At 53.5% G+C, this 134,618-nt stretch overlaps 12 protein-coding genes and 1 long non-coding RNA gene across 17 annotated transcripts; 5 read left to right on the top strand and 8 right to left on the bottom strand.

Moving 5' to 3' along the window:
* Window positions 1–6,011: 6,011 nt before the first annotated feature.
* On the bottom strand, window positions 6,012–8,673 carry CAMK2N1 (calcium/calmodulin dependent protein kinase II inhibitor 1). The gene is made up of 2 exons (XM_039564100.1): window positions 8,354–8,673; window positions 6,012–7,530 (listed from the first exon to the last, which is right to left on the bottom strand). Exons 1-2 carry the CDS (start codon window positions 8,511–8,513, stop codon window positions 7,460–7,462), a joined length of 231 nt encoding a protein of 76 aa, XP_039420034.1. The 5' UTR covers window positions 8,514–8,673; the 3' UTR covers window positions 6,012–7,459.
* A 2,234-nt stretch (window positions 8,674–10,907) lies between these two features.
* MUL1 (mitochondrial E3 ubiquitin protein ligase 1) lies at window positions 10,908–13,920 on the bottom strand. The gene is made up of 4 exons (XM_039564070.1): window positions 13,764–13,920; window positions 13,577–13,664; window positions 12,939–13,059; window positions 10,908–12,250 (listed from the first exon to the last, which is right to left on the bottom strand). The coding sequence occupies exons 1-4, from the start codon at window positions 13,881–13,883 to the stop codon at window positions 11,530–11,532; spliced, it is 1,050 nt and encodes a 349-aa protein (XP_039420004.1). The 5' UTR covers window positions 13,884–13,920; the 3' UTR covers window positions 10,908–11,529.
* A 1,209-nt stretch (window positions 13,921–15,129) lies between these two features.
* FAM43B (family with sequence similarity 43 member B) lies at window positions 15,130–16,764 on the bottom strand. The gene has a single exon (XM_039564071.1). The coding sequence runs from the start codon at window positions 16,246–16,248 to the stop codon at window positions 15,400–15,402; it is 849 nt and encodes a 282-aa protein (XP_039420005.1). The 5' UTR covers window positions 16,249–16,764; the 3' UTR covers window positions 15,130–15,399.
* A 1,917-nt stretch (window positions 16,765–18,681) lies between these two features.
* Window positions 18,682–21,313, top strand: CDA (cytidine deaminase). The gene is made up of 4 exons (XM_010412509.3): window positions 18,682–19,166; window positions 19,444–19,555; window positions 19,817–19,874; window positions 20,559–21,313. Exons 1-4 carry the CDS (start codon window positions 18,992–18,994, stop codon window positions 20,670–20,672), a joined length of 459 nt encoding a protein of 152 aa, XP_010410811.2. The 5' UTR covers window positions 18,682–18,991; the 3' UTR covers window positions 20,673–21,313.
* A 1,767-nt stretch (window positions 21,314–23,080) lies between these two features.
* Window positions 23,081–32,755, top strand: PINK1 (PTEN induced kinase 1). Its single transcript, XM_039563882.1, has 8 exons — window positions 23,081–23,431; window positions 25,413–25,712; window positions 26,646–26,749; window positions 28,399–28,581; window positions 28,952–29,115; window positions 30,096–30,223; window positions 30,975–31,211; window positions 31,587–32,755. Exons 1-8 carry the CDS (start codon window positions 23,096–23,098, stop codon window positions 31,845–31,847), a joined length of 1,713 nt encoding a protein of 570 aa, XP_039419816.1. The 5' UTR covers window positions 23,081–23,095; the 3' UTR covers window positions 31,848–32,755.
* Window positions 32,756–32,852: 97 nt separating this feature from the next.
* Window positions 32,853–37,087, top strand: AGMAT (agmatinase). Its single transcript, XM_039563884.1, has 7 exons — window positions 32,853–34,471; window positions 34,583–34,785; window positions 35,532–35,580; window positions 35,708–35,903; window positions 36,241–36,420; window positions 36,681–36,765; window positions 36,876–37,087. Exons 1-7 carry the CDS (start codon window positions 34,089–34,091, stop codon window positions 36,947–36,949), a joined length of 1,170 nt encoding a protein of 389 aa, XP_039419818.1. The 5' UTR covers window positions 32,853–34,088; the 3' UTR covers window positions 36,950–37,087.
* Window positions 37,088–39,695: 2,608 nt separating this feature from the next.
* DNAJC16 (DnaJ heat shock protein family (Hsp40) member C16) lies at window positions 39,696–49,091 on the bottom strand. Its single transcript, XM_039563881.1, has 14 exons — window positions 48,905–49,091; window positions 47,652–47,718; window positions 46,449–46,779; window positions 46,018–46,202; window positions 44,760–44,864; window positions 44,008–44,166; window positions 43,523–43,653; window positions 43,106–43,289; window positions 42,750–42,932; window positions 42,453–42,529; window positions 42,133–42,213; window positions 41,948–42,046; window positions 41,337–41,507; window positions 39,696–40,927 (listed from the first exon to the last, which is right to left on the bottom strand). Exons 1-14 carry the CDS (start codon window positions 49,063–49,065, stop codon window positions 40,531–40,533), a joined length of 2,331 nt encoding a protein of 776 aa, XP_039419815.1. The 5' UTR covers window positions 49,066–49,091; the 3' UTR covers window positions 39,696–40,530.
* Window positions 49,092–51,261: 2,170 nt separating this feature from the next.
* CASP9 (caspase 9) lies at window positions 51,262–60,459 on the top strand. 4 transcript variants are annotated; one of them, XR_005603526.1, is made up of 11 exons: window positions 51,262–52,060; window positions 52,983–53,202; window positions 53,568–53,648; window positions 54,495–54,526; window positions 55,065–55,241; window positions 55,929–56,018; window positions 56,683–56,830; window positions 57,187–57,366; window positions 57,545–57,654; window positions 58,850–58,994; window positions 60,258–60,459. XR_005603526.1 is itself a non-coding variant. In XM_039564063.1 (10 exons), exons 1-10 carry the CDS (start codon window positions 51,929–51,931, stop codon window positions 58,883–58,885), a joined length of 1,206 nt encoding a protein of 401 aa, XP_039419997.1. In that variant the 5' UTR covers window positions 51,262–51,928; the 3' UTR covers window positions 58,886–60,378. The 4 variants fall into 4 exon arrangements, 3 of the variants coding, with proteins under 3 accessions (XP_039419997.1, XP_039419996.1, XP_039419995.1); XM_039564063.1 differs by having other exon boundaries at window positions 58,850–60,378; XM_039564062.1 differs by lacking the exons at window positions 58,850–58,994; window positions 60,258–60,459 and adding an exon at window positions 58,280–58,800 and having other exon boundaries at window positions 51,265–52,060; window positions 52,983–53,196.
* Window positions 60,203–62,116, bottom strand: LOC120411109 (chymotrypsin-C-like). The gene is made up of 8 exons (XM_039564064.1): window positions 61,767–62,116; window positions 61,559–61,650; window positions 61,384–61,481; window positions 61,174–61,299; window positions 60,955–61,091; window positions 60,722–60,867; window positions 60,372–60,524; window positions 60,203–60,271 (listed from the first exon to the last, which is right to left on the bottom strand). Exons 1-8 carry the CDS (start codon window positions 62,107–62,109, stop codon window positions 60,254–60,256), a joined length of 1,113 nt encoding a protein of 370 aa, XP_039419998.1. The 5' UTR covers window positions 62,110–62,116; the 3' UTR covers window positions 60,203–60,253.
* Window positions 62,117–72,618: 10,502 nt separating this feature from the next.
* Window positions 72,619–74,781, bottom strand: LOC104697550 (chymotrypsin-C-like). Its single transcript, XM_039564132.1, has 8 exons — window positions 74,130–74,781; window positions 73,922–74,013; window positions 73,747–73,844; window positions 73,537–73,662; window positions 73,318–73,454; window positions 73,085–73,230; window positions 72,780–72,932; window positions 72,619–72,690 (listed from the first exon to the last, which is right to left on the bottom strand). Exons 1-8 carry the CDS (start codon window positions 74,479–74,481, stop codon window positions 72,673–72,675), a joined length of 1,122 nt encoding a protein of 373 aa, XP_039420066.1. The 5' UTR covers window positions 74,482–74,781; the 3' UTR covers window positions 72,619–72,672.
* Window positions 74,782–74,872: 91 nt separating this feature from the next.
* On the bottom strand, window positions 74,873–79,687 carry EFHD2 (EF-hand domain family member D2). Of its 2 annotated transcripts, none has more exons than XM_039564095.1 (4): window positions 79,475–79,687; window positions 76,265–76,412; window positions 75,992–76,126; window positions 74,873–75,853 (listed from the first exon to the last, which is right to left on the bottom strand). In XM_039564095.1, exons 1-4 carry the CDS (start codon window positions 79,669–79,671, stop codon window positions 75,719–75,721), a joined length of 615 nt encoding a protein of 204 aa, XP_039420029.1. In that variant the 5' UTR covers window positions 79,672–79,687; the 3' UTR covers window positions 74,873–75,718. The 2 variants fall into 2 exon arrangements, with proteins under 2 accessions (XP_039420029.1, XP_039420030.1); XM_039564096.1 differs by lacking the exon at window positions 79,475–79,687 and adding an exon at window positions 78,578–78,597.
* A 1,357-nt stretch (window positions 79,688–81,044) lies between these two features.
* FHAD1 (forkhead associated phosphopeptide binding domain 1) lies at window positions 81,045–99,421 on the bottom strand. Its single transcript, XM_010412479.4, is given in 29 exon segments — window positions 81,045–81,426; window positions 81,693–81,858; window positions 82,270–82,490; window positions 83,094–83,189; window positions 83,540–83,667; window positions 83,948–84,083; window positions 85,338–85,446; window positions 85,772–85,931; window positions 86,590–86,705; window positions 87,099–87,180; window positions 87,645–87,870; window positions 88,055–88,144; window positions 88,340–88,447; window positions 89,272–89,409; window positions 89,695–89,765; window positions 90,093–90,288; window positions 90,628–90,780; window positions 91,127–91,210; window positions 91,620–91,727; window positions 92,137–92,229; window positions 92,638–92,703; window positions 94,130–94,260; window positions 94,643–94,766; window positions 95,268–95,435; window positions 95,437–95,493; window positions 95,737–95,828; window positions 96,888–97,152; window positions 98,653–98,859; window positions 99,065–99,421. Coding segments are annotated over 29 exon segments (3,771 nt in total). The 5' UTR covers window positions 99,161–99,421; the 3' UTR covers window positions 81,045–81,342.
* Window positions 99,422–107,017: 7,596 nt separating this feature from the next.
* LOC109146368 lies at window positions 107,018–109,707 on the top strand. Its single transcript, XR_002048338.2, has 2 exons — window positions 107,018–107,392; window positions 108,654–109,707. It is a non-coding gene; the product is annotated as an uncharacterized LOC109146368 (long non-coding RNA).
* Window positions 109,708–134,618: the final 24,911 nt, after the last annotated feature.

The following is a 134,618-nucleotide window of genomic DNA, read 5'->3' on the forward strand; positions in this document are numbered from 1 at the left end:
GCACGATGTCCTGCTCCAGATCCCACGGGACTCCTGTGGGATATGGACTCAGGCCACGGATCCCATCCCGAGGCGTGGCTTCGGGGCCGTGGTTGCTGCTCACTTTTCCTCTCTCCTTGAGGCTGCTGCCGCTTATGCAAGCGCCGGGAGCCTTGTGTAACAGTGCCGCGGGCGGGGCACGGCCGCGGGGTTCGGGCGAGGGGCCCGCCGGCATCCGCACGCCCGGAGCATCCCTGTCCGGGCTCTCCCTCCGGATCATCCCCCAGGTGTGCGCTTTCCCGGCGTTCAGGACTGTAGGATGGACGCTTTGGGGTCTCGTGGCTGTTTGCTCCTGGCTGGAGCCGGGGGAGGGTGTAGCAGAGCTCCTGACTTCCCAGCTGGGAATTAAACTGGGAATGCTGATACACCTGGAATGGGTTGATGAGATCTGTGCCGGGCAGAGGTGATGGGATGGGGGGCAGCTCCCCAGTCTCCCTGGAAGGGCTGTCCTGGAGGGTCTGTGTTGGGTCACAGCTCCCAGAGCCCGGCCTCAGCCTCCCCTCGCTCCCGAGGCACCGGGGTGTGAAGTGATTTTCTGCACCAAACCCTGTTTTTTGCTGCTCGTGGGGTCCCCCTGAGCTCCCTCCTCATTCCTGCTTCCCAGCACCCGCTGCCGATCTGGGGCCGAACCTGTTGCTATGGAAACTGGTTATGGATGCTGAGGATGCTGCCAGGGTCTCATCCTGATCCCGCCTTTTGCCTTTCCTTACCCTGTGGTGCAGGGAGGGTGCAATAACCTGGGTGAGGCCGGCACCAGCCCTGCTCGGAGAATCCCGGGGGCTTAAACACGGTGGGGGGTTAAACCCAGCTGTAAGGTGCTCCACCCCCGTGTATTTGTCCAGATCCAGTGGGAATAACCCAAGGGCAGCTTTCCTAAGGTGCCTCCTCCAAAATCAGCCATCTCTTGTGGTTTTCCATCCCTCTGAGGATGTTTCAGGATGCTGTGGCTTGGGAAGGGCTGGGGCTGGATTGCACCCAGGTGGGAACTGAATCTCATCCCAGCTCCACCAGCACCCACCGCCCCTCCAGTGTGGTGTCCTGGAATGAGGCTTCACCCTGCCCTGGGCAGGGTCTCTGCTCTGTGCCGGCTTCCCTTGTCCGTGACCGATGGGAATTGGTGCTTCATGTTTAAAATGATGCTAAGCTGAGAAAATATTAATTAATTAGAGCTGGTTGGAAAATCCCAAGTGCTTCCTTGCCATGGCATCAGCAAGAACCTCCTGTGTGTGTGTGTGTTTTTCCCCCTCCAAAAATATATATTTAAAAAAACATTTTAAATATTTCAAAGGTTCCCAGGCCTGGCTTTTGCGGGATACTGGTGTGTCCAGCCCTTGTGGCACCATCAGGAATTCGGGGGGGCTTGAAGGGGCTGCTGCAGGCTGAGCCCCACCACATGTCTCTTAGTCACCGAGTATTTATTTATATTTGAGCAGGTTTGGAGCAAAAATGGGAAACAGGAGTTGGGGGGAGGGGGGGGGACACAAACAGGCTGCACCGGCTGCCCGGGCTGAGTCAGAGCTGGATCAGCCCCATCTCCACACCCGTGACTCACCGCCGGGTATTTCGGAGTGTTGTGTCACATGGCCTGTTTGGGGATTTATTTTTGTGGTTTGGTTATTTTCCTTTATTTTCTTTTATTCCCCCATCCCGGGAAGGGGCTGATGCTTTGAGCCGTGCACACAAAGCTCCAGGGACTCTGAGATGTTCCCAGCAGCCACTTTGCTCCCTTTTTCCCCATGGGAAAGGGTGAGCAGGGTGGGATATCTGCAAAGGAAAGGGCTTGTGCGAGTGTCACATCTGTCTCTGCAAAAATGATATCTATAATATTGTATGTATTATATAATACCATATATATTATATAATATTATATAGCATTATATAATGTAATACTATATATATTAATAATGGAGATGCTGTAGCATGGAGGGGAGCCCAAATTCCTCTGGTTTCCTTCATATTCCTTCGTGTTCCTGGCATTGCATCACCAGCACGAATTTAACAGGGCAATTGCTATCACAGGCACATCCTGCTGAAACTCAGGGGAGGAATTGTCTTGGAAAAATCTGTGGCAGGGAATCTTCTTCCAAAGCCAGTGAGGCTGGGAACTGGGGCAGCCCTGAGGAGGCAGTGGCCATTCTCACCTGCCCACCACGGGTCTGAAAATACCCAAATGTGAGGGCAGCACAGGCATCCCAACCTCCCAGAAAAATATAATCCCCACCCCCCGAACACTGATTATTTCTCTGGGAAGGCTTTGGCCGGGTTGCAGAGCCTGGTGCTGTTCTCAGGTTTGGGTTTTATCTGAGCATCTGTTGCTGCATTTGGCTCCGGCTGGAACTTCTCCCGTTTTTTGGGTGAGGTGTCTCCCACTTGTTATTGTCATGCAACAGTTTGACACCTGGAGCGGTGTGTAAATGAAGATGTCTGATGTTTCCCTCTTAAGTGGGAACGGCTGTTTAGAATATCCTAGAAAAATTTAACTCCAGGCGAAATGAAAATGAGGAGCCTGGGGAGGCAGGCAGCTCCACTCCCAGGCTCCCCGAGGCAGCAGCAGCAGGGGATTTAGGGATTTTCTTGCAGAATATTCCCAAGGTAAGGAATTCCACGTCATGGGAGTGTCTTCTTGACCCCTCCATAAAATTCCTGGTGAGCCCAGGAAGGATGCTGCATGAGGGGCAGCATTTCCCTGTCCTCTGGAGATGTTTAGCTTGGGGCAGGACACTCAAAATTCCTGCTGGTGCTCAGCACAAGTCTGAGCAGCTGAGCGGCTCGACCAGATTTGGGAAGAGTGCCCCTGTTCCCTGTGGGGTCCCGGGGTGGGGATGCCCCTGGAGACACCGACAGAGCTCAGGGACAGCCCTTCTCTGTGCTGCCTTTCCCCCGTTTTGCTGCCTCTGTGGATTTCAGCAATCGTTCTCACCCGGTTTTAGATTTTTGGGTGCCAATGTGTGTCCAAATGTCCTGCCTGAGTAAATCAGCCGGGATCACAGAGCCTCAGTGGCCTCTAGTGGCTGTGGGACAAAGATCCCAGGGAAGGGGGACCCGCAGCCCCCCAAAGAAGCAACGCATGGGGTCCATCCCACCAGAAACCACTCTACCCACGGGGAGACCCAAAGGCAAAGGTAAAGCCCCCCAAAAACCTCCAAGGCCATGACTGATGGGGGAGCATCCAGCAGGATGGTGCTGCATCCCCACTCCCGCTTGGCCAGCCCCATTCCCTGGCAGGGATAGGTGGAGAGATTTTGGGCAGCCGCTGGGTTTTTCTCATTCCTGTGTTAAAAAGCAGGGAAAAAACCTGAGTTTTAAAGGAGGGTGAAATTGCTTTTACGTCTTTTTCCATTTTTCGTTTTTCTAAATTTTCGTATTTTCTGTCTAATGCCTCAATACAAAACACGAACCCCACGCGGTGAAAACAGTCGAGTGAATGGATCAAAAAGGGTTTGATACCGTTAAAATGACCGTTTTTGTGTCTTCTCCACCAAAGGTCACTAAAGCTGCTTCCTTCTGAGTAATTGTGATTTTTCAACAAGGGAAGAGGGGAGAACTGACCCATTTTATTCCCCAAACCCATGGCATTTGGGGGCAGGATGAAGCATCCCCTCCTGCAGCTCATGCTGTCCCTCCTTGCTCCCCCCCATGATAAATAAATTACTTGAGGAGTGCTGGCCTAGTTTAACATGCCCTAGTTTTGATGGAGGAGGGGAAAAAAAAAAAAGAGAATGTTTATTTTGGGCAGTTGCTCCATGGGTGTCCTTTTGGGAAGAGCTTTGGGGGACTCACCCGCTCCCCCTGCTCCGCTCTGCCCTGGCTGCAACACACTGCCCTCGATGTTGGGGTTTTTTTCTGTGAGTTATTGCCTGGGTGATGTGGGAATGAGTGGTGGGGACACTGACCCAGCCCCAAAATCGTTGTCCATTGCTCTGAGCCCCCCCTAGGACTGGTGTAATCCCAGGGGACTCCCATAGGCTGATGCCTCAAAGCCTGTGGAAAATGAGCAGCTTTAGAAGTGAATAAAAATACAGCCTGGTTCTGGGTGTAAGCGGTCAGGGTTGGCTTTGCTGCAGGAACAACGGTGTTAGCATCTTCTCCCAACGCCAAAATCCCTGGGAAAATGGGATTAAAGCGTGTGTTTGTGCACGGGAGTGGGATTTCACAAGCGCTCTGGGTGTCACTGGGACCTTTGCACCTCACTCGTCCCTCCCGCTCTGCTCTCTTCCCAAGGTGCCAAGTTTCCTCCGGTAAATAAACCTGCAATTGGCTCTTTTCTATACATTTTATTTTTTCCTCCTTTTTTTCCCACCCCTGCCAAAACGAGCAGCCCATATGGGCAGGGCTGGGTGGGGATTTTTGCAGTTTCCATGGGGATTTGGCTCTGGAGCTGCTGGGTGCTGGCTCCCGGGGTTTGGTTCGGTGGGTTTTTTTTTTCCCTCTGATCCCTGTAACCGGAGCGTGGTGATGGCACCAGGCTCCCTGCCCAGCTCCGGCATCTCCCAGCCAAGGTCACCGGGGAGACCGTAGGCAGCCGCCGCCTGCGTTGGGCCATCTGTTAAATAATGTATGCAATAAACTCCTGCCCCGGGGCCAGCTTAATCCTTAAATCCTCCTTCAGAACATCATCTCCCGGCCGTGCGGGATGCCCGCCTTGGTCTCTTGGGCGCATCTTTCCCCACCACCCCTCGTGAATCTCTCTCTCCTCGGCCCTCCATCCCGCATCCTCCCGCACGCGAGCTCGCCGGGCTCTCCTGCTCCATTATTTATGTGCCGTGCATGAAAGATGCATATAAAAGAGCGCTTTATAATTTAGCAGAATCTCCTCTTCTTTCAGCCTCCCTTCCCCCTCTGGCTTTCTCTGGTTCATTCCCGGCTTCTCCTGGGCATCCAGGTGTTTTTGAGGGGGACTCCCAGGGCTGTGCCTGGGCCCCATCCTCTGAGCACCCACGGACGGGTCTGGGTTTCAGGGTGGTTTAAGCTCTCAGAGGTCTTTTGATGTATGGAAGGAAGTGGGAAATTGGGTTTGGCAGACCCACAGATCAGGCTTTTTTACATTAAAAAAGGGCTTTTCGCTAAACTTAATTAACCTGCTGCTGCACCCAGCCCATGGTTTTGTGTCTAAGGAGCTCCCAGGTGCTGCCTCCTCAGCACGTGTGCGATGCTTTGCTCCTTTCTGGCTGTATCTGCTTTCCCAAAGCCCTGGGCTCACCTCCAGATGCTGGCTGGGGCAAAAAACATTAGTTTGGGGGGAAAAAAATGCCTTCTGTGGGCCATCTTGTGCTTTGGAGGTGCAGCAGTTCCCGCAGCATAGAAAATCCTGGGGCCAAAACTGCATGCGCCAAGTCCAACCCACACAGGCGCGACCTCGGAGCTGAACTCGCTGGGGAAAAAATGAAAATAATTGGGGATTTTTCAAGGGAGCAATTTAGCAAAGCTCCTCATCCTACCCTGGATGTGGGAGAGCCTGTGTGAGTTAAAAATGGAGCAGTAAGTAGCAAAGGTGGTGGGGACGGGAGCGTTGTGCAGCCTTCACACCCCAAAAATGGGGTACCAGCTCCCTGTGCCACCCCAAACGAATCCATCCGCCCCCCAGGTCATCCTGTACAAATCCCAGCTCAGCAGCATCCTGCTTCCAGTGCAACACATGATTTTCTTCGCAATAAAATCCCACCCCTGGACCTGTTTCCCATCTGTGATTATATTCCTACTCCCTGGGCACAAAGGTTGGCTCGTGCCCTTGGTGGCAGGGGCAGAAGGGATAATGGCCTTTTTTAACACCAGGATTTGGGTTTTTGGGGGAAGGGAGGCAATACTGGAATGGAAATGCCCATTTTCCACAGTTTTTCCCATCAGTGAAGGGGAAGGCACCTTTTTTTCCCCATCCCCAACAGCCACTTTCAGGACCCAACACTGAATTTTCCCATTAAATTTGTGCCCCCGAAGCATTTTTCCATCAAGCAAAAAAGTCCCACAAATAAATATTAATGACAATTAATTATTCAGCACGAACAGGGGTCCATGCCGGCGAGTGGCGGCGTTCTCCTTGGTTATTTTGGGATTATTTGGGTGGACAGGGAGGGATGCTCACGGCGCTGGGCCCCGGCAGCCCACGGGAAAACACGGCAGATCCGCATTTATAATTTTTTTTTTTCCGTTTTGTTTCATTTTCCTTTTTATTCGGACATCGCAGAAATAGCCCTGTGTAGTGGATAAAAGTGCAACATACACAATATTTAAGAAAAGGAGGAAAGAAAAACCTGCCTTGAGGTCTGTCAGTCAATCGCAAACAGAAACAAGAACCAAGCCCGGGCGCCAGAGGCGCTTTTTGTTCCCCCCCCCCCCCTTTTTTTTTTCCCCTTTTGTTTTTATGCACGTCATGCAAAATAGTTAAAAAGAAAGATTAGAAAAGAGAAGTCAGAGAAAACCCCACGAGAGATCGACCGAGCCCTAGAAAGAGCAGAAAGCTCCGAGTGCTGCTCGTCTCGGGGAGGGAATCGCTGCCCTCCAGCATCTCCAAGTGTTTGGCACTCTTGTGATTACATTAAATAATTTCTTTATATATATATTTTAATACAGTCTATTAAAGAGAGGAAACTGCCACAATATAAGAAAAAAAAAAACCAAGATCACCCACACTACAGACTGCATGGTAGTTAGAAAAGCTGAGCGTCCCCCCCACCCCCCGTACATATAAAATCTGTCCCTTTGCTCACAGCAACCAAGAAGTACAAGCTTTAAAAAATAAACCAGCAATTCTTCCTTCAGGCCTTTCCTTTATAAAAGTTTTGGTTTTCCCCCTCGAGAACCCTAAAACGTGACTAAAATTAAATATATATATATATATCTATTTTATATAATTTCCCAACATCCAAAGACATCAACATAAAAAAAAGAAACTCATATGGAAGGGGATAGCGTGGTACATCCAAGTGCACGGATTCATTTTTGCAAGATTAAATAATGTAAACAAGGTGCCCGCTGGGAACAGCCCTGGCCGGGGGCTGTTCCCCCCCGCCCCCATTTCCCGCTGCCCCCTTTCCTCTTACCCCCCGATCTAGCGCGGAACAAGGTTCATCAGCCCGAGAAAAGCGATCCCGAGTAATTCAGAGCCGCGGCGGGACTCCTCCGTCCATCCCTCGGGGTGGGGGTTTTGAAGCAGGTGACCATTTTCCCGATTATATATATAGATATTTTAATTTATTATAATTTTTTAATTCATGGCTGGGCTCTGGCTCGCTCGCCGCCCTCCCCTCCGCGCGTCTCCGGAGGGCAGGACGTGCCGCGGTGCCGTGGGACTGCGGGCGGGCCGGACGGCGTTCCCGGCGCTCGGGCGGTCGCTGCGGTCTTGGGGGGTTATTTTTTGCCGATCACCTGTGCCATTGTAAACCGACCCCACCCCGGGCTTCAGCCCAGCGTCCCCAGGGAGGCTTTAAACACCGGGAGGGGCCTTTTCGGAGAGGTTTTGCAGCACATCATCAATTCTATCATCTTCAATAACCACTAGAAAGCAGAAAGAAACAGAAGCGCGGTGAATTTCCTGCCGCCGTGCTCCCCTCGCCCAAGGTCACCCTGGGGGAGGTTGGAGGGGTCCCACATCCCCGGTGTGGCTGCTGGCAAAGCTGCGCCCCGCAGGGCACCTGGTTCGCCGTGTCCCGTCCCCAGGGAGGGTGCCCAGCATCGCACGCCCCGGCACTGGTGCCCTGTCCCTGGGGAAACCTGGCAAAGGGCACGTCCCCAGGAAGGTCCCCTCACCTCTGTGCCCCGCGGATGGTCCCCAGGGAACGATGCCCTGTCCCTGGGGAAGGTCGCTGCTGCCCTGTACCCGGTGAAGTGCCCAGGGCACAGTGTCCTGTCCCCAGGGAAGGTCCCGGCTACCCGACACCCTGGTGACAGTCCTTGGGACGTGATGCCTGACATCCTGCAGGGAGTCTGGTGCATCGTGCCCCGTCCCCGGGGATGCTTCCCGGTGCCCTGCACCCCCGAAAGGCGCTTGATGCCCCATCCCTGGGGAAGATCCAAGGAGCACGGTGCCGAACGCCCCTCAGGGAGCCCGGTGCTCCATACCCTGTCCTTGGGGACGGTCCCCAGTGCCCCGCATTCCCGGAGAAGGTCCTCAGGACGCGATGCCCGACATCCCTCAGGGAACCCGGCCACCGTGTCCCGTCCCTGGGGACGGTTCCCGGTGTCCTGTATCCCCGGGGAAGGTCCCCGGTACACGATGCCCAACACCCCGCGGGATACCCGCTGCATCCCGCCCCATCCCTGGGGCCGTGCCCCGCATCCCGGGCAGCTCCCGGTGCGCCCCGCTCCCTCCGGCACCCACCTCTCTTGCTGCGGCCGATCTGCCCCAGCTTGGGCGGCCGCTTGCCCTGCCCGCCGGCCAGGAGCCCGTCGCCGCCGCGGAGGCGAACGGGGAAGGGGAGCTGCCCCACGGCCGCGTCCCCCGCCAGCTGCCCCTCGCCGTAGGGCGGCCCCTCCGACATGGGGGCGGCGGGGGGGGACCCGCCGCCGCCGCCGCCCCCCGACAGCCTCCCGGGGCGCGGGGCCCGCGGGCCCGGGGCAGCGGCGCAGCGGGCGCGGGGCAGCCGCCCCGTCACATCCCGGCCCGGCCGGCGCTGCTCGCGGCTCCGCGGCTGCGGCGGCGGCTCCGGCGGCGGCGGCGATAGAGGAGCGGGAGGCGGGACCGGGCGGGGCGGGGCGGGACCGGCTCGGCCCCCGGCACCGGCGGCGGCACCGCCCCGGCGGGCTGATCCCGCACCCCGGGGATCCCCGGGACTGCCCCGCCGCTTGCTCCGCAGCGTCCCCGGGGAGCGCGGAGCATCCTCAAGGAGCCCGGACCTGCCCCGCAGGCTCCCCGCGGAGCACGGAGCTGTCCCGGAGCATCCTCGGGGTGTCCCACAGCATCCCTGGAGATCCCAGAGCTGCCTAAGACGCCCTGTGGAGCCCGGAGCTGCCCCACTTCGTCCTCAGGATGCCCCAGCCTGCCCCTCCGCGTCCCTGGGGAGTCCGGAGCTGCCCTACAAGAACCCTCTGAGGGCTTAGGTGGCCCCACAGCACTTTTAGGGAGCCCAGAGCTGCCCCACAGCCACATCTGGGAAGCCTAGACTACCCCACAGACACGTGTAGGGAGTGCAGAGTGAGCCCCCCCAGCCACTCCTGGAAAGTCTGGAACCAACCCCTCCACACCCCTGGGGAGGCCAGCTCTGTTCTCAGGAATACTGGCCACAGCCCCACATGTGCCCTACAGAGCCCAGCAGAAATGAGCCATCTCGGGGCCTCTGGCACTTTGTGGGGGCTGCAACATGGGCAGACAGTCTGGGTTTGCCTGGCTGTGGGGCCCCGGGACCCGTCCCTGCACAAGCCTTTCCTGGGGCACTGCAGGAGGACTTGTGGGTCACTGTGAGCTTTCCATGGGGTTTTCCATGCAGGGTTGTGAACAGCAGCGTGGGTCATTGGGGTTATTGCCCGGCGAAGCGAGTGATGGGAAGGTCGGGGATAACATTTTGGGACAGACCACAGCTATGCTGGGGGCGCTCAGGCATCCGTGGTGCACCTCCTGCAAGGCGGAGAGGGGGGACAGTAGCAACGGCAGCAAAGCAGCTCTTTGTGCAAGGCTGAGTTACAGGATTTCTCTGGAATCCGGAGTCTGGCTCATTTTGGGGCCAAGCAGGATGGGGGCACAGGAAGGACAGGGCTGGGCTGCGCTGTCCCGAGGCTGCTCCCATCTCCAAACCCCTTGTTTGCTGAAATCCTCAGCCCCCAGAGCTGCACAAGCCCCTCTCCCCTGCACCCCCGCCCGCCCCCGAGCTGTCAGCTCCTTACATAAGGTTGCGGCTACGCCCAAGATATCACAGGGAGAGCTTGGAAACAGGAGGCGAAGGGTAATGGGGAAGCACAGCCCCTCCAAAGTGTATTTTTAGGCTTCACCTGATGCTCCATTCCTGGGCAAAATGCTGAGGTTCGAGGCCGTGTCCTGCACTGGTCTGAAGGGGGTTGACCTCCCCGCTGTCCCCAGTGAGGGGATGAGGCTTTTTGGGGTGGTCGGTGCCCTGGAGAGGAGGGACATCTCTTCCAGCCGGTGGGATTCTGTTGTTTCAATCTGTATTCTGGGTTTTCGAGCTGCAGTGTGGCTTTTTGAGCTGTGTTCTGGCTGCTCCCTCTGGGATTCTGTTCCGCAGGCTGCCTCGCCCTGCAGGCAGCCACCGCCATCTACAGCTGGCGGGATGCGGCCCTTTCCCGGCACTGGGACAACCAGGGACCCGCTCCTCCTCAAAATCCAGCTGTGGATTTGTGCCTCACAGCCAGAATAGCCTTCGGACGCTGCCCAGCCGCTCTGGTTAATGTTTAATGAGGAAACAACCCATCATCTTCTCTGCTGAATTCAGGGCTTTTTAAATGCCAGTCGATGGGAATGTTTCTTTTTAAACGTGCCTGGGGGATGTGAACAGCTCTGCCTGCCCGCAGGCACCAGATGGAGCAGGGGTCTCTCCCCGCTGCCCAGGGGCTGCCTCAGTCCGGGGGTTTTCACCTGCTCCTACTTGAGGCTCCCTTGTCCCCCAGAAATGTTTCTCTAATTGTCCTCCCTAGCAAATGTTAATTGCAGCAGCACTTTGGGTCCATTAACCCTCTTGGGTGCATATGGAATTTATGGCAAAATGGGGGTGTCAGGGAAGGGAATTCTCCTTTTTTGTGTCAGTTTGGGGGTTTGGTACTACCCGTGTCATGAGGGGACAGCACTGACTGTCATGTCCAGTGCAGGGGGGACAGGATCCCCCCCTCAGCCAACCTCCATCACGGCTCGGGGCGATCCAGGCTCACCGTGTCCACCTCAGGGAGCACAAACCTTGTCACTCCCATGGAATAATCCGACACAGACACACTTTTCATCCTATTTTATTACTTCACACCCTCTTTTCTATCCCAAGCCAAGCCAAGCCAAGCCCAGCCATCAGCCACAGCATTCTCACATCCCCATCCTCACATTCTGGTGTGACAAACCCATTTCGGGAGGGATCACAGAATTACCTGTGTTCCCACCCCCCGGTACGAGCTCTCTGACAGCCCCTCCTGCTCCGCTGGGCCTTGCAGCCCACTGGCAGCACCACAGGAATTCTGCAGCCTCTGAGAACCTTTAATACATTTTATTTTTGTTTTCCCCATGTTTTTATCAGCTGGGTAAGGGGCTGCAGGCTCTGTAACCATGACACAAACCCTGGGAGTCCAAACCTTAACAGAAGAGCTTCAAGCTGCGTCTCCCCCTGAGCACCTCACCCTTTGCAAGGAGTCATCTCTCTCAAGAACACCTGCAGAGCACAGCGTGAGCCCTGATCAGGTGCACAGTCACCTTTTCAGACTCAGTTCTGCCCCCCTGCTGAAGCACCCGCTCCCTCAAGCTCCCTCCCCTTCCCCAAAATCCATCACCCAAGCAGCAAGGCGACAAAACCCCTTTGCCAGTGGCAGCTTTAAATCCAAAATCTACCCCCCGAGAATCACAAAAAATTAACTGTTGTACAAGGGAACCACCCTGGTGATGCCCTGCCTGCAGATCGGGCACTTTTTGGGCTCGGGAAGAGCCTGGTAGCACTTGTGGCAGGAGCAGACGTGGCCACACTCCAGGAAAACGCAGGATTTGGTGCTGCTCAAGCAGACCACGCAGGCGTTTTTGAGGGTCTCACCGCCCTCGGCGTTCGTCAGGCGCTCCTGGGCCTGCCGGAATTCCTCCTGCATCTGCCTGAGGTGCTGCTTCTCCCGGTGGTGCCGGTACTGCTTCCGCAGGAGGAAGAAGAGGACCGCGCAGGTGGCAAAGCCAAAAACGACGGTCAGGATTTTCCAAAAGCGGACACTGGACTCTTGTTTCTGCAGCAAGGACTCGAAATCCAGGGCGCTCAGGTAGTAGGGCATGCCCTGCTTCGGGGGCTGCAGCTTGATGGTGGCGTTGTCCAGGACCAGCTCTCCCACCCCGGTCAGGGCCGTGCCCACCTTCAGCATCTGCTCTGTCTCCTGGATTCCCTTGGGACGCTCCCCGCTGATGTAGTGGCCGATGACGTCCGTGAAGGACTGGACAGAGGGGTGGAATTTCTCGTACACCGTCTCCAGGCTGAGCTCGGCGGCATCCAGAGGCTTCATCACGCGCACGGTGACGCCGGCACCGCCCTCGGCAGGGACCAGGTCGAAGGGGGTGGTGTTGGTTCTCTGGTGGATGATCTTCTCATAGTCGTTCCTGGGGAGGGAAAAGGGGGGGGAACACAGCCTGGGATGACCTGCTGGTTTTGGGGACTGCCAGATGGGATGTGCCCCAAGCAGAGTTTCTTTGATGGGGGTCTCTGGAGAACACCACCTTTTCCCTCATGGCACTGTCCAGGTGTGCACAAGGCCACTCCACCCTCACCTCAATGCTCCACAAGTAGTGGGGGCTTCCTTCATGCCCACCTAACTCCTCCTCACCTGTCTGTGGCATTCCCAGCTGTCACACATCACCCCGTGAAGAGAAGCACCATGTGTCACACATCCCAGTTTGATAAGTGTTATCAAATCCTTATCAAAGAGCATCGCTGGGCTCTGTTTCAGCAGATCTGGAACCCTCCTTGGGTCCCCTGGGTGTGGGAATCACCCAAATCCAATTAATTTCTGTTCTAAAACCAGTTTTTTTTTTTGGAAATGCCATCCTCTGGCCACCTCTGTAACAAGGTGGGGCTGATCTGCCTGTGTTGGGTTACTCAACATGCTCTTCCCCTCCAGCCCCTCTGTGAACTCTAAAAGCCCTAAAACACGCCCCATTTTGGCAGCTGTCACTGTGGGGGCTACTTTGGGATCCAGCTCTGAAGCACTTGGTCACTCTGGCCATGCCTGAGGCCATTTCAGGGTGTCCCACCCCCCAAGGGCACCCCAGGTGGGCACCAGGCACGTACCAGAGGTGGGTGGTTCTGTTCCACACCATCTTGTGCTCCTGCAGCGTCAGCCTCTGAACCACCCCCTTGCAGTTCTCCACAAACTGACTGCTCAGGGTCTCCTTCACCGACCGCACCACACCTGGAACGGAGATCCAAGGGGCTGCTGAGGTGCTCGTCAAACAAACCTTGGACAAGGGCCCGGAGTGACAGGACAAGGGGGAATGGCTTCATACTGACAGGTGTCGATGGGATATTGGGAAGAAATCCTTCCCTGTGAGGGTGGGCAGGCCCTGGCACAGGGGGCCCAGAGCAGCTGTGGCTGCCCCTGGATCCCTGGCAGTGTCCAAGGCCAGGCTGGATGGGGCTTGGAGCAACCTGGGACAGTGGAAGGTGTCCCTGTCCGTGGCAGGGAGTGGAACAGGATGAGCTTTACGGTCTTTTTCAACCAAAACCATTCTGGAATTCTAAGATGGGGGGCAAAAGCCTGAGAGCCCGTGTTTTCTGCTGTCAGGAGTCTGTGGCTGCTTGGCGGGGGGGATATGACCTGACGGGCACAGAAGGAGGAGCTGGCGATGGAACCCGTCGGTGAGGAGCAGCTGGGGGGAAGATGTGCCCCCGACCCCCGTGTGAAGTATCGCTGTGGGCCCTGACCCTACCTTCTATGACCGCATAGGGCACGCAGCGTCCGGGCGCCTCCAGCAGCACGGCCCGCAGGTCCCCGTCCAACCGGACCTTCCTCGCGCCCTGTGGGGAACAAACAGAGGCCGCGGCTCAGCAGGCGCGACCAGGCCGCGGCCCGGGGGCCGGGCCCGTGCACTCCCCCGTCGCACCCCTCGCACCCACCTCGAGCCCGCGGGCCACGCGGGCCTTCTGCCGGTAGACGGAGTAGAGCAGGGCGGTGATGGCGGTGCTGGCGGCCAAGAGCACGGCCTGTGCGGCCGAGGGCCGCCCGCCGCCCTCCATGGCCGCCGGGCCCGCCGTTGCCACGGCAACCTCCCGCCGCGCCGGCGCGAGGTGATGACGTCACGAGCAGCGCTCTGGCAGCGGCGGAGCCGCCATCGAGATGCGGGTCCGCCAAGGCCGGGCGGGGGGCGCGGGGACCCCCCAAAGCCTTGTTGGGGTGCGGGGGGAGCACAAAATTCCCCCTCACAAGGGTTACGGGTCAGGGGAGGCAGGTCAGATCCCTGCCTTACGGAGCTTTAGGGGGATAAACCCCATCCCTGGGAGTTTGGGGGGCGGGACAGGTCGCAGCCTCCCCACCTCTTACCCCCACCTCCACCCTGGGGTCCTTGGGGAGGACATCAAACTCCAGCCTCGCCAGTATCTCAAGGGGGATTAGCCCAAGTGCCAGCCATCCCTTAGGATCTTGGCAGCTGGCCCCAAATCCTAATGCCCCCAGGTGCGGGGAGGAGCATTCCCCGTGCCACCCTTCCCCCTCCCCCCCCTTTGGGGGTGGGGGGCCAACCCAAATTTCACCCTCCTGCTAAGTTTGAGGGGCAGTGGTCAGATCAAAGCCTGCTCCCCCGAGCCTGGGAGGGGATGTCTCCCCAAATCCCAGCCCTATAGCACCTTGGGGAGGGGGTTTTAACCCCTCACTGGGCTGTGGGGCAGCAGCACCGCGTGGCCCCCCCACTGCGAGGGCTCAGTCTCAGGACGCAGCCCCCAGCCCCACTTTGCAGGTTCCTTCTCCCCCACCCCACGCAGGGCCATGGCAGGGTGGCAGGGCCATGGCAGGGTGGCAGGACCCTGCTGGGGGGGACACAAGACCCCCCACCCCCACCACCCCATCTCCTTACCATTGCTTATTCTGGGAAAGCAGCAAAAGGGGAAGAAAAAAAAATAGCAATTTTTCATAAATTATTGATTTTCAGGCCCTTGGTGCTAATTTTGGGGTGTGTGGGGGGGTGCAGGCAAGTTCTGCTCTCCAGTGGGGTCCAAGGGGCCGAAACCCCGTCACAGCTGCCCCGACGTGGGCGGCACAGCCGCCCCCCCAGCTCTATATCTAAAAAATCAAGTTGCCATGACTACGTGGAGCAGCTCTCCCCAGCCTTCGGTGCCGCAGGAAAGCACCGTGGACCCCGCAGCCCCCCCTCCTTGGCTCGCCTTTCAGGGGGTAAATGCAGTATAAGCCCCCCAAACTGCCTCGGTGCCGAGCTCAACGCTGTCGTCCGCCGGGGTCCGGGCGAGACACAGGCGCCGTCACACCGCAGAAAACACACATGAATTTTATTATTATGGCCGCTGCGGAGGAGGCACGAGAGCAGGTTCATGTGCGGGGCCGGGGGAAGGGGGTCCCTGGGGTGCAAGCCCACCCCTACCATGGGTCTTCCTGCAAACGGAGCCGCTGTCTTGTCCAGATTGATCCTCGAGGAGGGTCCAGCACCGGCCTGGGGCGCAGGGAGGGCACCTCATGCCCGGAACGCGGTGACCGCCGGCGCTCAGCACACGGCGGGCCGGGGCCCGCGCAGGCTGCAGCCCCTCATGTCGCTGGCCAGCCGCAGCACGGCCGCTCGCTCAGGGTCCCCAGGGGCGTCCCGGCGCCGAAGGCCTCCTCCTCCTCCTCCTCCAGGATGGAGCTGAGCCGAGGGGCGCAGCGGGCCCGCTCGGCCGGCGGGCGGTAGGGACACTTGGCGTTGAGCAGCCTGCGGAGGGGCACCAAGGGCACGATGGCATCGCCCAGGAGCTGCTGCTGGACGTGGCGGAAATCGCTCTGTCTCTTGAGGCGCTTGAACTCGTTGAAGGCGGAGGCCGAGGTCTGGTAGAGGAGCAGCGCCATGGCGCGCGCCTTGTCGGCCTTGGAGACCAGCACGGCGTGGCAGCGCAGCACCACCGCCTTGTTCTTCACCTGGTGCCGGTACACCCAGGCGAACACCTTGGGGTGCCGGCGGTCGGCGGCGCAGTAGGTGATGCGGTGCAGCAGGTACGCGTGGCCCGGCCGGCGGGCCCCCTTCTCGCAGGGCGTCATGCGGATGCCATGGGGGCCCAGCGTCAGCTTCATCTTGGCCCCGCCGGCGCCCGCCTCGCTCTTGGCCCAGATCTTGCCCACCGCCTCCTCGGTGCAGCCCTCGCCCTTGGCGTGCAGGGTGACGGCATTGCCCAGGTACCGCACCGTGTACGTCGGGTCCTCCTTGTTGAGCTCCACTTTCTGTCGCTTCCCGCGGAAGACGCTGCCCAGGCGCTCCAGCGGGCACTCGGGCAGCAGGTCCGGGCAGGAGCGGAGGAAGCCGGCCAGCAGCGCCGCGTAGCTCAACCCCGGCCCCAGGCTCTTGCCTTTGCACTTACGTTCATTTTCCACCAGCACGAACTTGCTCCGGCGCCAGGGCAGCATCTCGGCTCCGCTCCGCTCCGCTAATCCCGGCCTCGCTCGCAAGCAGCGGGACCCCCCCCCCCCCAAGCCCCGAAGCCGGTTTGGGGGGTGTCCCCGCACCCCCCCGCGCAGGGGGTGAAGCCCCTACCCCGGCAGCGGGAGGCGGCCGCCGTATCCGATCCGGCTGCCCACGGAGGATGCGGAGCCGAGGAGCCGCCGCGTTCCGGGTGCCGCCTGCGCCTGATGCTGCGGGAGCGACGGCGGCGGCTGCGGGGACGCGGCTCTCCGTGGGCTGCTCCACCTCCCCGAGCACGCGGGGAGCCGCCGGTGAACGGCCCCCGCCAGCTCCGTGCGCGCTCGCTCCGTGCTCCGGCAGGGATGGGAAGCCGGGGGGGAATTAAACCCCCCACCCCCCTGCAGCAGCCAGACCTCCAGCCCCAAAACCCACCGGCGTGAGGGGAAATTCCCTGATTTTCCACCTGCGAGGGATGATTTTTGGGAGGGTCATATGATGGCTTCTGACACTACAACGACAAAAAGGTGGGTTTTTTTCCCGCAAATCAGTGCATTGCACAAGGGTGTGTGCCAGGATTTGCACATCCTGCAGGTTTGCTGGCATTTTTTCCTCCAAACCTCCCGTTTGCCCCTGTTATTTCCAAGCCAGTGAGACCTCCTTGCTGCTCCTCTCCTTTTGGGCTGAGCTGGTTTTTAACCTGTTGCTTTTATCTCTGGCCAAGGCCTCAGGACAGCTTCTCTCCAGGAGAAATGGAATGTTATTTCCCCATGGCACAGCTTGGAGAGGATTTTTTGGGAGCACTGTGAGCTTCCAGCCCTGCAGTGGAGTCTGAGGCTGCTCAGGATTCAGCTCCTTTGGCTCCAACCCTGATTTCCACCTTTTTTTTTTAACCATCTGGATGTAAAGCAGGGAGACCCCCAGGCTTGGGGATGCTCTGTTTGCCGTGGGATTGAAAAATGGGAAGGAGAAAGGGGTAAAATAACCACCCTGTAACCATGTGCCCCCACTTTTAGTCCATTTGGGGAAGAAAACCAGAGTGGGGTGTTGCAGGGAACAGGAAGCCATTTCCCAGCAGCTTCCCAGATTTTCTACGGTTTGAGTGAAGCAAATACAGCCTTAAAATAGCAGCTTCACAGGCAGACAGCACCAGCCCCACTCTCTCACTGCCACGGCCTTGACAGCCTCATACGTTTTTGCAGCCAAAATAATAAAAAATGCATGAATTTGTCTGTTTTCCATCTTTTCTGATGCAAACATGGGCTCTGTGGTTTGCTCCCAGTGTGAGGATGGTTTTGGGGAGATGGCAATTAGGGAATTAGTGCTAATGAGGAAGATTTCTATCCATGCCAGCCTCTGTCTTTCACAATTTCTATTCTTGCCCTCACTGACTGAGGTGAGGACTGTATTTACTTGCTCGGTGTTCATATTGAGAGGGCAGGTGTGAACCCACCCAGAAAGCTTCTTTATTTACAGATCCCACGTTACTGGGGTTGGGGTGGGGGGGTGTCCCTCTACACTGGTTTCATCCCACAGTGCCACCCACAAGCTGCCCTGGGACTGGTTTTCCTTTTTTCTCCCAGATTTTGGGGGGCAAAGGAGACTCTGCACTGCATTTTATAGAGGGGAAAACAACATGGATTTGCAATTTGAAAGCTGAATAAGAGGGTTGTGGGCTGGTTCAGGGCTGCCAATCCCTCCTCTCACTCACTGTCCTGGCAAGTAGGGAACTGTCATCATCGGGTTCCAGAATGAACAAGCACCCACACAGTGTGTGGTAGGTGGGTTTCCCAGTTATCCCTTGGACAATACCCATCTCAGCATCCCACCTTTGGTTTCTTGGGGTGCCTGTGGTGGTCTCACTGTCCCATGCTCTGTTTCAGCTCCCGGAGTTTCAACCCCGTCAGAAGCCACTGCCAATTTGGACACTGCTTCCCAGCCTGTTGTGGCTTCTCAGCAGCGACCTAGCACCAAGATTTGCTGGCAAAACCAGCAGGTAAGGTCAAAATCCTCCCCAAATCCAACAAACTGGACAAAAATCCCAGTGCTATATCCTTGGAGGCCGTGATACCCATCCTTGCAGCTAGAAAATGGGGCAGGAAGCTCCTTGGGCAAGGGGAAAAATAGAGAAATCTTTAATTAAAAAGCAATTTGATGATCTCCTGGGAGCCCTTTACCTTGTGTGGGCTGATTTCCATGGAAGCACCAGCCAAAGTGAATTTGGGCTCCAGCATGAGGGCATCCCAAACTGGGCTTTTAGCCACCTGTGTCTTCAGCCAGTTTTCTCCTGCTGCCTGTAGTTAGAAGACCTGGGAAAATGTGACATATACAGATACTATTTTTTATGCTTTCAATCAAATTAATTTATTTCTTTTGATCTCACTGATCAGGAACTGTTGTTCCTTCCGCCCCAGGAATGATTAATGACATTATCCTGTGAAGCCACAGAACCAGTTTTGAACTGACGAGGAAAAAACCTCCGGGACGGCAGCGGAAAAATGCTCTGCCGGGACAGAGAAAGGAGGAAGTAAATAACAAAAACAGGAGAAATTGGAAAAAATGAGGCAGCTGGCAGGGAGAGGACGTGGGAATCCCTGAGCACGATGCTTTGGGGGCCAGGGCTTCCCCTGGGGATGCTTCCCGGAGCTCGGCTGCGTGCTGGGGCGTTATCCCGGCGTCCCGGCCAGCCTATTTTCCAGGCGAGGAAATATTTAACCGCGGCGTCAGCGGGAAGGGCAGGCGGGCGCAGGAATGGAGGGAGGCGGGCAGCACCCGGTCGCCGCTGTCCCCCCGGGCCAGCCCCAGGGTGACCATCTCCAGCTCCTGCTGCGCCGCAGCCGGGAGGCCAAAAACTGCGCCTATTGCCCCTACAGCCGCTTCCCGGTGGGAGCCGCGCTGCTCACCGCCGGCGGGGAGATCTTCTCGGGTAAGATGGGGACCTGAGACCCCCCCCGGGGATTTTGGGGAGCCCCCAGCAAGCCTTGGGTCATGTATGAGGGTGTAGCAGGGTCATCCCGGGGTGCTGGTGTTGTGTGTCCTCCCCCGCTGCCTCTTGGCAGCTGCCATGCCGGAGTGAGCCAAAGATCACAGTGGATGGGAAAATAAATAGGGGAAGCAGGGAAAATGGCTTTTCTTTGTAAATTCCCTAAGAAGAAAGGAGATGATGGGGTTAGGGGTGGCTGATTCCGGGGTCTTCCCTGCAGGGTGCAACGTGGAGAACGCCTGCTACAGCCTGGGGGTGTGTGCTGAGCGCACTGCCATCCAAAAAGCCATCTCCGAGGGGCACACCAGCTTCAAGGCCATGGCCATCGCCAGGTGAGGGTGCTCTGAGAGCTGGAATGGTGAGGGACGGGATGGGGGGCGAGCAGGAGAACCCCTGGTACTCCTCTGGGGCAGCTTCTGCTGCAGCAGCCCCAGCTTTTGGGGAGGGAAAGGAAGTTTTTGCATGGTATTTTTTGAGGAATTGGGGGGCAAATCTGTTGTGGCTCTGTAGTTATTGGGGCATGAAGGTCTTCTGCAGGTGTTCCCCCCTCCTCTGAACTCAGGACTGAGATCTGTGCCCTTCTCCTTTGGCAGTGACATGGGGGACCACTTCATCACGCCCTGCGGCGCCTGCAGACAAGTGATGAGAGAGGTGACAGCTCGTGTGGGGCTCCATGGCTCCTTCCCTGACCCCAGACACCATCCCCTGACCCCAGGCATCTTGCCCTAAAACACTTGGAGGTACCAAGGAGGGTGCAACCCCCCATCCTCAGCCCCATGGCTGGCTCCAGGCTCCTCAGATTGCATTATCTTCTGGGAAAGGAGTATTCCCACCCTGGGTGGGTGTTCAGTGGGAATCCATTAGCTCACCCTCCCCAGGGGAGTTTATTCCTCCAGGTGCAGAGTTTTGCCCTCGAGTCCTTACTCTGGCTCTGGCAAGCCTGAAAAGGGGGGTTTTCCTGCAAAAGCTGAGCTTCCCACAGATGCTGTCCGGCTCTTGTCTCCCTCCTCCCGCAGGAATCCCAGCTCCCGCAGCCCGTTTTTGGGTTGTTAATATTTAATGGGTCGAGGGGCTTAGGTCGAGTGTCAGATTCAGCAGGCTCAGAGGCACCGGGGCTCACCCTGGTGGCGTAAAAACACAAGATCTGAGCCCAAAGTATCCTCTGGGAGAGGTGGAGGTAATGCTGATAAGCCAACCCAAAATACATGCAATAGAGGGGGATGCTCCCTGTGAACCTGAAAAGAAAGGATTGTATGAGTAATTTGGGGAAGAAGTGCAGGTTCTACTCCCTTCTTCTTCTTCTCCCTCATCCGTCTCTTCTTTCTCCTCCTCCAGTTCGGCACAGACTGGGATGTCTACCTGACCAAAGCAGATGGCACCTACATTGTCAAGAGGCTGGAGGAGCTGCTGCCGCTCTCCTTTGGCCCTGAGGACCTGAAGAAGGTCTGAGCAGCGTGGCCACCGCCAGCCTTTGCCCTCAGGCACAGGGGACAATGGTTTTCCCCAATTTTCTCAGCCTGTAAGCAACTTTTTGGGAACAACGCAGTGGGAAATGTGTTTATACTGTTAAGTTGCCTGTTCCTCTGGCTCACCTTCTGATTCAGTGTTGATTCGCAGACTCCAGCTCCACATTGCCCCGAGGAAATGGCAAAATCAAATCATAGAAATTCCCTGTTATTAGTAAAAAAAGCATCCAGACATCCCTGTAGGCAAGGGAGGAGTTTGCAGACGGAGATGGGTTTGATGCACGGCTTGGTACGGAAACCACTCCTGAATAATGTGAAATCATTGCTTGGGAAAGTGCTGCATCCTTCAGCTCTGAAGAGGAGTGAAAGCAAGAAGGAAAACCGTCAGCCCCAGGAGTAATTAATGAGCCCATCCAGATTAGGTGGATTGCTGGAACAGGAGGGTTATCACACGGAGCATGTCCTTTGCTCGTTTCTTCCCAGCTTGTTTTCCTTGCTTTTATTCCATTTGGGGGGAAGAAGAGGACAAGGAGTTTTTGAGGACTTCTGGAGAGTTTTGTGCCTCCATGATAATGCCATTTGCTGATTGTACTATTGATTTATAATACAATGATAAATGAATTCGTTATGTTTCCCGTTACGTTGCTGGGTTCAGCATTTCTGCCATGCCCAAGTGAGATAAAAGCAGTTCTGGTTTATCTCCTGCAGTTGTAGCAAGTGATGAAACACAGGGAGTGGGGTCCTGGGGCTGTCCTGCAGCCCAGGCAGGGCTGGGGGGTGCTGGATGTGTCATGGGAACCTCATGAGGTTCAACAAAGCTGAATGCAGGGTGCTGCACCTGAGTCAGGGCAACCCCCAGTATCCATACTGGCTGGAGAATGGAGAGCACTCCTGCTGGGAAGGACTTGGAGATGCTGGTGGGTGAGAGGCTGGATGTGCCTCGGCTGTGGGGCTGATCCCCACATGGGCAGCAGGAGAGGGAGGGATTCTGGCACAGGTTCCCAGAGCAGCTGTGGCTGCCCCTGGATCCCTGGCAGTGCCCAAGGCCACGTTGGACGGGGCTTGGAGCACCCTGGGCTAGTGGAAGGTGTCCCTGTCCATGGCAGGGGGTGGAACAAGATGGGTTTTGAGGTCCCCTCCAGCCCAAACCAGTCTGTAATTCTGTGATTTGATGATTCCACACACTGGGCTGTGCCCTGGCTGTTCCCAGGGCAGTGCTGTGCTCCATGCCAAGGCGCTCCCAGCTGTGTCCTCCGTGCTCTGCATTGCACAAGGCTTTACCTTGGCTGCACCCTGCCCTGTGCCCTGTTCTGTGTTCTGCTCCATGACCCACTCCATGCCCTGCTCGATACTGCACTCCATGTCCCTTTTCATATCCTGCTTCATGCCTTGCTACATATCCTATTCCATGCCCCTCCACGTCCCATTCCATGCCTCACTCCATGTCCCGTTCCATGCCCTATTCAGTGCCCCACTCCATGCCTGCTCCATGTCGTGCTCCCTGCCCATCTCCATGCCCCATTCCAGGCCCATTTCCACACTTCACTCCGTGCCCAGCTCCGTGCCCCATTCCCTCTCCCCGTGCCCCATTCCCCCTCTCCGTGCCCCATTCCCTCCCCGTGCTCCATTCCCTCCTCGTGCCCCATTCCCTCTCTCCGTGCCACATGCCCTCTCCCCGTGCCCATTCCCTCTCCCCGTGCCCCATTCCCCCTCTCCGTGCCCCATTCCCTCCCCGTGCCCCATTCCCTCCTCGTGCCACATGCCCTCTCGCCGTGCCCCATTCCCTCTCCCCGTGCCCATTCCCTCTCCCCGTGCCCCATTCCCTCTCCCCGTGCCCCATTCCCTCTCCCCGTGCCCCATTCTCTCTCCCCGTGCCCCATTCCCTCTCGCCGTGCCCCATTCCCTCTCCCCGTGCCCCATTCCCTCTCCCCGTGCCCCATTCCCTCTCCCCGTGCCCCATTCCCTCTCCCCGTGCCCCATTCCCTCTCCCCGTTGCCCCATTCCCTCTCTCCGTGCCCCACTCCCCCTCCCCCTCCCCGTGCCCCATTCCCTCTCTCCGTGCCCCATTCCCTCCTCGTGCCACATGCCCTCTCCCCGTGCCCCATTCCCTCTCTCCGTGCCCCATTCCCTCTCTCCGTGCCCCATTCTCTCTCCCCGTGCCCCCATTCCCTCTCTCCGTGCCCCATTCCCTCTCCCCGTGCCCCATTCCCCCTCTCCGTGCCCCATTCCCCCTCTCCGTGCCCCATTCCCTCTCTCCGTGCCCCATTCCCCCTCTCCGTGCCCCTCTCCGTCCCTCCCGTTCCCGTTCCCGGGGGCGCGGCCTCACCGCCCCAGGGGCCATTTCGGGGCGTGGCCTCTCCCCTCGGCCCCGCCTTCGGCCCCGCCCCTCTCCCTGAGGCGGCGGCCATGGCGCTGCGGCTGCTGCTGGCGCGGGCCCTGCGGCTCTTCCCGCGGTGCCGCCCGCCCTGCGCGCCCCGCGCCGCCCCCCGGCCCGGCCCCGGCCCCGGCCCCGCGCCCGGCCCCGGCCCCGCGCCCGCCGCGCCGCCCGCGCCATGGCGGCCCTGGCTGGCCTGGCTGCCGGCCGCCCGCCGCCTCTTCCTGCGCGGCCCGGCGGGCGGGCTGGCGGCCGTTGCGCGGCGGGGCCGCGGCGGCGTCTGCCTGGCGCTGGCCATGGCGCTGGGCTTGGTGGAGCCGCGCCTGGAGGAGCAGCGCCGGGCCGAGGCGGCGTGTCGCCACATCCAGGTGGGAAGCGGGCCGCGGGACCCGCGGGCCCGGGGATCCCTTTGGGCAGCGCCTGGGGCGCCCTCTGTGACGGGGGGCGGGGGGGGCATTGCTGGGGCGGAGACCCTCAGTCACCCCCCAAGAAGGGCACAGGGGGTCGTTGCTCTGCGTAGCCCTCCAGACACCCTTCGTGAAAGGGAGGGGGGTCCTTGATGTGAGGCGTCCCTTGACCCCCACTCCCCATGAAGGTCACAGAGAGTCAGTGCCGTGGGGAGCTACTTAGACACGCCCCCCATGAAGGGAAGGGGGGTCCTTGCTTTGGGGAGTCCCTCAGACACCCCTCATTAAGGGTAGTGGGGGGGTTATTGCTCTGGAGAACCCATTAGACATCATCCATAAAGGGGAAGGGGGATTCTTGCTGTGGGGAGCCCCTCAGATGCCCCCTCTTAAGGGAAGGGGGAGGGTCGCTGCTGTGGGGAGCCCCCCAACCACCCTTGGTGAAGGGGAGGGGAGAGCCTTGTTTATGGAGTCCCTCAGACACCCCTCATGAAGGGGATGGGGATCACTACTGTGGGGAGGCCCCCTGACAACCCCTGTGAAGGGCACACTGTGGGGAGCCCCCCAGACACCTCTCCATCTCTCCCTAAGGAAGGTGGGGGGGTGCTGCAATGAACACAATGAGCACATCCCCAAAAGTGGGCTCTTCTGGGAGTGGCCCCACAGACACCTCTTCCTCCCCAAAAATAGGATCCTGGGGAGGCTTCTCACTTGGCAGCCCCTCATCACCCTAAAGCAGGTACTAGGGGATCCTCACTCTCTGTCCCCCTACAGAGGGAGGGGGCTGGGGCCCTGGTGATGGGGGTCTCATGTCCCAGGACACTGACGTTGATCCCCAGGTCCATCCCCTCTGCCTGAGACAGATGGGGACCCTGTGGTGCTGGGCCAGGCCGTGCTGGCAGGGCACATGGGACGGATGGTGCTGAACATATTTCCTGGGTAAAAATAGACCTTTGGTGCTCAGAGCCAGCTGTCACCTGCTCCACTGACCAGCAGACACATTCCCTGAAGTTTCTCAGGATGCTTTCTCTCCTCTGCCCTCGCCGGGTAGTTCCATTTGCTGTCTGTGGGTCTGTGTCCCGTTGTCCCATGACACATCCCTAGGGTGGTCACTGGTGCTTTGGGGCTGCAGTTCGCAGAGAAGGCCCGCTGGTTTATATCAGTCCAGGTGACAGCTGGGGCACCGCCAGACCTGTAGGATCATGAACTGTGATGAAACTCCAGAACAGCCTTCTATGTGTTGTTTTCCCACATCTTTTGATTTCCTCCCCCAGCTCCCTCCCATCATGGAGTCACTCTTCCTCAAACTAACCAGCCCTCACAGTCGACTGCCACAAAAAGGCAGGAAATTTTGTTTTTCCTGTTGCTGCTTTTAACTGGGTTTTCTTTTAAATGCTGCTAACCTGATTTATTCATGGAGGGGGAGAAAAGTGTAATAATGCATCTGTTTTTAGAAGTGTTCAGTTAAACTTTTCTTTACACAACCACAGAATTATGGAATGGTTTGGGCTGGAAGGGACTTTAGGGCCCATTTCCTTCCACCCCCAGCCGTGTGCAGGGACACCTTCCACTATCCCAGGTTGCTCCAAGCCCTGTCCAACCTGGCCTTGGACACTTCAGGGATGGGGCAGCCACAGCTTCTCTGGGCAAAATATATTTATATTCTAGATTAGCAAATTACTCCCCCTCCTGGTTCTTCTTCCCTCAAAAAGGGCACCTTTACGAAAGACTGACTTAGGGGTAGATTGTATCAGACAAAAATATATTGGCCTGCCACTTATCTTCCCTGTGGTTCCAGTGATTTGAGCCCAATGGTTAGAGTCTGATCGTGACTTTCAGGTTGGACCAACCCACCGGGACGTGTAATACCACTGAAGCACCAAGTTCTCCTTTGCTGGGAAGTTTGGGATAAGTGAGTGGGTTTTCCTGTTTGTATTCCTTTCAGACCGTCTTTGTTGGGAAGAACAAGCCGCAGAAAGATCCCTTGAGCTCATTCCGCTGGCAGGGCTTCAAGCTGGAGGAATATCTCATCGGCCAGCCCATCGGGAAGGGCTGCAGTGCCGCCGTGTACGAAGCAGCCATTCCCTTCTGTCCCAATCCTCGGGATCGTGCGGAGAGCAGCCGTCTCCCAGCCGTGCAGCAGGACCGTGGCTCAGCCTCCCAGGGGGCTGAAGAGGAGCCTGTAGTGGAACGCCAACCGAAAGGGGCTTTTCCCTTAGCTATCAAAATGATGTGGAACATTTCGGTAAGGAGTCGGCACTGAATCCCCGCTGGGGAATTCTGGCTGGAATGTTTAGTACTGAAGTGTTGAAAGTGCTAATTATGGAGTGCAGGATGAGTGTGTCACAACAAAGCTGTTGGTAGGTGACACTGGAGACGTCGAGTGTTAGTGAAGAGTCCCAGAGCAAGGTAATTAGCATTCATCATCCTCTGGAATCGGCACTGAGAGCTGCTGCTGCTGCTGCTGGAGCTGTTGGGTATGGAGGTGATGTTTTGGGAAGAAAAGGTTTCTGAGGCTGGCTCTGATGGAAAGGTCTAGGAATGGGAAAGCCACTGGTGCCAGTGGTTTAGGAATTGGTGTCCTGTCAGTGTCAGGACAGAGGTACTTTTCTTCCTGAAGAGTCAGTGGTCTCAGGGTGGGCAGTAACCTGCCTGCTGGGTCCCCTTGCCGTGAGGTGACTGTCCAAGATCTGCTCCTGTGTTTCCCAGCCTGGGTGACTGGTGATCCAGTCCCTCAGTGTGGCTCTTCCATGTTTAAAAAAATCCATGTGACTTTCCCCATTGATGTGACAAGTGAATATTTCAAGAGACTCTTCCAAAATGCCAACATCTGGAATCCCTTGGGCTCCAGAAGTACCCTGGCATTTAGCTGCAGGCTCTTCCACTTGGGTGTGGAAGTTGAAAGTGGGTGTTAAGGTGTAGCTTGGATTGCTGATGGTCAAGGATGCATTTGAAGTGACAAATAGATTTCTTTCTGCAAATAAAGGCCTTGCCACCTCCCTTGGTGAACTCTCTAAGTTGCCTTCTTTGATTTTCAAGGGAGGGAAGTCCTGGAATCTAGTCTCAGTCGATCCGGCTCCAGACACAGTGCCAGCAGCAGGGTTATCTGCTTTCAGCTTGTGTTGGGGCTGGGTGATTTTGGAGCTGAAACCAACGTGGGGTGTGATTGTTGCTGCAGGCTGGTTCCTCGAGTGAAGCCATCCTCGATGCCATGGGCCGAGAGCTCGTCCCAGCCACAGGTGTTGCATTATCTGGGGAATACGGAGCTGTCTCTGGCCGCAGGTACGGACGCTAGGGAGATGGCGAGGTGCTAATTTCATCCCTTGATTAATTCTGCACCAATCTGCACTGCTAAGAAGGTGGGCAGAGCTTTCTAGAACAGCTTCTGAAGGCAGATAAACCTGGGGATTGTTAAATTTGTTGGCATGCAGGGAATTGCATTGCTAAACTCTCATTGCTAAACTCCAGAGGGAATTGGAAGGGTGTGCCAATAATTTGGGAGCATTTAGGGTCCTGCCAGGGTCCGGTGGGTGGCTGTGGCTGTGTCTTAGCTTCCCTGTGTGTGAAATGTGTTGGCATTTGCTGAGGTAAAGGCTGGAGGAGCCACTGCTCAAACACCATGTTAGTTTGCATTGTGATGCTTTTTAATTGCACCCCTGCAATCAGTAACAGTTTGAGTGTTTTAAACATCAAATGATTTCACTGTAATACAATTTGACTGTGAGGTTTGAGAACTGGCTTAAAATTGGTGTAAAATGGGTGCTGGACAGGGAGGTTGAAACTGTTTTAGTGCAGGAAAACTGGTGAGAAGGAAAATGGAAATTACTCAGTTCCCACTCTTTCACCTGAGTAGGAAGTGAGCAAACAGCATGAAGGTGGAAAATCGCATGGAAACTTTTAAATTACCTCAAGTTAGCTATCTTTTTGTTCCGAAATGCATCCTTTTGTTCCATTTGAAACAATGGAGTCCACAGCCCAGATTGTCTGATTTAAATTTCAAATCCATCCTGGCTGCCAATACAAATGAATAATGAGTGCTGTGCCCTACGTGGCTGGCTGGGAATGCAATAGAGCAGCCAAAGGGATATTTGACATTCAGGGGATGAGAGACCTGTGTTGCCGACAGATAGGTAACCTGCTTTTCAGGGCAGTGAGAGCTTCCTGCCTGTGCCATAAAATAGAGGGTCTAAATTGATACTCCCAGTGTGAAGTTGACCTTTATTATATTTCTAACAAAGTAGTTGCATTTGGGTGTCATTCTCTAGAGCTGCTGTAGCTCTTTTTGAATGGAGAAGCAGCCTGTGTGTGGCTCTGCCTTTGTTAGCAGCACGGAAAGGTCAGTGGGGCTTGAGTAAAATGAAAAGCAGCATGTCATGTGTGAGGGTTTTTATCAAAGCTTTGTTTGTAGTGCAGGTGAAGCACCTTATTTCCTGTTTGGCCATTGTGAGTAGGGAAATCCAGTTACAGCAGAGGCCCTGTGAGGCCTTGGTTGGCTCAGTTTGCTCTGGGAAGCACCGGGGTGGATGCTGAGCTCTGGAGAAGCTGCTGGGAGATGCCTGTTGCTGCGGTGGATCCGCACGGGCTGCGGGTGATCTGCGTCCACCTGGGAAACGCCGGGCTGAGATGCTGGTTGGGAAATGGGCCATGAAACTGCTGCCCATGTTCTTCCTCAGTGAATGGATTCCAGGATGTGAGTGTCTGACTGTTTGCTTAACGTGCAGTCCTGTAATCCACCCTGTGCAGCTTTAATCTCCCTCTGATGAGGCTTCCAGTGTAGAACAAATGTGTTTGCTCACTGCTGGGGAGCCCTTTGGTGTGGAGGATGGGCCATAATAATGAAAAGTAATTCCAGCAATAATAGCAATGTGTCTGTGATCCATCTGAACCGACGGAGGGATTGATGTGATCTGTGGTATCTCTCCTCTGCACAGAAAACCTGTCCTTGGGAGGAAGACGCTTCAACCTCATCCAAATATAATCCAGGTGATCCGAGCGTTCACATCCTCTGTCCCTTTGCTGCCCGGAGCCTTTGCTGAGTATCCTGACGTCCTTCCATTGAGCCTGAACCCCAGAGGGATCGGCCACAGCCGCACGCTCTTCTTGGTGATGAAGAAGTAGGTGGAGAGAAGCTGGTTAACGTGACTTGGGTACTCTGTCCCTGCAAAGCTTGCGCCTGGGCTGCTGCCAAAGAGCAGAGTATGCTCTTGGAAATGCCTCCCAGGACCTGTTCCAAGTCCTTGAGGTTCTAACTGTGCTTGCACAATGAAGACAAACCGTTCTTTTTAATAATTACCCCAAATTAAAATGAGAAATGTGGAGTTTGTCCCCATTTGTCTGCCCTTCTAGGCCTGAACTTCACCTCTGGTCTGAGCACGCTGCTAGAGATGGAGTAGAATCAGTAATGAGATGAGCCAACGCTGAGGTTGAACCGCCAGTGATAAGCCTCCAGGATGCTAATTCCCACTTTTTCCTTGTTCTGCCTAGTTACCCCTGCACGCTGCGCCAGTATCTGCGGGAGAACACTCCGGATGTCCGCCTCTCCACAGTGATGATTCTACAGCTCTTGGAAGGCGTGGACCATCTTGTTCGACAGGGAATAGCACACAGAGACCTCAAGTCTGACAACATCCTGGTTGAATTTGATTCTGGTACGTAGATCCCTGAGGATAAATGCCAGTAAATTCACAGAAGTGATTTGGTCACGTAGGTATTCGGGGAGGTCCCACCCAGCTGCGTGTTTGGGGAAAGAAGCATCAAACCTTTTGAATAATCTCAGTTTTAGTTTTTAGCTTAGTGTTTGCTGTCACTGCAGTAAGTCATTCATTGATCCTGTCTGTGCCTGAGGTTTTGGATCATTAACATGGACATAGTGTATTGCTGAGGTGATGGATTGCATGAGCACAGCCAGCATTGACCAGAGCATCTGGGAACACATTTGGGATGCTGCAGGAGCCTTTGCTTCAGGCTCTTGGCTCTGTCATCTCTCCCAAGCCGAAGAGCACAGGGAGCCTCTTAAAATCCCACCCCGTGGCCAGGTTAATAGTGCTGCACCCTGGGCTGGTGAAACATGGGCTGGGAGGGAAGGGAACCAATGCAGCGTTTTCATCCTGTTTCAGCATGTTCTCCTGTCGGCCTCTAGCAGAGATTTTAATTACCTGAGCTCTTTTTCAGTGTGATTGAGATTCAAATGGGCAGGAAGCCATAGCAGGCAGGCAGGTCTGTGTAATTAGGAGTGGAAGAATTTGGTTGAAGAGTATCAGGGAGAGAGACAGAGAGACCACTGGAATCCACCTGCCTTCCTGGAGACAGGCCCAAGAGGCAGATGATACAGAGGATTCTCTGTTCCCCAGGGCTCAGGATGTAGAATCATAAAATTGTGGAATGGCCTGGGTTGGAAGGGACCTCAAAACTCTTCTCATTCCAACCCCCTGCCATGGGCAGGGACACCTCCCACTAGACCAGGTTTCTCTACTGAATATCTTTACCCACAATCCTGATGAGGGGACCAGATGCCCCCTCAGTCAGTTTGCAGAGGACACCAAGCTGGGTGTTGGTGTGATGTGGTGTTTGGTGCAGCCAGGTTCTCCCAAACTGAACCCTAACTCTGGCAACCCTGTGTTGTTCACAGCTGGCTGCCCCTGGCTGGTCATCACCGACTTTGGCTGCTGTTTGGCAGATGAAAACATCGGCCTGAGGCTGCCCTTCACCAGCTCCTATGTGGATCGGGGTGGCAATGGCTGCCTCATGGCACCTGAGGTAAATCCCTCTGCAGTAGTGCTTTGTGGTGCTGGTTTTCTGCTTGTCCTGCTGTCGAGGCGAGAAGTTTTGGTGGCACAGAAGGTTTGTGTCCTACCTTGAGTTAGGCTTGGTGAACGTCTGTGCTGAGCTGTGTTGAATAGCCACCTTGAGCTCTAACAGGTGAAACCTAATCAGTTGATGTTAAGAGGCAGAATCAGCCTTTCCCCCCTTCATATTTACTCTTTAGTCTTTATCCAGGCCCATTTCCATATAACTGTTAAGGATTTATGCAGCAGTCCTTGTGTTGCAACAGTGGCTTTTGGCTGAAGTTCAAAGCAGTTGTGAAATTATTTACAGTTCCTTTTTATTTCTCTGATGATAAGCCTGATAAAAGCCAGGACACCCTTAACTGTCTGCTGAACCTGGAGCACCTTGCTGTGGTGTTGGTTGTTCATCTGCAGGTCTCCTGTCTCCATAGTTCCAGCAGGAGACAGCCCTTGGGACTCTGGGAATGCTGGTCAGGGGCAATGGCTAAAGCCTCGGTGCAATGTCCAAACTCCTCCCAGCATCCCACTGGGCTGAGCAGTGCCAGAGGTTTAGAGCATGGCAATAGGGAATATTTACACCACAGATTCAGATGCAACCCACCTTTGGTTCCAATCTCTTAAGTTTATTATGGGGAAAATGCTGATTTGAGCATTAAAAATCGAATTCCAGCACAGAGGCCGCACTCGAGCTGTTTATTTGAGTAGCCCCCTCTCCGTGGCAGGTGATCACAGCGTCACCTGGTCCCGGCACGGTGATCAACTACAGTAAAGCCGATGCTTGGGCTGTTGGAGCGATCGCCTACGAAATCCTGGGCCTGGCCAATCCTTTCTATGGCCACGGGCACTCGACTCTGGAAAGCAGAAGTTACCAGGAGGACCAGCTGCCGAGCCTGCCCGACCACGTGCCCCTCGAGGTGAAGCAGGTGATAAAGATGCTGCTTCAGAGGGATCCCAACAAGGTAAGAAGCTGTTGCCCTCAAGATATCCTCTTTGGGAGTATCCCTGGTGGATCGTTTTGCTGTGGAGGGCTGCGGGTGCAGGAGTTAATCCAGATCTCACTGCAGGATCAAAGGACAGCATAAGGATCAAAGCCAAAAAAAAAAAAACTTTGCTGAGTGGTGCTGAATCATTCCAGGGATTTCAGGAGATGTTTGTTGTCAGGACTGGACCTCACATTGGAGGGTTGCACACAACATTATATATGTACAGTAATAGTCTCAAAGGGCTTTCCAATTCACAGGGTGGTGCCTCAGGGGAGGCCCAGGGGTCACTGTGCTGGTGATGTGGCTGAGTGCAGCAGGATCAGCTAATCTCCCCTCCCCTTCCTCTTGCAGAGGTTGTCTGCGAGAGTTGCTGCGAACGTGCTGCACCTGAGCCTCTGGGGTGACAGTGTTGTAGCGTCCAGGACCCTGAAACCCGACCAGATGATCGCCTGGCTGCTCTGCCAGTCTGCAGCCACCCTGCTCACCAACAGGCTGGCGGAGAAGAGCCAGGTAGAAACCAAAATGAAGATGTGCTTCTTGGCAAACCTTGAGTTTGAAGACCTCTGGGCAGCGATATTCCTGTTGCTGGCCTGGAGAAGCCACTCTGGGTGAAGGAACCACCTGGAACACGAGCATCCCACATAAATGGCACTTTCTAAAGGCACATAGGAACCCGTCCTTTCTGTCTGTCTGGAGTCCTGTAGTGCTTTAGGGAACAAGCTGCGGGCCTGTGTTTAGGAGCTTGAGTTTCTCTCTAGCAAGAGTTAACCACGCCCCTGCTAATTTCTGCCCCTGCTGGAGGAGATGCCCTTGCTTCCTTACCCTCTGGAGGGTAGGGTGTGTGGACCTTGCAGGTGTCCAGAGGTACGTGGTTGGTTTGTAAGTTGTGTGTTGAGTGAAGCAGGTTCCTTTCAGAGGGGTAGCTGGGCGGAGGCAGTGTCTGGCTGCATTTTACATGGAAACATCACAATTTAAACAACACACAGAAATCCAAGCTGACAAAGGGACCTGCCATCTGTTCTTGGGGTAACCAGGGTGGTCTGAAACTCATATTCCTCTGAGCTGTGAAATGACAGCCTGAGAACTTCCTGGTGAGGTGCTGCCTGGTAACGTGAGCATCAGCAGCACTAAAAACCTCGCAGTTGTACGCAGGATAGTGGAAGCACATCGTCCTCAAATCCCGCTTATCTTTGCTCTTAACTGTTGTAGCTCTGTGGTGGAGGCTGCCCCAGGGTCCAAGGCTGAGTCAGACTCCAGTTAGGGATAATGCTCCAAACAAAGTGAGGCTGGGCAGCAGCCTCTGCTTAAAGAGCTTAGTGTGATGCTCTGCTCTTTTGCCTGCCTGTGTTTCCTTCAATGAAATAATATCCTTTGGTGGGGAGGATGGGAGACATCAATCTTTAAATAACAACAGCCATGTTTGTGAAACATCATTCGATTTCGTGGCTATAATTGTGTTTAGAGGAACTTGGGGAGAAAGTTATTTATGTTTGTTGCACAATAAATGGAAGATGAAGCTCTGTGGCTGTGTGGGTTCTCTCAATCCAATTTGGGCTGTGGAATGTTGGTTCCGGGCTGTCTTAAATGCGAATTCAGCTCTTTCCAGTCCTCACTGTGGAACATGGTGTTTTATTCCAAGTGGAATTCCCCGAGGAGGAGGAACAGACCTTGCCTTGGGGATGTTTCGTACTCTCCTGCATGGTACGTCACTGGCTGCTCCTGCAGTTTCCAGGTAGATGACAGTGGCTGATACCCCTAATCATCACAGGATAACCTGCTCTCAGGGTTCTGCACGTTGTTCTGGTGCAGCAAAGAGCACAGAGCCTGGGGAATCGGGGAAAATGAGCTCTTAAGGGGAAAAGTTGCAAAAAAAGACCTTTGTAACATTGATCTGACTCAACCAAAGTGTGTGCTGCTGTTTCTTGCTGAGTTCTTGCAGTGTGTTTCTGCTGCCTTTGCTTTGTGTGTGCCTGAGTCTGGCAGTGAGTCCCATGCCCTGGACATTCTCTGGAGCCTTTTGAGGAGTAAATGCTGCTGCTGTGTGGTGGATCTCTACTCTGAGCCCTCTTTCTGCCATGAACATCATTCATGTGTGCCTTTCCCTCTCTCTTCCAGGTCCAGTCTCTATTCAAGTAGGGAGCAGAATTAGGGGCTGGGGCTATTCAATGTCAAGTGTGTTTGTACTTGCCCAACGAAGGTTTTATCTGTGCTGAAGAACTCCACTCGTTGGAAACTTGCTTCCCCTGGAAACCATTTTAATTCTGTCCTCAAAAATGGCCTAAAATGCTTGTCGTGCAGCTTGTCCCTCTGGTCCTTAAATCCCTGTTAATGCTTCCCCTGTGCTTGCATTTTGTCCTCCCATGGTTCTGCTGAGGCCAGACTTTCCTTTTGTTTTCTTTCCCTTCTGCCTCCCGCTAACGAGACGTTTTTATGATTCTTCAGCATTCTGGGTGCTTTTGTGAAGTGCAGGTTAAAAGTACAAGCTGTTAGTGCAGCAAATGCTGCCGTGCTGTCTGCCTGCAAATGCCTGAGGGGAGCAAACTGGGACAGCTCCCAGCACGTCCTTCCTGCCCTGTCCCGCTAAGCCCTGCCCGGGCTCTTGCCCCTCACTGCCGTGTTTGTTCCCAGTGTTTGCCAGGACTATGCCATTGGGAAAGAGGGTGGCTGGGAGGGTGAACGTGGAGGCTGGGCTGGATTTCTGCCCTTCCCCGGGCAGTGGAGTGTTCGGCTGCACTTTGATCCCTAGAGAGAGGCTTGGCAGAGGCGGCTGGTGCTCTGCCCGAGTTGGGAACGGGCTCCACAGCACCCCTCGCTGCGTTCCCTGTGGGCCAGAGGGTGGGAGAGTGGGTCAGGATGAGGCCCCTGCTCTGGGCTGCCTGCAGCCAGCTGCTGCCCCAGGGAGCTGGGCTCTGCGCTCCCAAGCCAGCTCTGACCACTCTGGTGACCACTCTGGTGACCACCTCACACCACAGCCTGCGGCCCCCGGCCCCTCTGGCCACCTCCAGCTCGTCACTCAGTGCGTTTGCAGCGTTCCTCCGGCCCCTGGTTCCAGGGAGCAGAGCCCCCACCCGCTGGAGCTCACGGTTCAACGTGCCCCCCAGTGCCCTGCTCGTGGCCCGGCCCGTGGGGGTCTGCTCCATGATGAGGCTTCCCCTGCAGGCGTCGGCAGAGGGGCTGGACGCGGCGTTTGTCGGCGTTCCGCTGGACACGGGCACGTCCAACCGGCCAGGAGCCAGGTAAGGGCCAGCCAGGGAAGCTGGTGCTTCCCTCTGGCCATCACCTTCCCGTGGGGAGAGGAGTGCTGGGAACGAAGCCTGGCGGCGTTTCCCAGCCACGCCATCGCCCAGGTTCGGCCCGCGTCAGATCCGCGCCGAGTCCGCGATGGTGAGGAGGTGCAACGGCAGCACCGGGGCGGCACCGTTCGACTCCCTGCGGGTGGCCGACATCGGGGACGTGAACGTGAACCTCTACAACCTGCCCGACAGCTGCCGCCTCATCCGGGAGTCCTACCAGGGGATCGTGGCCTCCGGCTGCGTGCCCCTCACCTTGGGTAAGGAGCCTGTTTCTCCCTGTCCTGCCACCGTGTCCTGGCTCCGTCAAACTCCCTCTCCTTCTCCTCCCATCATTCAATCCAGACTTGGCAGAAGGCGAGCGATGAATCTGTCCCCTGCACGGGCTGTTGTGCTGTACTGTGGGTAAATTCACAGGCTCTCTGCTGAACAGGATGTTCTGTGATGCCTCTTGCTTTGGGTCAGAAATGAGGAGGATGGGTCAGTCTGTAAATACAACCAGTGACGTGTTTTTGGTGTCCTGTTGAGCAGGACCCAAAGCAAGAGGAGGTTTTGTCCCTTGTGTCCTTTCAGCTGAGCAAGCACCAGGCTTTGCACAAGGCCTGATTTGGGTGCACGTTCAAGTTTGCAGCTGTTACAGCTTGGCATCGCTGAAGGAAGTGAGTGTGTGGAGTAACGAGGGGCAAGTCACCAGTTACAGTGTCCTCAGAAGCTGATCAAATGTCTATTTATAAGCCCAATCAAGGGTCCTGCTCCACAGGCTGTCCCTGCTGGCAGTCCTGCAGATCTGATCCTCCCTAGAAGGACGGCCAGGAGAAGAGAGGACCCAAAAGAGGACAAAGGAAGCAACCTGCACCTGGGAGTGTTATTTTCCTTTGGCAATGAAGCCCTACATAAATAAGTGCAGGATAAATTCAAAGAGGGAAAAAATGACATGGGAACAAAAGTAATGAGCGCTGAGCTGCTCTTGTAGTGGTGTGTTCCCCTTCCCTGTGTCCTCTTGCAGGTGGAGATCACACCATAACATACCCAATCCTGCAGGCCCTGGCAGCAAAGTACGTATTTAATCCCGAGATGAAGGACCTGGGAAAGCCTCAGGAAGGCTCCTGGTTCGCTGTCCCTGCTGTTGGCAGGGCCACCATGCACAGGACAGGACTAACACGGCCACCCTGTCTGGAGCAGGCACGGTCCCGTGGGACTGGTGCACGTGGATGCTCACACCGACACCGGAGACACGGCTCTGGGGGAGAAGATCTACCACGGGAGCACGTTCCGGCGCTGTGTGGAGGAAGGGCTGCTGGACTGCGGCCGCGTGGTCCAGATCGGCATCCGAGGCTCCTCCTATGACCCCGATCCCAACAAGTACTGCCGGGAACAGGTAAAGTGATCCGCAGCCGAGCGCTGGGTGCTCTCCCTGCCATAAATACCACGTCAGTCATATTTACTTGGCTTCAGCAGGGAAATTAATGCATTTTCTGCCTCTTGTTCCATGCCAGTGGCTTGTCCTGCTGGACAAGCACTCCTGGCTCACTGAGTGTCAGCTGAGCGGAGAGTAAAAAAGTGTGTGTGGGGAGTGGAAGGTGTTTCCAGGTACACTTCTGTAGCTTTGCCTTGGAATGAGGGTTGTTCCTGTAGATATTCCCCAGCAGGGCCGGGGATGCTGCTCATCTCCCCCCTTTCCCTAAGCAGGTGCCTGTGTCTCTGTGTTCCCGCAGGGTTTCCGGGTGGTCCCGGCTGAGGAGTGCTGGATGAAGTCCCTGGAGCCACTGATGAGGGAGGTGAGGGCACAGATGGGGGACAAGCCAATGTACATCAGCTTCGATATCGATGGGCTGGACCCCGCGTACGCCCCGGGCACCGGCACCCCGGAGATAGCTGGGCTCACACCGGCACAGGTGAGGGGGACACCGCTGTCCTTCCCAGGGGAAGGGAAGGGTTTGCTCCCTTTGAAGGAGGTCGTTTCACCTGCACAGCAACGTGGAAGTTTAGGGAGGCCAGGAAGTGTTCCCTTGTGGTGATGAGGAAGGGAAATGTGGAACTGATATGGTTTGTTCTGTAGAGGTTGGGTTTCCTTATTGGAGTATGGGGAAAGCAGAGCCCTGATGGGTCTGCTAGGTCAGATGCGTTTCTTGATCCCAAATCCATTTTTCCTTAGGCTTTGGAGATTATTCGTGGCTGCAGAGGCCTGAACATAGTGGGGTGTGACCTTGTGGAAGTTGCACCAATGTACGACGCCTCTGGTGAGTCTGAAGATGCCTGAGGGCAAGACAAGTGCCTGGCACAGGCGGCTGTGGGTGAAAGCCTTTGGATATACACAGATTTTTTTCTTTTATTTTGTCTTGTCTTTTAGGCAACACGGCCCTCCTGGGGGCAAACCTACTGTTTGAGATGCTGTGTGTTCTCCCAGGAGTGAAGATGCTGTGAGGGCAGTTCCCACCTGCCCTGGGGCGGTGCTACTCTGTGTCCTCAGCCAGGCTTTCCATGTACCCTTCCCTTCAGCTGGCTGCAGCCAGCATGGGCTTTGCAGCACGAAATAAATGCCATTTACCACTAGAGAAGGTACTTCTAAGCTGAGCAAGTGCAAGGAACAGGCTAGACACCCCATTTAACTGGGGTCTGGAGCTTTGGAGTTGGTCTGGGAAAGGGATAGCTAATGCCATTTTGCCTCTGGAATGACTCACCCGGCTCACAGGGCTCCTGGAAAAACTGTCACTGATAAAAGGTTTGTCCCATTAGAATGTGGCAGCAGGACAATGAATGCAGAAGAAAGGAGGGCATGAAGGGGGCCTGGGCCTCCTGCTGAGAGTAGGGACATACCTGACTAGATTTCCTGCTGATGGAATAACCAGGAGTTTCCTATGGCAGAAGCAGTTTAATGCTCCTGATATTTCTGAGAGGACATGGAGGCGAGGTTAGTTTGTGCATGGAGACACAGAGCCACCTCGTCACACATTAAAATAGTTTATTTTGGTTGCGTAATCGTCTTAAAACAAAATGACATCAGTGCCTGTTCACAAATACAAAAACAAAACAAAACAAAAACCAAACCAAACAAAAAACCCCAAAAATAAAAAAGACAAGTTTGCCAAATAAGTTAATTCCCCCCCTCCCAGTATCAAAAGTGCAAAATAGGTACCTAGTTTTCAGTCCTACTTGTCAGGCTGCGCTCGTGTCCTGGCTCCTGCTTGCTGTGGGTGAAGGGCAGAGACAGGGAGGAGTTTGGGAACAACCTCCACTCTGGGGCCTGTATCCCTTCGCCTCAGCTGCGAGCACTGTGCCATCGCTCAGATCCCACTAGGAAAGTGCACTAGGACCGAATTTCCTCAATCTTTGGATTATGAACCACCACGCACAGAACAGAATCGCAAATGTTCAGAAAATGATGGGGGGTGACGGCTCACGGCTGCTGGGAGAGGGCAGATCCTGGGATAAGCAGCTCTGACCGCGGTCTCAAGACAGAAAACACCCGGAGTGCCACGCTGGCACTACAGCCAACTAACCCAGGGGTCAGAGCAGCTTGGCTTTTGCTTCAATCCAGGCAAAAGCTTCCATAAAAATCCAGGAGCTGTGCTCCCATCCAGCTGCAGCCGGCATGGGTGGACTGATGCAAGCGCTCCCTCAGCTCAACTCCAGCTGAAAGGGGAGGCTACCTGTGCTAAAAAGAAAATAAACCCAAGGATTCTGGCAGCGTGCAGCACACACAAGGGATGTGAAGGCCATAATGCCTTCTCCCCTTCCTCAGGGCAGGGCTGAATTCCCTCGCTATAGCATAAATAGGCACTTTTTATCATGAGTCGAGGGTTTTCTCCCTGTTTCTGCCCAGCTGAAGAGGCAGCAGAGACACAGAGAGCATTCTTCTACTTTTGCAAATGTGTAAGACATTATGTGGAGCCTTCTGCTGGGCTAAAACCTATTCCAGCCACATCCTGCACGGCAAGCTGTGGGAAAAGTGCAGGAATGCTGTGGTGATTGCTCCAGCCAGGTGGAAATAAAGTCCAGAAGCATCAGGCTGGTGTTTCATTCCCCCTCTGCTCTCTGTCAGCGCTGCCTGTGCGCCTTCACAGGAGCTTCACAGGAGCTCCTGGGCAGGAAGAAGACCTCACCTTCCTTCCTTCCCTCTACTTTAGTGCCTCATTCTGTAGCCCAGAATCAACTGGGCTGGAATTAATTAACCTCACGGTTTGTTTACCTGGTCGGTTTGTAGCATCGCAGCCTTTATTTGAAGCATGTTTTACAGGGGTCTGAGGTACCTGCGGGGGTTGGAGCATGCCAGGCTGCTCCCAGGATGGGGAAATGTGGTGAGGCAAGGCTTTGGGAGCAACTAGAGCATGTAGGGAGTGCAATGACTGAAGCATTCCCGGCTTCTGTGCGGGATCAGCAGCTAGCTCAGGGGTTATTCCTACTGACTGGCTGCTCTGCTGAGATGGTAACTAAGGTGGCAAGGGCTGAGTCTGCCATTAACACCATGTGCTTGCTGAGTGCTCTGTGTTCCAAGCCCTGTGGCGAAGGCCACTGGCCCCCATCCCTGTGCTTTGGCAGTGCCGGAGTCTGATGGTGCTGCGGGGCTCCAGATCCATGGAAGGCGCCAGTGTCAGCCCCGGAACAGCAAAAAGGAAGAACAAACCTCACAGGATTTCAGTCCTGGGCACAAAGAGAAGCCCTGCTGCCTCACTTGGTCACTCGAGGAGCGTTCAGCAGCCATGAGGCTGCTGCTTGTCCTGCCTCTGCCTTACCCAGGGCCACCCTTTCCCTGTGGTGCTGGAAGTGGCCATTGGGGCACCGCTACAGCAAAGCATCATCCAAACCCTGGGCTGTGCAGCTGTTCTAACCTCACACACCCCCACTGCTTCCAAAAGACAAAAGAAATACCCAAGCAAACAAACGCAAAGCCACGGGAGCAGCCTGAGCATGGAGAAATGGAGGTGTGGGGCAAGAAGGAAACGGGTGAGAGGCTGAAACCCAACATCTCAATCCCCCGACTAAACCAAAGGAGCTTCACACGCACGCAACGGTCTGATGATACAGCACTTCTGGGGCAACATTTCAAGAATACAATCGTTGAAGGATGAGGTTCCTCGATACAAAGGAAGGTTGGTTTGTACTACAGCTGGAAGGGTGTTTGCAAGGAGCCCCAGTGACTCCCTGGCAGCTACGTATTTTTACACTTCTACTGGCTCATAGCAGCTCACGCCTACAATCTGAGGACGCGGGTAAAGTTATGGCTCTAGGATACATTGTCTAAAATCGACAGAAGCAGAAAAGGCATCTGAAAAATCAACGTGACATTTAAATGGCTCAACACTTTGACAGTATTTTACGGCCGTGCCCTTTCCCTCCCCGTTACGGTTCAGCCGGTGAAGCTGCAGGTGGAACCATGACACGAGGAGCATCAAACATGCAGATCGCCCATGAGCCCGTAACACGGGGGAGTCCCAGCTAAGGTTTGCTACAAGGGAGGTGGTCCTGACCGGATTCTGCATCACTTACCATGGGGAAAGCTGAGAGAGTACGACTGCCTGGTGAGAGGAGGCCTTTCAGAAGGGCAGGGCCTGGAGGAGGGTCTGCAGGGTCTTGCCAGAGTTACACCATGCACCATGGGCTAAGCACACGGGGACGGGGAGGGAGAACCGTGACCCGGCCTGCGTCACCGGCCGCGGCTGGTCCGGACCCAGGGAAGTCACGGCTTTCTTCAACCGAGGTAAAACAAGAGATGGGACGGGGGCGACTCGGGAAGCAGATGTGGCAGGACGAGAAGGGCAAAACAGACTTCTTGGCTCTTCGGTTGCACGGCATCCAAACGCACGGCGGGGTGGTGGAGGGCACATGGGTGCACTTGGCTGCGCTCCTGGGCTCCGGACGCGGGAGGTGTGTTCTAGGTGCCGGCCCCAGGAGAGTTCATCTAAAACCTAAGGTCCATTCATCACGCTTGTTTGAGTATTCCTGGAAAGAGCTGTCCCTTGTCATCTTCATAAAAAGTTTGTCCTTTAGAACCTCTGTAAAATCCCTCAGTCTAGCGCTGGCCACGAGGGGATATAGAACCTCTGTAAGGAACCCTCTAGAAGGCGTTCCATCCAAAAGGACAATTTGTGTAATTTGTTTTTAATGGATCTAGATCCTGGGCTGCAGGAGGGTTTCCCTCTGGCTTCCGTGTGTTGTAAAGCATCGTAATCCTCGCACAATCCCAGGGTTCCCCCCTCGTCCCCTGATCTGTGAGGCTTAAAGAGGCAGAAGTACTTCTTGTGGCCGTTCAGAGCCAGAACATAGCCCGTGTAGTCACGCTCGAGGAAATGCTTGTCATACTGGTTTGGGATGGGGGCCGCATCCTGCGCAAACTCCAGCAGATACTCCAGCCACTCTCGGTGCTTGTCCAGGCTGAGGAAGGAGAAGTGAAGAGAGCTGCTCCTGGGGGAAGAGCAGAGAAGGCAGTGGGATTAGCACATGTCCTGAGCCGGGCTGGATTCCTGCTGGGCAGGTAAGGAATTGTCAACAAGGGCGGGGCAGTGCTGTGTTCCTGCAGCTCCTTTTTCAGCTCAGTGTATGCAGCACTGTCATGCTTTCTATTTGTCAAAACACAGGTACAGCCAAAGTGGCACCAGCACCTGACTCCTCTGGCCACCATCACCAAATCTGGCTGGGAACAGCCTCTCGGTTTTTGGTAGCTCATTGCCACTGATGAGGGCAGAGGCCGCTTCGCTCGCCAGAAGCGTTCATTCCTGGCAATGGAGTTCATCCCGCTCCTCATGTGTCAGCAGAGCAGCATCATACAAGTGGTTAACACAGCAACAGAAACCCAGGAGAGGGCCCAGCCTACCCTGTGAACGTGTAGACTTCCAGGGCGAACTTCTGGAGCAGGGGGGTTTTGGTGGAGTTGGACAGGATCAAGACGACGTTCATATGCCCCGGCCTCAGGCGCACCAGGTTACTGGTGTAGTTGATGTCCGTTAGCTCAGTCACCTCAACAAAGCCCTTTTTGGGAATCCTGCTGCAACAAAAAGACCAGTGAAAGGGAAGCAAGGGACTGGGAGCAACTGAGGATGGAGAAACTGTGAGTGTGTTCACCAGCCTGTTACGCCGAGCCATCGCTGTGCCCTGTAGCCAAAGCCAGTGTAACTGGTGCAATGGCTTGGTTTGCATCTCCATCAACGAGTGGGTCAGACCTTTACCCATCCCCTGAGGATGCTGTCTTGGGCAAACTTGGTGGGAGTTGTTTAATAAGCAGATTAGTGTCCCCCTGTCCTTGCTGCCTGGGTCCTGGCTGTGCACTGGTCCTCCTGCCTTGCTGTGCCTGTTCTGCCCCACACAACAACTGCACTCTGTCTGTGCAGCTTCAGCACTTCTCTGCTTGCCACTAATCCTCCCTGCACAGGTACTCTCTGAGCAATGCTTCTGCAGAGAACATTGTGGAGAAGTTAGAGAGGGAACCTGTTACTCTCTTTGCTGAAGCTCGCGTCGTTCTTCTCCATCTTTGCAGTGGTTTCTTCTTTCCCCGAGGGTGGAGAGTCCCTTGTGTCACTCGAATCACTGCAGAAGAAGGTGATTTTGTGTGTGTTTAAGGCCTTGGGTTGGACTGAGGAGCTATCCCTGAGGGCATTTTGGTGTGCACTCACCTGAAAGCCTGAACAATAACGGTGCCAAAGAGAATGAAGAGCGCGGAGAAGAGCAAGGACAGGAGTGGCATCATTTCTCGCCTGAGGGGAAGATGTGCAAGCAGCAGTCAGGTCTGGGAGTTCACATTATGTGCCTCAATTTCAGTTCCTGCCTACCTCAGATAACACTGCGTGCCTTCCCCAGAAACTCAGCCTGTTTCTTGGGTTATAAAGACCATCAAGTTTTTGAGTGCTGTCCAAAAGGAGGCTAAAATTGCATCTGTTTTAAAATAAGGTGACAGGGAAGCAGTGAAAACCAACAATGGATGCCCAGTCCGTACCAGTTACTGTGAAACAAACTGTCCCAGCAGTCTGAGATGTAGTCCAGCGTGGAGTAGAACCATCGGACAAGGAACATCTGCTCGAAAAGAATGAAAAGCAAAAAACAAATGACAAAACTGCTATAAAGAGCCCCAACAGGTTCAGAGCACGCCACGAGCGTCCTTCCATAAGCAAGAAATCTTCTAAGAGCCTTGCCTTGGTATTTTAAAAGATAAATAATGCCTTTGAACAACCTTAATGGGACTGTCCACAAAGGTAACACAGATGTCAGGCATCTGGAAAGGCTGTGCACTTACAGGAGCGAGCTCATCATTCAGGTCTGCCACGACGGTCTCCCATGAAAGAAGGCCGGGGTCTGTCCTCAGCTGGTCCAGGAGATCCAGGAGGATGAAATTGTCCTCTTTGCTGCCCTGCCAGGCCTCCTCCAAGGCTTTGTAGGCAATTTTCCCCGCATTATTGCGTCTCTCCAGAATGACCACCTGGATGAGCCAAGAGCATGGCAGATGTCAGAGAGGAAGGGGCTTTTTTATTTTCTAGACAGATGATTCATTTCAAACCACTGCCCAGAATTAGGTGTCAGATCAAGGTACAGCATCAATTAAATGACAGGCTAAAAGAAGAAGGGATTAAAAACATAAAAGGAAACCCTCACAGCTGATCTTCCACGATACTTCTCCTCATCCATCAGCAAGGCCTCTGCAAATTCTGGCTGCCGATCGCTGTAGATGTGCACAAACCTCAGAGTGTCTTTTGTGTTGGCCACAGCAAAAGTCAAAAAGGCCTCATAAGCCTCAGCAAACTTCTCTCCTTCCCCGGTAAGCAAGACCACGCAGTGCCTGGGTGACACAACAAGATGGGGGATTAAGAGCCAGTCTGGAGGTGAGAGAGAATAACCAACCCCTTTCCTCTTGCCAGAACAATCCTGATGAGCCAGAAACCTCTCTGACAGTGTGGATATTGGGCATGATCCAATGCAGTCATTGCTCTTTTCCCTCAGAATCAAACCAAAAGTGACTCTAGGAGCAGCCCCAGAGCCTTGGGAAACAAAAGAGGAGGATGTGTCACTTACTTCCGCTGACGGTGAGACTTCTTCACAGGACACAGCTCCTGGAACAGCCTCTGGTTGGTGAGTCTGGCCACCATGAGGAACTTATTCTGGGAAAGGAAGTCATCAATGAGCTGCTTCTTCATTTCTCGTGCCTGGCAAGGACAAAGAGAGCAGAAGTCAGAACTGAGCAGGAAGAGGAGGGGAAAGCTGTTGGATGCTCCTGGGGAAGGCTGCCAGCCCTTGTGGTCCTCCGTGCAATCACCCAAGATGCTCAGAGGCCCCAAGACTGGGAAGTTACATGTGTCCCCCCTCCCCAACAGGTTAGAGTCCCCCAAGCTTCTCTTTTTCTAACACTCGCTCTCCTTCTCCTCCAAAACCTGAGTTTAAGCTGAGAACAAACACTCTTCTTTCAAACTGCACCACTGACCAACCTCTCATTGCCAGCTCGGTCAGAAAAGCTCCGTGCTCATTTTCCCTAAGCTCTTGGAGAGGGCTCTGAGCGATACCTGCACAACATCAGCGGGCCGGTCGATGTGCTCCTTGAAGATCATCATGGTGGGAGTGTAGACATTGATGTTGTACTGGCTGGACAACTCCTCGGTGCCTCGGAGTCCGACGTACACGTACCCAAAGGACAGGTAATCTCGGTAGGCAAAGGCCGTCAGCTGGGAGGGAGGAAATCCCCAGCACGTGTTTATGTTACAGAGTGAGCATCTTCTCCCCTGAGTGCCCGTGGTGTACTCTTTGCTCCAAGAACACATCTCGCTGTTTGAATGCCATTGGATGTGCTGTGAGAGGTACAAGCCCTTCCTCTCCCTCACTGAACCACATTTTGTGTCCTCTTAGTCATTGTGCCGGGAGCCTCAACAAATCAACAGCTTTATTTACAGCCTGATGTGTTGTAGGGTAGCAGGGGCTTCTTAGGAAATGGGATTTTCAGTAACCCAAATTAGATACGCCACAAACATCTGTCTTTCCCAACAAAGGCTGTACACCTGTGTCACTGCTACCTCTGAAACACACCTGCACCTTCACACCCATGAAGGGTAACTGTGTCAGGACAAAGAAACAGACTCCTAACAAAGGTGGTCACCTGGCTGTGCCATTTCCAACCAGCACAAATCACCTGCCTCTCCTAGAACCAGTCAGTGGTGTCTGGAGGCATCAGTCCACCTCTGCTCACAGCAGGGGTGTGTTTTCTTTTGGAACATCTGGATTTATAAGCAAGTCAAAAACGCAGTGAGAGAAGTGACATTACCTTGTATAACAAGGGCACAACTGGCATGTGATCGAACAGCAGCACGTGGGGCTTGTTGTCCTTCTTCCAGTCGGACAGAAAGTGGATGTAGTTTTTATCTGTAATCTTTAGATAGAACCGGAATGTTATTTTAACCTCTGAGCTGTCAGACACCGGCAACGCTCTGCAATGAGGTGTCTGAACAAGGACTGAGCCTGAAAGGGCTGTCGCAGTGTTGAAGGAAGTAGACTGTGGGCTGGTCTTTCCACCAGGTATTCCTGATTAATGAATGAATTAAAACCAACACTCGACCTCCCTCAGCCCTCTTAAGTTATTGCAGCCTCTGTCGATGCCATTCCAAGTCAATGCCAATGGCACTGTTCTTCTCCTGTTTGTTGGGACCATATTCTTTATACATATACATAAAGTGGGAAGCCAAGGGTTAAAAGGCACCTGTGAGCTCCATTAAACCTGCTCTGTTTCAGGTGTAATACCTCTCAGAAAGGACATATATGGCTGCATTTACTGTAGAATGGAAACAGACCCTGTTTTTGGGGAGAGGAGTCAAATAACTCCAATACCCAGAGGACGAGTCAAGAGCCTGTTGGGGAAAGTGACCCCGGTGAAGATCCCAAGGGAAAATGAGGTGAGGTGAGGTGAACAAGGCAAAAGCAGAGGCCAGGCAGGTGAGAGTGCTGTGGGAGCTGACCCAGCACCATTGCACTGAAAGTGGCGGTGGGCATTTCAGGACTCTGCCAAAAATCACCAGAAGGCTGAAATACAGGAATATTTTATCAGTTAGGAGGTTTATTTATGACTGTGAAAGGGCTCATGTTGCCAGCTCCAGTTTCAAAGGTCTGAAAGAAAACTGGACAAAACAAACTGGACTCTGTGTCAGTGAGTTTTGGCAGACATGACCTATGAGGCAGTGAGTGGTCCCTAATCTGCTGGATGAAATGCTAAGAAAGGAGGAGGGAAGTGAAACCCAGCAGGTTCCTGTCCTAGGGATAGCTTGGGTAGAGTCCTGCCAGCTGTGGGGTGTCACAGCTGGGGGCAGCTGGCACTAGAATTACTGGTGTGACCACGTGGTAGCAGGATCAGCCCTTTTCAAGGAGAAGTGTGGGGTGGGAATGCTTCTGACAGCTCCAGGGTTTGGAGCTTTGTGACACAGATCAGCTTGGAGCCCGAATTAAACAGATTAGCAACCAAAACAGCCAAGGAGAGAGGGATCTCCAGGCAGAGAGGAGAAGCAGCATCTGACACCCCTGCTAGAACCTACCTTTTCAACAAGATTCCCTGGCAGAAGGTTCTCCACGAACTGCCGCAGGTTTTCCCGAACGACAGCGTTGTGGAAGAAGGTTATTTTCCCGTTAATGAGCCCCAGCAGGGTCGGAGTGCTGTGGGCACCCAGATGATGGGCGAGGCGCCGTTCGTACCCCGCGTGAACAACGCCGATTCCTGCTCCTGGAAAAGGAGAGCACCGGGTTCACCTGAAAGATCCCCAGCAAGCCAAATGCACAGTGGAAAACTGACGACCTGCTCCTTTGCCCAGCACCCTACTTTGGAGTTAGGAATGTTTGGGAAACCATTAGCATAAATCCCTGAGGAAATCCACAGGGTTTAAACTGGGTCACACAAACCTGAAGGCAACCACTGCAGCCTCACTGGGCGAGGGAGACACACACCCAACCTCAACAACCTCATCCTTACCCAGCGCCTCCAATTCCTGAGCAACTTCCTTCCACACAGGCTCGATGTGGATGCAGCTGAAGCACCAGTCTGAGGTGATTTTAATGAGGTAAGGTTTCTTGAAACTATCTGGCACGATTTCATTGATGTAGTGGGAAAAGTGGAGCAAATACTTCTCGTCGGAGGTGTCGCGCCTCTCCGAATTGAAAGGGAAATGGAAGAAGGACTCATCAAAATAGAAGCCGTCATGGAAGCGGTGGAACTGGCGATGATGCTGCTGAGCAAAGCCCTGGCTTTCCCCGGCATCTCCGTAGCGATCAAAGTTTGCCCTCTTTTCCTCATTGGAGAGAATCTGGAAAGCAAATGATGGAAAAATGATTGCCTGAAACCACGAGGGGGAACTGCCCTGACTGTAATCCCTTAGTACACAACGTAAGGAACGTGCAGCCTTTGCTGCATGTCAGAGGGATAAATATTTTGGAAGAAGGAAGCATCACATCCCTCTAGGGTCACTGTGGTAAATAAGGGTAAAAAACCCCTCAAAGTCCAAAGAAAAGGAGCCCCTAAATCCAGACTGCTGTACCCTCTTCTGTCACCAACAGCTCCTTGGGTCTAAACATCCTGTGCTCTGAGCACAAATGATCTTTTCTGGAGTGGCTTTTGCTGGTCTCTCTTTGAATCTGGAGGGTTCAGAAAGTGCCAAAAGTTTCGCTGAGCAGCCAGAAAGCCCTGCAGAGAAACTGCATTTTTTAACAGGGAAATAAGGTTTTATTTTGATTTCCATGGGCTTGGCTGCCACAAACTGGGGCAACCAATTTCCAGAACAACATGCAAATAACTACTGCTAAGAATAGTTTGAAGTGACCAAAGCCCTGTGATCATTAACGTTGCTTACATCACCCCAAAATGCTTTTATGTATGTGTGACATAGTCAAGATGCTGCCCAGCTGGGCAGGGCTTGGGGAATACCCACTCCTTCCTCCTTGAGGCTTTTTAGCAAAAACAGGGCAGACCCATAGCAAAGCATTTGCAGCAGAAACCATGCTGGTGACTCCAGTGGCTTTGTCAACAAAGCTGAGCAAACTTTTTGGGTGGGTCATGTCCACCTCCACAGGGCCAAGCTCCTTTCCCACACAGAAACACACAGGAAAAGCACAAAGCCACGTATAAAATAACATCGCTTAATGTTAACAATAGCAGGAGTTTGCAGGAAGCATGTGTTACCTCATAGGCCTTGCTGATCTGGATGAATTTGTCCTCTGCTCCTGGGTCCTTGTTCTTGTCAGGGTGCCTAAGGGGCAGAACCAGAGGAAAAGGGGTCAGTGGGGGGCATGGGGAGCTGTCGGCCTCTGTTTTGAGGTGAGGAGGACATGGGCAGTGAGGGCGTGCAGTGACATCCCTGAGGCTGAGATCAGATTTATACCCAGCACGCGCTGTCTCTGCCCAAACCCCATCCCAAAATGCAGCGCTGGGATGTGTGCTGTGTGCCCGTGGGCCCGTCCCTCTGTCTGCCCCATCCCCAGCAGCCTGAGCCCCGGACACGGAGCGAGTCTGCTTCATAGCAATGCCTCCCTTGGCTGCTGCCCTACATAACTACCGGGTTCTTCCTTAAATCACCTCCTGCCATGGCCTCGGGGATGTCTCACACAGAACAACATGGGCTCTAAAAGCTCCAGGTAATTTTACTCATTTTATTTCTATGCCTTAAGCCTGCCCCTCGCCACACAACACCTGCATGAGGGGCGTGACATTTGCGCATCCAACACATTTCCCTTCCACAGCACAGGGACTGAACTGCCCTTGGACATCGAGGTATCAAGCTGAGATTCAACCCTCGTGTATTAGAAGTTCCCAGGTAGAAGTTTTTCTCCCCACAGCCAGACTCCAAGAGAACTTTTCCCCCCCGTCACTTGACTCTGGGAGAACTTTTTCCCTTTGTAGCCAGACTCCAGCAGAACTTTTCCCCCCACAGCCAGACTCTGGGAGAACATTTCTCGCTGTAGCCTGATTCTGGGAGAACTTTTTCCCTTTGTAACCAGACTCCGGAAGAACTTTTTCCTGTAGCCAGACTCTGGGAGAATTTTCCCCCTACAGACACACTCCAGGAGAACTTTTCCCTCCGTAGCCAGATTCCAGGAGAACCTTCCCCCCATAGGCAGACTCTGGGAGAACTCTCCCACCCCAGCCAGATCGTGGGAGAACTTTTCCCCCTGTAGCCTGATTCTGGAGAACTTTCTCCCCGCGTAAGCAGACTCTGAGCGAACTTCTCCCCCCCGCAGCCAGACTCCCGAGGGCTTTACAGCACGGATCGCTGGCACGGAGCATCTACGTGTTTCAGGCTGACTCCCGGCCTGCGAGGAAGCAGAGCCAGGCGAGGCGCCTCCTGCCACCACGGCCGCGGGGCCGGCCGCTGTCACCGAACCGGCGCCGGGACCCGCTCCCGGGGCCGGGCGGAGGGGTGGAAGGGCAGCACGTACCATTCCCGGGCGAGCCGCTTGTAGGCCTTCTTGATGTCGGCCTGGCTGGAGCTCCGGCCGACCCCCAGCACGCGGTACGGGTCGAATTCCCCCAGCGCGGCCGCTCCCAGCGCCGGCAGCAGCAGGAGGAGCAGGAGGCGCCCGGCCCGGCCCGGCTCCATGGCGCGGCGCGGCCCGCGGGCGGACGGAGCGGACGGGCCGCCCTCCCGCACCGAGCGCCGCCGCTTCCGGCGCGCCCGCCCGCCGTCCCCATGGAGACCGAGCCCTTCCGGGAAAGCGGGGCTGCCGCGGGAGGGTGCTCGGAGGTGAGGCCGTGCCGGAGGGTTCGTGCCGGCCCAGAAGCTGTGGCGCTGCCGTGGGTTGGGTTCGGAATGGGAATGGTGGCAGCCGGGAGCGCCAGCCGTGTCCTGAGGGGCATCGGGCCAGGGAGGGGATTGTCCCGCTCTGTGCTGGGGCGGTCTCACCCGGGGTACTGAGGGTGGGTTTGGGCACCGCAATGTAAGAAAGCTATTAAGGTGGTAGAAAGCGTCCAAAGGAGGGCAGTGAAGTTGGTGAACGGCCTTGAGGGGAAGAGGAGCGGCTGAGGGCACTTGTTCTGTTCAGCCTGGAGGAGACTGAGGGGAGACTCATCCCAGTTACAACTTCCTCATGAGGGGAAAAGGAGAGACAGGCACTGATCTCTGCCCTGGTGACAGTGACAGGACCCGAGGGAATGGCCTGAAGTTGTATCAGGGGGGTTTAGGTTGGATGTTAGGAAAAGGTTCTTCCTCCAGAGGGTGGTCAGGCACTGAACAGGCTCCCCAGGGCAGTGGTCACAGCACTGAGTCTGTGTGAGTTCAAGGAGCACTTGGACAACACTTTTGGGCACATGATGTGACTCTTGGGGTGTCCTGTGCAGGACCGGGACTTGGACTCGACGATCCCTGTGGATCCCTTCCAACTCAGCACGTTCTGTGATTCTGTTTTGGCTTTTTGCTAAGTCGTGTTTATCCAAAGTCAAGGACATTTTGCTTGTCTCGTGCTCTGACAGTGAGGAGGTTCACAAAGGAAACTGGGAGGGAGCACAGATGGGACAGGTGACCCGAACTGGCCAGAGGGATATTCCACACCACAGAATGCCCAGTGTATAAACTGGGGGGAGTTACTGGGAGGGAGCTGATCTGGGTTCAGGAAGGGGGTCTGACATCAGTCAGTGGGTGGTGAGCAAACTGCATCGTGCATCACTTGTTTTCCTCTTTATTATTGTTGTTATTGTTATTATTGTTGTTATTGTTGTTGTTGTTATAATCTACATTACTACTGTATTTTACTTTATTTTCAATCATTAAACTGTTATTTTTTTCAACATACAAGTTTTACCTTGATTCTCCTTCCCATTCCACTGGGGTGGGAGGGGAAGAGAAGGGGGGAGTTGAGCAAGCTGCGTGGTGCTGAATTTCCAGCTCAGCTGAAACCCACAAGAGTTGGCTTAGGGAATATGGGTTGGACGAATGGGTGATGAGGAGGATCAAGGGCTGCCTGGATGGCAGAGCTCAGAGAGCCATGATCCAGTTGGAGGTCTGCATTCAGTGGCTTGCTCAAAGATGAATACTGGGTCCAGTCTTATCAACAACGTGTTTATCAACAACCTGGACAGAGCTATGGAATGTACCCTCAGCAGGTTTGGTGATGATATGGAACTGGGGAAGTGGCTGATCCACCTGAAGTTTGGGGGACTGGGTGACATGCCTGGGGGAGTGGCTCATCCACCTTGAAGGCTGTGCTGCCATTCAGCAGGACTTTGAGAGGCTGGAGAATTGGGCAGAGAGAAACCTAATGAAGCTCAACAAGGGCAGATGCAGGTCCTGCCCCTGGGGAGGAACAACCCCACGTACCAGCACAGGCTGGGGGTGACCTGCTGGAGCAGCTCTGCGGAGAAGCACCTGGGGGTCCTGTGGCCAACGAGCTGTCCTGGAGCCAGCAGAGTGTCCTGGGGTCCAAGAGGCCAATGGGATCCTGCAGTGCACTGGGAGGAGCATTGGCAGCAGGTCAGGGAGCGACCCTGCCCCTCTGCCCAGCCCTGGGAGACACACCTGGAGTGCTGTGTCCAGCCTGGGCTCCTCAGCACAGCAGGGCCAGGGAGCTCCTGGAGCCGGGGCAGCGGAGGTGAGGAAAGGCCTGGAGCATCCCCGTGCCCAGGACAGGCTGAGGGAGCTGGGGCTGCTCAGCCTCGAGAGGAGCCCCAGCTGAGAGGGGCCCTCAGCCCTGGGTGTCCCTGGCTGCAGGGCGGGCTCAGGGCAGGGCCAGGCTCTGCTCCGGGGGCCAGCAGCGGCCCCAGAGCACCGGGCAGGAACTGATGCACAGGAAGTTCTATCTGAACGTGAGGAAGAACTTCTTGCTGTGCGGGTGACACAGTGCCCAGAGAGGGTGTGGAGTGCCCATCCCTGGAGGTATTTAAAAGCAAACAAACAAAACACCAAAACACAAAAGGACGGAATCCTGTTTCGTGTGCTCTGGGATGACCCTTCTGGACCACACCAGGGCTCTTCCAGCCTGGCTCCCTGTGTGATTCTGGGACTCTGAGGCGGCGGCGCTTCCGGGCAGCGAGCGGTGGTTCCGGGGCAGAGCGGCGGCTCCGGGAAGAGACCGGCAGCGGCTCCGGGGATTGAGCGGCGGCTCCGGGAAGAGACCGGCAGCGGCTCCGGGGATTGAGCGGCGGCTCCGGGAACAGACCGGCAGCGGCTCCGGGGATTGAGCGGCGGCTCCGGGAAGAGACCGGCAGCGGCTCCGGGGATTGAGCGGCGGCTCCGGGAACAGACCGGCAGCGGCTCCGGGGATTGAGCGGCGGCTCCGGGAAGAGACCGGCAGCGGCTCCGGGGCAGAGCGGCGGCTCCGGGAAGAGACCGGCGGTGGTTCCGGGGATTGAGCGGTGGCTCCGGGAAGAGACCGGCGGTGGTTCCGGGGATTGAGCGGCGGCTCCGGGAAGAGACCGGCGGTGGTTCCGGGGCTGAGCGGCGGCTCCGGCAGCGCCCAGGGCTCCGGGCCATGGAGGAGCAGCAGCGCCGGGCGCTGCGGCGCGGGCGGGCCCGGCTGGTGGCAGCGCTGCGGGTGGAGCCGCTCTGGGACCCGCTGGAGCAGCGCGGGCTCTTCACCCGGCCCATGCTGGAGGAGCTGCAGGTGGGCCAGGGAGGGGGACACTGAGCACCGGGGGTGGCCCGGGGAGGGTCCGTGTTCCCTGAGAGCCGGGGACGGGCGTGGCGGGGTAGCTCCCGCATCCTCTGAACCCAGGTGACAGGCCTAAGGAAGCGTCCCATGTCCCCTGAGCCCTGGTGACAGGCCCCCATGTCCTCTTGGGCCCAAAGAGGGAACCCATATCCCCTGAGCCCCGGTGACGGGTCTGGGGGTGGCCTCCCAAGTCTTCTCACTCTGGTGACAGACGTAGGAGGGATTGTCCTGTGTCCTCTGAAGTCCAAGGGAGACCCCAGGTCCCCTCACGCTGGTGACAAGCTCATAGGGGAACTCCATGTCCCTTTAGCCCTGGTGACAGGCCCAAAGGGATGGCCCTGTGTCCCCTCACTCTGATGGCATAGCCTGGGGTTGGTCCTTGTGCAGATAAGATGTTTGAGAACCCCCCACACTTGTCCCTTCTTGTCCCCAGCCCCAGGCAGTGCCAGGTGTAGGGCTTTCTGTTCGTGTCCCAATCCCAATCTCGTGACACCCTTAAGGTGTTCCCGTTTCCCTCCCTGGTTACAGGTGCCAGGCCTGGGGGTGTTTTACCCCGTCTTACACACTGGTGACAGCCATGGGGTGCCTGTTTGTCCCCAGGGTCCAGGCTGGGGGTGCTCGCTCTCCCCCTTTCCCTCTAGACCCTGCAGTGGGCTGGGTGTCCCAGTGGTGACTGTTGTTGTTGGAGGGAGGTCAGGGCTGGGGGTCTGGTGGCTGCTGAGGGTCTCTGTGACTCTTTCTACTGGGTTTTGCTGTTGTTTACCCCGTGTCCATGTCCTGGGTGCAGATCCCGCATTCCCCCGTTCAGATTGGTCAGAAGGGCTGCGCAGGCACTGCATGATCACTTGTTTTTCTGGGTTTTTCTCCTCTGCAGAGTGCTGGCAGCCGAGGAGAGCAAGCCCGACAGCTGATCATCGACCTGGAGACTCGAGGGAAGCAGGCTTTCCCTGCTTTCCTCTCCATCCTGAGGGACACCGGGCAGGGTGACCTCGCTGAGATGCTGATCCAGGAGTGCGAATCCCGGCCAGTGCTGCCGCAGCTGCCGGACCTGCGGCCCGTGGAGCTGGAGCTGCGGGAAGAAAAACAGCGTAAAAGTCAGCGTTGAGTGTGTGAGGTGTTTTTGGCAAACAGCACCATCGGGGGTGGCAGCTGTGGGCAAGAGTCTGGAAAGTCATGATTTTTATTATCCTGGTAGAAGTGACTGATGGGAGAATCATGGAATCCCAGAATGGTTTGGGTTGGAAGGGGCCTTAAAGCTCATCTAATTCCATCCCCTGCCATGGGCAGGGACACCTTCCACTATCCCAGGTTACTCCAAGCCCCGTCCAACCTGGCTTTAAACACCGCCAGGGATGGGGCCTCCTCAGCTTCTTGGGGCAGTCTGTATGTCCTGCTCTCCAGCAGTGGAAGCTTTTGAGCTCAGACTCATCCTCTGTGGTTTTGTCCCATGTCGTTACAGATGTGACCCCTCACGAACATTTGTCTATCTCAGTCCAAGCCGAGAGTGAAAGACCTCGAATACCTCCTGTGCCAGCCCGGGGTAAGCCACATTCCAGGCTCTTCTAGAAACACAGCATGCCAAAAGCTCATTTCCAGTTGACACTGAACTGCGCTGTAAATCAAATCTCTCCTGATGGGAGAGGGTGTTTTAAAGTCCTTGCAAGGAGTTCAAGAGACAAACTGAGGCCTTCCTGGAGTTTCAGTGCTGCCGGATAGTTATTTATTAACTCTTATCAGAGAAACAGAGCCACTAGCGTGACCCAGGCATAACGCAGAGCAGAGAATGCTGGAGAAAAGTCCCATTATCAAGATTTACACAGCCTTTTAAAGATAAGTTAACCAGTGGTTACTAGAAACGTATATTATTTTCACTTTCCTACCAATTATTCAGTAACATGGCCAGGAACTGCGGAATTTTTTGTCCAATCATCCCAAACTACTTTTACTGCAGAATATGGAGTAGTAGAAGAAGAAGGTTTGGAGAGCAACAACAATCCTCCATTTTGATGTTTTTTGCTCTTATCTATTTACTACAAAGAGAAGCCCAAAACCTCTAAATTTTCACCCTGTGACAATCTTACATAGTAGCCTATCACCTAATTCACACCACTGTATTTTCTAGTCTATCACCTAATTCACAACATTGTATTTTCTAGTTCCTGTCTGATCGCAGGCAGTTTTTTCCAAGGTTGGAGGTTAAAACAGTGTTGTTCAGGGGGTAAAAACCCTTAAAAACAGGCAGAGAAATATTCACGGCACTCTGGGTTCCTACACCAGTGTGGTGGGAAGGGGAAATTAATATGTGTTGGGAAAGATGTGAGCTCTAGGAGTGCGGTCTCGTTGTGGAGTGTGGTGAGCTAAATCCTGTGTCTGTTGTGTGTTGTAGGTTCAGCTGTTGACAAGAGGAGCCGTGACCTGGTTAGTATTTGAGTAGGCTGAAAGTGTTCCCTACCAGGCAAAAGCTCTGTGCCTCACGGGTGACTCAAGAAAATACCTCTGGAAGAGCTGGTTCTCATTTTGTGTTAGCCGAGCAATTGCTCCGAGGCTGTAACAGGGCTGAGGTCTCGGGGTGGGTCAGTCATTAGCCAGATCCTCCTTAAGACTACTGCAGCAATACCACAAATTCTTGGCTTCTTGTGGTGAGGTTTAATGATGATGCCTAAAAAAAATTCCCAGAAATTTCAACTTGCTGTGGGAGATGCTACAGATAAAGCAGCAGCCAGTTTCTCACAAAGGTTTTCCCCAGTTTAGTGGGTTGTTTTTTGTTCCCGGCTGCTGATGAGAACATGTGTGTGGAGGATGGATGCTCCTACCCGTCCCTAAGTGTAGAGAAATGAAAAAGCTGTGAAATGAGCCACTTTAAGGACTCCCATACCTCACTGGCATTGTATCCTGCTGGATTAGCCAGCAAGCACTTGGAATAAGAGGGAGTTTAATTGTGACATGTCCCTGCCAGGTTTATGAGATGAAAACAGATCCCTGTGGACACTGCCTGATCCTCAATAACGTCAATTTCTCCAGAGACTCGGGTCTCTCGACCCGAGAAGGCTCCGACATCGACTGTGAGAAGCTGGAGAGGCGCTTCAAGGCCTTGCACTTCACCGTCCTGACACGGCGGGATCTGAAAGCTCAGGTGAGGCTGGTTGTGTCCTGCTGACACGAGGGATGAGAGGTAAGCCCCTGGAAACGATGGGAATGCTTTAGGGGATGTGTCTTGTGTTGGCAACACGCCAAAACCGCCCCCAGAGAAACGATGAACCACTTGCATCCTCTTATTTTATTGTTGTGCTGCAATTGCAGAAGGAGAGAGGACCTTGCACATTTTCACCCCTCTGCCTGAATGTTGAATCTGGGTTGTGATTTGTAGGGAATTGGTGAGGCTGTGTTTTTGGGATAGCTTGGACAGCTGTGTGATGTCTGTCTGTGCCATCCTTGGCTGTTACTGGAAGCATTGGGGGAACTTGATCATCTGAAAGTAAAACGTGGTTCTCTGCTCACCCACGAGCTCCCAGTCAGAAGCAGCGGATTTCAGCAGATAAATCATGTGGAAATGTGTTTTGGTTCATGGTGCTGTGTTGTAAGGAGTGCAGAGAGGTGAGAAATCTGTGTGATTAAAGCAGCCAGTGTTACATAAGGGCAGAGACACAGAAATACTGACTCTCTGCCATGGCTTTTGCCAGCTGTACTTGGGGCTCATGTTATCCTGTGGCAGAGATTGACCAGCTCCTTCCACATGGCAGCACAATTAGAGCAGGGCCTGGCAGTAACCTGTAGCTGAGATATGGTTCAAAAAACTCTCATTGCAATGTTTTCCACACAGGAAATTGTTTTGGAGCTGCAGAAGCTGTCACGGCAGGACCACAGTGCTTTGGACTGCTGCATCGTGGTCATCCTTTCCCATGGCTGTCAGGTGGGTTTGTCCCATCTCTCCCTTTGTTCCTTAGGTGTGGGAAGGGCTTAATTCCCTGTCCTGTGGTCTCACACAGGGTGAGAGGGAAGTGGTCTGTCAAAACCTTGTTCTGTCATCACAGTGCATTTCAAAGAGTTACATCCTTATTCTGGATTAAAGAAAACAGGAGCCTCTCTGGTGTAGTCTGATCCAGTGGTGCCAGTGGACAAGTGTTTCCCATTTTCAAAGTTGGGGCTAATAATTTGAACTGAAGGGAGGACACTCAGCCTCATGCTATGGTCATTCAGTCCTTCCTGTTCTCCAGCTCTGACAGTGAGATGCTATTAGCACCAAAGCTTGTTTATTCCAAGTCAGTTCTTGAAGGATGAGGAGAGGCATTCTTAGGAAAATGGTGTATGGTATGTGCCCATTGTCCCAGAGGATGAAGAACTGCTTTGCTGGAGGAAGTGGGATATGAGTTGGATATAGAAGTTGGATTGCTGGGTTTTAGTGCATTTCAAATGACTCCTGGGTGTCTTCTCACCCTGACTTGGCCACAGGGATTCCCACAAATGCCAGGATTTGTTCTGGTACCTTTAGGCCATGAAGCACCTGATGGGAAAGGGGCTCCCTCGGAACTGGCCTTGCCTTCCGTGTCACTAGGTCCTGCATTTTCCTCTTGCAGACGAGCCATATTCAGTTTCCCGGAGGCATTTACGGAACGGATGGAAAACCCATTCCCATAGAAAAGATTGTGAACTATTTCAATGGGTCCAATTCCCCGAGTTTGAGAGGAAAACCCAAACTGTTCTTCATCCAGGCCTGTGGTGGAGGTGAATCTTTGTGTTGGCTCCGGTAGCGTTGGGCTGCGAAGATGTGGTCAGGCTGTGGCTTTGGCTCCCTTTCTGTTTGTCACCTGCCCCTCTCTCCAGCTGCCTTCTCACTCCAGCTGCCTCTTCTCTTCCCACGTGCTGAGAGGCTGCTCCAGCTCTTCTCATGGAATGAGGAATTTTGTATAAACCGCCAATGACTTCGACTCAACCAGTGCAGCCGAACAGCCAAAGAGCCTTATTTTGTTCTAGGGCCTTTGTCCTTTTCTTTCCCCCTCTCTTCTTAACGTTGGATGTACAGCCATGAATCGCTTAGGTGGGATGAACGTCAGGAGCTGTCTTGTTGCTGCTTTTTTCAGAACAAAGAGATCAAGGCTTTGTAGTGGATTGTGATTCGCCTGAAGAGGAAGCTCCTGGGGGTTCTTTGGAATCGGACGCGACCCCGTTTCGGGTGCCATCGGATAACGTGGATGAGCCCGATGCCATCGCCTGTTTGCCCACACCCAGCGACATCTTGGTTTCCTACTCAACTTTTCCAGGTGAAGCAGCCTGTGCAAATCCTTTGCTGAGCATGGGGGAATTAGCAAAACAGTTGGAGCTTTGTGGCCAAAATCTGGGGCGCTTCAGGACAACATGGCTCTGTTGGAGCAGCAGGAACTCGTTGGGATGAGAACAGCAGGTGGGTTTTGGCATAACATTCTCCTTCTTTCTCTGAAGGTTTTGTCTCCTGGAGGGAGAAGTCGAGTGGCTCGTGGTATGTGGAAATGCTGGACAGTGTGCTGGAGCAATATGCCCATTCAGAAGATCTGCTGGGCATGTTAGTGAGGGTAAATGTTCTTTTTTTTCCTGCTTTTTGTGGATGAAGGGAATAGTCAGGGGTGTGATCAGTTGGAGCATGGAGGCCTACACTCAAAAAAGGAGTGAGGATACTGAGCGTTGAGTTTAGGGACGGGCTAATTGGAGGTCCTGCAGAGAGGTTTAATTACAGAGAAAGTGTCTGGCCTCAATCTGCCAAAAATCACTGGAGGTTCCTCCAGTGAGGAGTAGTCCTGGCAATACAGGCTTTAATCCCTCTGAGGAAATTGCTAAAAAATGTCATGGCTTGTCCTATCCAAGCTGATGGGGTTTGGGTGCTGCTGTAAGCTTGTCCTGGGAGTGGAGGAGAACAATGCACAGGGCTGTGGAACGAGTCTGGCTGATCAATGTCTTCCTTTGTGTGCCTTGTTGACTCGATATTGCCAAAGCTGGGTACAAGTGTAGGTGCCCCAGACACTTACTCTGTTCTCCATGGATAGGAGAAAAGTCCAATGTGAAGGGAGAGAGGACTTACAGAATCACCTTGTTGTTGTTTTCCGGTCATTGTGGTGCTTCTTTGGCCACCTTGGCATGGCAGCTGTTGATTTCAAGGGGTGGGGAGAGCACCCTGTTCCTCAGCCTCTCTCCTGTTCCCAGGTGGCAGGTGCTGTCTCTGCCAAGGGGAGGTACAAGCAGATGCCGGGATGTTTCAATTTCCTCCGTAAAAAATTCTTCTTCGCATGCGACTGACACGTGGGCTCCGAGCCCCCTGCCAAGCGCTGGAGATGTTCCTGTGGCTGAATGAAATCTGTGCCCACCGCCACCCGGTGTCAGTGCTCCCTGTGGATTTTGTCTGTGTGTCCAGATGTTTGTCTGGAGAAACGTGATCTGCGAGCACTGTCTTTGCCGTGGAGTAGAGATGAGATGGAGGTTGTGCTGTGCTGATGGGAAATGTTGTGGATGGAGCGGGAAGTCCCTTTCCTGGAGAGCAGAGCCAGAGGAGAGCACTTCTGCCTTATCCTGACACGGCCACACTTGGCCTCAGAGTGTTTTTCTTTGCTGATCATGATGTTTGTGTCCTGTGCTTCCCGGGTAACTGATTGATGGTATCTGATGTTCAAGTGAAATGGGATGAGTTTTGTAGTCAGTGTTTCTAATAAATGCAATTAAAAAGCAAATCTTTAGCTGTATTCCCTTGTCTGTTGCATCTCCTCATTGCCATTTCAGTGCCTCCTGAAGGCTCCTCTGAAGTGGGAAGAGTAGGAACCTTCACTCGTGTCTGCTGTTACTGGGTCATTTCTAATGTGGCTGTGCCCGCCTATGGAGTTCCAGCAGGAAACTGATGAGGATTCATTGGAATATCAGAGCTGAGGTAAAGTACTTGAGGAGCTGCTGCAGTGATGGCCGTGGGTCAGAAATCCAGCATCTCTGTTGGATTTTGAGGAGGGAAAGCATCCTTGGAGCCACCCTTGGGAGGTGCAGAGGCCTTAGGGTAGGTCTGTGCTGAGGGGTGCTTGGGGATTTCCAGGGAACCTGGGAATATCCAGTCTGCTTCTGCAGTCACTGAGTATTTCCATGCTCCTTTGGGAGCATTTCAGGTGGTTTGAGGGTGCTGCAGGAGGGAGCCAGGGCTGCCTGGAGCGCCATAAGGAGGCTCCAGCTGGAGCTGGGGTGTGGCTGTGATGGCCTTGCCTGTGCTCAGGGGTTTGTGAGAGCTCATGGTTGTCTCCTTCCCCATTCCCCTTCCCCATTCCCTGTGGGGTGGAGTTCTGGGTTGCCCTGTCCTGTCTTGACCAGTTTTGTACAGAGCACCTGGATGTGCAGGTGATCCTAGGGCTGATCCCACCTCCTCTGGATCTGTTCTCCTTTGGGAAAGGTGACCCTGCACTTTTCCCCTTGCTTATTTCTCCAGTTCTCTCACTAAGGGAGCATTGGGACTGGGGTGTTCCATGGGCACCCTGGCTGGGGTGGGGGTGACTTTGTGCAGAGATGGCTCCGCCTTGTCCCTTTCCTTCTTTCCATGATGTGGACTACAGTGGCTGCTCCTTCCCCAGGGCATCCCTGGCAGAGGTGAGAGCAGAGTGGGAGCACTCTGGCAGCACAGGTGGTGGAGGGAATGTGGTGGGGCTGCAGGATGACCCCCCAGGACCAACCCAGTTCCCTCAAGACCCCCACTGTAAATCTGCTGCCGTCAAGTAGCCCAGTACCAGCAAGATCCCCTGATCCGTCCCAGGGCCAGCCAAGACACCTAAAACCTCCTGGGGTCAGCCAGAGGCCCTATAGCTCCCTCCCCCAAGTTCCCTAGAGCCCCCCAGGACCACCAGGCTGGATTCCGCCACTCTCCCATCAAACCACCAACCAAGCCTTGAACCCTTTGGTTTGGCGATGGCCATGGCTCTTCTCCCAGCTGGGAGCACCTTGTGGGATCTCTGCCCACCTCGGGCTCCCCAGGACCCTGCCCAGCCTCACTGCACGATGTGGGGGCTCTCCCCAGCACACAGGCAGAAGCCCAGGACCACAAGAACACAGCCCCCTGTTTCTGCTCCACGGCATCCCCCTGAAAGATCACATGAGACCAGCTCAGCACTATTGCCTTTATCACACTCAATACTTGTGCTCCATGCTGTGTCCTCAGTTCGCGCTCATTTTCTGCCAAAGACAAGACACGAGAGGCTCATGGTGAGACCCCTGGCAGGGCAGAGGCAGCGTGGCCAACCCCCTGCATGGGGGGAGAGGAAGGGGCACCCACCTCGTTGATCCAGTCGATGAAGGCGGACACCCGGGTGAAGACCGTCGGCTTCCTGATCATGTTGCAGCTCAGGCCGGAGCCGAAGCTGACGATGCCCTCCACCTCCCAGATGCCATCGTCGCGCTGGCAGTTCAGGGGGCCACCAGAATCGCCCTGCATGGAGAGACAGTTTGAGCCATTGTTTCTGGGCACTTTGTCGACAACCCCACATCCCACCCAGCACCCGCCACGCCAGCTCCATCCCTCCCCTCCTTCTTCCCCTGGGACCTGTGGCCCTGCACTGCTCCAGCACTGCTGTCAACCCCACCCTGGGCAGGGGGCAGGTACCACGCCTCAGTGGTGACACTCACGTTGCATCCAGAGACGACGCCGTCACCACCGGCGCACACCATGGTGGTGCGCACGTTGCTGCCCCACCAGTCCCTCTGGGAGCAGGTCTCGTAGTCCACCACGGGCAGCAGAGCCTGCTGCAGGACGTCAGCCAGGGGCCCGTTGGCTGCAAGGACAGTCACACCTCACACCCTGCACACACACCCCCTTCCTGGGGACCCCCTGGGCACCCTCCTGGGGACCCTCTGCTTACTCCTGATGCGTCCCCAGCCGGTGACGTAGCAGGGGTAGTCGTTGGGCAGGATCTTGCCAGCGTCCGGCAGGCAGGCGGCACGGATGGTGTCACTCTCCTGCACCTCCTCTGCCAGCTTGATCAGGGCAATGTCGTTGCTACAGGGGGACACGGACCATGAGGATGTGGTCCCCAGCTTTGTTGCCCCCCACCCACTCTTGGACACATCCCATCCCGTACATGATGAGGAAGGAGTTCCATTTCTCATGGACGATCATCTTCTCCACACCCACGGCCACAGAACCGGGCTCGTCATTCTCACTCAGGTCCTGCTTGCCCAGCACCACACGGTAGGTCAAGGAAGAGCTGCCAGGGAGAGAGAGGGCATGAGAGACCCCACAGATATCTTACCTCCATGGCACAGATCCCCCCCAGCACCCCAACACCCACCTGATGCAGTGGGCAGCCGTCAGCACCCACTGGGGGGCAATCAGGGTCCCGCCACAAGTGTGGTACCAAGACCCATAGCGGCTGTACTGCAGCGAGATCTGCGAGGGCAGAGGCACAGGGTCAGAGCAGGAATGTCCCCCTCCCTGTCCCCATGCCCGTCCCTGTGCCCCCTTACCTGCCATGGCCAGCTGTGGGCTACGGCATCTTCACCGCCCACCACGCGGGCACCCAGCTGTGGCGGCACGGCCGGCTGGCCGCATCCGTAGGCTGTGTGGCACCCGGCAAAGGGACATCAGAGGCTGCCTGTGCCCGTGCCCAGGGCCACGGCAGGCCCCACGGTCCTGTCCCCGCTGCCCCGAGCCCTCCCCATCCCCTGCACCCACCGTAGCCCAGCAGCACGACGAGACAGACGGCTCCCAGCATGGTTGTGCTGACCAAAGGTGCTGCGGTGGGGCTGCTCACCCCTCTTATGGTGTCCGGACTGCCAGGGACCTTGGAGTGGCCCCGCCTGCCACTGACATGTGGGGACTGTCCCACGCTGGGGGCACAGGGGCTCCTCAGCTCCTCATTGCCCCATCTTATCGCACTCAGCGTCCCACCTGGGAACGGCCACATCTGCCCGTTGTGTGCTGGCACCATGCTGGGACACGGCAGGGACACCTGGCCCTGCTCTTGGAATACCTCCTGGGGCACGGCTGGTGGGCAGCCCCCCACCCACGATGCCATCAGTGAGGTGCTGGCCCCAACCCTGAGCACCAACTGCCCCAGGACCCTCCCTGCCCCAGCCCGTCACTCCCCCAGGGACAAGGTGCTTCCTTTCCCGAAGTGCTCATCACTGGGTGCGTCCCTGTCAGTGTTTGTTCACCTTGTGTACCCATCCTTGGCATGTTTGGGTGCATGTTCCTGGCCGCTGCCTTGGCTGTGGCATCATCTTGGATGCCGGTGGTACCTTCTGTACTCGGGAGAGCCTGGGGGTGTGTATGGCTGTGCCATGTACGACTATGAGGTGCATGTGTGAGGATTTGGAGGGCTTTGCTTTGCCTTATGTTGTCATTTTAGACTGTTGCGTTTATGGTTTGAAGCTGCAGAGGTTTATTTTAGGGGTTTTTTTGTATCTGGCTGGTGGTGGGTGCCCCAGGGCAGTGGTGGGGGCCAGTGCCCGTCTGTGGCTGGAGAAGAGCACCTGGACGTGTGCGGCTACTTCTACCAGAGGGAGCCAGGGCCACCCAAGCACCCCAAGAGGGTCCAGCAGGAGCCGGGATGTGGCTGGAATGGCCTTGCCTCTGCCCAGGGTTTTGCAAGAGCTCAGTGGCACATGTGGCCCCTTCCCCATCCCCCTGTGGTGTGAGATTCCGGGTTGCCCTGTCCTGTGTTGGCTACTTTTGCACAGAGTACCTGGGTGTATGGGTGATCCTGAGGCTGATCCTGTCTCTCCTTGACCTATTCTTCTTTAGGAATAGTGACCTTGCACTCTTCCCCTTGTTTATTTCCCCAGTTCTCTCACTAAGGGAGCATTGGGACTGAGGTGTCTCGTGGGCACCCTGGCTGGGATGGGGGTGCAGGGAGCTGCTGCTTGGCTTTGTGCAGAGATGGCTCAGTCTTGTCCTTTTCCTTCTTCCATGACATGGACTGCAGTTGGCTTGTCCCTTCCTGGGACATCCCTGGTGGAGGCCAGAGCAGAGCAGGAGCACTGCAGTGGCACGGGTGTGGTGTTGGGGCGTGTGGCGGAGCTGGAAGATAGTGGGGGCTCAGGGAGAGATGGGGGAATGCTCTTTTGGGGTTACTCCGTGGGCCCCACTGCTCATCTCCCTCCTCCTTGTGTTTCAGTGCTGGATGTCCCTGAGGAGAGCCTGGGATGTGGACTGGTGTAGGTACAAAAATGCTGTTAGTGAGGATCTTCTTGTTATTTTTCTAAGTCCGTGAGAGACTTTTCTCTCTCACAGAAGAGGTAGCAGGGAATGTAAACAACCAAGCCACCTGCAACCTTGGAAAGTCTTGTTTATGGTATAGTAGAAAATATTTTGATAATGGATGTTTTAGGATTTTGGCCAATCACCCCCAAGGGGTGGCTGGTCCTTTGTCCAATTAGACTATGAAGAAAAAAGTCTATAAAAGAGTTTGTAAAATAATTAAATAAATCAATCTTGCTGCACAATTCCTGCCTGCTGGATCTTCTTCTCCTCCTCCTCCCTATAGCTGCGGGACACGGTGATATACCGTAGGAACCAGGCCTGCGGTAATATTTGGTGCTGCCCGACGTGATTTGCACTCTCTGACGTGTCCTGCTGCTGCGAGCCAAGCCGAATTCCTGTAGAGGTACGCTGTTCCTTTACCCCCCCGGGACCGGGAGGTCCGACAGAACTGAGAAATGGCGAACAGCGGCTCACAGAACGACGCTGTCGTACTGGTCTGGAAAGGTGTGTTTAGCATATTGCAAACCTCCATTCCTGAAAACTCAGTTCGGGAATTATTAGACTGGGCTACTTTAAAAGGGATTTCCATGGACAGAGATACTGCCCTGGACTTTGCCTTATGGCAGGAACTCGGCTCTGCTGTCCGACACGAGCTCCCGACTGGGGAGCCGGCAGCGTTAGGATTATACAAAACCTGGCGTTCATTATTTTTTCTGCTGACAGCCCTTGACTGTGATAGCAGGGCTGGATCGCCTGTCTCGGTGATAAGTGACGGAGGAATGTCCGAGGGGGGCCCCGCTGACTGGGCTTCTGGGGCAAGTGATGGTGGATTCGGAATAACCCCCCCGGCTCCACAGGCAGAGCCTGCGCCGGCTCACCCTGCACAGTCTCAGGACTCCGCAGCCCCCAGGGACCCCGCGCCGGCAGAGGCGGGGGGTCAGGGCAGAGGCAGGGCGCACAGCCTGCCTTGCCGTTCGGCTGGACGGCAGCCACGGCTTATCCAGGGCCGCAGATCAGCGGCTTAGCCAACTGGACGCCCAGAGAGCGTCCTAGTTCGGTTCCGTATGCACCTGGATCTAACTTAGCGGGCGTAGCGCCGGGCGTGCCCCCCCCGGGACTGCCTGGCTGTGCTCCGCTGCCCTCCCTGGCGCTGGACTGTTCTGCGCAGTCGCAGAACCGAACCATGGACCTTTTTATGCAGCATTTGCCCTTTCTGGCAGAGCTGCGAAACCTATCCCGTAGGATGGAGGACTTGCTCAGCCTGTTAGAGCGGCGAATGCCTGAGCCCGTGCCGCAAGCGGCGCCAGCACCGGCCGTGCGGCCCGTGCCCCCCCGCCAGAAGCGGGAGACGCAGCTCTGAGCTGAGAAACGGCGCGGCCGGCGGCGAAACCGGGAACAGCGCTGCCGCGGGAAAACCCGGAAGCGGCGGCGGCTGCTGAGCGGCGGGCAGAGGTGGCGGCGCCGAGCGCGCCCGGGGAGCGTGAAACAGCAGCGGAAGCGGCGGCCGTGCCGAACGCGGCTGCTGTGCGGGAGACAGCCGCGGCGCCGGGCGCAGCCGTAGCCCCAGAGTCGGCTGCAGCTTCAGTACCGGCTCGGTCGGATCTGGCCGAGACGGCCTCCTGTAAAGAGACTGCTGTAAAAACTGCCGCGCAGCCAGCTGCAGTCTGTCCTGTCTGTTCTGGCTCTGGCGAACTTAGCCAAAGTGCCTCCCCTCCCCGTACATTTCTGTTCCCTCCCAGCACCCCAAAGTTGCCTTTGCCTGATGATTCCTCGTCAGGCAGTGAGGCAGATGAGGTTCTGGCCCCAGGTCGTCAGGCGGCTGTAGCCGCGCGGCGAAGAAAAAGGCTGCGCCGGTCTCGCCCTTGGACCTTTCCGGACTGCACGGTAACAGTGCGTCCGACGCATCGTAATCGCTTCCTAGAGTCTCTTAAGGTGCAAGCATTGGGGGAGGGTGACTGGAGGTTATTAGAAATCCTTGGACTGCCAAATAGATCTGAGGATTCTGGGGGTAACCGGGGAGCTGTTACACTCCATCCGCAGGCTGTGCCCGACGTTCAGGATGGTACTGGTTCCCCAAAAGAGATCCGAGCTTTCCCAGTGTATAAGGCTCTCCCAGATTCAGGAGAGCATGACAAGCATGAGGTAATTGCTTGGAAAGTTGCCCAGGACCTCCAATCCAAGGTGGCACAATATGGGCTGGGTTCTGCTGAGGTTATGCAAATAATAAGGGTGATAAATACAGATTTGCTTTCTCCATTTGATATCAGACACTTAGGTCAAATTCTATTTCAACCTGTACAATTTACAGTTTTTGAGACAACCTGGAGAAAGCTGGCCAAGAAGACTGCATTAGCAAATTTGCAGCTCCCTGCTGCTGATCCTAGACAGACAGCAGGAGTGGATGCTTTGATGGGGACTGGTCCCTTCTCTGATCCCAGCCTACAGGGTAACTTGCCCTCTAGCATCCTGCAGCAAGCACAACAGGTCGGCATGGCTGCCCTGTTGAAAACCATAGAGTTGTCAGCACCCAGAAAGCGATATACTGAAATAGTTCAAGGGAAATCAGAGTCATTCCTTTCTTTTGTAGAGAAAGTTGCTGCTTCTCTCGAGAAGCAGGTTGAAGATGACGGGTTAAGACAGTTGTTGTTAAGGCAGTTAGTGAGAGATAACGCAAACGAGGAGTGCAGAAAAATCATAGATGCCTTACCAGGGGATCCTGAGGTAACAGACATGGTCGAAGCCTGCGCTAAGGTGGGATCTGGGAACCAGAAAAGGTCTGCTTTGGCTGCGTTCCTGCAGCCTGTTCACGCATCTTCTGGTCGTGAACCAAAGCAACCAAAACAGGTGAAGAAACGGAAGCGGCCTAAGCCTAGCCAAAAAGAGAACACACCAATCCCCCAGTGCAAAAGGTGTGGCAGGCCAGGGCATTGCACGGGCTACTGTAGATCCCGGACTCATGCCAATGGTCAGCCTTTGTCGGGAAACTTCCGCCGGGGTGCAAGGAGGGGGAATTGCTCTCCGATGCAGTCGCTCCCCCAGAGAGTGGCACAGGTACAGGCACAGGCCTACCCAGCCACCCTAGAGACGGCACCCAGGGATCAGACGGCACCCACGGATCAGACGGGTTTGACGTCCACACCGCAGCCGCAGTCGTCTTAGACTCTAGCGGTATTTATAAGGTTCCCTTGGATGCATATGGACCCTTAGCCCAGGGATCCAGTGCGATGCTGGTGGGAAAACCTGATGTTGCCCATCAAGGAATCTTAGTGCACTCAGGAGTTATTGATGCTGACTTTAAAGGTCAGATTTGCGCTATGGTCTCCACGCAAAAACCCCCTGTAACTATTCCTGAAAAGACCTGCCTTGCTAAATTGGTGCCTTTTAAGTCTTGTGTCCCCAGGATAGAGCAACAAACTCACGAAGATAACGGCAGTGGATCTACGGGACTTCCGCAGGCCTTCTGGACTGCAGACATCTCTGACCAAAGGCCACAGATGACATGTACCCTGATCCTGCCGAACGCCCGTCTGCCCCGGATTCAGCTTCGAGGTTTGATTGATACGGGTGCTGATGTAACTATCATCTCCTTCTCTGCGTGGCCTCCCTCATGGCCTTTAGCCCCGGTGGGATCGGCCATCGCAGGATTAGGAGGATCCACACAGAGCTATCTAAGCGAACGGCCTGTGGTGGTGAAGGACTCAGAGGGGCACACAGCTACAATCAGGCCTTATGTTGCTACCACTTCCCTTAACCTTTGGGGGCGGGATGTGTTGGCAGCTTGGGGTGTACGGATTGGGACAAATTTTTAGCAGGGGTCACTGTGTGTAAGGGCGCACAGCATCCTACACTGCCTTTGCGGTGGTTGACTGACACACCAGTCTTTGAGCCGCAGTGGCCCCTACCAAAAGAGAAGTTAGACGCCCTTCATCAGCTGGTTCAGGAACAGTTGCAACAGGGGCACCTTGAACCTTCTACTAGCCCCTGGAACACTCCTGTTTTCGTAATTAAGAAGAAATCAGGGAAATGGAGGTTATTGCAGGACCTCCGGAAAGTTAATGCAGTAATGGAAGGTATGGGGGCATTGCAACCTGGCATGCCCTCTCCCACCATGATTCCTACGGGGTGGGACATCCTGATCATTGATTTAAAGGATTGTTTTTTCACAATTCCTTTGCATCCTGATGACAAACCAAAATTTGCCTTTACTGTGCCTGCCATTAACAATGCTGAACCTGCTAAGAGATACCAATGGAAGGTCCTCCCTCAAGGGATGAGGAACAGCCCAATTATCTGTCAGTGGTATGTCGCCCAAGCTTTAGCCGGAGTTCGCAAGCAGTTTCCTGATGCACGCTGCTACCACTACATGGATGATATCCTGGTGGCAGCGTCCACTCGGGACGAGCTGCTGAGAATACAGCCTCAGCTGCTCGCTGCTCTGCATGCCTATGGATTAGAGGTAGCTCCGGAGAAAGTTCAACAGCATCCTCCTTGGAAATATTTAGGAGTGAAAATTTTGGACCAAATTATCCAACGCCAAGAGGTGCAATTCCCGGATTCAATTAAAACCTTGAATGATGCTCAAAAGCTGTTGGGTGTCATCAATTGGTTACGACCTTATTTAGGTCTAACTGCAGAGCAGCTTTCCCCTCTTTTTAATATATTAAAAGGGGACCCTGGTCTGAATTCACCTCGGGAGTTGACTCCGGAAGCGCGGCAAGCGCTGCAGGAGGTCCAACGGGCTGTTTCTGCTCGTCAGGTTTATCGAGTGGATCCCTCCATTGCTATCACTGTTTACATTACTATTCCAGACCTCCATCCTACAGGTATCATTGGCCAGTGGAATGCACAATGGCCTGATCCTTTGCATATCCTAGAATGGGTCTTTTTGCCTCACCAGCCAAAAAGGACGGTGACCACAGTGTTTGAATTGGTCGCTTCTCTGATAATCAAATGCCGTCAACGGTGTTTGCAACTGATGGCTGCGGATCCTGCAGTAATTGTCATTCCGATCTCAAAGGAATACTTTGAGTGGAGCCTCATCCATAGTGCTCCTTTGCAAAGCGCGCTGCAAAACTTTTCAGGGCAGATCACTTACCATCTGCCCAGCCATAAATTACTGCAGCTGGCAAAATCGACCGTACTTTCCTTGCGGCCGAGAAATAGCCGAGTGCCGGTGCAAGGACCCACCGTCTTTACGGATGGTTCAGGGAAAACTGGGAAAGCCATTGTTACCTGGAAGGAGGGATCGGAATGGCAGGTGCTGAAGGAACACGAGTCAGGCTCTGCTCAGTTAGTTGAATTAAGGGCTGTTACCATGGCTTTTCAGCGATTCTCACAGGAACCTTTGAATTTGGTTACTGACTCTGCTTATGTAGCAGATATAACTCAACGCTTAGATTGTTCACTTCTGAAGGAGGTGAACAATGCGGCTCTGTTTTCACTGTTGCAAACCTTGTGGTCTGCGATTCAGGCTCGAGTGCATCCGTATTACATTCTGCACATTCGAAGCCACACCAATTTACCAGGGTTTCTAACAGAAGGCAATGCCAGGGCTGACATGCTGGCCAACCCTGCGTGGGTAGGGCCTCAGCCTGACAAAATTGCACAAGCCAAGGCATCGCACGGTTTCTTCCATCAAAGTGCACATACCCTGCAGAAGCAGTTCCATTTAACGCCAACCGAGGCGCGCGACATTGTCAGCGCTTGTGCTGACTGTCACGGACTCGCTGCGCCTTTGCCAGCCGGGGTAAACCCCAGAGGGCTAAAAGCCTTGCAGATTTGGCAAACGGATGTAACTCACATCCCAGAATTTGGTCGGCTGAAATATGTGCACGTGTCTATTGACACTTTCTCCTCGGCTATGTGGGCTACTGCTCACACTGGAGAGAAGGGCCGTGATGTCATTGCCCATTGGAAATTGGCTTTCTCAGTCCTGGGCGTGCCAGCTTCTGTGAAAACCGATAATGGTCCTGCCTACGCCTCGGAGAAGACGCGGCAGTTTTTACACCTATGGGGTGTAGACCATACCTTTGGTATCCCACATTCTCCTACTGGCCAAGCCATTGTCGAACGCGCTCATGGTACCTTGAAGCGTGTTTTGGACAAACAGAAAAGGGGAATGCATGGAGAAACCCCACAGAGCCGACTAGCAAAAGCTTTGTATACAATTAATCACCTTACAGTACCACAAAATTCAAATAATCCTGTTATTCTGAATCATTTTCTCTCATTGCAGTCTGCAGGCGACAGACAGCTGCCCCGGGCAAAAGTCTGGGTACGGAATTTACTCACTAACCAGTGGGAAGGCCCTCATGAGCTTATCGTTTGGGGTCGTGGGTATGCTTGCGTTTCCACAGATACTGGGATACGGTGGCTACCTTCAAAATGCGTTCGCCCTGACCTACGGCAGCAGAGGCAGAACAGGCAACCTCCAAATGATGACCAGAACGCCAACCATCCAAATGGCGACCAGAATGTAGATCATCAGCCTAATGACTCTTCTGATGATGACCAGGATGTCAACCATCAGGCAGATGGTCCTTCTACAAGCAGAGACTGGGATGGTCCTTCCACAAGCAGAGACTGAATTTTAAATTTCTTGTTATGGAGTCAGATAGTTAAAGCCTTAAGGACATATTTAGAATTAATAACTGATGTAGATTTCTATTTAGGATTAATAGTAGAGTTGTTATCTTATAAAACAAAAAGGGGGAATTGTAGGTACAAAAATGCTGTTAGTGAGGATCTTCTTGTTATTTTTCTAAGTCCGTGAGAGACTTTTCTCTCTCACAGAAGAGGTAGCAGGGAATGTAAACAACCAAGCCACCTGCAACCTTGGAAAGTCTTGTTTATGGTATAGTAGAAAATATTTTGATAATGGATGTTTTAGGATTTTGGCCAATCACCCCCAAGGGGTGGCTGGTCCTTTGTCCAATTAGACTATGAAGAAAAAAGTCTATAAAAGAGTTTGTAAAATAATTAAATAAATCAATCTTGCTGCACAATTCCTGCCTGCTGGATCTTCTCCTCCTCCTCCTCCCTATAGCTGCGGGACACAGTGATATACCGTAGGAACCAGGCCTGCGGTAATAGACTGGCACCGTGTGCCAGGGCCGTGCTTCCCTATGGCTCTGTGCCATCAGCATCAGGATGCTGCTCAGTGTCAGGGGAGTTTGTTCATGTCTCGCAGGTGCCCCGAGCTCTCATTTCCAGGAGTGGGTAAAGACCACTTTTAAGATGTAATTTTTATGTAAGTGATTGTATGAGTACTGATATTTCAATAGGGAAGTAAAAGTGATGAACTTCACAAAGTTTTGCTGTATTCTTTTAAACTTCCCCTTATTCTCCCGTATTGTTAAATACTTAATAATGGAGACATCCTATAAAGTGTATATAAGGTGTTACACATTTAACAAAAATAAAGCTTACACTTCCCTAGGTTAACTTGTAGATTTAATGTGTCAGTTATAAAGCGTATGAACAGAATATAACAATAATTGACAATTAACATGTAAGTATAACAAATACGCATTAAACTCTATGCAGCCTTAGAGATTAAAAGTCGAGGCTGAAGTCACTTGGTTTGTTCAGATGGAGGAGGCTGTGATCAGACCTCACTGGAGGCTGCAGCTCCTCTCGAGGGGCAGCTCCGATCTCTGCTCTCTGTGACAGGGACAGCACCCGGGGGAGCGGCTGGAGCTGTGTCCAAGGAAAGACTGGATGTTAGAAAAAGGTTCTTCACCCAGAGGGACCACAACTCTCCACCTCCTCCTGGGCAAGGGGACACTGGTTGTTGGGGTGACACCCACTGCAGGGGAGTGCCCATGGCTGGCTGGGTGGGGCAGGGCTGATGCCCCAGCACAGGGGCTTGTGGCACTCTGGGGCCTTGCCCAGGGCTCTTGTGTCCACCAGACCCCCTCTGAGGATGGGACACAATGCACAGGCACACATACAACAGGCTGTGACACCAGGGTTCTGCACTCCCAGCCCCAACAACCCTCCCCATGGGACATGTGTGTACATGCAAGAGGGGACAGGGGCACCCCACATTGCCCAGCTTCCCATGGACAGCCTGGAACTCTCCATCCAAGAGAGCAGATCCTGCTGCCAATCCTATGCCAATGTCCCGAGCACCTGGCCCCATCCTGCTGTGCAGAGCAGCCACCTCCACACATCATCTGACTGGCAGGCCTTTAATAGCCTTTGGGGTGATCCCTACAGTTCCTTTGCCATAGCACATTTCCTGTCCATCCAAACCATTTCCCTCCCCGCACCCCTCTTCACCTGCTAAACCTTTGGTCAGGCTGATGAGTGCCAGAGGGTCCCTGGAGAGTCCCCATGTGGCTCACACAGTGCCAGGGCTCGTGCTGGCACTCCCAGGCCCGGTGCAGGTGCCAGTGTTGCTCTCTGGGCTGGTGACGGTGCTGCTCAGCACTCCAGTGGCACCACAGCTCCTAAACCAGGCACCGTCCATCACGTCCCCCACCGAGCTTGAGGTGCTGCCGTCCGTTCCTGCTCCTTCTCCTCCTCCTCACTCCGTGAGGATCCCGGCTGGGATGATGGTGTGGTGGATGGTTCTGCTCGGGGGTTCACGGTGCAGCACCCACCCCCACCTCCTGGCCAGCCCCTTCACACTTGCTCCCACCCACACGCTGCCTTCTTCCTGAAAAGTTTCCCTGTCTCCCCCAGGGCAGCCCTGGCTCCTCCTGGGAACCCCACAGCTGGGGGTCCTGTCAGCTGCCCACCGCCCACCTTGTTCCTCCAGCCACCACAGAAGGAGATCCGTGGCATGATGCTCCACTCCTGGGCCACGTCACAGGTCCTGGAGATGGAGCTGGCAGTGCCATACAGATCGCAAGGGCTCAGTCTCCAACGGAGTTCCTGCAGGCACCCCGACCCCTCCCAAACCAGTCAGACTCGAGTTTCAAGTCCTCCAAATCCAACCTGGTTCCCTCAAGACCCCCACTGAAAGTCAGCTGCCCTCATCTAGGCAGTGCCAGTGAAGTTCCCTAAAGCACCCTGGGAGCTATCAAGTGTTCTAGATTGTCCCCAAGGGCCAGCTGGGTTCCCTGGAGCTCCCCTGAACAACGTGGATAGACCCCAGCCCCTCTCCCATCAAACCTCGAGCCCCTTGGCTCAGCCACGGCATGAGGACCAGAAGCATCTTGCAGGATGTACCTCCCCAGAGCCCTGCCCAACCCCACTGCACAACAGGGAAACCTTCCCCAGCACACAAGCAGAACGTTGGCATCACCAGACCCAGCCCTGCATGTGCATCCCCAGCCCCACCACATCCCCCCCAAAAAGAACCAGTGAGGCCAGCTCAGCACTTCCGCTTTTATCTTGCTCAACAATTGTATCTCCACGTGCTGCGTCCTCAGTTCGCGCTCATTTTCTGCCAACGAGACACGGGGGGGGGTCATGATAAGGCCCTCAGTGGGGCAAGAACAGCCCCTGTGTGGGGGCAGAGGAAGGGGCACCCACCTCGTTGATCCAGTCGATGAAGGCGGACACCCGGGTGAAGACCGTCGGCTTCCTGATCATGTTGCAGCTCAGGCCGGAGCCGAAGCTGACGATGCCCTCCACCTCCCAGATGCCATCGTCGCGCTGGCAGTTCAGGGGGCCGCCGGAATCGCCCTGCACGGAGAGATGCTCTGTACCACTGCTCCTGGGCCAGCACACCTCTCATCCCTCCTGGGCCTCCACCACCACCGCTCCACCCCTCTCCTCCGAGGGCCCACGGTTCTGCACCACTTATACACCCACCACGCCGCAGTGGTGACACTCACGTTGCATCCAGAGACGACGCCGTCACCGCCGGCGCACACCATGGTGGTGCGCACGTTGCTGCCCCACCAGTCCCTCTGGGAGCAGGTCTCGTAGTCCACCACGGGCAGCAGAGCCTGCTGCAGGACGTCAGCCAGGGGCCCGTTGGCTGCAAGGACAGTCACACCTCACACCCTGCACACACACCCCCTTCCTGGGGACCCCCTGGGCACCCTCCTGGGGACCCTCTGCTTACTCCTGATGCGTCCCCAGCCGGTGACGTAGCAGGGGTAGTCGTTGGGCAGGATCTTGCCAGCGTCCGGCAGGCAGGCGGCACGGATGGTGTCACTCTCCTGCACCTCCTCTGCCAGCTTGATCAGGGCAATGTCGTTGCTACAGGGGGACACGGACCATGAGGATGTGGTCCCCAGCTTTGTTGCCCCCCACCCACTCTTGGACACATCCCATCCCGTACATGATGAGGAAGGAGTTCCATTTCTCATGGACGATCATCTTCTCCACACCCACGGCCACAGAACCGGGCTCGTCATTCTCACTCAGGTCCTGCTTGCCCAGCACCACACGGTAGGTCAAGGAAGAGCTGCCAGGGAGAGAGAGGGCATGAGAGACCCCACAGATATCTTACCTCCATGGCACAGATCCCCCCCAGCACCCCAACACCCACCTGATGCAGTGGGCAGCCGTCAGCACCCACTGGGGGGCAATCAGGGTCCCGCCACAAGTGTGGTACCAAGACCCATAGCGGCTGTACTGCAGCGAGATCTGTGAGGGCAGAGGCACAGGGTCAGAGCAGGAATGTCCCCCTCCCTGTCCCCATGCCCGTCCCTGTGCCCCCTTACCTGCCATGGCCAGCTGTGGGCTACGGCATCTTCACCGCCCACCACGCGGGCGCCCAGCTGTGGCGGCACGGCCGGCTGGCCGCATCCGTAGGCTGTGTGGCACCCGGCAAAGGGACATCAGAGGCTGCCTGTGCCCGTGCCCAGGGCCACGGCAGGCCCCACGGTCCTGTCCCCGCTGCCCCGAGCCCTCCCCATCCCCTGCACCCACCGTAGCCCAGCAGCACGACGAGACAGACGGCTCCCAGCATGGTTGTGCTGACCAAAGGTGCTGCGGTGGGGCTGCTCACCTCTCTTATGGTGTCCGGACTGCCAGGGACCTTGGAGTGGCCCCGCCTGCCACTGACATGTGGGGACTGTCCCACGCTGGGGGCACAGGGGCTCCTCAGCTCCTCATTGCCCCATCTTATCGCACTCAGCGTCCCACCTGGGAACGGCCACATCTGCCCGTTGTGTGCTGGCACCATGCTGGGACATGGCGGGGACACCTGGCCCTGCTCTGGAAATGGGCAAGGTCCCTCCTGGCGCAAAGCTGGTGGGCAGCCCCCCACCCACGATGCCATCAGTGAGGTGCTGGGCAGCTCTGCTGCCCCCAACCCTGAGCACCAACTGCCCCAGGACACTGCCCCCCTCACACCACCACACTCCCAGGCACAAGGTCCCCTTATCTCACTCTTGACGTGGCCAAGACCAGCCAAAACCCCACGGGTGCCACAGGGTGGGACAGGCGCAGGTGTCAGCAGCACTGCCGATGGCTTTGGAGAGCCCCCACACTCCGATCAGGTCTCTGCTGCTTCCCATGCCAATGAGCCACGGCTCATCCCTGTTCAGTGCCACCATCTGCGGTGGCAACCGGGTGCCCACGGTCACACCCCACTCCCCAGATTCCTTCCCCCCACCCAAGCCCCCGCCACAGACATGCCCATCCCACAACTGCACCCCAGCAACCAGCACTTAAGAAATATAATATTTATTTGGGATTAAATTAAAAAAAACATAACACACCCCCTATACCGCCACTTGGGGGACACTGTGGGACAGATGTGGGTCTTTACAGCCACCCACAAACACGAGAGCCTCAGTGACCAACGGCAACCACTTGTGGTCACCATGCTCATCCTGCCAGGCTGAACACAACATGAAGAAACATAATACAGCCCCATGAGCCAGCAGCTGCCTTTCTGTACGTCTTTGACTAAAATAAAGAGAGACACAGCTCCTGGGGGGCTCCATGCTAGCGGGGTGGGTGAGTGGGCACCCACCCCCCAGCACCACACACACACACTCACACACAGAGCCCCTCTACCAGCACCCGGTCCTTGCCATGGCTTTTATCACTGGTGTCACACGTAGCAATACCAACAGACACCGAGCCAGCATGGCCACCACGACACCCATCACAGCCACCTGGGCAAGCCCCCACCCTGCAAACCTCCCAGTGCACTCACAACACACAACAAACCAGGCACAGGTGTCCCAGGGACAGGCATTCTGGACGTGGCTCCCCTGGGACTCAGCAGCAGCCACCCCCAGTGCAGCTGCGGGCAGGGAACAGGGTGGGGGGCACGCTGGGGAGGTGGGGGGCACGAACAACACCTACAGACACCACAGCAAGAGGGGAGGGGGGAGCTGGGGCTGAGCAGGCTGTGCCAGCAAGGTGGGTGCTGTGCCGAGCCCACGCCGGGATCCTGCCGGCAGCCCAGGTGGCACATGGCTCGGGCATCGCTCCCAGCGCGGCTGGCACGTGGTACAGGCAGCACTGCCAGCCTGGGCACCGCTGACCAGTCCTGCCTGGCCCCGTCACTGCGTGAAGGTGGACTGCAGCTCCTTGAAGGCCGCCTTCCTCTGCTTCAGCTCCTCTGCCTGCTTCTTCTTCTCCTCCTGCTCTGCCTTGATCTCCTCCTCAAACCTGCTGGCTTCGTTGATGGCTTGTGCCTGAGCATGGAAATATCCAGCTGTGACCTCTGCCAAGGTCTCCTGCCCACCCCAACATCTCCACCTCCTGCCCACCCAGCACCAAACTGCCCTCGTGCATCGCCGTCCTGCAGTGGAACCTCCTGAGCGCTGCCTCACCTTGGCCTCAAAGAAGTTCTTGGCACCTTTCACTCCCTCTGTGGAGACATCGATCTCGGAGAGCCGGGCCAGGGCGTGCAGCCCACTGTCCTCCTGCAGCTCACCCGCTGCTGCCTTCCGGAAAATCAGCAGGAACTGCGGGGGGAGATGGTTGCATTGGCTCCCTGAAGACCCTAGAGCCACCACAGCCACTGCCCACCTTCTCACCAGCACCAACAGTGGCTGGGGACATCTCCCTGCCAGTGTGGAGCCTCCTAGCCCCTCACCCCTCACCTCTCGAAAGCTGAGCTTGCTGTCCAGGTCTTCATCCACCTCCTTAATCATGTTCTTCAGTCCCAGGTGTGTCTGTGGAGCCCCCAGCTTCTCCATCATCAGCTTCAGCTCCATCAGGTCAATGAAGCCATCTTTCCCTGCGTCGTACCTGCAGGATGGAAGCACGGTCCTGACACATCACCGTGGGGTGCAGAGCCCACACAGCCCCCACGCTGACCCCCAGCAGCAGACCCCTGAGTGCTCTCACACTGGCTGAGAAGCAGAGGGATCAGCAAGGCCTTGGGCATTGATGGTGTCCGGCAGCTTTCCAGACCACAGGGAAGCTGCTGCTGAACCACTAACAACCCCCCGGAGCATTCTCCAGGGTCATACCCGTTTCCGTGTGGCACTTGGCAGGAGAAGCTGCCAGGATGCTGCCAAGCCTGCTGCCAGCTCTCTCTGCCAGGAGCCTGAGCACACGCTCCCCTTGGCTGCGGCACGGGACAACAGGCCATGGGGCTAAGCCCACCAGGCACTGCTCCCCATGTCACCACCTCCTCCTCACTATGACACCTCCAGGTGACCCACCCTCACTGCCCAGAGCCTGTGCCATCCATGCTCCACCCCTGGCCAGGTGCCTGGGCTTGGCTGAGAGCTCTGGGCACAGCTCTGCTCACTGATGCTACCTACGGACCTCTCAGGAATGCCCTTCCTCAGACTCCTGCCTGTGGCTGTGCCACAGTCCCCTCCAGCTTCCCCGCAGCCACCCCGCTGCCTGCTCCCCTGCCCACTGCCAGCGCACCGTGGGCTGTGCCGGCGGCACGCTGGCGTGGCACAGCAGGATCTCCATGGGGAGCCAGCACGGAGCCACGCTTTGTACGGCTCCACACGTTGTAGGTGGGCAGCTACATGCTGCACCCGTTGTGACAGAGGTTTTTTTTCTATCTTGTCACTGCAGCAGCCACGCAGAGCCCTGGCTCCCCATGCTGCAGGTCCGTGACTCATCTGTACCTTCTGTGCTGCTCTCTGCTCTGTGTCTCCAGCAGCACCTTCCTGATCTGCCAGGGACCCCAAAATGGTCCTGCTCACCCCTGCCTACTGCTGCCATCACTCTCAAAGTGGGGCTGTGGACACGGACCACACATGATTTTTGCCTCCAATACCCCTCTTGGAGCATAGGATCATAGAATCATGGAATGGTTTGGGTTAGAAGAGACTTTAAAAACCATCTTGTTCCACCCCCTGCCATCGGCAGAGACACCTTCCACTATCCCAGGTTACTCCAAGCCCTGTCCAACCTGGTCTGGAACACTTCCAGGGATGAGGCAGCCACAGATTCTCTGTGCACCCTGTGCCAGGGCCTTACCACTCTCACAGGGATGAACTTCCTCCCAGTCTCCAAACTAACCCTGCCCTCTGTCACTTTTGAAGACTTTCCCTCCTGTCCTGTCACTCCATGCCCTTCTCCAAAGTCCTTCTCCATCCTGCATCACACAAACCTTCCCTGCAAGGGGTGAGTTGCCCAGCCTGGCTCTCCCACTTCATCCCATGCAAGCCACCTCCCCAGATGCAGGGCACTTCCTTGCTCTCAATTCTCTCCTCTGTTTTTTTGGGATGCCAGCATCCTGCATCTCCCAAGGGGCACCATCTCCCCTGTGCAGACCCAAAACCCTTCCACGCATCGCTTTACCCTCTACCGCTGGATTGTCACATCCCGAGGACAGTGTGGCAGGGCTCTGCTCCAGAGCATCCTTCCCTTGGGAGACCCCCCGGCTCCCAAACCTCCCCAGCGGCCCGCAGCCCCGGCGCTGCTCCTTTCGCTGCAGCGAGACGCCGCAGCTGTCAGGGCAAACACGTCTGCTCCGCACGCCGCTCCCTCGCCTGCGCGGCGCCGACACCCGCCCCGCCATCTGCGCCCGGAGCACCCACGGCACGGCCACCCATCGCCTCCGGCACCGGGACCTGCCACTGTCCCCCCGCGGACCCCGAGCACGCTGCCCCCGCCGCAGGCTCCCTTCTGCTGCAGTGCCCGGCTCGCAGCAACCTGCGCGCCTGGCTCTCTGCCATGTGCTGGCGGTGGGTGACAGCCCCCCAGCAAGGCACGGGGAACAGGGAGGCTCCATGCACCGCCAGGGCTGCTGACAGGGTGTGCCTGCACCCTACGCAGCCCCCCAGCCTCGTGTTTGGCGGTCACTGCCTCCAGCTCCTCGCTTCCTCCACCCCCCGCTCGTGTCCGAGCGAGACCACCCAGGACACCGACGCGGATCCGCCCCCCGGTGCCAGACGGGATGAGGGGCACTGGCATGTCGCAGCCAAGCCTTCTTTCGCCTGTACCACATCTCCGCGCTTTCCGGAGTCCCACTGTCTCCACGCCTCCCGCACAAAGCAGCCAGCGCGCCGCGGGATCCATGGGGATGCTCCGGGCTGTCCCGTTTGCCCCTGGCTACTCCCGCGCATTCCAGCGTGACCACGCTTGGAGTCACCCCGATTTCTGGCTCCCCCTGGAAATTTCCAGGGCTGGAGGCTCGCTGCCAGCTCCCCCGTTCCAGGGGCCGGGGGCCGAGCTCGTGCTCCGAGTCACGCTCCGCCACGCGTGGTGGCACGCAGCGAGGGCAGGGATGCTGAGGACACGCCAGCCTGGCCTCTAAGGCCCCGGGGGCTGCAGGGGTGTGGGATCCCTCGGTGATGCGGCAGAGGGAATGCGGGGGTCCCCGGTCCCCTCTTTCAGCCCCCTGTCTCTGGCCTCAGCACCAGGGTACCCTCTCATGGGGGACAGGAGGTTCTTTCGGCAAGAATTTAGGGGCGCACAGGAACGTCTCCTGCAAGGAGCTGGGGGAAGGTGTCCCCGGCACCAATCTTGTGAGGGGTTTTGGGAGGAGAGGGGTGTCCCTGGCATCCCTCCTGAGAGGGGTAGGAGGGGGATCCCTCCTGCAAGGAATTGGAGGTGCCCTGACATCCCTGCTGCACTCAGCTGGGGCGGGGGAGTCTCCGACAAGGAGCCGGAGGATCCATCCTGCAAGAGGCTGGGGTGCATGGGGGTCCCTCTCGCAAGGAATAGGGGGGTCCCGCCCCCAGGCACGGGGCGGCAGGCGCTGAGGCATCTGCCCTGCCAGAAGCCGGGGTGCCGGGGGTGCAGGAACCGGGATGTCGTGGGTGCGGGATGCCCGGGGTCCCCCGTCCGCCCCGGCGCTGCCACCCGGGGACCCCCCTCTCCCTGCGCCCCACACTCACTGTCGGAAGAGCCGTTCCATGTCGCGGAGCTGCCGCCGGGAGAACTCGCGGAACTCCCCAGCGGGGCTGAAGACGCGGCGGCCGCCGCCCCCGGGCGAGCCCTCGCCCACCGCCCGCCCCGCGGGGCTGCCCGGCGCCGGTCCCGGCCGCGGTCCCCGGCCCCGCCGCCCCTCCGGCTCCTCCGCCGCCGCCGCCATGGTGCGGTGCCCGGATGGCCGCGCCGCTCCGCCCCGCTCCGCCCCGGGGCCGGGCTGCGGCCCCCCGGCTCCCGTGCCCGCCCCGGGGGCTCTGGCTGCCCGCCCCCGTCGGCGCATCGCCGTCCCCTCGGACCGCCCCGCCGGCCCGACCGTGCCAGCCCGGCTCCCGCACCGACACCGGAGGGGTCCCCTCCCCGCCGCCCTCCATCAGGCATCACCGTCCCTTCAGACCCCCTCCGCTCCACCGGCAACGCCGGCAGGTCTCATCCATCCCCCGGTGGGATCAACCCGGGATGATCCTTAGGGTCCGGCATCACCAGCGTGTCCCATAGCCTGATGGGATCCCCTCCGGACCATCTTTAAGGTCCCTTTCAACCCAAACCAACCCATGATTTCATTAATCCATAGGCTCGAAGGAGGGTAAGGGGAGTCTGGTGCACTCACAGCCACCTGTGCTATTGCCATCTCCATCCATTCCTGACTCAGAGTTTGCCAAATGTGGCATGGGGAGGACACAGAGTCACGGAGCAGCCCAACACCTCCAGATACACCTGCAGAGGATGCCCACGGCGGCAGCATCTTTAACCTACACAGGTATACAAGGTCATGCCTTGCCCCAAAGTAAACCCAGGCATTCAGACGGGGAAGCGTCCAGCTTCTCCCGGCACAGGGAGCAGGAAAACCAATTAGCCACACCAATTAGCAGAGCCCCACAGCACTGCTATTGCCATTAGGGATCGGCCACTGTGCACACGTGGGTGCTTCGCATGCCCAGAGACGACGCAGCCCTGCACCAGCCCGCTGCAGCCCTCCGTACTGCTTCCAGACCTTTTTGATCCTATTAAAAAATAAAGACCAAAAATCCCCAGTGGGGCTTTGCTCACATCCAAATTATCCTCAGCTGAAGAGGTCTGCAGAGGACTCGGCACACGGGCTGCTCCGAGCGATGCCGAGGCGGAGCGGCTGCAGGGATGATGTGCTGGAGCTGCCTGTTGCCTGCAGGGACCCCCCCTCCCCAAAACACTGCTGCTCCCCAAAATCTTGCTAATGCCAAGAATCAGTAAGTGACCCTGTGCCATCATCCTGTCCCAACCCAGCACGTCGCTCTCATCTCCCCAGCTTCTCCTCATGCTGCTGCTGTATTGGTGTGGCTCACATAGGTTCTCTTCTTCCCCCTTCCCAGGTGGCACGTCCAGCATTCCTGCAGGGTTCCAAGAATTCCAGAATTCCATACTACATCGTGCCTTATGTTCCAGTCCCCTCGTGACACGATGGGGACTAGAGGACACGAGAGTTTCAAGGGATTTTTCAAGCCATGTCAGCCTCATGTGCTCAAGGCCACTTCAGCAAGGACAGGACACACCCCCCACAAGTGACTTCGCAGGTCACTGGGCTGTATTCACACACACAAATATACACCCACATGTGTATGCTGCACGATATCCTCACCACGTTTTCCACTGCCATAAATCCCACCACGCTCTATGGGACATGGACTGTGGGAAAACAAGGTCCTACACTGTACAGTTGCACCCAGGAGCTATGGGACACCAACAGGAGCTCCTCAAAATGCACCCACACCTCATGCCACGTCCACCCCCACAGAGTCCACAGCGATGGCCTATTTCTACTGCAGACCACCACCTAGTGAAGGTCCCCGTGGTGTCTCTCCTAGGACCTTCCTGATTTGACAGCATCTGCCACGCGCTCCTTGGCCTTCGGCTTGCCCGAGCAGAGAGGCTTTGTGGCTCCAGGCTGCAGAGCAGAGACATCAGACACAGCGCTGACCACGAGAGCTCAGCATGGCCTGCTCTTCTCCCTCGCCCTTGTATATGGCGCAAACCCATCGCTACAGGTGCCTGCACCACCTCCAACTTCATCAAGGGATGCTGCCACGGCTGGGCGCTGGGGGCCTGGAACCTCCAGCCCCTCAGGATGGTCCAACCGACCCCTCCGTGGATGGTTCCCAACAGACGGAGCTGGCTGCTGGACAAAGCAGGAGTTGGGTATTGCCTTCTCACCTTGCGCCGCTTGGCCGCTCGTCGCAGCCTCTTCTCCTGCTCCAGCTGGAGCTGTGTCCTCTCCAGAGCCTCTCGCAGCAGAGCCTTCTCTTCTGCCACCCTGTGGGCTTCATCTTCCAGGCTGGACATCTCCTCCTGGCACCTTCGCAGGGACGCTTGGTTCTGCCTGTGCAAAACAGGAGGGGAGGATTCTGTTGGTCTTTTGCCCTTATCAACTCCCTGACCCTCAGCTGGGCTCTCCCATGCCTGCCTTGGTCCTACTGACACCGTCCCTCTGCCCAGCCAATGCTGCTGCTGTCCCAGGCTCCAGCCATCCCAGACAAGGGAACCTGTCAAGGCTTTCCTGTCTCTGACACTGCTCAACCATGTGAGGCTGCAGAAGGTACCACTGCAGAAAACTGAGAGGACCTTTCCCCACTCCTCCTGACATTTGGTTTTTGTACTGTGGCCATACTGTGACTGGTCCCAGACAGACACAGGACCCAGCAGTGTTGCATCACTCCTTGCCGCAGGCTCCCCATCACTTGGTATCCAAGGACCAGGTCTCGTTCAGAACCATGACCTTGCCTTTCCATACCTGAGCTGCTCCACACTTCCCTCACAACCTTTCAGCATTTCTTCTTTCCTTTCCAGGCGAATCTGGAGGTTCCTGATCTTTTTGTACAACAGCTCCAGGGCCTTCTGTCTCTGCAGTCCCACTTCGGCCCTCTTCTCCTGAGGAAGGTGCTGCAGAGGCTGCATTCCTGACAGCTCCTTCATCTCCATCAGGCTTCCCAGAGCACCGATTACATCAAGGTACTGTGGGAAGAAGAGGGAATGCATTATTTACCAGGTCTGCTGCATTCCGTCACGCTGCTCAGCCATCTGCTTTCTGTCTGCTTTCCTGAGGAGATGACAGTGTCCCAAGGAAAGTAGGTTTGCATTTCATTCCCAGCTGCACAGCTTACTGGGATTGGATTGCTTCCTTCTCTAAGATGAGTTTTCCTGGCTGGATGTTTCCCTACCCATTTTGGAGGTAAGAGACCTCCTTGCCCAACCCACCAGCTGTGCTACCCGTGGACCCCTCCCCTGGCAGCTCCCTCCATTGCTCCCCAGCCTCTCTGATGCACCATGGCATGTTTTGGGGTCCCAGGATGTCCACGCAGACACACAGTGTGCTCTGGGCCGTAGAATCATACAATAGTTTAGGTTGGAAAGGAAATTTAAAGGTCATCTAATCCAACCCGCCTGCCATGGACAGGGATGTCTTCAACCGGACCAGAGAGCCGTTCATCCTCAACATTCCTGCAGCATCCTGATGTCACATACCTCCGAAACGTGTTCAAAAACCATCTAAACTCTACACACACTGGGCATCTACACACGCTCTAGACATGATTTACACATCTATCCCTGGCGTACCATCTTCTCACCGAAGACTGTCGCCTCAGCCATCTCCAAGCTCGCTGTGCTGTTGGTGATCCTGAACAAGCCCCCATTAGGAACATGGTCAGGAACCTGCACAGACAGGGAAAGACCGGTGGAGCCCACTTTGGGCCTGGATCTTGGTCAAGTGGCCTCGAGCCTCCCTTTTACCTCATGAGAAAACCACTCCAGTATCGCTGTGGTCCCAAGCCTCCCACCCCACTCAGCCCGTGGCATCCCTGGTGCTATTCCAACAGCACCAGGCAACGTGCTGGTCGTGGTGGAGCTGCCACCCTCTGCAGGAGCACTGCCTGCCATCCACCAGGCTGCATCTCCCACCCTGACTTCTTACGTAGCATCTCTGAAAACCTATTTCTCCGTGTTCCAGGGCATACTTTCCAAACAAAGCTACAGGCATTACAAACCATGCACCGCCTCCCTACCTTGCCGGCCCTCAGTTTTTCTCCCAACACAGGTGCAGGTTCCATCTCAAGACCTCTTTGTTGGACTATTTTCTCTGCTAAGTCTTTCATCCTGGCCACCAGTTGCTCTGAATAGCTCTTCACAGCACCTGGAGGCAAACAAGCAGCTGCCAAACTGTTCCACTCTCCACACAAGTTGGAGGCTGGACAGCTTTCCCAGCCTCCCTCTGAGGGTGCTGAGGCCCTGGCACAGGGTGCCCAGAGAAGCTGTGGCTGCCTCACCCCTGGAAGTGTCCAAGGCCTGGCTGGACAGGGCTTGGAGCACCCTGGGATAGTGGAAGGTGTCCCATGGCAGGGGGTGGAACAAGATGGTCTTTAATGTCCTTTCCAACCCAAAACATTGCATGATTCTAGGAGAGCCCTGCTCACCTGAGCACTGCCTCTTCTCCAGCATCTTTACTCTCTCCCGGAGCTCGGCCAAACCTTCTTTTTGGCGCTGGATCGTTTCCTCGTGCCTGAGGCCTCGGCATTTTGCACCAAGCTCAGCCAAGTCTGATGGTGGCTCCTGGAAGAAGCAAGCAGAAGGCTGGTTCTTGCCCAGTCTGCATCTGGCGCAGCACAAGCTCAACGTAAACACAGCCTCGCTGCCAGACACTGGGCACTTGGCACATGCCAAGAACAAAGCCTGGGGAGCATCTCCATGGATTTGGGGGGCTATAAGAGACTTGCCAGAGACCTCTTTCCTGTTCTGCTGTGTAGTAGCCAGGATATGAACCCTGCAAATGCTCTGGAGAGGCGGGAGAGGGATGGTGCACAGCTCTGAACAGCCATGTTGGTGTTTTTCCCTTGTCCTTTGCACGACCACAAAGCATTTACCATCTACACACAGACACCAATGCACTTCACAGACTCTGTCCCGACACGAACTGGGACATTTTATTGTCTACACATGCACTGCCCTCTCCCAGCCCCATCCAGATCCCTGCATTATGACAAACATCCAAAAATCTGTGATGGGGCTAGGGCCCATCAGCGTGCCCTGTGCACAGCTAATGACGGCTGCAGGCCCCCAGCTCGGTCTGGCTGCTGTCACCCCTCGGCTCTGCCCATCCTGCTCCCAGATGGCACCCCCAGCACTTGGATCTTCCCCTCTGCATCCCAGAATGTGGAACAGGACGGGCAATACCTCCCACCCGCTCATCAGCTGGCTGTGAGTCACCGGCCGGCCCCCGCAGCCAGCCGGCCTCGCTGGCACGCTGCTGGCTGCCACCGTTGCTGTACAGAATGTACAATTCCTACAGTCCCTCCATCTGCTGCTGCCACCACCTGCGAGTTCTTCCCTTTTCCAGCCTCGGGGAAATCAAACAGGAATTTGGCGCAGGAGAATGAGGAGCGTTTCTTCCTGTCCTGTGCAATAAGCTGCCCCTACTCCTGCACACACAGCCCTAGAACTGGTTCTGCATTACCTGCACAGCCAGCATCCACGGCTGGCAAGTTGGAAAAAGGAGGGAACGCTTACATGTCGATATTGCCTCTAATTGGCAATTAACGAAGCCATTAGCACACACAGCGCTTAGAAGCTCCAAAGTGCTGTGCAAACATCAGCTCATTAACCAGCCGCAGCCTGGTGGGGGCTGCGGGTACCCCGGACCAGGGGCGGCACAGACAGCCCTGGGTCGGGAAAGGGTGCCCGGCCATCCTGCCCTCCAGCCAGCGTGGAGCAGCTCCAGGCTTGGCTCTAACCGTGATGCCGAGGAATGCCGTGTGCCATCCATGCTCCTGGCAAACCCACACCTCGGTGCTCTCCATGAGGACTCACCCCCTGGGAGGCTTCAGCTGCCTGCACTGGTGTCCTGGGAGCATCCTCTGGGTTCTCCACTGTTTGTTGGGAAGCATCCCTCAGCACCTGGCAGTGGGTTTGGGCTTGGCTGTGTGGAGAGACACGATGTTGTGGGACCCCCTGATGGATGGAGGTAACCCAAACAGCTTGTGGAGAGCAGCACCCTGGGCACCCAGCGATGACTACCACGGTGTGGGTGGGAACACTCAGTTACAAGTGCCTGAGTTACACATCCACTGGCATGAGCTCCACTAAAGCCCCCCATTTCAGTTCCTGTGTCATGGATTCAGAGCTGAGCTCCATCCGGATACTCTCACATGTGCCTTTTGCTCTGGGGAGAACCCTGAACACCATCAGCTGCTGGGGACACACAGAGTGGCATCTGCGAAGCCTCGGGTGATGTCAGGGTGTACCTTAACTCTTCAGCTGCTGCTTTCAGGGCCTGATCCTTCTCCTCCACAAGGCTGGACATCTCGGATAGCTTCCCTCTGAGCTGGTTCAGTTCCCACTCCCGGTGTTTCAGCTGCCTCTGGCTGTGCTCCAGCTCCACCTTCTGCTCTTCACTCAGCTCCCCTAAGCACAGAACAGCCTCGTGGGATGCTGGCTGACTCACCACCCAGTCCTGGGGGATCTGCAGCTGGTGCACCCTCATGGAAGCTGGCAGCAACAATGGGGCTCGTCCCTGCAGAGCCCTGCCCTGCCCTTGACAGCTGCCCTCAGATCCTAGGCCATGCCAACAGGACATCCCGGTCTCTTTGTGGAGGTATAGCCCAGGGGAATTCCTGGCTGTGGCAATTTTCCTCCAGATTGAAGGAGGACAGGTCACCAGCATTTTCTGACTTGCATCTTTTGACTCCACATGTTCCTCATGGGCTCTATCCCCATGTTCACAGCCCTGCCCATGGGGGAATCCCAGGCAAGGCTCTCCCAGTCCACTGGCTTGGAACATCTTCAGCTCCAAGAAGTTCACCAGTGTGATTCTGAGCTCAGTTTTGTCTAAACGCTCTCCCCCTGATTACTCTGCTCTCTCATTGTCACTGCTGCTACTTAGCCGAGGATGGGGAGAAATTCACCTTCCCAAAGGGAACAGACTGCCTGCTTTGCTCCCAGCAGGACAAAGCATTGCCTGGGGATGGTGACATCAATTTCCATGATCTGTGTGTGCCCACTACACGGTCACTGCTTGCAGGAGGACGGGGACGATGGCAGCCACACAGTGCACGTCACCCACCTCTCATGTCTGACATCCTGGCTTTGGTTTCTGACAGCTCCCTGGTGAGCCTGCTGATTAATGCCTTCTTTTCCAGGAGCATGCCCTGCGCCACTGCCAGCTCCTCCTGCAGTTTCCTGGGAAAGATCAGTGCAAATCCCACAGTCATTGGGAAGCCTCATTTCAGGGAGCCCATGCACACAGCCTGTGCTGCATCTCCTGATTAATGCTCACACATTCCTTTTCTACCTGCCTTTTGGTCCCCTGGGGTCACCCTGTGGCGTGGGATTGGCCACAACCCTTGCCCTTACCTGGATCCATCCAGATGGGATGGCAGATCTGCATGTGCTATTTGGCATCCCTTTGATGCTCTACACCCTTAGAATCACTTCAGCCTAGCAAAGGGACTCCAGTCCTATCCCAGACTAAAAAGATCTTGGAACAAGTTGCGTTGGACTTCCTTAGGCTCTCCCAAGTGGTCCCCGCCTTTCTCCAAGCCTCTCTGATCACCATCAGTGAGTGCTGCTCACCTCAGACAAACATGTGACTCCATGGCAGGACAGATCCCCAGCCAAGCTCCCGATGCTGACCTGTGGGCATCACACTGAAGTCCTACGGGACACAAGAAAAAAAGCCAATTACTTCTTTGTAACACTTACACACTTGTTGCTTCTGCTACACAAATCATTTCCTTCACAGCAGCTCTGAGGGCTGAGGACTGTCTCTTTGGGAAACTCATGTCCCTGAGAGCGCAGTTCCAAGGCCAAACGGACAATTCCTGACATCCAGCCTTGCTTGGGATTGCTTCTGTCTGGGAGCAGCCCAGTCTTGTCATTTTAGAGGGCAAAGAGTCCTTATCCCCATTTTTGAAGGCAAAGCTCTGTTGACAGTCTCCAAAACCACCAAACAAGGAAACTCCTTCTGCAGGGCCTCACAGAGCTTGTCCTGAAGGTCCTCCATTCAACATCTTCCCAATGCTTTCTGTAGCAGCAAATTCACCATCCCATCTCCACACGCATTCCACGTTAACCCAGCCAGCTCCTGGATCAGGTGCATCCCATACAACCCTTACCTACCTTCCATTTTTCCCACAAGTGCTGCCTTTTCCTCCTCCAGCATCTTCTGCTGCTCAGCGGCCTCTAGCAGCCTGTCCTCTAAAGCCAAGATGGTCAGGGAATGCTGCTTGCTTTGCTCCCTATATCCTGCTACTTCTTCGTGCAGTTTCTGCCTCTGTAGCTCATTTTCCTCCTGGACAGCCCTGAGCTGTTCGTCCTGCTGAAGCACCTGCTGCTGTAGCACCGCCTGGGAAACAAGACGTGGGAGCTCGGTTGGAAGCTCTGGGGGTTTCTTTTGGGATCACCATTGCCATCCTCTCCCCTGGATGGCAGTTGGAAGAAGGGAGGGGAGGGAAGGGAAGGGTTTCAGGGATGGGGAAGCCTTCGTCTCCAGCACTGCATCCTCCACCTGCACGGGTCAGTGCAAGTACCTCTCGTGCAGCGATTTCCTTCAGCTCGTGCAAAGCTTCTCCCAGTTTTCCCTCTGTCAGCTCCTGCTCCTCTGCCTTCTTTGCTGTTGCCTATGGGAAGAAATTAGCAGTAATTAGGTTAGCCAGGAATCCACCTTTCTTTCTGCAGAGCTGCATCTCTGTGCATTTAGGGGGGAAAAAACCCTTTCGTCCACTGATTTGAGCCCCCGAAGCACCACACTACAGCACACCTTCCCTTTTCTTCATTCCAAGAGTGAGCTGTCCTGCTTCACCTCCCATACTCACTTCAGCCATGCTTCTTAGGTGGCTTTCCAACTCCTGGATCTTCTTCTGTTTTTCCTCCACAGATTTCTTGCACTTGTCCTTCTCCTCAGTGACAGCGCTTTCCAGAATCTGTGAATCACCAGCCCACAGATTCACTTCAGGAAAAAAAGACCTCAGCTCCAAGGAGGAAAGCAGCAGGGAGGGTTATTGCTCTGGAGCAGGGGCAGGTGATGGGAGAAAAGCTTGGCAGGACACGAGGTGACTCAGTGAAAGAGAGGATGGGAGCACCTGGGGAAAGTACAGCTGAGAGACTGGGTAGGAGCTGCTTGGCTGCTCCTTGCCTGAATCATTGGAAAACTCAACACCAGGAAACCACCATTCCCAAGGTGCCAGACAGAGAAGCAGACTAGAAACTGTCCTACAAGGCCACCATGATGCCAACACACACATGGCAAAACACCCATTCACACCCTGACTGACACTGCATCCCACACCAGAGCCACTGGTGCAATGGCCTGGGCTTCCCTGGGACTGAGGGGGACTGCTGCCCCCCTGCTCCACAGGGATATCCTTTGCCAGCCAAAAAGGAGCCAGCGGGAGTCCAGCATGGGGAGGGAGGGAGAGAAGGCTTGAGAGGAAGCAAGGCAATGTTTCCCTGAGCTCATGGATCACGACGCTCCCTGCTCTCCCTTCTCCCAGTGACTGACTGGCAGCCGTGCATCCTGATGCCACCTGCAGGTGCTTCCCAGTTCCACCATGGATACTTTTGGGAGTTTACATCACCTGGATCCATATTGGAGGATATCCAATGTCCACCTGGGATCCTATTGGGCCCTTGGGACTGCACTCAGTTCGGAGCTAGAGGTTCCTCCTCTTGCTAGCCAGCATTCCTACAGACACCCATCTTTCCTGCATAACGTTCCTTTTCTGAAACACCAACCATGGCACTGTACCTCTTTGCTCTCCTTGTCCTTTTCCAGGATAATTTGCTGGATTTTTATCTGTAAATCTTGCTCGTGTTTTGCTTCCACCTCCTTCGTGTGCTCCTGCAGCAGCTCTGCCTGCAGCTCCTGGAGCTTCTCTAATTGCTCCTACAGGGAGACACCGAGGTATTAAAGGAAGTGTGTTAGCAGCAGGGCAAGAAATAAACCTCCTGTGTACATTCACTCACAAAAAAATCACAAAAGAGATCTCCTCTCCATCCTTTCTGCATTATGGATATGGACACACCAACAGTGGGCTCTGTAGGTTCAGGGATCTCAGCTACTGCACATCCCCAGTCCAGGTGCCACACTGGCTTGCTTGGGACTGCCATCATATCTACCCAGAGAAAGATTCCAAATCCACCTGGTTTATGTGCATAAATATTTCTGTACCTGCAACATCTGATTCCTCTGTGCCATCTCCTGACTCTTTTCTGACAAGCTCCCGAGAGCAGCCAACAGCCCTGCAAAAGTGAACGGAGCCTCGTTCTGTGGGGTGCTCACACACCATATTATGGATATCAGGGAAACCTTCTTCATGAAAAGGATGGTCAGGCACTGGAACAGGCCACCAGCCCTGAAGTGTTCAAAAAGTGTGAGGCTGTGGCATGTGGGAACAGTGCTGGCTTAATGGCTGGACTCAGTGACCTTGGAGGTATTTTCCAGCCTAAAAATTTCCATGATTCTGTGGTTTTCTCCCCAAGGAGTGGCTCATGCTGGACTTTCTCCTCTACGGCTGGCTTGCTAGGACATCCCACATTCCCAGCAGGGATGCCCAGCAGGACACAGACCTTTGCCAGAGGTGCTCAGGTCCATCCCTGCGCTGTCCAGGAGCTGCTCCACACCCTCCAGCCAGGACAGGGGACCACGTGCCATGTCCACCACTGCTGCCCTGATGGCTGAGACAGAGGGATCCAGGCACAACACCTCCAGCTTCCCCAGCTCCCCTCGCAGGCTGGCGCTGCTGCAGGGGCTCCTCAGGCAAGCCTGGAACAAATGGAACCAGAGGGGAACAAGCCAGTCTCCACTGCCAGTGGCCTTCAGGGACTGGCAAATGACACAACATCTCTGAACATCTCAGGCCAGGTTGGACAGGGCTTGGAGCAACCTGGTCCAGTGGAAGGTGTCCCTGCCCATGGCAGGGGCTGGAATGGGATGGACTTTATGGAGAATCTGACAAACTCCTGGGAACAACTACATGAACACTTTGGGATGATGCCTTGCTTCAGGATTGTATCTTTACTCTGACCTATCCTCAGGCCAACAAAACACCCTGTGCCACAATCTCCCAGCTACCACTTGGTCCTCAGTATTTAAAAGGCTGACCTGGAGCTTCTGCAGGGAGTTCTTGAACACCTCGATGTTTGCAGACACCTCCTTCTCCTGTGCGAGCCTGGAGCTTAATTCCTTCTGCAGACTCTTCTCTCTCTCATGACTTTGCTGGTTCTCATCAGAGATCTGCCTGACCTTCTCTATCACCTGGAAAAAGTGGGTGAAGAAAGATGAGGATAAGGCTCATCCTGTTTTCCAGCTGAGGATGGTCTCAGAGAGCAACAACTGAGACTTGCTGCACACTGGCAGTCACATCAGGCTCCTGGGCGTGTCTGACTGACTCCCTCCAAGCTTTGGGAGACAAAAAGGACTGTGTTCCCTTCACGTCCTTAACCTGGGACAGCCACAGCACAACTCCTCCTCTGAAGAAGCTTGGATGCTCTGGCCTCATTGCACATGGAGCACGTCCCACGGCCACTCTGCCGCGGCCGCCTTGAGCCACTCTGGGTGTTGGAGGCATCGAACATCTCTGTGAACCGATGCCCAAACTCACCTGCTGCTCTGTCACAGATTCCCCTGTGCTGCCTGCTGCTGATGGAGAACAGACTTGCATCACTCGGGTCTTGAAGGACTCCAGCTGCAGCAGGGATCAGCACATGGAAACAAACATCACCGATCATTGATAGCTGCTCTGCTGATCACTGATGATCAATATCTAGCACGATGTTATCTGCAAGGGCTGTCCCTGCCCAGGGCAGCATTATGCAGGCACTGAGGAGGGTTTGTGTGGTTCCCAGACAGCGTAACTAAGATCACAGATTCCTTTTCTGTATCCTATTAAACTGCTCCGTTGTCCATGCTGCCCACACAAATCCTGTGGATAAGCCTTTTATACTTCACCCAATGACAAGGTAAGTCCCGTGCTAGGGTTTGGTGCTTAGGACTCTGGGTTTCCATTTCCACAGCACGTCCTTCCCCGTGGGAAGCCGCATCCCTGTGCTGCCCATGGCCCCAGTGGTGATGTTCCCATCCCTGCCATTCCCTACCTGCTCCCCGGCTCGCTGCAGGTCAGATCGCAGCAGGCGCTCCCTGCGCCCCATCTCCCGCAGCTGCCCCGCCTGCTGGGACCAGGCTGCCTTCAGCTCCTCCTCTGCCTGCAACGAGAGCTTTGGCATCTCAGAGAGACATCCAAAACCCTGCCACGGGCATTTCAACCCTAACTATCCACTGTTCCCATCAGACAGCTCCAGCTTTGGAGTACCAGGAGGCAGGCAGCAATCCTGTAGCAGGGAGTGGGGTTGCAGCATCGACCCCTCCCGGCATTTTGCCTGGGTTTGGTCCCTGGGATATTGACCATCCTTGACTTCCTCACCCAACACCCACACAGGGCACTCTGCTATCTGAGTTATTTTCCTTCTTCCCTCAGGGTCCACGGCAGAGCTCAGGACAGCTGGACGTCCTGCCCATCCAGCCTGAGCTCCCAGGGATTGCTGGTCCTCGCCCCACCCCTCTGGGATGATGGGACCTGCCCCCTCTGTGTGTCCCGTGCAGCCAGCTGCGTACCTTGGCTTTCTCAGCCAGTTGCTTTTGGACACTCTCATGCTTCCGGATCTCCCCCTGCAGCCCCTCCAGGTCCCGCTCCAGCTCCTCGATGCGCTGCAAGAGCCCGGGGAGGGCGGGGGTCTCACCAGGGCAGCTGGGCATTGCCCCTCTGGATCACCTCCACCGATAAGCAAGATTTTCTCCCCATCTAACTCACTTTGTTTACCCTGGAATTCTCTTCTAGCCTATGTTTACTGTGGTTATATCAGCTTACAAGTGGAATTCCAATCTGATTTCTGATCACAACCCCCCAAGCCCCCTCTCCCCCGCCCTCCCCTTCACACTGTAACTCAGCATTACAAATCCAACAGAGTTTACACTTCCCCAGGACCTTATGCCCATTATGTGCCTTTCAGGACAGGAGCTGAATTCCAAACAACTCCCTTACAATGCCCAGTTAATTGTTCCCTCACTGATGCACTCCTGCAGCCAACTGCTTACCCCAAATGACTTCCGACTCACCTTTCTGCAGGAGATTAGTTCCTGCTCTCCGAGTTCGCGCTTTGTTTCTTCTTTAATTCTTGAGCACTAGAAGGAATGGCAACCAAGGAAAATAACCATCAGGGCAGTGATACCATTGCTCCTGCTTCGAATGGGACACTGGCACAGGCTGCCCAGGGCAGTGGTTGAGTCACCATCCCTGCAGGGATTTAAAAGACACTTGGGGACATGGTTTAGTGGTGGCCTTGGCAGTGCTGGGGTAATGGTTGGACTCAGTGATCTTAGAGGTCATTTTGAAACACAGAATTTTCAAAGAAACACAAAGATTTAGTTAGAAGGTTAGCTGCGCTGAATTTAGTTAAAATAGAATAGAGTTTAGGCCTGGTTAGAATCAATTAAAGGTTAATAGTTAGTTAAGAAGAGCTGGACCTGAAATGAGTTTTCAAGATGTGAGTAACTGATTACTAAATAACTGATTACCTGTCACTTTTATGTTGGTTTAGTTGTGCTTAGAATGAGAAACAGAAACATTGATAAATAGATTTAGGGAACGTAAACAATTGTCAATTTTCTCCCCATCTGAGAATCTATTCAACAGTCACGCAAAGAGGAACTGGAAGGTCACCAAAAGTAATCTGTATTGTCAAAACCCAGGAAGGCAGAAAGGTCAAATCGAGGAAGACTACTTTTACTTCATCTTTGAGACCACCGACTCAATTCAGAGCACACACTACACATGCTTAATGACATTTAAGCTCATTTCCATGTGAAGCGGAGAATGGGAGGTGTTAATGTTGTACATAAGCATCTGTATTTTGAATATTCAGAACTCTTGTAGATAAACAGACTCTGTATTAGCTTGTACGTTTGCACTGTGTATCAGGGAATTATCCTGCGCAGCTGCCTGGCGCTGGAATAAACATACACTTTCTAACTCTAAACTGTTAGGGAGTCTTCGTCCGTCTCATTTGGGTGTCAATATTAGATCCATACCCATATTTTGGTAATTCAGTTTCCAACCTCATCGATTCTAGGATTCCCTGTCAGTCCCTGTGCTCTCCTGGCACACTGCAGCCAACAGAGCCTCTGCCCTTATCATGCTGCCGGCGCAGCTCTGCCCGTTGAGGAGGAGCTGCACATGCAGAGGAACAAGCTGCTGCACAAGCCACTTTCCTTAAGGAAAAATCCAGGCCGGGCCACAGGGAGCCCCACGGCACAGGGGTGACAGGGTTTCCACAGCTCCTCGGGAGGATCTTGGCAGGAATATTTTGTGTGTACAAACAACTACTGCGCTCACAGGAATCCAGGGCATGTGGGACCTGATGCAGAGCAAGGAGGGAGATCCAGCTGGGGAAGGATCCGTAGGCATCGTGGCACACCCAGCCATGGCCATGGGACCATCACCACTATACCCCAGCCATACAGAGGGAAGCACAACCCTTCTCACCTGCTGTCCCACCTTAATCCCCATGTCAGACCATAAACTACGGAGCCCCTTGTTAGTGCTGCCAACCTTGGCTGAAACCACGGCCAGCTGATTGTCCTTTTCTCGGTTTTCCTTCTTCAGTTTTTCAATCTCTTGCTGGAGCTGCTGGGTTTTCTGGTCCCTTTGCAGGAGTTCCCTTTGCAAGCTGCTCACCAGACCTGAGGAAAACAACTCTGGTCAGAGGTCACCCAGATGTGACATTTAGATGGGATATTGGGATTCTTCCCTGTGAGGGTGGGCAGGCCCTGGCACAGGGTGCCCAGAGCAGCTGTGGCTGCCCCCGGATCCCTGGAAGTGACCAAGGCCAGGCTGGGGCTTGGAGCAGCCTGGGATAGTGGAAGGTGTCCCTGCCCAGAGCAGGGGGTGGAATGAGGTGGTCTTTAGGGTCCCTTCCCACCCAAACCATTCTGGGATTTGATGATTTCTACAAGCCACTGGGAGTAATTCGTTACCTGTACAGTTTGGCCAGTGTTTGCTCCTTATCCAGAGCCAGTCCCAAACTGCTTCATGCCCTGACCCAGAGCTCCAGGGACACAATACCTGCAGTCAAAGCCTGGTTCCTCTTCAACTTCTCACTTTCTCTCTGCAGCTTCCCGATCTCCAGGTCTCTTTCACGGAGGGAATGGCTGAAAACCTGGCTTGAGCCTCTCTGCAGGTCGTTGATCTGCAAAACACAGATTCACCTGTGTTCCTGACCAGATCATTCACTGACTCTGCTACAGCCCCTTCAGAGAGGGACATCTGGCGCTTCTGGTTTGGTGGGATTGCTCTTTAGCATCTTCAAATACCGCCTTAAATGTGCTCAGACTGTTCCTGCTGAAATCCTAATGCCAGAGGAATTTGAAAAGGAAGGGAGGGAGGGAGGGAGGAAGGAAGGAAGGAATTCGGAAGGAAGGAATTCGGAAGGAATTCAGAAGGAATTCGGAAGGAATTCGGAAGGAAGGAAGGAAGGAACGGAAGGAAGGAAGGAAGGAAGGAAGGAAGGAAGGAAGGAAGGAAGGAAAGAAAGGAGGGAGGTGGGTGGGAAGGAAAAAACCTCCCTCCCTCATTTCCCTTGATTGCAGACACACAAATGCCCCCTGCCCAAACCTGGGTGTCACTCTACAAACACACCTGTACCAGAGAGGTGTTTTCCATGCTCAGTGCCTATTGAAGCCTCCAGTACCTGTTCCCTCAGGGCTTTGATCTCCTCAGTTTGGGCTCCCAGCTCTTGGTTGAAGGTGAGCAGCTTCTGGGTCAGCTCAACCTCATTCCTCACTGCTGCCTGGGCCAGTTTCTTTGCCATGGCTGCGATCTCCTCCTGCAGGTCTCTTATCACCACATTTTTTCCCTTTGGACTCTGTTTCCAAACCAGAGAGGTGACCCATTTCCTTCTCCAGCAGCTTCTCACCCTGTGGCAGATTCAGGTGCCACTGCCAGTCTGCAGCCACAGAGACTCCAGACCCCCTGCCCAGGGCTACCATCTCATGGCCATCAGCAAGGGTCCTGCTGTCCCCAGCTTCCCACATCCTCCAGCCACCCACTGTCCCCACACCCTGCTGGGACTCCCGGTGGGACACAGCCATTTGGCAGGATTCAGCTGCTCTGCCAAGGACAGGGATGGCATTCCTCCCTCCCTCGCTCCCCAGCATTACCTTCTCCCGCAGGAGGAGATCCACCTCGGGAGTCCCCAGGGAAGGGGGTCCTCTCACAGCGCTTGCACCATTCCCTGAGACGCTGGTTGAGACTGGAAGACAGCAAATTTATCACCATGAGAGGTGGTTGCAGGCAGCAGAAATGCTCCCTGCAGCATCCTTTTCCCTTGTCCCACCACTACTCCAAGGCAGTGGCCACTATTCAGGGCATGAGCTCACTTCACAACCAGCAGAGAAACCAAAATAAAGACTCTTAGAGTGCAAACAATCTGCACAGCAGAGAGAGTAATTCACCTCTGGGAACCAAAGCAGCCTCCAAGCAGCAGAGACACAGCAGAGAGAGGCTGCCCTTATTTTCCAGCACTGCCCAGCCCCTCAGAAAGCTGAGCTTTTTTGTCTTCCCACGTGGGAACAGCTCTGCTCGCTGCCCTTAGGGCACGGGGATCCTTTGGGCTGTTCCCCAGCACAGGAGTTCGTGCTACCCTGGCTGTGTGTGTCCCTCCCTTCGCCCTCGCTGTGGTTTCCAGTTCAGCACCGGGACTGCACGGTGCTGCCTCCATTCTGCACTTCGGCACCTCACTGTTGACTTTGTGTGGCTTATGACTGCTCAAAAAACCCAACCCCACATCAGGAAATCCGCAGCATCGAGCCCCAGACCACAAAATTCATGGCAAATGTCATGTTCTCCAGCTGTGCTACTCCCCCAAACCCTCACCTCTGCCCTGCTCTATCACGTACTTCATTTTCAGAGGTGTGTCACGTATGGATCCAGTTTAAAGTGCCCTCACTCGAGGCAGCCACTTCAAAGGAGGAAAAAACACCCCTTCAAACAGGAGTCAGGAACAGGCACATGAGTCAGTGGTGCAGATAAATCAGTCATGGCCCTTCTGGGTCCCACACCAGGAAAAAGGAAGAGGAAATGTCCCTCTGCAAGGGCAACAGCATTCCCCCTGGGATGTCACAGCTCATTTCTTCCCTGACCCGAACGCCACCCAGGACCACACACGGATTTTGATCAGCTCCACTGGACAAGGACTCGCACCCACTTGCTCAACACTCATCCCTTTTCTGCTCCAATCAACTCCACTCAACACCGAGTTGCTCTGTGAAGACACCAGGACACAAATGGCTGGTTTGGCATCATGGAGTACCTGGCCTCTCCGCAGAGGTCCTGCTGAAGGTGTCCAGAGAGGCGGCACTGGCCGTGCTCCTGTCCCGGGCACTTGCAGGCCGCCTCGGCAGCACCAGATGGGGCACTTGGCCAGGGGCTCTGGGGGCCCCACTGCCCGGGGAGTCAGAGGGAAGCTGCCACTGCAGCGAGGGCAGGCGAGATGGAGGAGTCGTGGGTTTGGGCTCAGCAACCACCTGGAGCTGCCCTGTCCACCCTACGCGATGTTTCAAGGGGGGACAGGACATCTACGGTGGGAAAACAGCATGTTATCTGCAAGATTTTAGGAAAGATTTTAGCCCTGGATTCACGTGCACCATGTTGTGCAAAACCCAGGCACAGTTTTAGTCCTTTCCCATTTCCATTACTCAAGGGTCAGATATTAATCAGGACATCCAGACTCTTTGCTCAAGCAAAAGGAAATTATTGGGGTTTGCTGCTTTTTGGGCTTTCCCCTCTCCATCTGACTGCCCTAATTCTGCCCATCATGCGCACGGTCCAGCAGCGCTCCCTGCACAGCTCTCCTGGCTCACACAAGGTCCTGCCCCATCGTTTCTCCCGTTCACCCAGATGAACCAAAGCCTCCCACTGTGCTCCTGTTTTCCCATCAGCTGGGCCTGTCAGACTGGGAATTCGGGCACTGCCTGCTGTTCTCTGGATGAGCAGAGCTCTCCAGGACACTGGGGATAAGCCACCACCCAGGTCTCAGTTACAAGGGCTGCACTAAACATCTGCCAGCGTGGGGTCGGATCTGGGTGTGGATCCTTCCACACCCGGCTGTTAACGGAGCCCCAGACCCCAGCGCAGCCTCCCTGCGAGTCCAGCACCTTCCCCTCTCCCGGGGCACATCCCAGCCCTGCTGCTTTTGCTCGTGCTGCTGCCCACGGCGCTGGCTCACTGCAGGATTGCACAAAAACCTCACACTGGCCCTGTCTGGGCACGGCAGGATGCGGTTCCCAGCCGGGTGCTGCTCCTCTGTACAACACGTTCCTCTGAGACTCGAGAGGAGCCATCCCTCCCTTTGTTAGACACTTCACAGCCGAGGTGCTTCCCTCCCTGCAGGCAGCAGGGTCAGGCTTCAAAGCTGCTCCTCCAAAGGAGGATCACAGAGCGAGGAAAAGGCACCGCGTGGACCGGCTCTGCATCGCTGTGCAGAGCCGATTCTGTGTGCATCCTGCCTTTGGGAATTCAGCTGCTCACTGCTCCAGCAGGATCTAGCTTTATCTAGGCAGCACCTTGGATTCTTCAAGAGCCAAAATAATAAAAATATTACTGTGACTTATCAGCTGTCCTAGGTTTTATTTGAAGCTTCTCTCTTACTAAGTGGCATAGGAGGAAACATGAAATGCAAATAGAGGGAAAGGACATTTCCCAGATCTACCTTTGCTAATGCTAATGTCCCGTGCTTTTCCTTTTCCCTACCGAACTGCCCGAGTTTCTTCAGCAGAGGGAGCTCCAGCTTCTAATTTCCTCCTCCCTGCCTTTGGCACCTTTCCTCAGGATCTCCCAGACGAGACGGGAGCGAGTTCCTGCTTCTGGAGCCTTCCCTGGGCAGCAACACCCACCCACCTTTCCAGGGCACCTTTCCCTGGACATCCTCATCCACCCTTGCCCGGGCATCCTTCCATGGGCCACAGCATCCATCCTTCCCTGGGCACCTTTCCCTGGGCAGCAGAACGCACCCATCCTTGCCCGGGCACCTTCCCTGGACATCCCCACCCACCCTTGCCCGGGCAGCCCCACCCTACCTGGGCAGCCCCGTCCAGCACCAGCTCGAAGGATGCTCCCGCGGTGCCGAAGCTCAGGATGTCCCCCGGCCTCACCCTGACGGCCGCGTTTTGGACCTGGCAGCTGTTGACAAAGGTGCCGTGGGGGGAGTTGAAGTCCTGAAGGACGAAGCTGTTGTCTGAGGCGGAGAATTCCAGGGCTGCATGACATTCTGCCACACCTGCGGACTGGGAGCAGGCAAGGGACAGGCAGGGAACGCTGCTGGAGGTGGCTCCAGGTCTGTCCCTGCTTTGCCAAGCCCCTTTTCTGGTCGTCAATCCCAGCATAAACTGGTACCTCTGCACTTAGCGCGGAGGACTCCAGCACATCCTCCTCCCTCCCCTCCGTCCAAACCACGGCTCGTTTCAGGATGCTCAGCTGCCTCGGCCCTACCTGCAGGACGATGTCGGCCCCTCTGTGGCTCCCGATGGTCGTGGTGTAGGATTTCAGCTGGAAACATCCCTCCGAGCCCTTTAGGAAAGCTCGCATTGCCCAACCCCCTCACTTGCCAGGCTTGCACCGAACCAACAGGTTCTGTCAGCAGCTTCCCCCCCAACACTCAACCTGAGCAGCTCAACCAACTCAAACACTTAAAATTGTACAAAATGACCCCAAAAGCAGCTCTGTCCCAGCTGGCAGTGTGGCTGCAGTAGCCTTGGAAACCTTGGCTATGCTGGAGCCTGCTGCTGCCTGCCTGGGTGAGTTTTTCCTCTTTGATTTGTTTAGTTTTTTTTCCTTCCCCTTTTCCCAAGCAACTGGCCCGGCAGCACAACACAGCTCCGCGCCGGCGTGGCCGCAGCGATCCTGTGCCAGCTGGGGACACACGTGGGAATGCGTATCACAAACCTCACAGGGGCCCTGCCACCTGCCAGGGCTGCCAAAGAACCTTTAGTCCTCATTTTGCTTATTTTTTATTTAATATTACGCACACACACACACAAATGGGTCTTGCAACCTCAGGCAAGGGGATGAACGTTGCTGTCAGGTGGGTGGTGTCATGCATCAGCGCTTCTCCATCAATATCCCTTGGTCCTAGGTTGCCACACACCCTTTTTCAACAGAAAAAAAAAAAAGGAAAAACCCCACACTTGCCACCGACACCCCCCAGTTTGCCCTCACCAGTCCTGCAAGATTTCGTTGTGCTTCTGTTTGAGGCAGAAGCAGCACATTTGGCAAATTAGAGCTTCTCTGCCAACTTCTACCAGTTTGGAGCCATTCCCTCTTGTCCTGTCACTCCGTGCTCTTGTATTAATCTGTATTGAAACTGATGTCAAATTTTACTCTCAAACGACTAAGCCGCACAGAAGTGTATCTGAGGAAGTGTAACTGAAAATAAGTAATTCAATGAAGTTGTAATAAAGATTTTTTTTTTTGTTCCCTCTTTCTATGGTGTGATTTGCTCTTTTTTGTTTGTGTTCTGTGTTGTCTGGGTCTGGGTCTGTCCCTGTCTCTCTGTCTCTCTCTCACTTTCTCCCCCACTGTGTGCCTCTCAATCTCTCTCCCCCTCTCTTGGCCATCTTTGTCCCCCCCTCTCTCCTCTTCACCTCTCTCTCTTTTCTTCTTCTCTCTTTCCTCTTTGCTTTGCCCCTTTTAATCTCTCTTGTCTTTTGTCTCTTCTTACCTCTTACTTTCTTGTCTCTCTTTTCTGTCTCTCTTCTCCCCATCTCAGATATTCCATCTTGTACCTTTTCCAAACTATAAGCACGCATACAGAAGTAGAGGCTTGCCCCCAGCTGCAGCTGTGTAGTGCACCTGCACAGGGTCTGACCATCCCAGCAGTCAGAGGCTCAGAGAATCCCTGAATCCCTGGGTTGGAAGGGACCTTAAGTATCATCTATTTCTAACCCCTCCCTCCCTGCCATGGGCAGGGACACCTTCCACTGTCCCAGGTTGCTTCAAGCCCCGTCCAGCCTGGCCTTGGACACTCCCAGGGCTTCTTCTGTCACAGCTTCCCTGGGCAACCTCTGCCAGTGCCTCACCACTATCACAGCAAGGATTTCTTCCTGGTATCTAATGGAAACAAAACCTCTTCCATCCTAAAGCCATTTCCTGTGTTCTATCACTACCTGCCCTTGTAAGAAGCCCTTCTCCAACTCTCTCATAGCCTCATCAGGTACTGAAAGGCCACAGTGAGAAGTTCTGGAGCCTTCTCCAGGCTAAACAGCCCCAACTCTCTCATCCTGCCCTACAGTAGAGGTGTCCCATCCCTCAAATCATTTGCAGTCCTTTCCTTCCCCTCACACTGCTCTCTCTGTGACAAGAGCAGCCAAGTAGCTGCACTAAAATTTGATAGTTTTTGACGTCTCTCATAATTAAATTATGAATTTAAGATTTAAAATGTGTTCCATTTATAGAACTCCAAAAAGGCTTCTGACTTCAGACAAGTAACAGCGACATTCCTAAAAATTACATTAAGACAAACAAGGAGAGTTGTTAATTAGAAGGTAGGGTAAGTAGGGAGAAGCTTTAAATTGACAGTAAATGCATTGTTATGTCTGAAATTAGAGATTATCTGCATCTTTAAAGCCTTTGAATTTGCTTTTCTGTTGTTAATTAAAAAATAATTATTTCTTGTATTCTGGAGATCTTTCTCCCAGGCCTGTGATGCATAGGAAAAAGAGGCAGGAGAAACAAAATAATGTGCTAATATCGCAGATGGGGGCAAACAACTTGCTCTTCAGAAGAGGGAGGAAGTGGAAAATAAACTAAAGAAGCTGAAGGTGCAATTAGCTGCTTGACTAGCTACTACATCACCTTGTGTGAAAAACTGTGGAGATATGGAAAAGATATCCTTGCCAAAGCTCTGTTCCTTACAAAATAGGCTGCACTTAGGAACAGGGTGAGGTGAATTCCTTCTGCATAACGATTACTGATGAACTGAAACTGGCAGTTCAATAACTTTCAATAACATATTTATGCTAGATTTCCTTTCAAAGAGTAATGAGTCTTTATTTCCTGAAATAGAGGGTGTGCTGTCAGAACAAATTACAGGTGCTTCACAAGAATTCTAGGGGTGACTAAGAAAAGAGAATTAAAGCCAGCATCTACTTCCAACATTGTGGGCACTCCCTAAATAAATACAAAGAATTGCCCTAAATAAATGAGAACAGTTCCATGCTTTTCACTTGTTTCAAAGGTGGGGGCTGAGGTTCCCTGCCAGGATTTGATGTCAGAGAGGCCAATACAGACTTGGAGCATGGAATCATTGACGTTAGAAGGGACCTTTGGAGATCCTCAGTCCAACCCCTCGCTCAAACCTGAGCAGATTGCTCAGGGCCCCCCCAGTAATGCTTTGAGTCTCTCCAAGGATCGACAGTCCAGCACCACTGTGGGCAGCCTTTTCCAGTGTTTGACCATCCTCATGGTAGGAAAAGTTCTTTCTCATGTCTGTGTGCAATTTGTGGTATTTTAATTTGTGCCTATTCCCTCTTTTTTCACTGGACACCACCCAGCACAGTGTGACCCTGAATGTTTTACCCTCTCCCATCGGGTATTTATGCACAGTGGTTACGATGCCACCTCTTCCCAGAGCTAAACCATCTCAGGTATCTCCTCAGCCTCTTGCATGTCAGATGCTTCAGTCCCTCAAGCACCTTGGTGATATTTTTGTGTATTTCACCTTCTCTCACATCCCAACTCAGTTTATCCAAAATTCAGAATGTTCCTTCACTGCAGGGCTGAGGTAATTTCTCAAAGCTGGGAATATCAGGTACCACTCTGAGCACTTCAAGGAAGATAAAAACATCCTGCTCCAGGCACCACACTTCCCACCCTGATGGGCACAGCTTGGTTTCACACTGCTTTCTTCCCTGTAGTCTCAGTGATACCACACACTGCTGGTCTGCTTTGATGTTTTTGTCCAGACAAAAAAAACCCAACCCCCCAAAAAAACCCCAAACCAACAAAAATCCCCAAAAAATCCTTTCACTCCTGGGACAGTCTGCCATACTCCAAGTACCCACCTGAGTTCAGCAGTGTTTATTCTGTCTCAGTGCACCTCCTGCCCAATGCCATCTCTGCCACTATGAACTGCAGCCTTGGAAAAAAAAGCCAAGCTCTCCTTAGAAGAGTTTAAATCATAATTTAGGTCTTTGCCAATATAGAAAGTGGACCAGTTAAATAAAACACAATTATATTTGCATTTTCAAGCACACTTTTCTGCCCTAAAAGAAGACATCTTTTAGGTATCAATGTATTTTTTTGCATCTGTGCAGTCTACAATAAAGACTGATTTTTGAAACTCAACAGCATTTCGGTCTAAAGCAAACATTTTCATATAAGGGTTGCTTTGTTTTGTTTGGTTTGGTTTGGCTTTTTTTGTTTGTTTCATTTGGTTTTTTCTTTTCCTTTTTTTTTTTTAACAGTGACCACATTAAAGAATAACGTGTCATCATAGTTTGAAGTGCTGATCTTTTTTAAAAATAAACAGTTATTCTGGACACTGCTTTACTACATTCGTCTCGTGTGCTCCAGCATTCTGCAACCACTGTGCTCACAAAAACACTTAGAAACACCTTAAGTGAAACTCTTTGCTTTGTTATTTTAAAAGAAACCAGCGGAGGCCCCATGGTGCTGCCCACGTGCAGCTGTGTGACGTTTTTTGCCATGAAGCAGAGGCATGGTTTGTGTTGCCTTGTCGCAGTACAGCTCTCTGTGTGCACTGCAGTGCATTTACCAATGTCCTAGGGCTGCTTCTGCTCCCTTTTTGTTTTTTTCTGTATCTCTCAACACCAAAAAAAAAAGGAATGCAAACAGCGCTTGCAGTGCAAATCATCACATTGACCCTCAGAGTTTTTAGGTGCTGCATTTTTAGAGACAAGGAATGAATATGTTTAATCTGTTGCTTTTTGAAGCTGTAGGACGCTTTGTGTTTTACAACGATGAGACTTGAAAACAGCCATGTGTGTCCTGAAAATTTCGCAGGTGTTGCCTCTAAGTTTCTTCGGTGCTGAATTACAGACATATTTAAAACTATCGAAAAAGCATCCTGTGGAAAAGCATGTGCCAAAGAAACATCTCTGTGTGTGAAATAAATTCTTCCGTAACCACTTGAACTGTACGTTACCATACGAAAATTAATACAGCTGTTCTTCACAAAATCCTTTTTCTGAGGAATTACAAGCAAGGTTTTTTTATATTTTATTGAAGGAAGTCAACTGCAGGTACAAATAAAAATGTACTTTTGCATGAGTACTTCAAAATAGTGAAATAGAGGCTGTTGAGCAGAGACAGCTGTTTGGAAGAGGTCAGAAGTGAATCCAGACCTTTGCAAATATTTGTTCTTGTCCCATTTATATTCTCTAGAGACTGGACACATTAAAATGATATTTTAGCACCAGCGCACGATGGTAATTTGCTGTATTCACAGAAGACATAAAACCAGACTAAACAGATTTTCAATACATTTTGGTATTTGAGAAAGTTCCGTGTTATATATCTGCAAGAACATAATTTTTAATGTGAATGACATTATGTTGTCACAGTGATTTTGGCCTGAGGAACAATCGATTAAGGTTGTGATTTATCAGGGCTTTTAGAGTCAGGAGCTGCAATTTAAGTAGGAGTTCAATGCTAATTACAGACAGATCCCAAGCTGCATGTTGTAAGCTTCTTGTTAGTCTTCTTTGAAGAGCAGATTGAGAGACACACTTGGTTTGTTATATATGGCACTCAGAGTATCCTAGTATTAAATATAGATACTAACATTACTCCTGTCACTACGCTTGTGTAACTGTGGACATCATCAGACCCTAAATAAATATGGATTTTCTGCTCATATTAATCTAGGCATTAAAAACTGTAAAGTCTCTCGTTTTTGTACATAGATAAAAATAATATTAATTTATATAGAAATCGATTTCAAAATAAAAATATATCTATTATATACAAGATTTTAGGATACAAGAAATTATCATTATAAATTGGTAGGGTTTGGAAATACAAATACAACTTTTCTCTATATAAATTAAATAATAAAAGGCTTGAAAATGTAAAAGATGATCTAGATGAAGGAAATAAAACCAGCGTGTGTTTACCACTGTGTCCTGCCCACTGCCCCTCCTGTTCTCCTTCTGGCTCAGTGTCCTCCTTCCTGACACTCCTTCCCTGTTGCTCTGTCCTTTTATCTGTCTGTCCTTATCTGCTCTGTCCTTTTACCTGTCCTCCATGCCTCTCTCAGGATCCCTCATTCCTTTTTATTCTCTGTTGCTCTGTCCTGCTCTCTGTACCATCATTTCTCGCAGTATCTTTCTGTCCTGTTCCCTGCCCCTATTATTAATCCCTCTCTGTTGTGCTGCCCATTCATTTTGTTTTTTTCATCTCCATCCTGGCACCCTGGCCTTATTTTCCTTTCCCTGTGCTGCTCCCACTCCCTCTTTCTGCCTGTCCTCTCTCTCCTGTGCTTCCAGCCACAATTCCCCAGGTGGGGCAGGTGGTGCTGCCTTCAGGTGACATGGCCTGGTGGTGGACTTGGCAGTGCTGGGTCAATGGTTGGACTCGGATCATCTTAAGACTTCCTTTCCAACCTAAACGATTCTCTGGTTCTTTACCTGTCTTCTCCCCCCTTCCCCTCCCCCGCTGTTCCTCGCTCCTTTTTCTTGTCCCGGTCTTTTCTGCCTTTCTCTGTCCCATTCCCAGCCCTGTGCTGTCTCACTGCACCTTCTCACCAAGCTGCCCTCTTCCTTCTCCTCCTCCTCCTTCTCTTCCTCCTCCTTCTCCCCCCTCTCCTTCTTCTCCTTCTCCTCCTCCCCCTCTCCTCCTTCTCCTTCTCCTTCTCCTCCTCCCCCTCTCCTCCTTCTCCTTCTCCTTCTCCTTCTCCTTCTCCTTCTCCTTCTCCTTCTCCTTCTCCTTCTCCTTCTCCTTCTCCTTCTCCTTCTCCTTCTCCTTCTCCTTCTCCTCCTCCTCTTCTCCTTCTCCTCCTCCTCCTCCCTCTTCTCCTTCTCCTTCTCCTTCTCCTTCTCCTTCTCCTTCTCCTTCTCCTTCTCCTTCTCCTTCTCCTTCTCCTTCTCCTTCTCCTTCTCCTTCTCCTTCTCCTTCTCCTTCTCCTTCTCCTTCTCCTCCTCCTCCTCCTCCTCCTCCCTCTTCTCCTTCTCCTCCTCCTCCTCCTCCCTCTTCTCCTTCTCCTCCTCCTCCTCCAGCTCCTCCTGCTCCTCCTGCGGAGGTGTCCTGGGGGCAGGGGCAGTGTCAGTGTCCCGTGACAGACTTGCTGTAGGAACTTTTCATGTGCGTGACGGAATAAACCCTTCCTGGCCGCCTTCGCCCTGCCGTTGCACTGGGCAGGGGGTGGTGCACAGCGGGGACCAGGAGATGGCCCCTGATCCTGCTGGGCTCCTGATGACATCTCTGCTCCTGTCCTCACCTTACGTCTCTGGGTCACACAGTTTGTTTTGTCTGTGTGCAGCGTGTGTGTCTAGGTGTGTTTGTGTTGTGTTGTTTGCAAAAAACATCAAAAACTGTAACTTTTGTTATCTCTCTACAGATATGTAGAAAAAAATATATAAGAATTGATTTCCAAATACAACCCTGTGTCTACTCTCTTACACGCAGCATCTTAGAGCATACGAAATCCTAAGTACGGACATACAAGGTTTGAAAATACAGGTATAACCTTTGTATATATAAATTAAACAATAAAGGGCCTGAAAAGGGGAGACAACATGACCTCTGCGAAGGCAGCAGCCACAGCTCGGTTTTGCGCGCCGCGGGAGCACCAACGCCGAGCTCGGCCGGGCCCCGCAGCGCTGCTGCCGCCTGGCGCCGAGCGCGGGTACTGCGCATGTGCGCGGTGGCTCGGCGGCGCCACCCGCAGGCCAGGAGCGGTACTGCACGCAGGGACTGGCGCATGCGCAGTGACACGAACGGCTCGCTGGCCCCACCCGCAGATAAAATGCGGTGCTGCAACTAACAAACGTGCGCAGGCGCAGTGACCTGCCCCAGGGCCGCCGCCGCCTCCCGCCGCCTCCCACCGCCTCCCGCCGCCTCCCGGCGGCCCTAGCGCACGCGCGGTGCCCGGGAGCAGCGTGGGAGCACCCGGCGCGGGTCCCGGCTGTGGTGGCGGTGGCGGGCGAGGCTCGCAAGGAGCCCGCGCAGGAGCGGGGCGGTCGCCAGCTGGCATTGGGCTGCGGCTGCGGGAAGTCACGTGACCACACACTCAAGATGGCGGCAGAGCCAGGAACTGGCGTCATTCCACTCTCAAGATGGCGGCAGTGACAGGAAGTCACGTGTCAGAACACCCAAGATGGCGGCCCGGGGGAAACTCGCGGCGCCACACTCAAGATGGTGACAGTGTACAGGAAATGACGCCGCACCACTCTCAAGATGGCGGCCCGGGCGCACGAATCAAGCTGTCCTTCCCAAGATGGCGGTGGGCTGCGCATGCGCTGTGGGGAAGGACCAAAAATGTCGCCGCGGTAGAACCTCTCTCCTCATAAAGGCGTCTTCCCACCGGGGCCCGACCCCCAGCTCGCAGCGCGACCTCGCCACGGGGCTTCCCGGTGTGGGGAGGAGGGTGGTGGGTCAGGGCGGGCGGTGACAGGCAGCGGCGGGGCTCCATCTCCTGCCCCTCGGTGGTGGCACCTGCAGGCCAAAGGCGGTACTGCACCCAGGGCACAGCGGGATCCATTTCCTAACGGGAGTCCTGGAAGCGGAACTGGGTGTGTGTGGGAAACGAGGATGCTGCGGATGGAGGGATGGGAATGGCGAGCCCATAGTGAATGTTGTCTGGTGAGTCCCTGATGTGCCTGGTCTAATGCTGTGCGGTCACCAAGTCACCTCATTCTGGTTTAAACCGTCTTGGAATGTGCTGGAAACACAACTTGCACTATAAAAGGCACGTGAGAAACTTTGTGTTTTAGGGGCGTGCAGCTTCTGAACGACACAAATAGTTCAGATTGCCACAGGGCTGTGGTTCTGGGGCAGGAGTGTCGGACAAGTGGCATCTTTAGCGTCACCTTAATAGTTACTGTCCTTGGGGCTGCCGAGATGAGAACGAAGTGGTGTTCATGCCCCACTTGCAAACCACAGAGCAGGATAAAAGGTGTGACTGGGTATTTTTTTCCTGCTCTCTGCACTCTCTTAATGATGCCCTGAAGTGCTCTGGCTCATGGCAATATAATCCTCTTCCAGTGCCTGTCTGTGCAGCTGGGACAGTCCCCGAGTGTCCCACAGAATCCCTGGGGTTGGAAAAGCCCTTTGAGACCATCGGGTCCAGCTGCTGCCCCAGCACTGGCGAGGCCACCCCTGACCCATGTCCCCAGGTACCACATCAGGAGCCACCCACTGAGTGACACGAACTGGGGTGAGGGCTGCAGGCGCTGACAAGTGTCATTGCTCGCTGGCACTGGGGCTGGCATCCCAGAGGGGCTCCAAAAGCCCTGGTGTCCCGCAGGATGGCTGGTGTGGAGGCCACAGTGTGCAGGGAGAGCAGCCCAAAGCCAGGCTCGGGACAGTTTCCCTGCGGTTCAGGGAACCTGAGCCTGAAGCACCTTTAACTCTCGTGTGCCTGGCACCTTTTTGTAGGTGTAAGTTTTTATGCACTTCAAAGCAGTTTTTGGGAGCTGTTCTGGGCACCCTGTGCCAGGGCCTCACCACCCTCACAGGGAGGAACTTCCTCCCAATATCCCATCTAAATCTACCCTCCTTCAGCTTAAGACATTCCCCCTTGTCCAAAATCCCTCTGCCATGGGCTGCTGCTGCTGCAGTGTTTGCTTTTTATGTTATTATATTGCATTTATCTACTGTCCACTAAAAGGGACTTTAGGAAGAAATGCTCCCCTGTCCTCTTGCCTCCAGATATTCCCATCCCGATGAATTCAGGTTTGATTTCATTCCTTAAGCCAGTTTTAGCATGCGCTAATTTTACTTAGAGCAGTAGTACCTTCAAGGAACTTTAAAATAATAAAACAGGAGTGGAAATGAGCGTCCAAATGCTCTGACAGGTGGCTCTGCCCTCCTGGCATCTGCCTGAATCCCTCCTTTCTCCCAGACAGGCCTGGCTGCCGAGGATGACCTGTGTGAGATCTGTGCCAACGCTGCCTGCGCCGGCTGCTTCTGAGTGAAGATGGAAAACCCCACAGAAGATGTGTCCAGCTGGGAAGTTTGTGCATTCCTGTGGCGAGATCATGTACTTTCACCAATCAGTATTTCTGGGCTCCATCTCCCACTGCAGCCAAACTGGAGCTGCCAGCTTGTGGGGACATCCCTGCAGTCCTGCAGCACCTGGATCAGGTGCCACCAGCAGAGCAGATCTGCCAGCAAGGAGGCTGTGACTGCTCTGGGAAGTTCAGTGCTGCAGGAGCTGGGTGGCACTGGAATGGAAATGCCCTGGGTTTCACTTCCCACTGTTTTTCCTGGGTTTGAACAAGCTCAGTATCTCCTGCAGCCTTTTAATAGCTAGTATTTAATAGCTAATATTTAATAGCTAATATTTGCTGTCTAATAATTAAAATTTAATACTTAATATCAGCCTGTGATTTGGCCTCCCCTACACACAACAGCAGCACTGGGTTATCCCCTTTCCCAGCCCTCATTCCCAGTGTGTTGGATCCCTTTCCCTTCTCCCTGTCTGCAGGTGACACCTCTGAGTTTGTAGCAGAACTGCAACAAATAACTTGAGACAAATTCCTGGTGTTTAGGAGCACTCTGACAGCCAGAAATCAGACTGTTCCTGATTGTTGTTGATTTAGGCAATGGGTGTAGAGGAGCACAGGAGTTCTTCCCTGGTTGTATACTGAGGTTCTTTAAACTCCCTGTAGGAGGAAGGAATTCCAAACTGCAGTGCTGGAATCACACTGAAATGAAAGCACTGCCTGTTGTGTTATTTCTCGGTGGCAAGATTGTGAAGAAAGGATGTGCCCATGTTTATATGCTGTATAGGAAATAAAAACTAGGAATAATTTGGGGTTTTTTTTTGTTTTGTTTACGTTATTGCTGGGTTTTGGGGTGGGTTTTGTTTTAGGACACTCTTCTTGCCTACTTGCTTTTTCCCCATATGAAGTGTTTCATGTCTGGGGCTTCCCTGAATAAAAGGTGTCATTTAATAATGTCCTGAAATTAAACCAATTTGTGGTCACAAAATCCCAGAATCACTGAAGTTGGAAAAGCCCTCAGGGATCATCGAGTCCCAGCTGTGCCTGATCCCCACCTTGTCCCCCGCCCAGAGCACTGAGTGCCACGTCCAGGCCTTCCTTGGACACCTCCAGGGATGGTGACTCCAAACCTCCCTGGGCAGCCCCTGCCAAGGCCTGAGCACCCTTTCCATGAGGAAATTCCTGCTGCTGTCCAACCTGAGCCTCCTCTGGCCCAGCCTGAGGCCGTTCCCTCTCCTCCTGTCCCTGTTCCCTGGCAGCAGAGCCCGACCCCCCCGGCTGCCCCCTCCTGTCAGGGACTTGTGCAGAGCCACAAGGTCCCCCTGAGCCTCCTTTGCTCCAGCCTGAGCCCCCCCCAGGCCCCTGTAAGGAACACAAGCCTGTATCAAAGATTTAAAATTTTTCCCTCCTACTCTTGGATTATTATCTCCATTTCTTATATTTTGGGCCCTCAACTCAGCAACCAGGTTCTACAAGACTGTCAGTGCTCCAAAACTGCACCCTGATCCCAGGACTCTGGTGCCTAAATCCAGAACTGATGTTAGAAAAGTAACATTAAATGTGTGAACTCCAGTTTCATTTGACAGGACGGCTGTGAGGGTGTAGAAGAGGATTCCTTACATCCATTCTGTTGACTGCTCCAGCTGCCCTGGCCTTGGTTCTGAAGTCTCATCCAATGCCCTGGAATGCCCAGATGTGCAGTTCTATAATCAGGTTTTAAGCAAGTACAGGCTTTTATGTGCTGACCCAGGACAGTTTTAGTGTAATTTTGGAGTTCAGGACTTGCCCACGTTTATGCCCAAATCTGTTATTCTGTACATTTGTGCTCCTTTGAAGGACTAACATTGTTTTAAAAGGGAAAAAGCACAAGGAACATGAATGTATAATTTCCGGTTGTCTGTTTTAAATATTTGGGAGAATTTGCTCCAATTTATAGGGTCCTTCTGATAGCATAACAGTGCCCCCACTGAGCAGCACAAATTTATCTGTACTCTTTGCTCATGAGAACACATGGAAGCCAATTCTGTTGATACGAGGTGATAACACAGGGATGCAGGAGGGAGATTGTACAGCTGGGAAAGGAGAAAAAGGAACTTTCTGCTCTCCTGCTGCTGTGTACTAAAGCTGTTCCTGGGTACAGCAGCAAGGTGAGGGGGGGAAATTGAAAGGAGATTTAGGGCTGAGTTCCAAAGAAAAACACGGGATAAAGATTTCAAAGGCTTTCCGTGATCATGGTGGCAAACATTCCTTTTTGGAACAAAGTCCTCTGCTTTTCTGATGAGGAGCTTGAACTTTTTACGAGAGCAGGCAGTGACAGGATGAGGGGGAATGGCCTTCAGCAGTTTAGGTTGGATCTTTGGAAGAAATTCTGGAGTAGAAGCACTGAACAGAGGTAGGGGCAAAAGGCTGTCCACGAGGAGAGCAGGCACAGCTGGCAGCTCTTCCCAAAGCTGGGGTGATCCTGCTCATGGAGTGTGTGCAGCAGTGGGTGTCACTTTAGCCAGGACAAGAGAACTCCCTGACACAGGGGGAGGTTTGCACATAGGGAAAGCTGATTGATAAAAAGGGGGATTTTACATCAGGGGTGTAACAAAACGATAGCTGGGTAAATTCAGAGTTTTAGGCACCATTTCCTTTCAGGGTGTGTGATTAGATAAATGAGCAGCTTGCAAGGGAGATTGAGCATCTGCTAATTAAAGTCTTGCCTGAATTATCTTTCTTAACCACAGATTTACATCCACATCCTTTAACCACACACAAATTCCTCCCTAAAACGTGCACGCCTTTCTCTAGCACCTTAAATCACTGGGCATCTGCAGAGGGGTCTTTTAGGCTTTAGAATCTATGAATTCTTCTTTCTGAATCATCCCCTCTTCCTTTCCATCCATAGGAAGGGCAGTGTGGTCTGTACTGCCCTGACACCCCCAGGCCTGAACCTCAGCAGTATTAACAGCTCCTTTATTGCCAACTCCCAGCACTGGAGTTTTTCCCCAGCTGTTGAGCACTGAGATGACAAATTCCATCAGTTCCGTAATTCCAAGAGCTTCTTGAAGCACTGGATAATCCAGACACTGGCAGCTCTTCCCTGTGTCCAGCACTAGCCGCTCCCAGCCCCCGATTCCCCTCGTCCCTTTGTCACTGTGTAATTCTGTGTTACGATGTCCACAGTCGTCAGGAAGGTGGGATTTTCCCTTTCCTCACTATTATTGGATGCACAGACTTTTGTGCCCCTTCTCCTTTAAATTTGCCTCACCTTTTCCCCCAAATGTCTCTTACCTTTCTCCTCAGTCTGCTTAGCTCTTCCAAATTTCTGCATCATGCAGCCCTTGCCTGATACATCCTTCCATTCACTTCTTGGCTGCCCGTTCTGCTCCTTCCTACTGGCACCATCCCCTGTCTCTTTCCTTTAAGTTTTGGAGTTTGGGTTGGTTTTTTTCCCTCCTTGATTCTATAATGTGGCTCTTTCCCCAGCTTTCATTATTCCTCCCCTTTCATTCCTGCCCTATGACTCTCTTGGTCCTTGTGGGATTTCCCGGCCCATTTCTCCCTCTATTCTGCTGAAGCTCAAAATTCCCTGGACTGACAACTTTTTCTTAGTTTGAAATACATAATTTCTACATATTTCTCATATTTTTACTCTCTCCTCTAGTTCTAGCCACCAGTGTTCTCAACCAACCAGCTTTCGATCCTATTAAAATCCTCATCCCATCATTTCTTTCCAATTCCCACCCACATTACCCCCTAGTCCCACTCCTGTATCCCTTCTATCCAGAAATTTTGTGTCTGTCTGCTTCTATTCCCATTAACCTCTGTCTTCCCACCCCTCTGGCCATCATCATGTCCTGGTTTGCCCATATTCTTCCTGTATTTCAGAATGTTTGTTTACCCCCCCTTTTTTTTTTCTTTCCCCTCTTTTTTCTCTTTCTTATTTTCCCTAAAGGAAAAAATCCAGACAGAATTTGAGGCAAGCAGGAAAAGAACCTGTTTTACCAGCAAAAACATTTCCTTCCTTTCAAATTCTCAAAAATATGAAGGCTTCATGGAATTTCTTCATGGAATCCTGGAGTGGTTGAGGTTGGAAGGGATGCTGGGGGTCATCCAGTCCCACCTCCCCGGGACCTGAGTGCCCAGGACCGTTTCCAGATGACTTTTGGATGTCTCCAAGGATGGAGACTCCACAGCCTCTCTGAGCAGCCCATTTCAGCTCTCACTCACCCTTCTTTTTGTTCAGTATCAGTGAATTTCTGACTTGCCCCCACCTAGGAAATAGAAGAACAGAAGCTTTTGCTGATTTCAAATGAAGCTTATTTTGAGGAAATTCCAGTGCTTTTCATGGAAAAAATGCAGAAGGATTAGAGGCAGTGTTGATGGGGTTGGTCTCATCCCTGGGTGGGGCTCTGCTCCCACCCTGTGCAGATCCAAGGATCCCCGAGCGCTCAGCAAACACTGAGCACACAAAGATGTGATTGTCCTTGGGGTAACATTTTAACTAAAGGGTCAGAGAAGGTACCAGCGATGACGTGATTTGGTTTATTAGCAATAAAAAGTCCATAAAAGCAATGGCACAGCCAAGGAGAATTTGCATTAAATATTTTGCATCACTGCCATGTTCTGATAAAAACTACCATCACTGAGATAGGAATACTCTTAGATCTTCCCAGGATCTTAGCTTGGTTTTTTTTCCAGAAATCCAAAAGACAAATTCCATGTTCTCCTCTGCCTGGGATATTTCACTGTCAGGCACTGGAATCAGAATTGATGTTTTATTTATGATAAAGGTGTTTTATTGCTGTTTTCAGTCCTGTCATGGTGAGACACTTTTTGACCAGATCTGTAAATTTTCTGCTTTGCCGTTCCAGTGGATGAGGCGACACAGTGAATCCCAGTATTCCTGTCAGCATTTGGCTGCTTTAAATAGCGAATACCCCACAGTTTGGTGTCTCCCAGCGGGGGCCTGAATTGTCAGTCAGATGATTTACCCCAGGCAATTTTGATTTTTTGGTATCTCATGGTAGATGTCCAACCCCTCTCCTGGGAGATACCTGGGGGAAAAAACCTGGAAAATCCAGTTCATGGTGACTGAGGTGGTGAGGGGTCTGTGGCACATCAGGTGGAGGGAGATGAACTTCTTTAATGTGGGAAAAGGGAGAAGAAAAGGGTGAGGGGGGCAATTGTGAGGGACAGGTTAATCATGGGAGGGTCTCTTATTTCCAGATCCTTCAGAAAGGCGCTGTGGTCCAGTGACACTTCTGTGCCACCTTCAAGGATCCATGTCTCAGTTTGCTTATGAACTGCTTGGCTTTTAATAGCTCTGGAGGACTTTTTTTTTTGATCTTTTTTGAAGCTTGTACCAAGTGTGGTGCATATTTGTAGGTTAAAAAGAAATATTTATGTTTATTCTAAGCCTGCTGCCCCATCATTTCCCTCAATTCCCCTTGTCTGGTATTATTTGCCTTTATGTGCTCAAAAGCTGCTCCTTATCTTTGATCTCTTGTTGACTCAGACCTTCGGGCCTTCACGGAGCTCTGGTGGTGGCTCTGAATGAGGTCGGCAGGGACAGATGTGGGTGAGGAGCACACAAAGGCGCAGAGAACAAGGCGGAACTGCAGGAATAACAAAGGTGCCACTCCAGCAATCCAACTGCTGAACAGATTGTTTTGGGATGGGCTGAAGGTCTGAACCCTGCTAAGTCACCAGCAGAGATAACTCATCAGCAGAGAGCGGGAATTCACAGAACATCACACAGGGAATTCTCTTCCTGTTCCAGGGAGAAAATAGATTGTGCCAAGGGACTGTCCCGTTGTAACTCTGGGCATCTCAGGCATGTCAAAGGTGTGACCAAAACCTGGTTTGTCATTGCCAGTCAGCAAAGGCCCCAGAGGAGGCCACGGAGCTGCTCCAAGGGCGGGAGCCCCTCTGCTCTGGAGCCAGGCTGGGAGAGCTGGGAGTGCTCACCTGCACAAGAGAAGGCTCCAGGGAGAGCTCAGAGCCCCTTGCAGGGCCTAAAGGGGCTCCAGGAGAGCTGGAGAGGGACTGGGGACAAGGCATGGAGGGACAGGACACAGGGAATGGCTTCCCACTGCCAGAGGGCAGGGCTGGATGGGAGATTGGGAAGGAATTCCTGGCTGTGAGGGCAGTGAGGCCTTGGGAGCCAGGAGTCTGCATGTGCACGAGGATGTGGAAACCAGAGGATTTGGCTGCCAGAGGCACTGGGGTGGGGGTGGGGGGAGGCTGGGCCAACTGCAGGAGAGATTTTGGAGTCTGGAGGGGTCAGTGGGGAAGATCCAGGAGCAGCTACTGGAGACAGAGCCCCAGCCTTGCTGAGCCTGCTGCCCTGGGCCTGTGGCAGCCTTGCCTCTGTTGGGCTCCCAGATTCTGCACCTCCCCACGAGAAGCAGCGTCAAAACAGAGCACTCAGTTAAATCAGTCAGGGACTGTGTCTGAGAGTCACTCGTGGGGTTTGTGAGCACAGCATGGCAGCAGCTGGCTTAGAAAAGAGGACAAATGAATGCAAACAAAACAGGAGCCCTGCCTCGAAGGATTTATTGCAGGAATAATGTTTGTTCCGTGTGAAATAGGGGCAATTGCAGGTCCTGGTTCCTGAGGCTGGATCACTCAAAACCGACAAAGGGCCGAGTACAAACCACTCTCATTTGTGGTGAGGTTTTATGGGAGGATGTGGGTGTTCAGTCAGGTGGCATCCAGGTTATTGGGGCCTTCTCTCCCACCAGTCTTTGATCTTCTCCTTCATAAAAATAACTAATCCATTCCAGCAACACTCTGGCAGTTGAGGCTGAGGAATGTTAATGTTTATTGCCTGATAAAGCTCTGCACAGGACTGTGACATCATCTCCGGGTGTTCCAGAGGGTGCTACAGAAGCTGTGCCCACTGTCCCCAGGTGGGTCACAGCATTCAGTGCCCCATGGACACCATCCCTCACTGTGGGGATCCTCTGGGAGCTCTGGGGTCACAGGTGTTTCTCCAGGACACAAGTCAGGGGAGAATCAGAAAAGCCTCCAGCTAGAAAGAGCCTGGGGAGAGAGAAAATCCCTGGGCTGGTCACAGAAGCACCTGAGGCTGAGGAAAGTGGAGGAAGAGATTTGTACAGTGAGATTAAAGATCGGAGTGTGGGGCAGGATAGCTCCAATCTCTGCTCTCTGTGACCAGGGACAGGATCCAGGGAACAGCTGGAGCTGTGCCAGGGGAGGTTTAGGTTGGATATCAGGAAAGGCTCTTCCCCCCCCACCCAGAGGGTGCTGGGCACTGCCCAGGCTCCCCAGGGAATGGGCATGGCCCCGAGGCTGCCAGAGCTCCAGGAGCATTTGGACAGCGCTGCCAGGGATGTCCAGGGTGGGATTGTTGGGGTGTCTGTGCAGGGCCAGGGGCTGGGCTGGATGATCCTTGGGTCTCTTGCCGCTCAGGATATTCCCTGATTCTTTGTACACCAGACACAGAGACAGACTCATGGAATGGTTTGGGTTGGAAGGGACCTTAAAGACCATCTCGTTCCAGCCCCTACCACGGACTCAGATCCACTGGTCTGACTCCAGAGCTCACGTTTGGAATGTGCAGCTCTGTGGGTGGATCTTGCTTTGTTGGTTCAGTGCGTTAGGAGTGAAAGGGGAGAAGCAGAGGGTGCAAGTGCCCCCAGGAGCCACAGGAGATGTGTCCTGTGAAACCAGAACAGCTCACACGACTGCTGGGCCACAGATCTTTGGATCCAGACAGGTCTGTAGTGAGCTGCCAATCTATTGATCCAAGCAGATTTATAGTGAGATACAGATCTATTGATCTAGACAGATTTGTGATGAGTTACAGATCTACTGATTCACATTTAGTGAGCTACAGGTCTATTGATCCAGATTTGTGGAGATCTACAGATCTATCTATTGATAGGTAGAACCTTCTATTGATAGATCTGTTTGCTCTATTGATCCACACAGATTTACATTGAACTACAGATTTACATTTTCCTATGAAAACAGAAGCGATTTTTTCCAGATCATTCCTGGGAGGTGCTTGTCTGACTTGTTCTTAAACCTGGGAAATTCCACAATTTCCTCATAAATGTCCAAAGCTTCACCATATCTGTTATTTAAACCTTTTCTCTTTGAATCAAGCCTTTGCTACAGTTCATAGAATCCCAGAATGGGTGGGTTGGAAGAGACCTTAAAGCTCATCCAGTCCCACCCCTGCCATGGGCAGGGACACCTTCCACTGTCCCAGGGTGCTCCAAGCCCCATCCAGCCTGGCCTTGGACACTGCCAGGGATCCAGGGGCAGCCACAGCTGCTCTGGGCACCCTGTGCCAGGGCCTCCCCACCCTCCCAGGGAACAATTCCCAATTCCCAATATCCCATCCATCCCTGCCCTCTGGCAGTGGGAAGCCATTCCGCCTTGTCCTGGCACTCCAGGCCCTTGGAAACAGCCTCTCTCCCTCTTTTTTGCAGGCTCCCTTCCGGCACTGGAAGGGACAATTAGGTTACCCCAAAGCTTCTCTTCTCCAGACTGAGCCCTGGAAAAGAAACAACAGCCCGCAATTCCCAGTTCTGCTCATGGAGATGGGGACCAGTGCAGCCGTGTTCTCTTTTATCGACTCCCTACAAATCCAAGGGTTCTTTTCATCCTCACCTCAATCATATCTAGGTTCTGCTTATTTTTTCAGTCCTCTCTTACTTGTCTGTCCCTCCAGGTACACCTGTTGTCCTCTCTGGAATCACAGCAGCTGTTCCGTGTCTTCCCCGAGGTGCAGCTCTCTCAATGAATGCAAAAGGATAAGATGATGGAAGGGGCAATGGCTGTGAGAAGGACAACAGGAACCAGGGTTTGCCAAACTACTAATTTTATTTTATTTTATTTTATTTTATTTTATTTTATTTTATTTTATTTTATTTTATTTTATATTTTATTTTATTTTATTTTATTTTATTTTTATTATTTTTTTTTATTTTGTTTTTTTTCTTTTTCTTGCCTTTATTTCTCTTGTGAGCCACACGAGGGCAATCTTATCCTGTCATTTGTGGGAAAAGCACTCTTAAATTCCCTGACAAAGGTTAAAGAGGCTCTCAAGAGCTATTTCCTACCAGAGAGCACAAAGGGAAACATTCCTCTTGGACTGGAGATGCATTAAAGGACAGAACAGAACTCAAAATTGGAAGGAAAATAATAACAAAAGCTTTTTTTTACACTTTTACTCACATCTTTCCTTAACAAAGTCCTGCTGGCTGCCTCAGTCACCTTCTTTTCCTTGTGGCTGTAAAATGCTTCCATGGGGATCCTTTTCCAGGACTTTCCCAGGGACTGAGGTGAAGCCGACTTGTTTGTAGTCCCCAAACTTCCTCTTCAGTTTCCTCTGGAAGATGGGTGAGAAGTTGAGGTTTGTTTCTCAGGAACCTCTTTCTTCACTGTGACCTTCCAGGAATGACAGAAAAGATTCTTGCAATGATTCCAGCCGGTTCTTCCTGTGCCTTGGGATGCATCTGGCCCAGCCCACAGAACTGTGTGTGTCCATCCCATGGAGCTGTGTGTGTCCATCCCATGGAGCTGGGTGTCCATCCCCTCCCAGCCCATGGAGCTGTGTGTGTCCATCCTCTCCCATCCCATGGAGCTGTGTGTGTCCATCCCATGGAGCTGTGTGTCCATCTCCTCCCATCCCATGGAGCTGTGTGTGTCCATCCCATGGAGCTGGGTGTCCATCCCCTCCCAGCCCATGGAGCTGTGCGTGTCCATCCCATGGAGCTGTGTGTCCATCTCCTCCCATCCCATGGAGCTGTGTGTGTCCATCCCATGGAGCTGTGTGTCCATCCCCTCCCATCCCATGGAGCTGTGTGTGTCCATCCCCTCCCATCCCATGGAGCTGTGCGTGTCCATCCCATGGAGCTGGGTGTCCATCCCCTCCCATCCCATGGAGCTGTGTGTGTCCATCCCATGGAGCTGTGTGTCCATCCTCTCCCATCCCATGGAGCTGTGCGTGTCCATCCCATGGAGCTGTGTGTCCATCTCCTCCCAGCCCATGGAGCTGTGTGTGTCCAGAGGGCACAAGCGATCCCCAGCTGGGCCTTCCCCTGCTGTGGGACGTGCTGTCCTCCCACAGGTCCTGCCAGGAGTGGTTCAGGGCAGACTCAGCAGGGAAAACTGGGGAAGGCATGACAACATGGAGCACCTCACCCTTTCCCCTGTCCTCTGACACTGTGGGATAAATGGTTTCACACGCAGGCTTGTTTTCGTTCCAGAGGCCGCTGGATGGTGCCACACAATGATTCCATGTCCAGAGGAAGGTGCCAACGGAGCCTAAATCTGCTGAGATCTGGGTACAAAGGAGCCTCAGTTCTGATCTGGATTTATAAAGAAATTTTTCAGTGTCTCCTCCTCTGCCATTTAAATTGTCTTTTATTGGAGCTGCCTTAGCATGCATTTGCCCTGAAAGTGTCCAAGGCCAGGATGAAGCAACTTGGTCTAGTGGAAGGTGTCCCTAGGGTGGAACTGGATGAGCTTTAAGGTCCCTCCCAGCCCAAACCATTCCATGCTTCCATGAGCTGCTGTACTTGTGTCGTTCTTCAGCACATCCTTCCCTGGGACCAGACCTGTTCAGGAGTGAAAGGGGTGAACAATCCTTTAACAAATGAAACTTTCCAGCCTCTGTGACAGCAAATGCAGCCCATAATAGTCCACTGCCAGCAAGAAAATGCAGTCAGTGGCTTCTTTTGTCCCACAAACCTCACCAAGGAGCAGCTGGACAAACTTTTTCAGGTGTAAGCACTGAGCTGGACAGTGCATCCTTCTCCCCATGAGCAGAGAATGCAGGAAAGCAGCAGAATTCCCCTGATGGAAAAGAATCAGAATCGTGGAATATCCTGAGCTGGAAGGGACCCCCAAGGACCATCCAGTCCAGCTCCTGGCCCTGCACAGACACCCCAGCAACGCCACCCTGTGCCTGAGAGCATTGTTCAAACACTCTTGGAGCTCTGGCAGCCTTGGGGCTGTGCCCATTCCCTGGGGAGCCTGGGCAGTGCCCGACCAGCATCCAGTGCCAGCAAAAGGATTCTTTGGTCTGTTGCAGCCCAAATTGAACAGTGCCACGTCGAGCTGTGGGACTGAAGTAAGGTCTGCTCACACTGGAGATTGAAGTCCCAGTCCCAGCCACTGCTGGGAAAACAGCTCAGAGAGGCAGAACTGCTGGGATAAAGAAGGAAACTGGGATATGTTAGCAGGGATCTAAAGCAGAAACTCAGCACAGGCTCCCGAGGCCATCAAAGCACTCAAGAAAGAGCTCATGGGCTGATGTTGAACCCCTGCAGATGTAAAACCTCCAGCAGCCCTTGAGCACCTGGTTCTGAACGCCCGCAGCTTTAACGGCTGTTCAGTGAGCCCTGGGCACTGACATCATTTGAGGAGCTCTAATTTCACTGCAATCACTACAAAAATATTGTTACCTCACTGAATCGTTAGAGCAGCAAGGAGAGCTCAGCTCCTACATGCAGAGGAGGCAGGGTCGGGGTGTTCCTTCTGCAGGAGGGATCCCACAGGGAAAGAAGGAGCTGTGTCCTCAGAGTGTAGCTCAAGGCTTTTAAAAAGATGTTCTGCCAGATCTCTGCTCCCAGAGAGAAAATCAACTGAGTGTCTTGGGGTGACTTTATGATGTATATCCCCTACGGCTGCTCTATGCCCAGAAATTTTGTGCCTTTCTGTGCCTTTAAACTGAGCCTGCGAGGGGGGAGAGGAAAAAACCGAGCAAACTTCTCAAAGTGGTTGTTCAAGGACACATATACATACACTCCTCTGCGTCCTGCAGCGGCGAGAGGAGCAGGGGAAGCACCCTTCTTGCTTTTCAGCCAGTTTTCTGGCTCTTTTTCTCCGGAGGGAGACGGAGAGTTGAACTTTGTTTTCCTGGGACTTGCGTTTTTTCCCTTCTTCTTTTTTTTTGGACTGTTTCAACATCAGAACACATCGGGAGAGTTCTCCACCGAGACCCTGGAGGTGGACCCAACACGACCCAGCTCCAAGGAGGGGGAGAGAGACTACGGAAGGACTCTGAAATTTTCCCAGGTTTCTCTCCACAGCGAGAGGTTTTATTATTTAGCATCATTATCCTTTTCCTGTGTGTTTGTTAAATAAATAGTTTTTATCTCTTTCACTTTCCTCCAAGGAAAATTTATTTTTTCCTGAACCTGGTGGGGGAAGGATGGTTGTAACCTGCCTTCTATCAGAGGATATTTTTCCTCCAAATTTGTCCAAACCGGCACAGTGAGGAACCACCCCTCCTGATCCAGAGTCCCTTCAAAAAGCGTGGGAAATTGAGTAAAACACAGTTTTGGTAGGATAAGAGAAAGAAACACCACTAGAGGAGAGGGAAAAAGTTCAGCTGGGCAGTGGTTAGAAAGGATTTTGCTCCTTGGACTCATGAGCACAAGGTAACTGTGCTGTGCATGGAATCATGGAATTGCTGAGGTTGGAAAAGACCTCTCAGATCACCGAGTCCAACCATTAATGCAGCACCACTGAGAGAACAGAGGAACAAGCGATCACGAAACAAGCAGGAGATGAAACCAGTGACAGCAGTACGGCCCTCGGTGCTGAAATGGCGTTTTTGTGTGGTACTTTGGGCAGGCACAAACTCACTCGCCAGCCTGGGCCGGCTTGAGTTGGAGTAGAGAAGATCAAATCAATCTATTCTGCTTCCCAGAAAAGTGACTTAGCTCAGGGTCTCTGTCTTGCTCAGCGCGTTCTGGAGATTTTTGCTCTGCTTCATGCACAGGGAGCTCCTGTCTGCAAGTGCACATCGAGGGAACTGGTGTGGAGAGACACCGGGAGGCGGAAGAACCCTCTCCATTCCTGAGGAGATGGCTTGAAAATGAAAGGGAATAGGGTTATATTGGATATTGGGAAGAAATTGTTCCCTGGGAGGGTGCTGAGGCCTTGGCACAGGGTGCCCAGAGAAGCTGTGGCTGCCCCTGGATCCCTGGAAGTGTCCAAGGCCAGGTTGGATGGGGCTTGGAGCAACCTGGGACAGTGGAAGGTGTCCCTGCCCATGGCAGGGGTGGGACTGGATGGGTTTTAGGATCCCTTCCAGCCCAAACTGTTCTGGGATTCCATGACCCCTGCACTCTCTAGGGATACAAATGTCATCTGATCCAGGGACAACTGATGAACAAACCCATGAAGCAAGGAGATATTTCTACTGATCTGTTGACTGATGACACTGTGGGCCAGATAGAAGATGAAAGCTTTAGAGTAAGCAAGGCTGAGGAAACATCCAAGCCTGCTGATTTTTAAAGAAACATAACTAGGAAATGATGTCAGCAAGGTGGTGCAGCCCTGGGATATATTAACGGAGCAGAGGTGAACTGGTGGGCTTGGAATTTTTCCAAGATGGGCCAAGGCAAAACTATGATTTTCCTTGTCCAGTGTTGCCCATCGTCCTCCCCCAAGTGCGAGGCTGGACCTGAGACTTCAGAGGTCCCTTCCTATGAGTGGCAGCAATTCTGCAAAAGGATTCAAGAAACAGCTCATCATCCTGGAACAGAGAAGGCCAAGGGGTCTGGGAAAGAGGCAGGAAAAGTGCTGAGCAGTTTGGGAAGGTTGATGGGATGTGATGTCTCAATGTCACTTCTAACACAAGAACGGGAGAGCACCACCCAGAACTATGGGGTTGCAGGTTCAGAACACACCAAAGAATTTGTCTCTTCCCACAATGGACAATTGGCTGTGGATCTGTCATGTGCAGGGTCAGATGGCAGATATTTACAGGGGTTTAAAAAAGGAATGCAAAAGCTCATGGAAGAACAGTCCATAGAAGGCCACTGAGGAAAATGCACATTCCATGGTCAGAACGATCACAGGATCAACTCCATACATTTGTCCTGTTCTTTATCTTTTCTTGATGCATCAGATGGTTTTCCAAATGTCCTGACTAAACCCAGCCCCACCTCAATAATGTTTTTCAACATTATTGGACCCTCACAAACCATATTTCTACCAGCTGAGACATCGGCCACCATCATTCCAAAGGCACTGGGTGGGGACTGATACCAGGGAGTAGGGAACAGCAAAGCAGAATCAGAAAAATAGCTCATCCTGCAGAGTGCAGGGCCCAAGGATGGGAGTTTCTGCCCATAAATGAAGAGGTTGAGAGGAAGTTACAAGAGAATAACTTTATAAACATATATATACACACATACACATATTTTTTATATATTTATGAGTACACTGAAAGCAAAGCAAAAGTTTTAGATCCGTAAGTGATTCAGGCACATAAAAACCCCTTCCACAAAACAAAACCTGCAACAACAATAAAAAACCAAAACCCAAACCCCAAACCAAAAAGTTCCAACCCCCAAAAACCCTAAAAGGGCAAAAAAGACAAAACCCCCACACTAAAAGCTCACCCACACAACCAAAAACACCCTAGGGACTAAACTGATACCCAAAAACCACCATCTAATGACCTAGATCAGGAGACTTCCCCCTGGAGTTTTGCGCAGAGTAAACTAAACCCACAAGGGCCGAGGATGAACCAACTTCTAAGAAGAATCTTTTAAAATATTTTGAAAATATTTTAGTCTTAACTGGGTGTTGGGGTTTTAAGAGTTCTCCTGGTTTTTTTTCTGTTAAAGGAATTTTCCCCATACGTGCTGCTAGGGGGACAAATTGCTGGGTATTTAAGAAAAACAAAAGAGTAGCCATTGGGGGTAGGGTGCATGTGGCTACTCTTTTGTTTCACCTGGGTGTGTGGGCAGTCAGTTCCCAGCGTTTGGATGGAGAGGGAGGCTGCTTCTTCAGCTGTTTTTCCTTCTACTGGAGAAGCCCCGGGATCCCAAGCCCACCTTCCCTGCCCTGCTGGGAGCTGGGCCATGGCTGCCCTGCCCCGCTGTTGCTTCGAGCCTTCGCTGCATTGTAGCTGTGCTCGCCCTGCCTGGCTAGACCTCCGGGGGTTCCCACTGCAGCTCCGCAGTTTGGATACATCTCGTCTGCCACCCGGGATTTGTGCTCGTCCCTGCTGTTCCAGCCTGCTGTTCCTGAGGGTCTGGGATCAGCTGCCCAGGGGGTTTGTGAAGCCTTTGTCCCATCCCTTCCCGGGATCCCAGGCCACCAGTGCTGCGTGCTCCCCAATCTCGCTCCGGAGCGCCCCCTGCAGCCGCGGGGGAACCATCGCACCTGCCCTGCTCACCGGGAGCCGCCAGCGCCCCTGCCGGCTGCGAGCGGAACTGCACCCGAGGGGAAAGGGCCCGACAGCCGAGAAGGCTGGCACTGGGTTTGTGATTGCTGTTACTGCCATAGTTATTGTTGTTTTGTTTGACTGGTTATATACATATATGTATATACATATATACATATATGTATATACATATACATATATATATATATATATATATAGTAAAGAACTGTTATTCCTATTTCCCACATCTTTGCCTGAAAGCCCCCTTGATTTCAAAATTATAGTAACTCGGAGGGAAGGGGGGGTCTCATCTGCCATTCCAAGGGAGGCTCCTGCCTTCCTTAGCAGACACCTGTCTTTCAAACCAAGACACTGGGCAAAGACTAAAGAGTAGAACACCCCCCTGTAAATACCTGACAGTTTTCCTGACAAGTCAGGGAAGAAGCCTCAGGAGCAAAGGTATGTGGTGGGAGTAGGGCTTCACAGTGCTCTGTCCATGCTGGAGAATGCTTTGTGTCCAAGGAATGTCTCTTTATATGCCTGAATATCTTAGGAAAAGTTCCTGTTTCAATTCAAGAGATGGCTGAGTCAGTACAAACCCAAGGACGTCGCACAACGTTGTGGGAAAGGGAGCAGAAGCTGCCGTGGGTGTTGGGAAACACAAACCTTATGCTATAAGGTGTTTTTAACTCCACCAGGATTTTCCCTTGTGAGAGCAGGGAATGTTGTAAAAATCTTCCTCTAAACTGGGCTGCTCTGACAGGTATTTGTTCGACCCATTGTCTTTCTCTCATTTGGCTGGAAGGAAACTATTGATAGAAAAAGCCCTTTTGGATGATCAGCTGTGTACTGAAGTCATCAATATTTCCCAATCCCTTCAGATGACATCTCTGGAGTGCCAGGCTGACTTCCCTGCAGGCAGAGGACGTGTTTTAGCAGGGCAGGGCTCCTCCTGTGCCATGTCAGGGCCATCTGGGCTGCACCAGTTTCACTGGGATTCGCTCCTTTTCTGCTCGAGCTGAGCCAGCTCCAGTCGCTGCCTTTCCACCTGGAGTCCCAGAAGAGCTGCCTGAGATCCTTCAGCTGGGGACGTTTTTGCTGTCACGGCAAGGGAACAGGGGACAATCACTACAGCTGAGTTCCAGCTTCTCATACTCTGCCCTGATTTCAGCTGGGCTAGAGTTTCAATCCTCTCCCAAGCAGCTGGTACAGGGCAGTGTTCTGGGATTGGGAGCAGTGTCCCTGCATTTGGCAGGGGGTTAGACCAGGAGATCTTTAAGGTTCCTTCAGACCCAGTCTGGGACTCTCTAATAATGTTGGTCACACCCAGATGTGTCAGTGGATGCTGAGTTGTGCTCCCTAAAATCAAGGATTTTTCAGTGTCCCGTGCTCTGAACAAGAAGCTGAGAGGGGGCACGGCCAGGACAGCTGACCTGAACAGCCAAAGGGATATTCCAGACCCCAGAATGTCATGTCCAGTATATAAACTGGGAAGAGTTGAGTGGAATCCCCTGATTGTTGCTTGGGGATGAGCTGGGCAATGGTGGGTGGTGAGCAACTTTATTGGGCTGAGATTACATTTAATTTGGGGTTTATTTATCTGTCTCTTTTTGTTGTTGCTGTTATTATTATTATTATTACTATTATTATTATTATTTCTTCCAGTTATTAAACTGCTCTCATCTCAACCCATGATACTTACCCTTCTTTTTCCTGATTCTCCTCCCCATCTCACCAGGGAGAGGAGTGAGTGAATGTCTGTGTGGTGCTTGGCTGTCACCTGGGGTTATTCCACGCCCCTTCAGCTGTCACTCTACAGCCATCTGAGTGTGGTGGGTGCAGGGGTGGCGTGGCCAGGGTTTTGTACCAGGGGGGTTACAGGGGTGGCTGCTGTAAGCAGCTGCCAGAAGCTCCCCCGAGTCCGGCAGAGCCAATTCCAGGTGTCTCCAGGACGGAGCCACCACTGGCCGAGGCTGAGGCCAGCACAGATGGTGGGGACACCTCTGGGATAACAGAGTGAAGAAGAAAAAACCTCAGGTTATTGCACAGAGTGGTGTAAGACCATGGGAGAGGAACAGCTCTGCAGACACCCAGGGCAGGGCAGGAGGGGCAGGAGCTTCTCCAGGTGCTGGAGCAGAGACTGCCCTGAGATTCTGTGGCGAAGCCCATGGGGAGGCAGCTGTGCCCCTGCAGCCCATGGAGGGCCCGGGAGGGCAGAGATGCACCTGCAGCCCCTGGAGGAGCCCAGACCTGAGCAGGGGGATGCTGGAGAGGGGCTGTGAGCCTGTGGGAAGGCTGTGCTGGAGCTGGGTCCTGGCAGGAACCTGCAGACCCATGGAGAGAGGAACCCACACTGGAGCAGGGTCCTGGTAGTACTTGTGACCCCATGGGGGACTCACAATGGAGCAGTTCCTGAAGGAGTGGCCCTGTGGAGGAGTGATCCACGCTGCAGCAGTTTGTGGAGAGCTGTTGCCCATGGGATTGATCAGGTTGGAGAAGTTCATGGAGAGCTGTCTCCCGTGGGAGGGACCCTGCGGTGGAGCAGCAGCAGGAATAACGTGTGATGAACTGAATATAACCTCCACTCCCATCCCCCTGTGCTGACAGAGGGAGGAGACAGAACTGGGAAGGAGGAAGGGTGGGAGAAAGGTGTTTTTAAGGTCTGCTTTTGCTTCTCATTATCCTGCTCTGATTTTGTTAGATATACAATTATTATCTCTAATTCCAGCCTGGTTTGCCTGTGAGGGTGTTTGTTGAGGGATCTCTCCCAGCCCGTATCTCAACCCATGAATCCTCAGCCCTGTATTCTCCCCTCTGTCCAGCTGTGGAGGGCAGTGATGGAGAGGCTTTGGTGGGTGCCTGGAATGCAGCTGGAGTCACCCCACTACAGCTGGGCACAGAGAAATAACATTAATTTAACTCTTTTTGTCCTACCTGAGGAGAAGGTTCCCATTCCACCCAGCCGCTCTTGTCATGGGGACACTGGGGGAGCTGGGGAGCTGGACAATGGTGTCCACTCTGCTTACCCAGTCCAGAACTGCCGGTTCTGGAGGCAGAGCTTGTTGTTATTCACATGATAAAATAATTTTAAACATCTCTTGTCGCTCACTGTTTTTTGACTTCCATGACATCATTATCATCCCCAGTAGACTCATCTTCTTTAAAAAAAAAAAAAAAAGAAGACATCTGTGTACATTTTCAGAAATGCTGAGAACTCAGAATCTGTTCTCACCTTCAGGGACCTTGACAAATGGTTTGTCATAAAATCAGTGGGTTGAATATGCACAACCTGGCGATGGGCTGCTGATGAACCCATTACCAGGGCTCGGAGTAACTCTTAATTTGGGGGGAGCTGCCACTCCAAACTGTCAGGTTACACTTACGTGGAGCAGATGTGCTGCACATTGATTTATTCATGTGCCCAGAGTGGAGCATCTTTCTAAATAAAAGTGAAATGTAATTTTAGCCCAAGGTCATTATTAGTATTCCTTATCTTGTGCTTGTTATAAAAAGCCCATCAACTGCATCTCAGTGATCCCAAAACCTGCTTTGGGATTGTCTAACCTCGTCCACACCTTAAATTTCTTTGCCTTATGCCAATTGTTAAATTTCTATTTTTTTTTCCTTCTGTTTCATGAAATGAAGAATTTTTTTAGGGTTCATAGCACAGTGATCCATCCTGTTACAGAGGATTTTAATATTCTGACTGGATATCTTTTTCTTTCCCCTGGCTTGTGAGGGTAATGGGAACCTCAGTGGATTTTTGTTGACATGTCCCTCAAAGGATTTCTGTAAACTTTCAGTGTAAACTGAGGTTTGGACTGAGCAAACTTAAACCCAGGCATCTCCCTCATCCTTTGGGATGAGGAGTTGGGGTTAGGGTTAGGAGTAGAGTTAGGGTTAGGGTTGGGCTTAGGATCAAGGTCAGGGTCAGGGTTAGGGTTAAGGGTAGGATTAGGGTCAGTGTTGGGGTTGTGCTCAGGCTGAGGTCTGTGTTAATTTTAGGATGAGGTTCATGATTCGTGTTGCGTTAAGGTTTGGTTTCTGGTTAGGGCCAAGATTATGTTTAGATTTAGGGTTTCTTTAGCGTTAATGTTAGGGTGACGGAAAGCTCAGAGTTTTCTGCAGGTGCATTCATGTTGATCTCCATCTACCTAGGTGATTTGGCATCTCAAATCCCTACAAAGCTCTCTCATTCTTGTTCATCTCTGGGGTCAGTTTTCATACTTAGCCAGGATTCTTGAATTTGCCTTTTATTTTTTTACATTTAGGTGAGTCTTTCCTAGGTCTCCTCCAGCCTGATTTCTTCCCCAAGCTGCTGCCTCACATTCAAAGCTTTTCTGTTCCTTTTCAGCATTTGGGATCAGCTCCCCTGCATTTCAATAAACTCTTGGCGGAGCGTTTGAACCTTCTATGTATCCTGTCGAGTTCTGGCTGCCTTGGAAGAAGGGGAGAGACACCTTTCCCTTCCCCTCACCAGTGGTGGGACCTTTGTGCCCTGGTGGGCTGCAGCAATTACAGTTACTCTCCCAGAGGGTTTGGGCTCCCTGCTATGGCACTTCCTTGTCTTCTCTTCGCTTTTGCAGTGGCCTTTCCCTTGCTGGGCGCATTTGTCCTCTCCAGCCATGTCCTGGACGTTCTGTGCAGCCTGTCCAGAGGAGTGGCCCTTGCCATGGACAACCACTGCCATCCAGTCACTTGACTGATGATGGACAGGGAGCGGCCAGGGCAGGATGGCATCCTTCCTGCCTTGGGGATGAAGGATGGTGAGGAGGAGCAAGTCCATGGCTGTAGCTGGCAAAGAAGAACTGTGGCACTGGGGGTGGAGGAGCCGTGCCTGGAGAGATGGCTCCCAGGACAGGGGATGCTGCTGGGAATATGGCAAACAAAAGCTGATGGCTGGGCTGGGCCTGCGGGGGATGATCCATGTGGCTTCCCTGGGCATGGGGATGGGCCAGCAGCAGGTCCATGCCAGAGCCAGGCAGTGTTTCCATCTCTGGGAAGAGAAAGGTGGGGAATTCACCTTCCGTTGTTTGTACCCTCTCACCAACCAGGTTAAACCACAGAAGTGTGCTTATCACAGAAGCATGGAATCATTTAGGTTGGAAAACCTCTCAGACCATCAAGTGCAACCATCAACCAGCACCACCATGTTCACCCTAACCCATGTCCCCAGGTGCCACATCCACATGTTTTATGAACATCCCCAGGGATGGGGACTCCACTGCTGCCCTGGGCAGCCTGTGCCAGTGCCTGACCAGCCGTTCTGTGAAGGAATCTTCCCAATACCCAACCTAAACCTCCCCTGCCACAGCTTGAGGCTGTTCCCTCTCATCCCCCTTGTTTCCTGCGAGCAGAGCCTGTCATCGAGTTGTGGAGTTATTATTTAATAAACCATTAAAACATCTTATCTGGGCCCAGGGTAAAGATTTCCTATCACAACGCAAATGAATGCCAAACAACCCCTGAAATGTTATTTTAGCCCATTTTTAACAACATTCCCCAGACAGCCCCGTGGCTGTGCCAGAATGGGGTCCTGTGACCTTGTTCAGAGCTTTCCAGATGCTGCCTTGAGCTCTGGATTAATCATTTCCCTTTCCCCCACTAATTTGACTCAATTTTTCTGCTTCTGTTCAATGCAACTGTAGCATCCAGGAGTGGGACTTGATCCATGTGGGCCCCTTCAACTCAGGATATTCCATGAATCTGTGATTCCATAAATGGGTGCTCACACCTGACTCCTCCCCTGCAAGCTCAGCTGCCCCAGAATTCCTTCGGAGACCCTCTGGCATTCAATAATATTTAGCAATGGATCATATAGAAGGTGTTTAATGATTAATGGTATTTGGAAAAATATCATATACCCCGAGAAGTTTTACACTCTCTCTATTCCCATGCCAGCAAGTGAAGATTTGCAGAGTGAGGTAATTTTATTAAACCAACTGATAAAACTGGAAAAAAGAAGAGAAATGCTTTGGAAATTCAACATCTTCTTTGAGTCTTAACCAGAAACTGCAAATTTCTTGCCAAGTTCTGGCCGAAAATAGCTGTGCTGAGTTTCACTTAATTTTTTAAATCAGTTTGGAATTAAAGGATGGTTGGTGAAAATGTGGAGTGTGATAATTATTGTGGAATAAAAGATATTGCTGGAGCCAGGAGCAAATAGTGGGAATCCAGAGCTGGTCTCTGAATTAGCTCCAGGCTGACCTTGGGGATCCAATGCCCATCAGCAGCTTCCACGCTTCCTTTCACTTCCTTCCCAAGGGAATTTTCCATGCTCTGAAAGGAGCATCTCTGCTGCATCTATCCTGGGCTCCAGAGGATTTTCTGGAGCTTGGAGAAGCACTGGGAGTGCTACATGATGGTTCACTGCCTGTGAATCCATGAACAAACTCCCTTTCCACACGTTAATTAGAGGTTTTGCTGAAGAAAGTCTAAGGAAAGACAGAAGCAGATGGGAAGAGATATTTAGGCATTTTAACGATCTCTTCCTGTGCCTAATGGAAGAGGGTTAAATGTTGAATTCCATAACTCTTCAAAACCTTTGGGTAAGCACTGACCGGGGCAGTTACAAGTTGCTGCATTAACTGTGAAATTGTCCAGTCCCTGCTGGAAAGTCCTGACTTTGCCAGGGTTGGAAATTCCCAGGGTGATGCTCCTTTGGCAATGTGCAGGTGGTTGAAACGCCTCTGGATAATGACACCCCCTGGCCAAGCCGGTTTTTATCTGTGGGATCCACACAGAGCACAGTCACCCCAGATGGATATGAGGGTACAGCTGGGCAGAAGTCAGATTAATAAAGCAAATACAATTTACAGCTGTTAAAAGTTAACAGTGCTGTGCTCAGGATGTCCCGGACATTCCCGATATGTGTCCCTGCTATCTTAGGAATATTTGCACGTCTGTTTGCATATGGGACTGTCTGAAGTTTGGGGACTGGGTATGATGGAGTTTTCTTTGCTGTGGCAGCCCCTGAGCTCACAAACTCCCAGACTGGGATGCCCCTGATCAAAGCCCTTTGGTTTAAATAAACTCCACTTCCATCAGCCTTTTTGTTTCCCTTCTGCACTTTATAGACATGGAAACACATCCCAAAATCCTTGGTGTGCAAGTGCTGCTCTGCCATGATCAGCACATCTTTATCCTGTGGACTGCAGATACGTGGATATATAGTCCCTGTTTGGAAAACAGGGAAGAGGCCAATCAGATGGACACCAAGCCAAGGAAGTCCTGGGAATGCAGAGTCATCCCTGGAGAATACCCTGGCTGAGCAGGACCTGCCTTTAACTTGCTGGATCAGGCATCTTTTCATCACCTTTCCTTGCCTGAAGTAGGAGATGGGAAGTGAGGCATCTGTTCCTGCAGGAAGATACTTTTGGGCATCACAGAGCTAATGAAGGTCCAGGAAAAGAGGTGTCAGTTGCTGATCTTCACCTGGCATCATTGAATGGTTTGGGTTGGGAGGGACCCTAAAGATCAGCAGGTGGGGTTTGCTCACTGCTGCGTTGGCCAGAAAGGCAGAAGCAACAAAGGATTTATGACTGGAAGTGTCCAAGGCCAGGTTGGATGGGCTTGGAGCAACCTGATCTAGTGGAAGGTGTCCCTGCCCATGGCAGGGAGTGGGATGGGATGGGCTTTAAGGTCCCTCCCAACCCAAACCGCTCTATAATTCTCTGATGTGATTCTACAGCACGAGTGTGAATTTCCATCTCAGCAACAAATTTCTCAAAGTGCCTGAGCAAGAACTGGAGGAGCTGCCTAGGAACAAACACTTATTTCTGTTTAATAGCTTTGCAAACCTTCCTCCTCATTGGGCCGGGCTGGGAGAGGCCAGGCTGGGAACCTGGAGGTGAGAGCCCAAATAATCCCTGTGATTGCAGACGAGATTGATTCAAATGTAAGAAACTCACTCATTCGTAAGAAATTCACTCATTTTCTTAAAGACATCCTGGCAGTCATTGCACCAGTGATGGGCACGTTGTTACCACAGGGCTGGGGTAAAGAAAAACCACAATATTTCCTGCATATTTTACTTCCTTGTCTTGCTGAGTGGCTCACACGTTTGGACTGGGCTTGATGCACATTAATAATTGAGCATTAATTTTGGTTTAAAAGTAACATAACCTAATGAACTCCTTGAGCCCAAGAAGCACAAATAAATAATTTAAGTATTAGAACCCCGTTGAAGAGAGACTGAGGAGCACTTTCCCTGTTTTGTTGTTGTCGGTTTTGTAGGTCTATTTATGTATTTATTTTAAGAAAAGGGCAGAAATGAACATTCAAATTCCCTTCTGTAACTTCGGGCTCACTAATGTAAAAATCCAGCTCTCCCAGGAGATGGCAGAAGAGTCCCAATGATGGTCACTGCTGGGTGATGGATGTTTAAGCACTGGGAAAAGTCTGGGAGCTGTTGAGCTCCGATCCAAATGATCAAAATCTTACAGATTTACAGCCAAGGCCTTTCCTGCTGTCTGTAAATTCTCCTGCTCTGCACACAGGGATGTGTCAGGGCTGGGTTTCGTGTCACAACGTCCCTGTGGCTGGAGCAAAGGGAAAAAACATCTGGGAGCAGAGGAGGGTGGAAAGGGCTGCATTATCTGCTGGGAAGATGTTGGGTGAGGAGTGATGGGATCATAGTGTCAGGTTTGAGGTTAGGACTTGGACTGGAGGATTGAGTTCCTCAAAATGAGATCACCATAATCACATTTTTCAAGTCTGTGGGTGGGAGAGGGTGGAAACGGCGACTGAGGGAGCCGCAAAGCTCCTGCACCTGGCTGTGTGTGGAGCGGGGCTGTGGAACAGGGGCTTTAGGAGCAGCACGGGCACGGAGTGTGTTAGACTGGCTGAGGGTGAGTTGGATCTGCTCCAGCTCAGGACTGACACCTGGAATGTGGTGTGGAGGTACCTTGCAGGCATCAGGCTGCCTGGTCATAGAATCCCAGAATGGTTTGTGTTGGAAGAGACCTTAAAGCTCATCCCAATCCACCCCCTGCCATAGGCAGGGGCTCCTTCCGCTGTTCCAGGGTGCTCCAAGCCCCGTCCAACCTGGCCTTGGGCACTGCCAGGGATCCAGGGGCAGCCACAGCTTCTCTGGGCACCCTGTGCCAGGGCCTCCCCACCCTCCCAGGGAACAAACAATTCCTTCCCAAGATCCCATCTAGCCCTGCCCTCTTTCATCCACCAAGGAACTGTGGCAGCGCACTGTGCCCAGCTCATGGAGCTGTGGGGGTAGCAGACGTGACACAGCCAACAACCCAACGGGGTTTTAGATGGCCAACACCAAGGGCAGGGACATCCCGCTTTTCTGGGGTGCTTTTTTGCAGCTTTTCTGCTGCAAGAGACTCGTTCAATCCCCTCTGTGTCCTCAGCCAGCTGTCCCACCTCCTGCTCACACACACTCTGCAACTTAAAGGCTGTTTTCCAGCAAGTTGCTCTTGATCTACCAGCCTGAGCAGTCTTTAGCTCCATGAATATTTAACTACTTCATAGGAAGCTGAATATCTTTAAGAGGCAGGAGAGGAAAAGCCTCATGGTAAGAGGTCTTAGATCTGCTGTTCAAGGGGTTTCGTGCAGGGGAGCAAAGACTGAATCTGAACAACTTAATTGTCTTCTGCAGTTTCCAAAGTGAGTTCAGACCGTTATTACAGATCTTACAGATATTTCAGATGTCCCCAACAAAAATAAGGAACCTAAATACCAAGGCAAGTGCAGAGTTCATCAGGCACCAGTGACCTTAACCCTGTCCTCCAATGGGGCTGCGATGGAGGAAGAGCCAGCCCAACCTTCTTTATCCCAAACTATAAAATCTGCACTCACAGAAGTTGCTCTGTGGTTTCTTTGTTGAAAAAGTCAATGTTTAACCAGGTTACCTTATCGGCTGCATTATATATTTTTTAAAGGGTTTCTTTTGTTTTATCCCTGAGGTCTTTGCACACCTTACTCTGCTTGGAGTCTAAATTTAATGAAGTCAAGAGTTTTCCAGAGCATCGGAGGCAAAAGGCACATACTGAATGATACAAAAATCTTCTTTTCTTTCAAGGTATATAAACAGCTGCCCTTTCATTTTAACAAAGACCTTCCATCTCATTTGTCATAGAGCAGTACACCACCATTGCAAATAAAGATCATGTGTGGAAAAAGATCTCATTTGCCAGATCAAGAATCTGAACTATGTAACTGTTTCCAAGATTACCGCGGAAACCAAATTACTACTAAAAGGACATTAATCTGTCTCTGACCCTGAAATGCTGTAGTGAAGGATTTTTGTTGTTACCCATTCGCTCTGCCCAGGAATTTCTTCAAGCATTTAGGAATTCAACATTAATTGCCTGTGAGGGTGAATAAGCCATGAAGTTACCTCCACAAACCCTCTCCCAGATCAAAGCAACACCCTAAACTAACAGAAGAAAGAGATTTTCGGTATTTTCAAGCTGCAATTTGCGTGATTCAGGTGCAATTGAGTGTGGCTTTTTCGTGGGAATATTTCTGCCAGAACATGATTGGCATCCACAGGCACCACGTCCAGAATTTAGCAATGACTGGATCGATCTCTGCTAAAAAAGTCCTTAAGTTTAAAGAAATTTAAAATAAAATTGTGTTCATCTGGCTCAGCCTCCCCACCGAGAAATAATCAACCAAGGAGCTCAGTGAAGAGCATCTTTGAGTGGGGAACAAGGACAACTGAAATATAAACTGCTTGATATATAAA

This window comes from Corvus cornix, chromosome 21, assembly GCF_000738735.6.
Source record: "Corvus cornix cornix isolate S_Up_H32 chromosome 21, ASM73873v5, whole genome shotgun sequence".
Classification (NCBI taxonomy): Eukaryota; Metazoa; Chordata; class Aves; order Passeriformes; family Corvidae; genus Corvus; species Corvus cornix.

Bases quoted from the DNA above. Each gene is read 5' to 3' on its own strand.
- EFHD2 (XM_039564095.1), bottom strand. From the start codon at position 79,671: ATGGCGGCGGCGGCGGAGGAGCCGGAGGGGCGGCGGGGCCGGGGACCG. The intron at 76,413-79,474 runs GTGAGTGTGGGG...TCCATCCTGCAG, and splicing joins ATGGAACGGCTCTTCCGACA to GTACGACGCAGGGAAAGATG. The intron at 75,854-75,991 runs GTGAGGCAGCGC...TTCCATGCTCAG, and splicing joins AGAACTTCTTTGAGGCCAAG to GCACAAGCCATCAACGAAGC.
- FAM43B (XM_039564071.1), bottom strand. From the start codon at position 16,248: ATGCTGCCCTGGCGCCGGAGCAAGTTCGTGCTGGTGGAAAATGAACGT.
- AGMAT (XM_039563884.1), top strand. From the start codon at position 34,089: ATGAGGCCCCTGCTCTGGGCTGCCTGCAGCCAGCTGCTGCCCCAGGGA. The intron at 34,472-34,582 runs GTAAGGGCCAGC...GCCATCGCCCAG, and splicing joins TCCAACCGGCCAGGAGCCAG to GTTCGGCCCGCGTCAGATCC. The intron at 34,786-35,531 runs GTAAGGAGCCTG...GTCCTCTTGCAG, and splicing joins CTGCGTGCCCCTCACCTTGG to GTGGAGATCACACCATAACA.
- CDA (XM_010412509.3), top strand. From the start codon at position 18,992: ATGGAGGGAGGCGGGCAGCACCCGGTCGCCGCTGTCCCCCCGGGCCAG. The intron at 19,167-19,443 runs GTAAGATGGGGA...TCTTCCCTGCAG, and splicing joins CGGCGGGGAGATCTTCTCGG to GGTGCAACGTGGAGAACGCC. The intron at 19,875-20,558 runs GTGACAGCTCGT...CTCCTCCTCCAG, and splicing joins GCAGACAAGTGATGAGAGAG to TTCGGCACAGACTGGGATGT.
- MUL1 (XM_039564070.1), bottom strand. From the start codon at position 13,883: ATGGAGGGCGGCGGGCGGCCCTCGGCCGCACAGGCCGTGCTCTTGGCC. The intron at 13,665-13,763 runs GTGGGTGCGAGG...TGTTCCCCACAG, and splicing joins GCGTGGCCCGCGGGCTCGAG to GGCGCGAGGAAGGTCCGGTT. The intron at 12,251-12,938 runs GTACGTGCCTGG...TTCCCTCCCCAG, and splicing joins AACAGAACCACCCACCTCTG to GAACGACTATGAGAAGATCA.
- CAMK2N1 (XM_039564100.1), bottom strand. From the start codon at position 8,513: ATGTCGGAGGGGCCGCCCTACGGCGAGGGGCAGCTGGCGGGGGACGCG. The intron at 7,531-8,353 runs GTGGGTGCCGGA...TCTGCTTTCTAG, and splicing joins GATCGGCCGCAGCAAGAGAG to TGGTTATTGAAGATGATAGA.
- LOC104697550 (XM_039564132.1), bottom strand. From the start codon at position 74,481: ATGGCATCGTGGGTGGGGGGCTGCCCACCAGCTTTGCGCCAGGAGGGA. The intron at 73,663-73,746 runs GTGGGTGTTGGG...TCTCCCTGGCAG, and splicing joins ACGGCTGCCCACTGCATCAG to CTCTTCCTTGACCTACCGTG. The intron at 73,455-73,536 runs GTACGGGATGGG...GTCCCCCTGTAG, and splicing joins TGGAACTCCTTCCTCATCAT to CAACGACATTGCCCTGATCA.
- CASP9 (XM_039564061.1), top strand. From the start codon at position 51,929: ATGGAGGAGCAGCAGCGCCGGGCGCTGCGGCGCGGGCGGGCCCGGCTG. The intron at 53,203-53,567 runs GTCAGCGTTGAG...ATGTCGTTACAG, and splicing joins GGAAGAAAAACAGCGTAAAA to ATGTGACCCCTCACGAACAT. The intron at 56,831-57,186 runs GTGAATCTTTGT...TGCTTTTTTCAG, and splicing joins CATCCAGGCCTGTGGTGGAG to AACAAAGAGATCAAGGCTTT.
- LOC120411109 (XM_039564064.1), bottom strand. From the start codon at position 62,109: ATGGCATCGTGGGTGGGGGGCTGCCCACCAGCCGTGCCCCAGGAGGTA. The intron at 61,092-61,173 runs GTACGGGATGGG...GTCCCCCTGTAG, and splicing joins TGGAACTCCTTCCTCATCAT to CAACGACATTGCCCTGATCA. The intron at 60,525-60,721 runs GTGAGTGTCACC...CTCTCCATGCAG, and splicing joins GCGTCGTCTCTGGATGCAAC to GGCGATTCTGGTGGCCCCCT.
- PINK1 (XM_039563882.1), top strand. From the start codon at position 23,096: ATGGCGCTGCGGCTGCTGCTGGCGCGGGCCCTGCGGCTCTTCCCGCGG. The intron at 25,713-26,645 runs GTAAGGAGTCGG...TTGTTGCTGCAG, and splicing joins AAATGATGTGGAACATTTCG to GCTGGTTCCTCGAGTGAAGC. The intron at 29,116-30,095 runs GTACGTAGATCC...TGTTGTTCACAG, and splicing joins CCTGGTTGAATTTGATTCTG to CTGGCTGCCCCTGGCTGGTC.
- DNAJC16 (XM_039563881.1), bottom strand. From the start codon at position 49,065: ATGGAGCCGGGCCGGGCCGGGCGCCTCCTGCTCCTCCTGCTGCTGCCG. The intron at 46,780-47,651 runs GTAACACATGCT...TTTGCTTTCCAG, and splicing joins AGATCAGCAAGGCCTATGAG to ATTCTCTCCAATGAGGAAAA. The intron at 43,654-44,007 runs GTATCGCTCAGA...TGTCCTTGCCAG, and splicing joins GGCCCGCTGATGTTGTGCAG to GCACGAGAAATGAAGAAGCA.